Source organism: Podarcis cretensis (assembly GCF_951804945.1).
Source record: "Podarcis cretensis genome assembly, chromosome: 2".
Classification (NCBI taxonomy): domain Eukaryota; kingdom Metazoa; phylum Chordata; class Lepidosauria; order Squamata; family Lacertidae; genus Podarcis; species Podarcis cretensis.
In genome coordinates this window covers 88650413-88793466 of record NC_137171.1, presented here as the reverse complement: position 1 = coordinate 88793466, position 143054 = coordinate 88650413, and the positions used below count along the sequence as shown (strand labels likewise).

General features: G+C 44.4%; 4 protein-coding genes and 3 long non-coding RNA genes across 7 annotated transcripts; 3 read left to right on the top strand and 4 right to left on the bottom strand.

Moving 5' to 3' along the window:
- Positions 1–68502: 68502 nt before the first annotated feature.
- Positions 68503–77330, bottom strand: LOC307209495. The gene is made up of 3 exons (XR_013835613.1): positions 76707–77330; positions 75150–75249; positions 68503–71381 (listed from the first exon to the last, which is right to left on the bottom strand). It is a non-coding gene; the product is annotated as an uncharacterized lncRNA (long non-coding RNA).
- Positions 70687–81166, top strand: LOC307209491. Its single transcript, XR_013835609.1, has 3 exons — positions 70687–70729; positions 71232–71433; positions 81039–81166. It is a non-coding gene; the product is annotated as an uncharacterized lncRNA (long non-coding RNA).
- Positions 81167–81309: 143 nt separating this feature from the next.
- LOC307209499 lies at positions 81310–110373 on the bottom strand. The gene is made up of 2 exons (XR_013835618.1): positions 109997–110373; positions 81310–82277 (listed from the first exon to the last, which is right to left on the bottom strand). It is a non-coding gene; the product is annotated as an uncharacterized lncRNA (long non-coding RNA).
- On the bottom strand, positions 83692–87203 carry LSM3 (LSM3 homolog, U6 small nuclear RNA and mRNA degradation associated). The gene is made up of 4 exons (XM_079964605.1): positions 87158–87203; positions 86075–86185; positions 84381–84476; positions 83692–84061 (listed from the first exon to the last, which is right to left on the bottom strand). Exons 1-4 carry the CDS (start codon positions 87176–87178, stop codon positions 83981–83983), a joined length of 309 nt encoding a protein of 102 aa, XP_079820731.1. The 5' UTR covers positions 87179–87203; the 3' UTR covers positions 83692–83980.
- Positions 90362–114842, top strand: XPC (XPC complex subunit, DNA damage recognition and repair factor). The gene is made up of 16 exons (XM_079964505.1): positions 90362–90769; positions 92477–92681; positions 93876–94018; positions 94333–94447; positions 95910–95994; positions 100117–100274; positions 101421–101538; positions 102411–102500; positions 103961–104914; positions 106449–106609; positions 107204–107285; positions 108208–108342; positions 108962–109131; positions 110381–110474; positions 111301–111390; positions 112765–114842. Exons 1-16 carry the CDS (start codon positions 90649–90651, stop codon positions 112987–112989), a joined length of 2946 nt encoding a protein of 981 aa, XP_079820631.1. The 5' UTR covers positions 90362–90648; the 3' UTR covers positions 112990–114842.
- Positions 114843–115077: 235 nt separating this feature from the next.
- TMEM43 (transmembrane protein 43) lies at positions 115078–129852 on the bottom strand. The gene is made up of 12 exons (XM_079964582.1): positions 129701–129852; positions 126799–126948; positions 125327–125461; positions 123953–124047; positions 123068–123117; positions 122165–122234; positions 121341–121411; positions 121002–121123; positions 120335–120409; positions 120112–120213; positions 118006–118123; positions 115078–116716 (listed from the first exon to the last, which is right to left on the bottom strand). Exons 1-12 carry the CDS (start codon positions 129710–129712, stop codon positions 116514–116516), a joined length of 1203 nt encoding a protein of 400 aa, XP_079820708.1. The 5' UTR covers positions 129713–129852; the 3' UTR covers positions 115078–116513.
- A 135-nt stretch (positions 129853–129987) lies between these two features.
- Positions 129988–141137, top strand: CHCHD4 (coiled-coil-helix-coiled-coil-helix domain containing 4). Its single transcript, XM_079964604.1, has 3 exons — positions 129988–130505; positions 135339–135437; positions 139977–141137. Exons 1-3 carry the CDS (start codon positions 130484–130486, stop codon positions 140273–140275), a joined length of 420 nt encoding a protein of 139 aa, XP_079820730.1. The 5' UTR covers positions 129988–130483; the 3' UTR covers positions 140276–141137.
- The last annotated feature ends 1917 nt before the right edge of the window (positions 141138–143054 follow it).

Below are 143054 nucleotides of genomic sequence, written 5' to 3'. Positions count from 1 at the left end.
AAGCATCTATTGACATCCCAACAGAAAACATGTATGTTCACTGAAGAGTCTACACAAACTGTTAACTCGTTCAGTTACATTGCACACTTTAACCCATTCCTGCTTTCTCTGACAGGAATTAACTCTCACTCTTCTGTCAGTTCATATGCAATAGATTACAAGTAGAAGGACAGAAAGACTAGCCCCCCAAAATAAAATGCATTTGCTGTACTATGGACTCATGAGATCATTTCACAGAACTATACATAATGGTTAGAAAGTAAATGCTCAAAAGATGCTTTTGCCAACACATCTGTTTGTTACCCACTTAACCCACAATCCAGTTAAGCTGAGGAACTCAGATTTAAGCCAGTTCAGCTCCACTGTAATCAAAGAGATTAAATTGACTTAAAACCATGTACTGTGGTTGAAATGAGTATTGGACTGAGCTGTCCCTATCCGATTCTCCCAATTATCCATTATAAATAAAGTGGGGATTTTCTGTTCTATTATCAAAGTACAAAGCAAGTTCTTGTACTTGGCTCTTCTGATGGACATGCTTTGTTCGTGATTGCCCGTATAGTAGCCAAGATTTTGAAATATTCAACCATGCCATGGGACGTAGGACCATTTTTTCAGCAGAATGTTCTGGCCTCTCAAAACATGTCAGAGTTCCAAGTAACCCAACACAGTTCTACTGTTAGGGCATGGAAGATTCTCCCCAACTCAAAGATTCATATGCAGGGCCTCACACCGTACTAAAAGACGAATGCTCAGTCATAAGTGATGAACTGTGGTCCACAGTGGCTCCACATGTACACTGCAGGGCAGCATCAAGCTAATGTGTCCTGTCACATGATATCTGCATGCGCATGATATCTGCATGCACTACAAAATTTTCCTCTTCCTCCCATGTGCGCTCAGTGCTCTCTCCTGAAAGCCTGATCCATAGAACTAGGGGAACCCCTAGAACATATTTAGGGGGTGTACAGAGGAAGAAGAGGGGGGTAAAGTTTTGTTGCACAACAGCAGAAATCCTTGCACTAATGGAACAAGTCACTCAGTGCTATTTTGGAAACTACCCATTGTGAGCAGCCATGAAAAGGGTGTGTGTGGAAAATCACCCAACTAGGGTACGGAGCTGAAACACGTTAATGGCACCCACCTAGCAGTGGGAGCTACCATCTGAAGGGATGGAAGGCAACCTTCATGCTCTACATGTGACTCAGCACCGGCCAAGACTTCTCTTCCCCAAACATTTCTATAACATTTAAAATTGTGTTTGAACAGCCTCTCCTCTTGAGCATGTTCAAACAAGAAGCAGCCAGTGGTGCCAATACTGAAACATGCCTCAGAGATGACTAAATGAACTATAGGAGAAGCTTAGTTTAACCACTCACACTATGAAGTCATTTCACCAGTCCGCTCCACACCAAAGCCCCTTAGCACTGTTGAGGCCTTGCTTTTCCAGTTAGCTGTTTTCGAGTGGGATTGAATCACATACCAGCAAATTCAGTTGGTGGAGAGGTCTTGCACAACAAGCCCACTTCCTCATGACCAGACTTTTTGCAATAAGGAAAGTGACAGGAAAATGCACTAGAAAGTGAGGGACACGGGTGCCGACTCCTAGGGGCCGAGGTAGTTTCGGCCCTCCAATGTATTCTTTTGAGGGGGCTGGGCCCGCTCAATTTTCAGGGGGTGTTCAGCTCTGTCCCCTGGCTCCTTGGGATGTTTCACAATATTGTTTTGGGCCCCTTCAATCAGCTGAAGAGGTTGGCACCTCTGGAGTGGGAAGACACTTGATTGACACAATATCATCCAAAAGGCTGAATAACAGGTCATGTGGAAGAACCCTAAGTGGAATTCAAATATGAATTCCTCGCAGTGTTGTGTACTATCAACTTCATAATCACCACCACCCATTGCTTTCTTACCCTCTCTTCAGTATGAGATCCCAGAATGAGTTGCTGCCATTTCAAAATGCTAGATTAAAATCAGTTTACAACACATATGATCCAGCAAATATCCTTCTCTGTTACCAAGATAATATTTGCTCACAGGTAAGTTTTGCTAAACAAATGTATTTCCAGTGTTAAATAATAGTTTCCATGGTGCAGATCCTGCATGATTAATTCCTGCTGATCGCACTGGGTGATTAGTAATGAATGGCTTCTTAATGACCCTCAAATAGCATATCCTACAGTGCAATCCTATATATGTAAACTCAATTTTGTTCAAAGCCAGTTTTGTTCAAAGATTGCTAGTTTGCTACTGAAAAGCGAGAATAAAAATTAAAAAGAGAGGTAACCAGCATTTAAAGCCCCTTCCCCTGCAAGAACGGAAACTGGTGCTGGAACAACAAAGAGATGCTGTTCAAGGACAAGGAAGAGGCTATCCATCACTCGTCTCTCACTTGTGATCAGCAGGCAGCAATTACATGGCAATAACATGGGAAGGACCTGCTGGCAGGAAACTCTTAACTAACAGCACAGGAGCCCTGAGAAGTCGCCTAAGCACTTTGCCAGGCCTGTGGTGTGATGGCATGTTATTGTCAAACAAGAAGGACAGGGAGATAGAGAGGGAGAAAAGCTGAATCTTAGCTCGGAAAAACCAGACAGTTGCAGCAGCGAAACTTGGATAGCTCCTTCGGTAGAGCATGAGACTCTTAATCTCAGGGCTGTGAGTTCGAGTCCAACTCCAACATGGCGTAAAAAGATTCCTGCATGGCAGGGGATTGGACTGGATAACTCCCCCTTCCAACCCTACAATGCTATGCTTCTGTGAAACCTGCCTTATCTGTAGTGCAGCATATAGGCCAGGAAGTAGCTGCTTATTTGTAGCAGGGCAGCCAGAGGGGGACTTTCTGGTACTTCCTGTCAGGTGAAGCTGGAAAGCTTGCACATTCACTCCTTTTGCCTGAGGACGGATCCTGTGAAACGTGAAGCCTTGCCAGGTCCCCTCCCACCCCAACAAAGCGCATCACCCTGTAATTACTTGGAACCAGAGTCCCTGCATATCAAGGGGTTAGCCAGCTGACAGCTTTGTTCTGCTTCGTTTCTCTCTCCGGCTTCGCGAAGGCTACACTCCACTTTATAAGCACTTTGTTCTAAAGCGCTGGAAGGAGGCGGAATGTCAACATGGTATCTCCCCCTTTCATCTCCCGCCGCACAGATGAGGATGTTTACTCGGTGCTCATCACATTGATGGGCAAGCCATGAATTAGAAGAATAAATAAAGGCCCACGGTTCGAAACAGCTTGCCTGCTCAGGCCATTCTCCTCGAATAATCAGGCCCATGAATCACGCTGCTGGCCTCTGCACAATCAGTGCTTATCTCAGAGTCACTCTTGAGTAGTGCTGGACCAAAACCCATCGACCTTTGTTGGAACCCAAAGCACACAGGGCTTATTTTGGAACAACGGCACATTGTTAAGTGTTTGTGATGAGGCAGGGGGAAGTGAAAAAAGGAAAAGGGAAGAAATTGGATGGGACTAACGAGAGAATCTCAAAATCTTCCATGGCTATGATCACATAACATGGTGTAGAATTTACTGCAAAACCCCACAACCTTTCCAGTCTTAGGGAAGTTTCAGCTATTTAAAACTGGCCATTTATTTTCTCCATAACTAATGCAGGTTGTCTACAGTATAACCTGTATTTGGTTGACCAATAAAACCTGGTGATGAGGTTGCCTATACATCCGCCTCAATACATTTTTCTGCCTGAGGCAAGATGGATCTCACACACGTATACACACACTTTTTGCATACAGAAACTGAATGATTGACAGCGGAATCATATTTCAGCATTGGCGACATGACTTTGCAGCATCTGAGGGCAGCAGAGTAAATTGGGAGGGGGGGCACTGTGCATGCCATGTGACCAAGAATGGATAGGTCTGTCAAGTTTGATTTCTCTCGGTTTCTCGTATTGCCAATCGTAAGTTCAGCTCTCCACATTTCCACGTCATTTCAGTTTACACACATACTCTCTTTCAAACATCTGAATATGCCCTACTGAAATATGTTTTAAAGGGAAATTGCCCTTTTGCGAATCTAATGCTTTAATGGAAACAGGGAAACAGCTCTATCTAGCCACGATTCCTAAGCAGTAAGCTAAACAACCAGTTTTACTAATACGTCAGCATCTGTAACAGAGACTCCTCATCTTAGAATTGTAGAGTTAGAAGGGACCCTGAGGGTCATCCAGTCCAGCCCCCTGCAAGGCAGGAATTAGAACTAAAGCATCCATGAAAGACGGCCACCCAACCTTTACTCAAAGAAACCCTGATGAAGGAGAGTCCACAGAGTTGGCCACTGTGAGAATAGGATGCTGGACTAGATGGGCCATTGGCCTGATCCAGCAAGCCATTTGTACAATCAGTTACATCTCAGGATCCAGGGAACATTTGAACTCTAATATGATCATATGGGATAATGTGTTTGTAACTGGGAGATCAAACTTCTACTTTAAATGGGGTTTAACATTGTGGTACTCGACAATTATCTGTGGATGCCAATTTGATGTACCAATTATCATCTAAATGACATTGACAGAGAGGAGGGGAGGGAGGCAGGGAGAGGCTTCAATATATATTTTTGAAAATGAAGATGTCTCTTCATATTTCTATCAGTTGGGGGGGGCTAGATCCCCTTAAATGTGTTTTGTTTTCGTAAAAGTTAGAATTACTCAAGTTTTGATTAAACTTTGCCAAACACAGAAGCCCCCTTGATTTAGTTATGCTAGCGAGCAAAGGCAACTCAGCAGAGCTAGTTAGATGGGCCGTTAGCAGAGGACAAAGGCCAGTGAACTGCCAACTTGAATAAAGTATTGGGGGGGCAGGTAACCCCCCCAACATAATCAGTTGCAAGACTCAGCACACAAACACACCATTTGAATGTCAATGCCCATCAACTTTGAGGGGACAACAGTTGGAGAGGGCTATTGCCCTCATATCTTATTTGTGGTCTTGTCGTAGGTATCTAGCTGGCCAGTATGGGAAACAAGGTGCTGGGATCATGGTGGCTCCATAAGGCACTGCCTCACCACGTTCCTTGCCATCTATTGGCCAAAAATTATGACTCTTTTTTTCAAAAGCAAGAGTGAGGCTGCTCCTTGGAGTGAAGCTCTTTCTATGAGATGGATGCCAGACCCTGGCCTCCATAAAGTTAGACCTCAAACCAAATCTAATGTGGTATTTCATTAATTTATTGTCCAGAGTAGACCCACAGAAACTAACAAACACAACTAAATTATGTCCATTTCTGTCAATAATATCATTTGGCTGAATACCACCTCCAGTTGGCTGCCTTGGGCCTCTGGGATAGCCTCATAATTTAGGTCAGGAATAACCAACATGGCACCTTTCAGATGCCACTGAACTACAACTCCCATGATCCCTAACCATTGCCCATATTCGCTAGGCCTGGAAGGAGTCAGAGTCATTTGGAGGACACTACATTGGCTACCCTTGATTTAAATGATCTAATGAGCATATATATATATAGGAAACCATGCAAGCAGCTGCTTCCCTCTTCCCTTTTTCTTCTTTACCATGATGATTTCTCTCTCTCCTAAATTTACTTAATTGCCTCATTTGGGAGTCCAGAGCCACATTGCACTCCATCTGCTTTGGCATCATGTACCAAAAAACAGAAAGGAAGAAAAGAAGCCAGTGGAACAGACCTCCCTTTCTTCTTCTCTTCTCTCGCCTTTCCCCCTCCCCCCAAATCTAATCTCTCATTTCCCTTTGATGTTGTCTGTTCCCTCACAGCCTGCTTCACTCCAGTCCATTTTCTGTTTCATGGTCAAGTGTGTTTTGCAATTCCTAAATAAGCCAGGAGATAGCTTCAAGGAGATGATTTATGTACTGTATTTACTTCCAGGGAGCCCAATAAACAAACAAGTTCATGGCCTTCGTGGAAAGCACTCTCTTCTAGGAATGGAATGGACAGTTCGGAAAGCATGCAACCTTCAAGATCCTCTTGGCTGACTGAAACTTGCTTTGGGCACATGGACCAGAGCGGATCTATATGGGCTTCCGAAATAACGTTACCAATCAGAGCTTGAGGCAGCTCCGTGGGGTGTGTCTGTGTCCGGGGCTGCGATACGCCTGGCATAAAGTGGGCCAGCACTTCTTGGGGTCTCAGGTTTCCTCTTCCTCAGCAGCTCTGATAGTCCCTTAATGAGCTGTGCATCTGGAACCAAGAACTGTGTCAATCATCTCTGTGTTAGCAGAGGGCTGTTTGTCGCTCTCATTTTACCAGTAGATTCCCAAGAAACAGGATCTCTTCTAAACATATCATATACAGCCAAGTCAGATTTGTGATCTGAGGCAACGAGAGCCACGGGAAAGCTGAGAAGTGGATCCTGAGCTCGTGGTTTGACCCCTCTTTAATGAAAAGCAGAGGAAGGTCCTTAGCATGTGTGGAAAGGGCTCTGACCTCCCCCCTCAAGCCGCCTCAGAAGTCAAACAGAACCCCTCTTATCTTCTCTTTCCATCTCTGACTGATGTGCATTAGTGCTTCTGGCACCTCTGCCATTGAACGGCACTGGTTGTTGTTGTTGTTGTTGTTTCAATTGCCATTCATTTATATTGATTCAATTTCTTTGAGTGCGTAACTTGCCCCAACCTGAAGGAACAGTATCAGCAATAATAGCAGATTTAAAAGTACACACAGAAGATATGCAATGCAACGAGAAGCTGTTTCCCCCCAGTTTAATAAGACCCAGCCTTTATCAGCCCCAGACACAGCCAGCAAGCCCAAACAGAACAGACAGACAAAGAGCAAAAAAATTCGGGGGGAGGAGGGGGACAACCTTAAAGCACAAGGGAAGGAGTCGGGAGTAGAGTTACCTCATGTGATCTTACTGGTGACCCCCCCACCCCCCACACTGAACTGCATATGGTTCTCATGTTTTATCATTACTGCTGGTGTTAGGCTGTTTTATACGTGTGCATATTTGTATTCCGCTCCGGGGTGTTTTCTGAAGAATGTGCAAAATCTTGCTGTAAATGAATGAATAAATAAAGGCGGAATGTGCAAACTCGTGCTGAGACTAAGGGATGGATGAATTGGTCTGGGTTCAGCCCATGCCGATTTTACATGTGACCCATGGTTAAATTTGGTCTACTTTCAAAGTGCTTGTTTGCTGGCCTGAAGTTGCCTTTTTCTTTCTTCCTTAAAGTTTGCAAGGTGGTCTGAGGGCAATTCTCTGGGAAGGGTCTGCACATAATGACATATGTTTGCTTCCAGAAACATTTTCAAATGCATTTTTAACCTGAGAGCCACCAAGGTGTGTGTGTGTGTGTGTGTGTTACCTGAAACTGCAAGTAGCTGGACCGTGTGCAGAAAGATTTGTAAATATGCTGATGTAACAATACAGACGGCATATCTGCATTCCGACACAAGCACCAGTCCAAGAGGGGCAAATCAGGTAAGTTTGCTCCAAAATGAAGAACAAATGAAATCCTCAAGCGTCGCTTCCTGAGGAATCCAGACAAAATTCACCTGAACTCCTCTTCTCCCCCAATGTGAGCAGTGCCTAGGCATAATGTATTAGTGAGGAGGAGAAAAATCTCATTTAAAGGTCAAATTATCTAATTTGCACTTTCCAAAATAAAGCTATCTTTTGTGCTTATCCAAATCTTGCAATTGGCAACATCCAAGTAGCATGTACAAATAGAGTAGGTGCATTTAAATGCATATATTGATGGAAATAACAATAAGAATACATTATATTGGGGCTATTCTTATGTTCTTAAATGCCTATGCTTGTGTAGGTGAATCTTAAATAAAGTCCCTGAAACAAAAGGAAGACCCAATGAGTTGGATTCCAGAGTAAGTGAACGAGGTTCCATCATAGCTGTCGACGGTTCCCATTTTTTATGGGAAATACCCTCATTCCGAATAGGATTCCTTGCAAGTAAAGGGAAAAGTTGACAGCTATGGGTTCTATTAAGGTTAAGTCCCAGATATATTTTATGCATTTCACCAATCGATGTAAAGATCACCTGTGTTTCCTTTGAGAAAACCCTCTGTAAGGTTTGGGAGAAGAATGCAGCATGATGGTAGAACATTTGCTTTGTATGCAAAGGTCCCAGGACATCTCTAGTCGAAGGTTTGGGCAGCTGTGGTAGAAAAGGCCTCTTCTTAAGACTGTGGAGAATCCCCACCAGTCAGAAGAGGCAAGATGGACCAAGGAACTGAGTCAGGAAAAAGCAGCTTTGCATCTTCATACAGCACGCTACTCAATTCTATTGTAATTCTGCCTTTAAAAATGGAAGGCAGCCCCCCTCCCGCACCCCAATAGTTGGCCTGATATCCCCTCTGCATTAGGGAGTTATTTTTGTTCTTACTATAGTTGCCTGTTGCCCGGGAAGGCAAAGTCCAAGCATAATGACAGCCATGTTGACAGTTGCCTCAAATGTCCTCTGGTGAACCATTAGGGCAGCTGTCAAATTTTGCATGGAGCAAGCTTCCGCCTGAATCTCCTGCGCATTACCGCAGGGAAAACAGGAATGAGAGCAATGCTTGGGTTTTTTGAGATTATTAACTAGATGGCTGCTGTGCTTGAGCACATGGCGTTCTCTGCTTTCCTTTTGACCACATCCAAAGAGGGTCTTGTTTTCTGGGCAGCCCAGGCTTATGTTTGGCACCAGCTTGGCTGCAGGGAGTTGCCAGAAGGAGGTGTATAATGCACCATCCAACTATTCAAGGGACTCCACTTTGGATTTGTGTTGGGTTTACTCCTTAGCTTTTTCTTCTCCCAAAGATATCCTGCAAGGCTGTGGAGGGTTAGGATAAGAGGTTTTCTCCCCCTAGATGGGCTACCTTCCCAGGTTGACGAGCCCCATCTGCTCAAGCCCCATTCCCTATACAGTACAGTGGTACCTCAGGTTACATACGCTTCAGGTTACAGACTCCGCTAACCCAAAAATAGTACCTCGGGTTAAGAACTTTGCTTCAAGATGAGAACAGAAATTGTGCTCCAGTGGGGCGGCGGCAGCAGGAGGCCCCATTAGCTAAAGTGGTGCTTCAGGTTAAGAACAGTTTCAGGTTAAGAACGGACCTCCAGAACGAATTAAGTACCGTACTTAACCCGAGGTACCACTGTATGTGCAGAAACTGCCTTCTTCACCATTGGATCCACTATTGATCTCATCCTCTCAATCTGCTGGAGTCCATCTTTGCATGCAATGGGTTCCCTAACTAACAGAGGGTTTGCGACCCATTGGCTTCCCTCACCTGGTTTAGGAGGCCAGTCGAAGCTGTTCCCTGGGTGATCCACAAGTGCAAGTGAACTACTGAAAAAGCCAGCGGATCCCCCCCCCCAAAAAAAAAATATGATTGCGTGAATTAGCCACACTTCATAAGAATATTCATTCCCAGGAAAGAGCTAACAGAGAAAGACATCCTTTAAACCCTGGAAAGTGACACAATAGGTGGTGCCCTCTTCAAGGACCAACCTACAATTATAGTTGACCTGGGGCCAAAGTGGATGTCGGGAAAAACAATGCATGAACTTGCTGTCACTTGGCTAATTCACCTTTGTTGCAAACTCCCAAAAGTTTGGCAGAAGGCAAAGGAAATCACATTGAGACTGTTCCAGAGAGGATGAACAAAAGAAAAACCGCCACATGGACAGGTGCTTCCTTGAGTCTCCATGACCTTTTGGGTGGAGGTACAAATGAACCTCTCCATTTCTTCTATCATGTTCAAATGCCTGCAATGCTACTTAGATCTCATTGAGAAGGGGAACGGAAGGTTTGTGATTATAAAGAGGTTTGGATTGTCATTCTTGAGATTAAATAATCTCATGTGCCAGCAGAGACAAAGCAGCCTTGAAAGTAGAGGTGTTCATCAGCTGCCCAACGCCTGAACTTACTTTATTGATTGATTGATTGATTGAGTGAGTGAGTGAGTGAGTGAGTGAGTAGTGTCTTTCAGGGCAGACTGAAGCAGCTGCCTTGGGCAGCAGAATCCCAATGGGACGGCACCCTCACTTCCAGCAAGACCTCGTGGGAGACCCGTGAAATCTGACCATTGCTGCCACTTCTCTGGTACCACCACAGGCCCCTTTTGGCCACTCTACCCCCTGCCAAAGAAACGGCTGCAGCTTTGCACGATCTCGCTGGAACACAGAACCTGCCGCCACTTCCCCTGTGGCGAAGGGGCCACCGCAAGTAAGCAAGGCTTTGGTGGAAGGAGGGCAGCATGGGGAACAGCACTTTGCCACTTCACCTCAGGAGGCAAAATGGAATGGGCAGCCCCTGCTATCTTGTCAATCAAAGGTGTCAACCAAAAATGAATAAACTGAAATACATATAAACTGCCTTCATGCACAACATGTTCTGTTTTCTGATGTTGTGGCTGGTCCTAATGTAAGTTATTGCTCTACTGTCCTCCTTTCCCTCTTTTTTCTCATTTTAATGGCCCAACATAGCCATCCGTGCTTCTGTTCTCGGTGTAAAATAAGAATGTGAAAAGTAATGTGAGGTACCGAAGAGACAGTGCGGGAACTCAGGTGAGCAAATGGGATTCAGAAAGTCTCCCACTCTCACAGCGGGCTTTTCTCCCCACATGCAGTGCATATTAGCACATGGACTGCTGCTATGCATTGCAATTGTTCCCTTGAAAGCAACTGCTTGTTTAGCCCCTCATAATTATGGGCACGACATTCAAGGGCGGATCACAATGTCCTCCAAAAATGCATAAGAGGGGACATTCTAGCCAAGATGAAAATGTACTTTGGGAGGAGGCCTGCACTCCCCCCTTTCACTGTATCAGAAATACTGTAATCCAGAGAACAGTTTAAATATAGCAGTCTGGAATAGCTCTTTCCAAGAATTGACGATCTGTTTGTTCATAACATGATGGTCCCAATTTTACAAGGTTAATTTACAGAAGCTGCTACTTCCTGAGGCAAAGACTACTGCAAAAAGCAGCTATTCCTAAGGGGTACATGAAGGCCCACCCCAGGGTTATGGGAACTTTACGGGTGGGCCATTGTGTTGTGGACAATGGACCCTGGGGAATACACAGGTCAGTGAGCTTCCCTCACAGGCCAGGGCTCAGAGATCAAGTTAAACGCACTGAGTGAACCAGCATGAGTGAACCAGCATGAGTGAACCAGCCTTAAAAGGGCCTTGGAGAGAGTGGGGGAAATGAAGCGGTCAGTTCTTGGTGGATGATGAGGCAGGAAAGGTAGGCCCCGTGGATCTCCTGGAACTTACTTCTGAGTAGACATTCATCGGACTGCCTGTGCTTTCAAGCAATTAAAAATTAATGTGAGTTGTTTCATTTTGATTTTGGTCTAAACAAAATATATATTGTTGCATGCCAGCCCAGTCTCTGAGCGGTGAGAGATTCCGGGGGTTCCAGGCCCATACCCAGGGTTCATGTTTTTCTGGAATGTGGCACAGCGGAGACTGTGATGTCTCTAGGATATATGGTTTATTTCCACATATATGTGACCTTTGCCTTGATGGAGGGATTGCAGGCCTCATTCAGTGACCCACTCACAGTCCGTGCCACCATCTCTCTCTCAGTTCTACTTTGGCTCATAATGCCCCTTCCGACCTTCAGGAGGAGGGGGGGTTGTGGGATCACGACCCCGCCCACACTCTGCGAGGCTGGCGTCAGCCTCGCAGGAGACAGGGATTCACCCAATTAGCATACCCTGTGGCGCCAGCCAATTGGCTGGCGGCAGGGGCGGGCCTTCCTAGGGCCACTTAAGGTCAGGGCAGCCCCTGGCTCACCCCCTTTCTTCCCTGGAGACGACGCAGTTTGCAGTTTGCAGTTTGGGTTTCCCTCAGCTGCTGGACCACAGGGAAGTTTACCTTTTGTTATTCCTTTCTCCTCTAGGAGTGAGGGCTGCTTAATTCGCCTTTATTGCGCTGCTCTCTTCATAATTGGGCACTTTGGCTGAATTTTAATTGATTGGGGTGCCTGGGGGGGTGACTACATTGCCATTCGTCGTTAATTCTGCTGGTGCGTTGCTGTTTGTGTGTGTGTTTATTGTTCCCGTGGTCAGCAGAGGTGCTTCAGAATTTCCTCATCCTTCCTCCTTTTGCTTCTCCCCCTCTCTCCCCATGGTTTGAATGCTCTTTAATCAGCTGATTTTACACGGTCTCCGTTCTGCCCCCCTTGTTTCTCCCCTCTCCCCAGCTAATTTAAACAGTCTCCATTCTGCCCCTTCGTTTCTCCCCTCTCCCCGGCCAGCCCTCACGTTTCCCGCATATCAGCTGTTCCTGCTTGTGGGAGATCTTATCTGCCTTGCCTGGAGCGTTCCTGCCTTGCTTCTTTGTTGCCTTTGTTCTTGAGCTGCAGGGCACCTCGTGGAATATGCTGTAGCTTCACAGAAAAAGCTCCCTTTCTTTTACAGGGAATTTTCAGCATTCGCTGCTGGTGTTGCTTTATTTCTAAACTGCTTGATTTTCAGGAGTTGTTATCTCTATTTTGTGGGGCTTTTCTCCTTCTGGGGGTTTCCCCCTTTGCGCTCCATTCCAGCTGCTGCAGTTTAACCCGGGAGCTGTAATTGAGCTAAAATCACTGTGTGTGTGTGTTTGTGTGCTTTCCTTCCAGCATCTCTTTCACGTCTACAGTTTTACAGGAAGCTCTGTGTGTTTTGGGTGCAAGTTCCCTGCCCTCAGGAGCTTGCCTTGCCTGCTGCTGCATGCCCCCTTCAGAAGAATTTATTCAGCTTTGTGGAGCTTTTTCTGGTGATCCGTTGCCTGCCCTCGACTGCTGACTGCCTGTCCTGCAAGGAGCGCAAGGAAGAAAGGCCGGAGGACACAGCGCACCCATCCAATCAGGTTTTTGCTGTTGGGGCTTCATGCTTTAGCTAGGGGTTTGTGCAGGGGAGCGTGGTGCAATTAGGTGGATGGCAGCTGCGGGAGGAGAGCGGGCTGCATTTGGTGCCGGTTGTGTTTCATTTTCCTGCTGGGGTGAGGGGGCAGAATTTCTTCTCAAATAATCATTTCAGCAGCATTCTTGAGGGGGTGAGTTCTACAGGCTGTTTTATTTTCGCGCGGAAGTTTAGACTTGGAAAGCATCGGAAGCAGCTGTGCCGTTGCCGGGCAACCACCGTGCCCCTGCCGCCATTTCATCCACCCACATTGCCTTCCGGGCGGTTGCCATTTTACTATAGGCACTCCACGTGGGAAGTAATTTTAAAAACCCTACCTTTTAAGCCTAACCGGCGGAAAAACCAGGGAAATAATTAATGTTCATAAGGGGTACGTGGGGAATGCCTGCAGGTTTTGCTCTTGCGGTTGTGGAATTTTTTTCAGTGTTAAAGGGCTAGCGTTAAGTGTTTCCGCACATGTTCCTTGCCGCTAGGCAGTGGGAACGCATTACGGCCGCCATTTTGATTGCCCACGTGGCCTTGCGGCGGCGGCCATTTTAGGAGAGGCAAAACCACGTGGGATCTACTTTTTGAGTGCCCCTCACTTTCTATTTGGTTTTAAATTCAAAAGCAATATAAACAATATAAACAAAGGAAATAAACACAAGCTATATAAACAAAGGATGATAGCGCAACTATTAATAGAGCCTAGCTTAAATATGAGCATGCAAGGGGCTGCAGGGAGCCCCTCCTCTTGGTGCATAAGCTTGCATAGAGCTGGCTACAGCGTCTCTGGCTAGGCTAATCTTAGAATTAATATCCTCTAATTAATTTGACTGCTTTTGTTTATACTTACAATCTCGAGAATTTCATTCTGGGAATTTAGGAAACACATTTAAATCAAATTGAAGCATTAGTGCATAGTATATTGGAATTCAAATTATTTCATTCAGCTTGCGGTGCTCTGTGGAGCTGTGTCATTTACTCTCTGCCTAGGCTTTAATTTTATAATTTGGTATAGTCAATTCATAGTTATAAGGAAAAGAGATCCAGGTCTTACATCATTTGATTTATTAAAGGGTTTCTTCGCCTGCAATCTCTTGCGAGCTTTGCATACAGGTTATAGGGAATCTAAAGCAAATAGCTCATGCCTCTTTTACGTTCATCTCTTTCTGGTATTTCATCAGTTAGTTTATAAGTATATATTTAATCTGGCAATTTTAAATCATTTGGTTGATTTTGATAATAGTGCTTAAGGGCTTTTGGGAGCTTTGCTTTGCTTATAGGTTTGTTGCATAAGTCAACTTATCATCTTTCACTGCTGTATTGCTGGGTTACAATGTATAATTCTACCTCTAGCTTGCTGCATAGCTGCTGACATTATCAAAGGTGCTCTTCTGTTTATTATAGACTCAGTATTCCTCTAAATACATTGCTTGAGGTGTGGGCTGGTATTTTGGTTTGCTATCCAGTGCAGATAATAATGAGCTACGGTGATATTGTTTGCAGCTAAATACAATTTGTTGGAGATTAGTTAGGCATCTTTGATTCCTTTAAACTCACCAGTGCAGACAATACTGAACTACTGTGATATTGCTCGCACCTCACCCATATAATCCAAGCTAGTTGGCGTTGATTTTACTGAACCAGGCTAATTAAGGGTACCAAACTATGTCTGCTCAAAATGCCGCTATATCTGGGGTGGCACAAGGGAACCAGGAGGGGTCCCAGGCTTTGTAATGCCTACTGTATCGGGGGGGGGGGGCATAAGGGAACCAAGAGGGACCTCAGGCCTTCGTAGTGCCTAGTAACCCACATACTGTGGCACAGTTTTTCAATGCTCTTAGACATTTTATAGGCAATATAGGCCCGCAGGCCAGGTGGCAGCGGCACCTCTTGCGCTCACCCAAGAATGCATCCCGGATACGCCACCTACGTTGTGGACCGCCCTGGTACCTCCGCGGCCACCGCAGCAGTGCTGAGAGCAGCCAATGATTCAACAGTGAGTCCTGTGTCCAAGATGGGTTAGGGTAGCCTCCTGTGCCCTGCAACCCACAGGCCTAGTCAGTGTTTCCTCTGCTTTGGAAACCTTTTACCAACAATTCAGGCCCATGGTCACTACGGCCTCTTCCGAAATAGTGAGGAGCTCCTTTGCACTTTGGCCTCCTTATTTAGGGTTCCACATTCGGGTAGCAATCCATTTATGCATCCTCACACATAATTACAGTCTACGTGTCCCTGGGTTTCCAATGACAGATCCTCGGGAGGTAGGGCTCATGCTTACAATTATAACCTTTCTGCCTCTCAGTATACCCCAGACTTTCCCAGTATTCCACAGGGAATGCTGTGGAAGGGGAAAAGAAGTCTAAGTAAGAAGAAGCATTCGGCCAAGAAGAGCAAGAGAAGTAAGCCTTCTGATGCCGAGGACGATTCAGAAAAGCTTCCTGCTGCCCACCACCTGCTGTGTTCCGAGCGACCAGAATTACTGGATGGAGCATATGGGTCCCTATGTGGGAAAAGGAAAGTCAGAAAATTTGAAGCCAAGCGAGTCCCTCACCATGAGGTTTGCTGGGAGTACAACACGGGTGTGTGCCAAGGGCCAAATTGTAAGTATGTGCATGAATGTGAGAAGTGCCTAGGTAACCACCCAGCGTCTTCGTGTTTTAAAGGTAAGCAGCCTTTTCCGGGCAGCAGGGGGCATTTCCATCAGGGGTCTTGAAAAGCTCACAGACCCGCCAAAAAGAACAGCCAGAAACTGGTATTAATTTGGCCCTTGACTGGCATGTTCTCTTCTGTTGAGCCCTCACCTCTTAGAACCCTTCTCGATAGATACCCTAAAAATAGAGGCAGCAAAGAGTTTCTCTTATGGCCTCAGGATCCTCATTTCATTACCCCCTAACTCGGGGAACCCCCCCCCCCAAACCAAAGAATCAGTTCGGGAAGTGTCCCGTCTAAACATTTATCGCACTCCTAGAGTGGCAAACCTGTCCCGGACCTTTGACCTTTAGTGCTTAGAAATAAACATCTACTTCTCTAACAAATTTACCCCTGGGGTTAACAAGGGCATCACGGATGCACAGGTGCAGCGTATTGCCACAGCCATTCCGGGAGCACCTTTGGTGCCTTGGGAACATGATGTCCTGAAGGGAGTATTAGCTTCAGGAGCCAAGCCCACGCTTAGATCTTTTAAAAGGGCTTGGGTGGACTTTATGGAGTTTCAAGGCAAACTTATAAAATAATAATAATAAAATATGATAATGATAATAATAATAATGACAATAATAATAATAGTAAAAAACAAAAACAAAAAAAAACCAAAAAAAAAAACCCAAAAACCTACGCTTGACACACCTCAAGGTAAATTAAAAAATCCTAAGCTTCACACGCCTCCTACCAAGGCTGAAGCTCTGCAATACTTGGTACATTGGAGAGTGCTGGGTCGTGCAGCAAAGACTCTTAAACATCCAGTAGGCGGCAATCTCTTTTTTCTGTAAGGTTGTTTAATCCAGAGACCCTGGTGTGGCCTTCTTAGTGTGAAGGGCACTGTGGGGCTGGCGCAGGCCGCAGCCTTCTAAAAGTGATGGTAGAAGGCCCTTAACTTATGACATTCTTTGCTAATTCATAAATAAATAAATAAATGTAAAATAATAATAATAATAATAATAATAATAATAATAATAATAATAATAATAAAAAACCATAAAAAAAAAACAAGAAGGAAGAAAATTAAGAAGTATCTGTTGGTCCGAGGACAAGGCACAGTTATTTACAGCTGCATACTCCATTGCCTTTGGCGCTATGCGCAGTGGCGAAGTGGTTTGTAAGGGCCAACCAGATTCCATTGCCCGAGGTAGTTTGAGAGACCTGACCTTGTTCATATCCAATTTAGTCCTGCATGTCCAATGTTCCAAAACCGATCAGCAGTAAAGGACACTAAACAATTCATGTACATGGGACCAACCGTCTCAGGTCCATTCCTCGAACATTGGGATGGCTCCGGCCTTGCACGGCATCAGTCCATGCACGTTATGCGAAGGGCGATTGCTGCCTGAGGTTTACCCTCAGCTAAATTCACGGTTAACTCCTTTCGGATTGGGGCCGCCACCACAGCAGTGCATTTGGGACTCTCATCTGAAAGGATGAAGGACTTGGGGGCAGTGGAAGTCTGATGCATTAAGGGAAGTCTGATGCATATAAAGGATATATTCATAAGACCTTGTGATTGTTCACAGTATACCTGACCTGGCTTTGTTACCTTCTTTTGCTTTCAGGTGACGTTGTGATGCATATTTGGAGTATAGGCCCTGCACCGTCCACTGGGATATAAACCATGCCGCTAATGGGGACCTAGGGTGCAGGAGCTACGAGGGCGCGCATCTGGATAATCGGGCACAGCATGGTGCATTGGGCCAGGGTCCGCGCCATCAATTCCGGTCTCGGGCCGCACCTTAGCTACATAAATATATCTTGGATCTCTCGAAGGAGAATGTGCTGGGCCAAAAAATGTTGCCCGCTATTAGGGCCAGAGAGGCGGCGGAGGGGCCCCCAGATGCTTTAGATATCCAAATAGGCGAAAAGTGTTAGCTTACAGAAAGGCAGTCGACTTGATGTGGCATATCTTTAGTGACTTGGAGGAAATTAAGGCCTCTTACCCAAACGTCACTACTAGTTTATTTGGGGCCTCGTGGATGGAGAGGCGGGTTTGGAGAGATTGCAGGTGCCCGATAGCCATAAACAGGGCTAGGAAAGCCTGGCATTGGGCGGTGGTGCGTAGAGTGGCAGCCCTGGGTGGGAGTGGCATTGAGGGCCCACCCAGTGCCATGGTCATCCAGCTGAGCGAGAACGACTTGGCGTATAGGAAAGGGGTGGACTTGATATGGAACATTATCAATGACTTGGAATGGTTGAGGGCATCCCATGAAAACATTACAATAATCTGGTCATCTTTGCTGGAAAGGCGATGTTGGAAAGGGATGCAGAAAAACCCGTGGCTGTGAACAAAGCTAGGAGGATTGTGGAGCGCACGGTGGCTCGTAGAGTGGCCGCATGGGGCGGTCGGGTCATTCAGCACCCATGCATACGGTTTGACAAGGAAATGCTTTATCACTGGGATGGCGTGCATACGTTTTGACAAGGAAATGCTTTATCACTGGGATGGCGTGCATCTATCTGATGCTGGCAATGCTATTTGGTTGGCAGATAATTTTCAAGGCGTTAGGGATTGGTTACAGGTCTGAGGGTATTGGCGGCGAGCCGGCTTGCGGCTCGGTGGCGGTAGGCATTGGCCGGGGTATTATCATGCAGATGAGGTTGGGGGGGAGGAACGCCATCACCTCCCCCAATGCTTGAAGGGTAGTTCGTTAAAGGACTCCGAGGGGCGACGCCTCGTCCGAAACCTACGGAGGCTAGGGCCTAAAGCGCGCCCCCGAGCGGTAACCCCTTGGGGAGCGCCCAGGGATATGCATCTCGGGTGGCTCCCCCTGTTGGTGTTTAACCCTTCCCGGTCAGACCGGATAGTCGGTTAGGGCCAATGCCTAAAGCCAATACCCTTCTTTCCTGTAATCAATAAAGTTGTGGCCATTTTTCGCCCATTAACCTAAAACTCTGTGTCCGTTGTCTTCATTTATTTCACCTGTGGGGGGGAGGGAATAGCCACACAATGCCCCTTCCGACCTTCAGGAGGAGGGGGGGTTGTGGGATCACGACCCCGCCCACACTCTGCGAGGCTGGCGTCAGCCTCGCAGGAGACAGGGATTCACCCAATTAGCATACCCTGTGGCGCCAGCCAATTGGCTGGCGGCAGGGGCGGGCCTTCCTAGGGCCACTTAAGGTCAGGGCAGCCCCTGGCTCACCCCCTTTCTTCCCTGGAGACGACGCAGTTTCCCACCCACCCGCCCTTTAGGTTTTGCCACTGACCTTGCTATGGGCTTCGGCTGGTCGCCGCAAGGGGCCTGGTAGGAGTTTTTCCATTTGGCTAATTGGCTGGTTTTGTGAGCCACTTGGTTTTTTCGCCTACCTCGTAGCAAATCGTCACAACTCCCTCGGTTTTGGCGGTAGGCATTGGCCGGGGTATTATCATGCAGATGAGGTTGGGGGGGAGGAACGCCATCACCTCCCCCAATGCTTGAAGGGTAGTTCGTTAAAGGACTCCGAGGGGCGACGCCTCGTCCGAAACCTACGGAGGCTAGGGCCTAAAGCGCGCCCCCGAGCGGTAACCCCTTGGGGAGCGCCCAGGGATATGCATCTCGGGTGGCTCCCCCTGTTGGTGTTTAACCCTTCCCGGTCAGACCGGATAGTCGGTTAGGGCCAATGCCTAAAGCCAATACCCTTCTTTCCTGTAATCAATAAAGTTGTGGCCATTTTTCGCCCATTAACCTAAAACTCTGTGTCCGTTGTCTTCATTTATTTCACCTGTGGGGGGGAGGGAATAGCCACACAAGGTAAGGTTACCAGACATCCCCATTTCCCGGGGACAGTCCCTGGATTTACAAATCAGTCCCCATACAAAATCAATTGAAGTTGAAATGTGTCCCTGGATTCATTGAAAAAAATCTGGTAACCTTATCATAAGGGTATGGAAGAAATTTGTTTTGCTTTGTAATTCCAGTCATTTCTGTCATTAAAGACCTTGTAAGCAATAAGCAAGCAAGCAAACAATAATAAAGGATGCAGAGGGAGGTAATTTGAACTACTTTAGTGAAGCTAGCACTGATCCTCTTAGCCAATCGAAATACATCGTGCATGTGATGGCGTGGACTGGAGCCTGCAGACGGAAGGAAGGGGAGCAAACCAGTCTCTCCCTTTCTTGTTCACTTCATTGCTAGGTCTCTCTCATTTCTGGCTGCCAAACTAAACAACACTTAAACCTTTGGCTTTTGTTTGGCTCAACCCACTCCCTATACTGGGTAGAATGGTAAAGCCATTAGATATGGGGTGAGTAAGAAATCCCCAGACAGGTCTAAAACCAAACTATCAGCACTTCCAGACTGTCGCTGTTTTTGAGCGGGATTCAATCACATCCTGGCAAATTTTGGTTGTGCAGTTATAGTGAGCTGGGAGGTCTCCTGCAACAAACCCGCTTCCCCAAAAGATCAGACTTCTTGCAGAAAGGGAAGCAGCAGGGATGTGCACTGGAAAGTGTGGGGCAAACATTTGCTTTGATTCAGCCAGTGGCATCTAAAGTAAAGGTAAAGGTACCCCTGCCCGTACGGGCAAGTCGTGACCGACTCTGGGGTTGCGCACCCATCTCGCTTAAGAGGCCGGCGGTCAGCACTGTCCGGAGACACTTCCGGGTCACGTGGCCAGCGTGATTAAGCTGCTCTGGCGATCCAGCACCAGCGCAGCACATGGAAATGCCGTTTACCTTCCCGCTAGAAAGCGGTACCTATTTATCTACTTGCACTTAGGAGTGCTTTCAAACTGCTAGGTGGGCAGGAGCTGGGACCGAACGACGGGAGCTCACCCCGCCGCAGGGATTCAAACTGCTGACGATACGATCGGCAAGTCCTAGGCGCTGAGGTTTTACCCACAGCACCACCCGCGTCCCTAAACTCCTCATAAACAAATCGGAACAAATGCTCAATAAACAGGGCATTTGAAAGTGTTCCCTGTCTTAACTAATAAGTTTTGAAACTTCTAAAAAAATGTATTTTAAAAACAGATTGAACCGTTACCTATAAAAGCAAATAAAAATAACACTGGAAAATGCATCCAGACTAGACTATGTCCCCAACCAAGCCAATACTTCTCAATTTGCATCCCTTGGAGCAGCTTCTGGGTCTAGTTGTGTCCTTGTCCTGGATCCTTTCTGCTACAGTGCTCCAACTGGGCCCTCTTAACTTTCTCCTCTGTTAAAACTCCTTCATTTCTTCATTTTGTTTAGCTGACCTAACCGAGTGCTTCTGTTTCACTTCCCCAAGCCTATTAAGCTTCTCCTTTCTCCTTAAATCTTTAGGTTTCATTTCCCCCCAACTACCAGGCTCCTGGGCTGAACTTTTAATCTTCCTGTAAACTTTTCAATCACCCAGTCAGAACAGCCTCTGAAAGAAAGCAACCGTTTTATAACACAGGAATTTAGCAACTGATCTTAGAAAAAAAACACAACAGCATTCCTGAGCTTTAATACTGCGGAAGTGGGGGGTAGCCGCAACCAAGTAAGTGGAGTAGACATTTCTGAGTATTGCTGTGCCAAAACATTCTTTTGCTGTTCTCCATCAACTAATGAGAAAAGAAATTGCATTCCAAATTATCAATGGGGAAAGAAGAAATTGGTGAAATTTTCATGGTTGGGGTGTGGGATTTTTGTGCTTACCTTACTTTCAAGAGGACTAAGAGATGTTTGTAACTGTCTTTTCATTCTACAAATAATATCTTTGGTGGTCTGCATTTGGCAGCCTTCTCAAGTACCTGAACTTCCTGAAAAGCATATGTCATCGCTATGTCTTCTTCTTCTTCTTCTTCTTCTTCTTCTTCTTCTTCTTCTTCTTCTTCTTCTTCTAGTGAGTCTGTTAAAAGTATCCTTTGTGTTGTAAGTTAGAGAGAGCCTCATTTCATCTTCGTTTTTATTTTTGTTTTTTTCAAGATAATCTTTATTGGGTTTTTGTCCTCCTCCTCCTCCTTCTAAAATGTGAAGTCTTTTTACTTTTAAAGGAATCAGTATTTTTTTTATGGGTTGTTTTTCCCCCCAAAACAACAACAGGTAAAAGAAAATACTCCCCTTGAAAACAAAGTCAATGAGTGCACCAATTTCAGGTTTATGGTAACCAGTCTCCCTGTCTTTATTGTTGTTGTTTATAAATTTGTTGGCTTTTTTTTTTAACCAAGGTCATTCAAAGCAACTTACACTGTGTAAACAAGCACAAGTTGTCTACAGGTAACTGAATGTCCAAGGCCTGGTGAGAAAGAAATGTATTTTTTTGGTGCCTGAAGATGTGAAATAATCTTAAAACCCAGGGGAAGACAACATGGGACTGATTCAGATTAGGAGACACAGGCAACCAGGAAGGCTGCAGAAGTGTGGAGTGGAAAGGGAGGGAAAATATTCTACCCTCAGCTACCAAGAAGGTAAACTAAGCGCTGGGCCTACCATCATTGTGACGGAATTCTAATGCACCCTGCCAATGCGGTGGAGAAACTGGAGGATGGATTTTAGCACAGCATCGTTTCTGAGACATGGTTAAATTTAATACGTGGATGCTAATACCTTTAAATGAATTGAGCTCTCAAACTACTGAACATAATGAGTGTAATGAGTGACCTTACAGCGGGGAGAAGAAAACCTTATTCATCAGCAAAAATGATATATCTATTTTTGTGTTGGCATAAAAATCTAGAGTGGGACCAAAACATTCACACGCAAAAAAAAAGAATAGCTTTCCCGCCCCCGTAAATGTTTTTGTTTCCATTTATTTTGGTCTGAGCCAATCATGGATTTTGACACAGTTTTCAGAGCCAGCCTGGAGCCGGTAAGTAATAAAACTGGGTCATTAAATCCTCTTCTTAAATTGGATAGAGTATTAGCCGAGTCCTCTTGAATCCTTTTTTTAACATCAGGAAGGAAGCAGGCCAGTCACAAAAGTATTAAGAGCTGGTATCTGTCTTAGATTCTCTAAGAGCTGTAGAGAAAGCAGTTCATTGAAGGAGACTAGCTGGGATTCAAAGGGTATGTTGTGGTTGGGTCAGAATAAAAATAGGATGCAGGGTGCATCTATGCAGAGCTCAGTTTGACTAGTGCAAAAAGAAGCATGCAAGGATTTGAATGGGAAGCCCGTCCATACTGTACATGCAAAACAAGTTCTACTCTCTGATCTCCAAAGAAGCAGGTGCCATCTACTGGCAAAGTCTAATTAATTAAAAATAAAAAGGAGGTGGGTGTTGTCCATGCTCAAACCTAATCTGGGAATTATTCCATGATTTGGGGTAGATGAATGTGGTTAGGCAGCAGTGTGGGAAATGCTTTCTGCGCATGCTCAGAGTACCACTATGTTCCTTATTATTAGTTCACATATTCAAGAGCTGAACCATGATCAATGTATTCACACATTACATTTGTTGGTGCAGATGATCAGCTTGTTAGGATGTGACTTTGGTCCACTTAAATTAATATCTGGGTTAGTACAGAATGCACTTAGAGATGGGCAATATATTGGGTTGTATTCAAATAACTTTTACTCAGAGTGGATCCATTGAAATTAACGAGCCCAAGTTGTGACCATCTACTTTCAATAGGTCTACTCTGAGTAAAGGCAGGTTGAATAAAACTCATTGGATGAAGCAACCATATGAACCTGGTAAATATCATAAAGTCAGTGGTGTGAGATCCATACATCATAACTCTAAGAGACTATTATTAAATATATTGAAAACCATTATAATTATTTGAAGTATGTGAACACTGAGAAAGAGAAATAACTGTTATGGGATGAAGAAGTGGATGTTGGTGGGCATTGTAACTAAGAAGTCACCTTTCACTGAAGCAAGGGTCTTTTAATTCTTCTTTTCACTTCAGGACCAATCTATACTTCTACCCCAACCCAATGTTCTCCAGATGTTGCTAACTTCCAACTTCCAACTCCCATCAACCCCAGTGAGCATGGCCAATGGTCAGGGATGATGGGATTTGTAGTCCAACAAATCCCAGGTTGGACCAGGCATATGCATCTTATAAAATCAGAGAAGCATCTCACAATAAGAGGGTGGGGTTTGCTTGTCACTCTTCTAGACCCTTTTAAGCAGGTATGGTGGACCAGTGAACTTCCAGAGATTGCTAGACTACAACTCCCATCATTCCTGACCATTGACCATGCTGACTGGGGCTGATGGTAGCTGGAGTCCAACAATATTTGGAGAGCGCCCCATTGGCTGCCCCCAATTTAAATGTAGTAATATTTGGAGCTTGGAGCGAAACAAGATAAAAACCTTAACCCAGCGGCAAACAGCATATCCCCTTCCTTGTAACTGTATGTCTTTTATGCACCTTGCCTGAGGACAAACACAGAGGGACAGTTGTGACTAATCACAGTGGAGGAATGCCCAGTTAAATTGTGCTTAGCTCTCTGAAGGAGCCAAAACCAAGTGCTAGCATCCTGAAAGTGAAGCGAAATCTGCAAGGAAAGGTGTTAGGAAGGCAGGGCCCCTTCTTCACTGCTTCCAGCAGTTTCTGTGACAACCAGTCTCCTACTCTTCAGTTATGCAAAGATAAACTTAACTCAACCTCCAAGATAGGACCATTTACTTCATAAGGAAAATGGAGTCTGGTTTGAAACATTTGGCAGCCCCCCTTTTCTGCATGCATTGCATTATGCAGGCATTACTTGGTTTATTTATTACATTAAATTTATATATTGCCCTTTCTCCAAAGGATACTACTTTGTAGAATATGCAACCACACAGTTGCAATGGTTTGTATTTTAACAGACTGTGTATGTTTGTGAATAAACCCGTGTCAAATCGTGGTCAAGGAATGAGATGGGAAATAGGCTACTCTGTGTGGATCGTCCCTAACACTGAGATTTTTATGGTGTCCCATCCCTAATAAAAACCAGGCCCCCATCAACAAGCAGCTGTCAAATGTTTCCTTTTCCACTTGAAAATGGTCGGAGTCTTGACAGAGCAAGTAATTAGTTTTCCATGCTGGGATCTCCATCATCTCCATCTTGTGAAAATCACATACCTTAGGCCGGGCTGCTGAGAAGGCCCATTTAACTGGCAGTTGTTTAAGGGGGAAACCGTAGATTGCACCAGCACTGCAACAGGAACTTCTGGGATATAGGGCCAGGGACTTGATATATCTGGCCTCCCTCAAAATGGACTCCATCTCCATTTGCCAGACCAAGTGCAGAAGCTCTTGACTGTTCTGCCATCTTTCCACAGACCATCTGAATGGAACTTGCAGACTAGCGGTGATCTGTGAGGAGAGCTTGAGAACTTCTGTGGCATGTACTATTCCCTGCCCTTGGCTTAGTTATATCATCCTACGTGGAAGATTAAACAGAGGCAAGCATGATTCTCCTGAGCTGTCACTCTTAATAATTTAATCCCACTTTCTTAGGGCGTCGTAAACACGACGCAGCTCCAGTAAGTCTTCTTGTACTTTTTGTTGGACTCTGTGTACGGATCAACTTTGCACACATGCCAAGGCCAATGTCACTGCGTTGGGGGTGGGGACGGCAGGTCAAGCATTTAGCACCTAGGCACGCACAGACTGGAGCTATGTGGGAAAACAGCTCCTTCCCAAAATGTGGCGATCAAAGGAGGCATCTGAGTGAAACAGCAATATCTCCCAATGACTTTGAAACAGGTGCGGTTTATTTTTAGCTTTCTAAAGTGCTCCAATCAGATTTAGCCTCGCAGACAAATCCCATCTCTCTGCCTTCTCGGGAACAGAAGGGTGAAAACAGTGGAACCACATCGCTAGCCTTTGGCCAGAGAATTTGTTTTCCAGCTTGCGCTGCACAGGTGGGGCAATTTTCTCATTACTTTTGACGTCATAGATCGCACTGTCAGGCTCTAAATTCTGAAGTCAAGATGCGTCCTGTTTTTCCTCTGCTGTCAAAGGGCTGCTTGTGAGGGTTGATTCAGAAGTGCTTATAATAATCATGCAGAAGGAGCTGGATTTCTTGCTTGTGTAGAGCACCCTGCCAAATAAGAGAGCCTGGCCAAGGGGTTGATTTCAGGCCATTCCAAATAAATCTTTTATAGGGGATTAGGCACATTCATGGAGGACAAGGCTATCGGTGACTATTAGTCATGACGGCTTTGCATGCAACATACATCCAGGATCAGTCACCCTGTCTCTGAATCCCAATCACTGGGATATTCAGCAGTCAGCAAGGCTATTGCATTCCTGACCTCAGAGGCACAGTTCTGACCATTTTAGATTCTCGTTTTTTAAGTGGGGGTTGCCCTTATTAGATGGCAATGCGTTAATGCTTTACTTATTTCAAAATGTGATGATCCAGCATTGCTTTTGAGGGAACCTCCTGGTCATTTTGTAGACTGGGAGCCTGGATGTCTACGCCCCTCCCCAAAAAAAACCCTTCTCTGATGGCACCAGAGCATGGCTTGCTTCTAGACTTTCCATAGGCTGCTTTCTGAAACAGGATGGAATGGCTCAGTTGGCACAGCATATGACTCGTAATCTAAGGGTCATGGGTTCAAGCCCCACCTTGGGCAAAAGATGCCCATGCAGTCCCTTCCAACTCTATGATCTTATGATGCAGGGTTAGGTGAGAGCTGGACCATAAAGAAGGCTGATTGCCGAAGAATCAATGCTTTTGAATTATGGTGCTGGAGGAGACTCTTGAGAGTCCCGTGGACTGCAAGAAGATCAAACCTATCCATTCTTAAGGAAATCAGCCCTGAGTGCTCACTGGAAGGACAGGTCCTGAGAAGAGAAGACTCCCTGGAAAAGACCCTGATGTTGGGAAAGATGGAGGGCACAAGGAGAAGGGAACGACAGAGGATGAGATGGTTGAACAGTGTTCTCGAAGCTAGCAGCATGAGTTTGACCAAACTGCGGGAAGCAGTGGAAGACAGGAGTGCCTGGCGTGCTCTGGTCCATGGGGTCACGAAGAGTCGGACACGACTAAACGACTAAACAACAACAAGAAGGGTGGGAAAACTTTGCCTGGGGGCCACATGAGCCCTGGTGTGGGTCCCACTGTTGCCTGTGAGGCTGTTTCCCACCAAACCACACCCACCTGTCCCATACTTTGATACGGTAGATGAGGGAATATAATTAACTATATTTTATCTCCCTACAGACTCACGTGTGTGGGTTAACAGACAAAAGGATCAGCTTGCTGCTTGTGTTTAAAAGCGTGAGGCTGAGCCAAGTTTAAATCCCATTTTAGGCAGTTTAATTGAAAGCATAGGAATTAGCTGTTGAGTTGATCTCTCCCTTTGTTACCCCATTTATCAAAGAAACAGGCTACAGACTGAAAAGTAAGTCTAAAATATATGGCTTATTCATAGTCAAACATTCGTCCTTAGCAGCAACAGCATTGAAAATACATACAGGTAAAATACATGTGTTTACAGAAAAAGGAAAAAAAAGCTTCAGGCACGTGCCTTGTGCTGGAGCAATCGGAGGCATGTCCTGGCTGAAGAGAGAGAAAGGAAGAAGGAACAGGAAATACTTCTTTTGCTTCTTCCCTCCCAGGAAGGGGAAATGACATCACACAGAGCCTTTTCTACACATTACATTTCTATGGACTGAGTCTGCCTATCCGCAATACAGCTCTATGGTTCTAATCTCTACACATGCTAACAAGCAAGAATATGCATTATTAGATTTGACTGCATATCTCCCACAAACCTGACATCAAGCGTGGAGCAGGGAGAATTGGCTGATTGGCTGAACTGGATGTGAAGCAATTTCCCCATGGGGAAAATTGATTGTGCAACCAGTCCCTCCAGAAAGCAGGCTTGAAGTCACTACAAATCCACTGACAGGTGGATAGGTGCAAGCCTGCTGAACGGTGGTACTTCAGAGCAGGGATTGTGCTCCTGGTGGTCATCAATTGGTGTCAATGTGACGTCAAGTGATTGACAGGGGGCACCCCTACCCACCTCTACCCATATTGAGCCAATGAGGGCCAGGAGAGATAATGACTTGGCGCTGTGGCCAGATCAGGCTCCCCACCTGCTGAGTTAATCCTTGGTCTGTTGCAGCAGGGCTTTTCTTAGAGGCATGGGACTGCTCTTCACGGCACAATATCAGAGAGTGCGTTCAGAAGTGGTCTCTAGTAGTACATGTGTCTCTGATGCCATCTACACATGTCTCATAATTAACTCTGTTCACCCAGTACTCACACGCTGCCAGATGTAACTCGCTCCTATTGCAATAGCGGGGAAACCTCTCGCCTTCCAGGTGTTACTGGACTACAACTCCCATCATCCCCCTCCATCGGACATGCTGGCTGGGCTGATGGGAGCTGTAGTCCAATGAGAAGAAGAAGAAGAGTTTGGATTTGATATCCCGCTTTTCACTCCCTTTAAGGAGTCTCAAAGCGGCTAACATTCTCCTTTCCCTTCCTCCCCCACAACAAACACTCGGTGAGGTGAGTGGGGCTGAGAGACTTCAAAGAAGTGTGACTAGCCCAAGGTCACCCAGCAGCTGCATGTGGAGGAGCGGGGAAGCGAACCCGGTTCACCAGATTATGAGTCCACCGCTCTTAACCACCACACCACACACAGGCTCTCCATCACTACACAAAGAGCAGTGCCTGGTGAGGCCATACGGCAGAATTGTGAGGGCTGTTGGGTGGCAACTGAGAAGGAAGGGAAGTTTCGGAGCTTGCCTTTTGACATGGCTAGGCAGTGGTGGAGATGGGGGAGGTTCTGCTAATGGTGGCTGCTGAGTGGATCATTGCTCCAGCACAGAGCAAGCTGCTGACCTCGGTCCGCTTCCAGTGCAGATCCTCCACAACCTCATCCATGTGCGACTGTTATTAACTATTACACTGAAGCTGTAATAGGGGCTGGATTATGTCACCGGGAAGCGACCCAAGCAAACATTCCGACATCCTGACAAACCCTTCTGTATTTGTCATGACAAACGGGAAAATGTGCCGTCATATTTATAGCATAGCATCTCTCTGATCCCACCACAGAGGCAGATTTTCCTTTTGACATAGATTTCTATGCCCAGCTGGCGGTGGCAGATAGTAAATTAAACGGGGGGGGGGGAGGAGGAATGACATTTTATACAGTTCCTGCCATCCACGAGGCCTAAACTGATTTACAACGCGCCTCTCTCTAGGCACTGGCCTATAAATAGCCAGATTGCGTTCCGTTGCTTGTTTGCTCACTGGTATTTTATTTTCCCTTTAAGCCCCAATCTTTCAAGATCCTTATCTAATTTCATCCCGATGAGGACCTAGTGTTATGAAACATACATGATTTCAGCTGCAATCCTGTGTGTGCTTTCCTGAGAGGAAGTCCCAGGGAACCAGCCAAGCCAGACAGCCAGTGTAGTGTAGTGGTTAGAGTTTTAGGTTAGGACCTGGGAGACTGGGGTTTGAATCCCCACATGGCCATGAAACTCACTGGATGACCTTGAGCCAGTCACTACCTCTCAGCCTAGCCTACCTCACAGGGTTGTTGCTGAGGTGATTAAATGAGGGGAAGAACCATGTATGCCACCTTGAGCTCCGCTGAGAAAAAGGTTGGCTAGAAATGAAATAAAGAAATAAGCTGAATGCGTAGATGTGTACAGTGGTACCTCGGGTTAAGAGCTTAATTCGTTCTGGAGGTCTGTTCTTAACCTGAAACTGTTCTTAACCTGAAGCACCACTTTAGCTAATGGGGCCTCCCGCTGCCGCCGCGCCACTGCTGCGCGATTTCTGTTCTCATCCTGAAGCAAAGTTCTTAACCCGAGGTAATATTTCTGGGTTAGCGGAGTCTGTAACCTGAAGTGTATGTAACCTGAAGTGTATGTAACCCGAGGTACCACTGTATAGGACTGCACTGTTTGTAAACCTGCTGTGCTTTTGGCATTGGCTGTAGCTGCTCTCTGGCTCTTTATGTTTTTTCAGTCCTCTGCAGATTTATTCATCGTGACTAATTTCCATCATTCCTCTTTAGGGCAGCCCTTTGGAATGGAGCAGGCTGGTGTGGGAGACATTTGAGAAGGCCATTCTCTGTGTGGATTTCATTCAGTCCAAAGCATGAGGATGCAGCCCCTTGTTTTGTCCTCATGACTGGGCAGATGCTGGGGCCTGGAGTGCCAGCTCTGTGGTGTACTGGGAAGGGTGATAAGCTGTCTTGGGTGGTCGAGTGCAAATGCACTAATGGAGACAATCCAGTGTGTATTTTCACCACACCAGCCTCACCACAGTGACGGCAGTGGTGGGATGCAGAGCCGCCTCACCAACTACTACTTCTCCTCCCATTTGTGAAGCTAAAGATGTATCCCAGGCAAGTTCTGGGAAACAGAGATGTAGTTCACCTAGCTTCTGTAGCTGGGATAACTGGGCAAGCTAAGGGTCTTGAATAAAGCATAAACATGCCACATTGAGGTTCTTGAACTTCGCCAGTCCTGCTAAAGAGCTTCTGGAAATCCAAGGTCTGACACAACACCAGGGTAAAGTCTTGCCCTCAATCCACGCTGCTTGCTGCATCCGTAAAGACAGTGGTCGTTCTGTGAACCAATGAGAAGTCTGGCAATGACATTCATCTGTTGGTGCGCAGGGGATTCAATGAACTTCCAGGAATCCTGCAGCAAAGGCTGGTTTCTGAGCAACTGAAAGCTTTTGGCTGCCCTTGTACAGGCACTGTTTGAATTCTTTCGGCAAAAGTTTGTGTTTCTAGGTTCCAGAGTTGTCCTGTGTTTTGGATTCCTTTGGATTAATGCAAACATCTTGTATCGGCCTTGGAGTGAGATCATAGGGTTGCTGATTGCCCATCATCCTACTTCAGTAAACACCAGCTTTGGTTAAGAAGAGCAGAAGTCGCAAGAGACCAATTTCACATGGAGGTGTTTTTTCTTCTCCCACTGTCTCTGGCGCCGAAATGAATGCCAAGGCCTTGATATGGGCTGTGAAATAAATCAAAATAAATAAAGCTGAGTCTCGCCAAGATTAGCCAGAATGGGTTATCTCAGTACCGTGTCCTCCACATGTGAACATTGCTCCTTCTTCTTTAGAAATTAAACTGTAGCTGAGTGGTGGAGCATCTGCCTTGCATGCAGAAAGACCCAGGTTCAATCCCAGGTGTGTCCAGACAGGGCTTGGGCATATTCTTGCCTAAAACCCTGGTAAACCACTGCCAATCAGACTAGACAATACTGAGCTAGACGGGCCAATGGTCTGACTCGATAGAAGGCAGCTTCCTATGTTCTAGCTTTACAATCCCCAGGATTATGTTGGCACATGGCAGCAATAAAAAAAAAGGAATAGGTATCAGAAGGCAGCAGACAGGGAGAGTGAAGGGCACCTTGGAGCAAGTCTCTATCATTAATTTATTCAGCAAAATGACTGAGGTAACATTATGGTTGGGGCCTTAAATACAAGGGCTATCCTTCACCTATGGCCATAGCTAAACAGGGGCAGCAGAGAGAGTTTAGGAAGCACTGAGCCCAACAACAGCAGAGATTCAGGAGGGTGATGGACATATGAGGCCAGAAAAATAAGACCTTTGTGGAAGACTGTGCCTGACAGTTTCTATGCTGCTATGGACGTTTGGCACCATTTTGGCTCAGCACACCAACACTTGATATTTGGCAAGTCTAGAAGTACCAGATGAGAGAAGAAAAGCTCCAAGAGATAAATCAGGCCTTCCCATGCCCATAGTTCAGTGGCGTGTTTTGCATGCACAGGGTCAGAGGTTCAAACCCCACCAACATTATGGGTTAAAAGGACCTCTGAGACCCCATAGATACAGGTCAGGCAAGGAAAACCAGAGGTGGGAAACTGGTGGCTTTCCAGGTGTTGTGGGATTACAACTCATCCAACCATCGTGTTGGCTGGGGTTGATGGAGTTGGAGTTCAAAACATCTGACATGTATCACTTTGAGGAAGGCTGTCTTGGCTTTCTGGCCATTTTAGTACATCATTTGTTTTTTGAAGTGGCTGTCACTGGAATTTAAAACCCTCTATGCCAGGCTTCCTCAACCTCAGCCCTCCAGATGTTTTTGGCCTACAACTCCAATGATCCCTAGCTAACAGGACCAGTGGTCAGGGATGGTGGGAATTGTAGTCTCAAATCATCTGGAGGGCTGAGGTTGAGGAAGTCTGCTCTATGCCATCCAACTCAAGTCCAGCCTTAGGAACAATTCCAGGAAAAAACAGTTTTATCTTTGTCTTGTTGACATTTATTTAACACCAGCACAACTACAAGACACCTTCAAGAAATGTTCAACATAATTTGATTTTCAGAGGGAGCTCTTGATTCTTGCTGAGTCCAAAAGACAGAGAATACTTTATTTCCATGCAGTGGTGTTGTTTTCCAGCAGATTTTGTCAATGGAAAAAAATTAACCAAAAGAACTCACTGTGAGAAATATTGAGTCCTGCAAAGGGGATTTGAAGAGATTTGGGAGCTTTAGAGTCCTTTCCCCACCTTCTCTTGATTTAGAGGAGAGAAGGGTTTGCTTTGTTTTGTTTACTTTGCAAATAAATATATCCCCATGTTAAGCTCACGAAGAACATGGAATTCTGCTAAAGGTAGAGGTAAAAGCTGAAATTACGTGCTGAAGCTTGAAATGAAGATGTTGCAATATAGACACCAACTTAGATGGCTTTAAGGGGGATTAGGCAAATACAGTGAGGTGTAGGCTATAGTACCTCCAGGACCAGAAGCAGCATGCTTCTCAATTCCAATCACTGAAGAACAACAGCAAGGGTAGCCATGTGCCTGACTTTGGAGCAGGGCTTCCCAGATGGGTCTCCAGCTACTGTTGGACTACAACTCTCATCATCCCTAGCTAGCAGGACCAGTGGTCATGGATGATAGGAACTGTAGTCCAAAAACAGCTGGAGACCCAAGTTTGGGAAACCCTGCTTTAGAGGATAGCCCTCTATTTGAAGGAGTCTTCTGCTTGAAGGATTCTCCAGTCCAAAGGTAAAGAAAAGGGAGACCAGAGAGCCAGTGTGGTGTAGTGGTTAAGAGCGGTAGTCTCGTAATCTGGGGAACCGGGTTCGCGTCTCTGCTCCTCCACATGCAGCTGCTGGGTGACCTCGGGCTAGTCACACTTCTTTGAAGTCTCTCAGCCCCACTCACCTCACAGAGTGTTTGTTGTGGGGGAGGAAGGGGAAGGAGGATGTTAGCCGCTTTGAGACTCCTTAAAGGGAGTGAAAGGTGGGATATCAAATCCAAACTACTACTACTACTACTACTACTACTACTACTACTATTCTTCTTCTTCTTCTTCTTCTTCTTCTTCTTCTTCTTCTTCTTTGAAACTGCCCATCAACAGCACATGGAGAGTAGGCTGAGCAGGCACACACAGGTCAGCTGTCACAGTCTTTCTCACTCTGGTGGGTACCATCTTGCCATCTTGTTTCTGGTGGCCCAGTTGCTGGGAGTGTGCTCATTTCCAGTAATTAATTGCATGCTGAAGTCATTATGAATTGAAATTCACTCCATTTAGGAGAACCTATTCTCTCAATCATCATATGGGGGATTCCCTTGGAGAGTGTAATCACAGTCATACATTGGGCTTGGGGGTTTCTTAAAAACAAATTAATATGTACGAAGAGCCCTGATGGATCAGGCCCATCCAGTCCAGTATCCTTCTATCACAGTGGCCAGGCAGATACCTACAGGGAGCACAGAAGCAGGACCTGAGCACAAGAGCACTTTCCCGTCTTGCAGTTTCCAGCAATTGAATATTCATCAGGGTTTGGAGCCACACAGTTGCATAAGACCTCTTTATCACACTTTGGTCTTTGTTAGGGAAATATCATTCTTGTACAAGACCTCCGTGTTAAAAATGGAAAACAAATATGAAATATAATCGGAGTTGAGAGTGGATTTCATGCTCTTTATTCAGCTCATAGTGGTGAGGAGGAATGGAAGTTCCCCCAGAATGTCTGCTTTATATACATTATTTACACAATGGGCCCCACGTGATTGGCTAATTCCGGGATTCACCTGTAGGCCAATCAGGTTGCGGATTCACTTCCACCTGGAGCTGGATTGGGTGAATCCTGTTGACCAATCAGACTGCTGCATTCTGGATCCTATTGTTCTAGGACCAATTAGACTACTGCATTCTGAATCCTATTCTTCTAGGGCCAATCAGACTGCTGCATTCTGAATCCTAATGTTCTAAGGACCAATCAGACTGCTGCATTTTGGATCCTATTCAACTCAGCACATAACAAAATAGAAATGGGTATTGCCCCCCCACACACACACACCTTTTGCACATCCTGAAACACAATAACTGGAAGGCTGGTAACATTTGCTCTGTGTTGTTGGTTTTTTTAGGTGTGTGCATACAGGAACAGAAATACCCATGTGCATGCCCAGAATAAAACAAAACAAAAATGTCAGTGGAGGGTAGGGGAGGAGTGATTGAGGGATACAACAGCAAAAGACCCACCACCTTCCAGATACATTCTGACAAGCTTCACCCATTGGTGTGGACAGCAAGTGTCAGAATAGCAAGGAATGACTTAAACTGCTAGGAAGGTGTGGAAGTGAATGTGCCAAAAATACACACAGAGAAAAAATATGGGTGTGATTTAAGGTCACTTTCAGAAAACACCCATTTAAATTATTCTGAAGGTAACCCCAAATCTAAGGACACCTGCCTGAGGAAATCCTACTGGCATTAGTCTAATGGCTCATTCAGCCTTGTTGGGGAAGCAATTTAAAATGTGCGACAGCTCTCTATGCTAACATAGCTCAGGGGCATGCTATCTAATCTGTGTAGGCATTGTAATCTGCAGAGAGAGTTCCACTGCATGCACAAATGTGTTCAGTGTTTCAAAGCAACTGGGTACAGTTTCATTTCTTAATAGGGGTGAGCAGATAGTCTTCGGACTACGTTAACTCCTCTAAGGAGTTGTCACTGATGAGGCAAATTTCATTTAAGAGAGGATTCCTTGATCCTGCAGGGTAGCTAAGCGAAAGTGTGCATGCTAGTGAGAAGAAGTGAGATTTGGCACCACCTGCTGTTCTTTACAAAGCCTTAAGAGGCTGTTTGGAATTTTGTTCTGCAGAAAAAGTTTGCACTGCAAGGAACTGCAGATCATACAAACTGTGGTTCACATGATCTACAACGCATTTGGATCTGACCATCTGCTTGTTTATCAGCTGCGGAAGCAGGAAGAGGTCTGGCCTGTGAGCGCTCCAATTGGAGAACTGCCTTTACCAAATGTGTCATGGGCTTTGAAGGCACTCAAACTCAGGATGAAAGGGAGAAACGTGCTAAGAGGAAGGCACGCTTGGCAAATACACACCGTGATCAACTCCCACCTGGAAACCTATGTCCCCACTGTGGAAGGATGTGTGGATCCAGAATTGGCCTCCACAGTCACTTACAGACTCACTGTTAAAACCATATTTATGGAAAACAATCTTCCTCAGCTATGAGTGATCACCAAAGATGAAGGAGAATCTCAGGGGCTTGCCTCTACTGCTGCACATTTCAATTAAGGTGACAACCACTTGCACATCTCCTCCCCCCCCAAAGGTCACACCATTTACACAGGCTTGTTGTTGTTGTTTAGTCGTTTAGTCGTGTCCGACTCTTCATGACCCCATGGACCAGAGCACGCCAGGCACTCCTGTCTTCCACTGCCTCCCGCAGTTTGGTCAGACTCATGTTTGTGGCTTCGAGAACACTGTCCAACCATCTCATCCTCTGTCATCCCCTTCTCCTTGTGCCCTCCATCTTTCCCAACATCAGGGTCTTCTCCAGGGAGTCTTCTCTTCTCATGAGGTGGCCAAAGTACTGGAGCCTCAGCTTCACAATCTGTCCTTCCAGTGAGCACTCAGGGCTGATTTCCTTCAGAATGGAGAGGTTTGATCTTCTTGCAGTCCATGGGACTCTCAAGAGTCTCCTCCAGCACCATAATTCAAAAGCATCAATTCTTCGGCGATCAGCCTTCTTTATGGTCCAGCTCTCGCTTCCATACATCACTACTGGGAAAACCATGGCTTTAACTATACGGACCTTTGTTGGCAAGGTGATGTCTCTGCTTTTTAGGATGCTGTCTAGGTTTGCCATCGCCTTTCTCCCAAGGAGCAGGCGTCTTTTAATTTCGTGACTGCTGTCACCATCTGCAGCGATCATGGAGCCCAAGAAAGTAAAATCTCTCATTGCCTCCATTTCTTCCCCTTCTATTTGCCAGGAGGTGATGGGCCCAGTGGCCATGATCTTCGTTTTTTTGATGTTGAGCTTCAGACCATATTTTGCGCTCTCCTCTTTCACCCTCATTAAAAGGTTCTCTAATCCCTCTTCACTTTCTGCCATCAAGGTTGTGTCATCTGCATATCTGAGGTTGTTGATATTTCTTCTGGTGATCTTAATTCCGGCTTGGGATTCATCCAGCCCAGCCTTTCGCATGATGAATTCTGCATATAAGTTAAATAAGCAGGGAGACAATATACAGCCTTGCCGTACTCATTTCCCAATTTTGAACCAATCAGTTGTTCCATATCCAGTTCTAACTGTAGCTTTTTGTCCCACATAGAGATTTCTCAGGAGACAGATGAGGTGATCAGGCACTCCCATTTCTTTAAGAACTTGCCATAGTTTGCTGTGGTCGACACAGTCAAAGGCTTTTGCATAATCAATGAAGCAGAAGTAGATGTCTTTCTGGAACTCTCTAGCTTTCTCCATAATCCAGCGCATGTTTGCAATTTGGTCTCTGGTTCCTCTGCCCCTTCGAAATCCAGCTTGCACTTCTGGGAGTTCTCGGTCCACATACTGCTTAAGCCTGCCTTGTAGAATTTTAAGCATAACCTTGCTAGCGTGTGAAATGAGTGCAATTGTGCGGTAGTTGGAGCATTCTTTGGTACTGCCCTTCTTGGGGATTGGGATGTAGACTGATCTTCTCCAATCCTCTGGCCACTGCTGAGTTTTCCAAATTTGCTGGCATATTGAGTGTAGCACCTTAACAGCATTATCTTTTAAAATTTTAAATAGTTCAGCTGGAATATCATTGCTTCCACTGGCCTTGTTATTAGCAGTGCTTTCTAAGGCCCATTTGACTTCACTCTCCAGGATGTCTGGCTCAAGGTCAGCAACCACACTACCTGGGGTGTACGAGACATCCATTTCTTTCTGGTATAGTTCCTCTGTGTATTCTTGCCACCTCTTCTTGATGTCTTCTGCTTCTGTTAGGTCCTTTCCACTTTTGTCTTTTATTATGGTAATCTTTGTACGAAATGTTCCTTTCATATCTCCAATTTTCTTGAACAGATCTCTGGTTTTTCCCATTCTATTGTTTTCCTCTATTTCTTTGCATTCCTCGTTTAAGAAGGCCTTCTTGTCTCTCCTTGCTATTTTTTGGAAATCTGCATTCAATTTCCTGAATCTTTCACTATCTCCCTCACATTTTGCTTGCCTTCTCTCCCCTGCTATTTGTAAGGCCTCGTTGGACAGCCACTTTGCTTTCTTGCATTTCCTTTTCATTGGGATGGTTTTAGTTGCTGCCTCCTGTAAAATGTTACGAGCCTCCTTCCATAGTTCTTCAGGCACTCTGTCCACCAAATCTAAATCCTTAAACCTGTTCCTCACTTCCACTGTGTATTCATAAGGGATTTGACTTAGATTGTATCTTACCGGCCCAGTGGTTTTTCCTACTTTCTTCAGTTTAAGCTTGAATTTTGCTATAAGAAGCTGATGATCTGAGCCACAGTCAGCTCCAGGTCTTGTTTTTGCTGACTGTATAGAGCTTCTCCATCTTTGGCTGCAGAGAATATAATCAATCTGATTTCGATGCTGCCCATCTGGTGATGTCCATGTGTAGAGTCGTCTCTTGTGTTGTTGGAAAAGAGTGTTTGTGATGACCAGCTTGTTCTCTTGGCAGAACTCTATTAACCTTTGCCCTGCTTCATTTTGTACTCCAAGGCCAAACTTGCCAGTTGTTCCTTTTATCTCTTGACTCCCTACTTTAGCATTCCAATCCCCTATAATGAGAAGAACATCCTTCTTTGGTGTCATTTCTATAAGGTGTTGTAAGTCTTCATAGAAATGGTCAATTTCAGTTTCTTCAGCACCAGTGGTTGGTGCATAAACTTGGATTACTGTGACGTTAAAAGGTCTGCCTTGGATTCATATTGAGATCATTCTATCACAGGCTATTAGATGCAAATTTAGAAATAATTACTATTATTTAAATAGAAATATACCAAGTAAGCTGGGCCTCCCCAGTCCTAGTTGTTGTCTGCTTTGGGCGACAATGGAGGAGTGCACCATTTGGGGGGGTGAAGTCAAACTTTTGGAAGGTTGCAGCTCCTACTGTGGCTACAGATACCAATACAGGAGGGAACATGTTCTGTTGCAGCTGGGGCAGATGAAGTCGTGGGCAAACTTGCAGTTGTGCGGCTGCAGATGCATCATTTCTTCTCTCCGCACTCCTCCCAGCACTCATTTCTCCTCTGGTGACTACTATGGATGTTCAACCTGACAGATTGCCTCCAGGCATTGTGGTCGTCTGCAAGGGATTCCCTCACGGCAGGGTTAATGTTGCCAGCCTTCATGTCACATTTGCCAGACATCTTTGGTCTGCCATTCCCATAAGCCATTCATGGGTATGGTCATTCATACAAGTACTGATGTTCATCACTATCTGAGTTACAAGAGATCAGGGATTCTAACAGCCTAATCAAGGACACGGGTGGTGCTGTGGTGTAAACCACTGAACCTAGGGCTTGCTGATTGGAAGGTCGGCGGTTTGAATCCCCAAAACGGGGTGAGCTCCTGTTGTTTGGTTCCAGCTCCTGCCAACCTAGCAGTTCAAAAGCACACCAGTGCAAGTAGATAAATAGGTACCGCACCGGCGGGAAGGTAAACGGTGTTTCCATGCACTGCTCTGGTTTCGCCAGAAGTGGCTTAGTCATGCTGGCCACATGACCTGGAAAAACTGTCTGCGGACAAACGTTGGCTCCCTTGGCCAGTAAAGCGAGATGAGCACTGCAACCCCAGAGTCGTTCACAACTGGACTTAACTGACAGGGGTCCTTTACCTTTTTTAAAAAATCAAGGATGTAGGATGTGGCGAGCCCAATCGTGGTTGCTTTTGTAATTGGGAGCCAGAAATCCTTGCCAATATATTTCCAGCCACCAGTGATCACTCAGCAGATCCCAACCTGTCTTATTTCAAACTCTGCACTCCATCCTAGAACACACCCCAGAATCTTCTCAGTATGCAGGAGTTTTAAGAAGACCCACTGCAATTCTTCTAGATGGAAAAGGTCCCCTGTTGATAGGTTTGAAAAGCACTGCTCTAAGGGCCAAACTAGGGAGAGTTGCCATTCACACAATGAGCAATTGCACAAATGGCTTTCCTAAAAGTAAATTGCAGCTATAGCTCCCCCCTGCCACCACCCCAATCTAGATAGGACCCACTGTAGGGCATAAAGTGTTAAACCACCTATCTCCCTATGCAGGGTTCCTGGTCCAAATTGTGCCCCAACCTGCGGTTGACATTTAAAAAACCATCCCTGCAATTGCTCATTGTGTGCATGGTATGTTGTCTAATTTGCCCCTAAGTCAGCATCAAAACTACATGTTTTATTGTTTTTAAAACGGTCAGAAAAAATAAGAGAGCATAAAAATCAGCATAAGCCACTAAATCCTTTCCTAGTCATTAACAGTACAATCATATACATGTCTACTCTGAAGTAAACCCCATTGCATTCAGTGGAACTTACTCCCAGGTAAGTGTGTATAGTCTTGTAGCTTAAGTCATCTACCCTCCACCTAAATCACTAACCAGCTGGCCCAATCTAGGCTGTGAAGAACTACATGTGCAATTTCTAGCTGCCTTTCTGAGGACGCCCATCAGTTCTGCCTTGTGCTATTTCTATTGCCTTTGGCATCACATTTGCTTCCTCGCATTCCAGTTGCACCATGTTTCCTTGATAGCTTCCATGTCAGAGATAAATGAGACATGGAGGGGGGGCGGTGTTGGGACGATGGGGGGGGGGGGAGAGAAAGGAACACCAGGCCACCGGAGAAGAATTTATACAGTTGGGTTTGTATAAATTAAGCAGGCCCGTGAAAGTCAAAAGTTCACCGAGGCTTGTTGTGAGATGAGTTCCTCCTTCCATCAGCTCACTCAACCTGCCTAGGACAGAGAAGCAAAAGCAATTAACAGATGTAAATTCACAAATTGCAAGAGCATCCAGTCTGGAAATGTAAGGAAAGAAGCTCTGCATTTACCCAAGAAGAAGAAGATTGGATTTGATTGCAATGACTTGCATACCTTTATATAGATATAGCTATATTGCTTAATTATTTCTAAGCAACGTTCATAAAAACAATCCTCAGGAAACGAGACAATAAAGTAATAAAAAACTTTCTGAAAAGCTGAACACGGCTGCAACTTTACTGAGGGAACAGGTTGGTTCCACCACATTTCCTATGCCTTTTGACTTTTGGAAGTAAGCATAGCATGCCTAATTTATGATCTCCCCCTGTGACAAAGACAAAAAGGTGGCATTTGGTCATTTTGGCACCATCGATTGCTGAAGACACATGCTGTGATGTTGTTCAATTGACCTTTTGCTTTGAGGGGAATCCCTGTTCATGGGAAGCCACAGTCGAGTTTCATAGGGTGTCTGCAGATGCAGTTGTTACCCTCGGGCCAAAAACCAACAGCTTATCTCAGAGATCACCATTTCTTTGTAGTAGATGCCCATTTGATGTAGTTTCTTTTCGCTGCATCTATTTCTGCTTGTGTATTCCCAGAAAGTAAGTGGCCTCCTTCTTTCCCCCAGGTCCAGAAAGATCAGATATTAAGTAACCAAGCTATGCGTTTTAAAAGTTGGAAAATATGTGCAAAGGAAAATATATTCCATAAAGCACCAGAGGGGAAAGCTAATATGGACAATGATTTTCTGACATGGGTATTGTGAGAACATGGCATTTAATGGTAGGGCAGTGATATATGGCAGTTTTTTTGTTTACTTGCTTGCCTGAGGTATAGGACAGAGACAGGGAACATTTTTCATTTCCTTATGGGCTATACCTTATGGAGGAGGGGGTCACATGTCAGTGGTGGGCGGGACCAGAGGCAAAAGTGGGTGGGGCAATGTAGTCGTGGGTAACTTACAGGGGTGACACCTCAATGCATTCCATATGCTCTGCATCAAGAAGATTTGGGGCATCACAAACAAAGATGTGCTCTCCCAAGTCCACATTCCTGGCATGTTTGCACTCCTGTCTCAGCGATGTCTATGCTGGCTAGGTCATGTCCACAGAACGGAAGATGGCAGGATCCCCAAGAGATCCTATGGGGAGCTGACTTCAGACACCAGGCCTGTTGGTGCCTGGAAGAAACTAACCGTGGAAGAAATTCATCCTTTGGACAATTTGTCACCTGCTTCCCAAAAGGCCTGTCCACCTCCCCATTCCCCTTGCCCACAGCCACCACAGCCTTTTGACAAACAAATCCTGTTATGCAACCAAAGCAAATTTATGCACATACGCCTGATTTGGCATGGTGGTAGGCAGACAGGGAGACAGGCATGTAAATGGGTGCTGAGTGAAAGCAGCCTTCCTTGCCTTGTGGATTTCCACAGAAACCAGTGATTCAAAGGGCGAGTCCACTGGTTTCCTAGAAAAATGGAACCTTGGGCAGATTGCCACAACAAAGTTACCATGACATCCCACCGCTGAATCTTTGTGGGCAACCTGCCACCAGGGTACATGCAAGAGAGAAATGGGAAGCATTGTTGTTTGCTTATATTGTTATTGCATTTTCTCCATTAGCAGCCCACTCTAGTCTAGACTTTGGCAGGGAGAGAAAGAGCTACCTTTTGCCCTCCCCGCCCCCAGGCTGCTCAGCCTTCACCTTTGTGATAGGAATTTTATGGTCTTAGATATATGGTAATGTTCATAAGTGTACTAACCAAGCACACACACAGATCAGCACAGGAAGGCCAACCTGGAACCATTTTGATTCCTAAACTGAGCAAATGTTTCCTCTGCAAGGTCAAAGTGGGAAACCCCTCCATTGTCTCTTTCCTCACAAATCCTTTCTTAAGGGCACATTTAAGATATGAATAGGGTGTGAGCCTGTGCAGTGGCGTAGCGTGGGTTGTCAGCACCCGGGGCAAGGCAAGTAATTTGCGTCCCCTAACCCGTGGATTTGCGCCCCCTAACCCTACCCCTACCCCTAACCCCCAGATGTTGCGCCCGGTGCGGCCGGCCCCCCCTGCACCCCCCACGCTACGCCACTGAGCCTGTGACCTGGCCCAAGAACTAAGTATTTATCATTACAAAAGATTGGTCAGGCTCCCCAGGAAATCCAATCAAGTAACCTGCCAGACAGGAGATAAACAACGACAGGAGATAAACAACATTCAAAGTTCTGTTTTAGACCGCCTTTTTTGTGATGTAGGTATGATGTATCTGAGGGGTGGTCTTAGGTTACACCCCTTCTGTGATGTATGTATGATGTTTCTGGGGGTAGTCTTGATCTACAAGGTGGCAATTTCAAGTCTTTATAAGGCCTTGTGCGCCATTTTTCTGGGTTCCTCCTCTATCCTGCAGGTGGGGGGAGCACCCTGTTGCAACAGATCAATAAAGATCAAGCTTACTAGCTGCTTTGCTTCTCAATATTCTCTGGTTGGCCTCTGTTATTCTCTCCTACAAACAGGGAACCTATGTAAGGACTCTATATGGGCTCTTGGATACCCCATAAGGGAAAAGGGCAATTTTTGTTTACAACACCTTGTTTTGCCTGCTATGAAAATGTGCATTGTCCATGTTAACTGCAGCCACACTCAGGGCCAGCTCAAAGTCCTGCGTTCCTTAGCTGGCAACAGTAGGTCCATGTGATGCCTGGATGCATTTGGGAAGGAGCCGCCTCGATATGTGGAGCTTTTGCGTCACTGCGGCAGTTCACACATTCTCCAGGTGATGAGGAATCAAGCCACAGCCAACACATATCTCTGCACGGCTGCCACCAGCCACTCCCGCGGAATATCTCCAAATCTTCAAATTACACTCCAGCTTTATAAGCAGCCGTCAGCCTGGAGTCAAGGTCCTCCCCTCCCCTGCTGGCCCAATAATATTACAGCAAATGGCAGCATATTCACCATGCAGCTGGCAATCTGTAGCATTAGCCACATGGCTAAAGCAAGGCGGATCGCATTGCTAAGGTGCTTGAAATGTCTGGCACACTGGAAGAACAGCAGCCAGGAGGAGAGATCACGGGAGCTGAGAGTGTCTACGGGGAGTGAAGTCAATGGATCAAATTGATCTACTGACTGCGGATGGTTGGTAACACAAGTGCCCTTCCTTGTTTTCGTCAGTGGGCTCTGAGCCCAGGAGGAGTTTTAGGAACATGAGATGAGACCCTTTTTCAAGAGGCCAGCCTCGTACCATAAATTACCTAAAATCTCCTCCCCTACCTATGTGTGCTCTTGGGTTTCAGCAACATCAGTTGACCTTTGGAGGTGTCAAATCTGAAGCAGAGGAGCCTGAAAGGGGGGCACAGAGTGGCAGAACTTTAAGCACTTCTTGAATGTGTTAGGACCGTTGTAATGGAAAAGTATTTCTTTAAAATGACAAGAAGTCAGCTGGGTGGATGGGTGGGTGGGAGAGAGAGAGAATGAGGACTGCATGTATGTGAGAGAGAGCAAGGGCAAGTGTAAGGAAGGAGTGGGCAGAAATTCAATTAAGTTTTCATTGAGCTTACCTAAATGACACTTCCCCAAAACAGTACATGAACTGGAATTCAATGATCTTTTGAAATCTGCATTCCTTAGAATTTTGCGATGCAGTTTTCTGGCCAAGTGCATTAAATCATGTATATTCAAGAAATTAGATCAGATGCATTATATTACAGGAAACTGCTTTGCAAAAAGGTGTTAGGCAAAGCTTCATATAAATATGTGTAGAGTAGGAAGAATTCATACTAAAATGCTGGCAAATTTTCACTTGGATTTTGTTTATTTGTCGCAAACTAATATAATAATAATAATAATAATAATAATAATAATAATAATAATAGTAATAATTTATTGTTTATACCCCACCCATCTGGCTGGGCTTCCAACAAAATATTAAAATACTGTAATACATCAAACACTAAAAGCTTCCCTAAACAGGGCTGCCTTCAGATGTCTTCTAAAAGTCTGGTAGTTGTTGTTCTCTTTGACATCTGGTGGGAGGGCGTTCCACAGGGAAGGCGCCACTACCGAGAAGGCCCTCTGTCTGGTTCCCTGTAACTTGGCTTCTCGCAGTGAGGGAACCACCAGAATGCCCTTGGCACTGGACCTCAGTGTCCGGGTAAAATGATGGGGGTGGAGACACTCTTTCAGCTATACTGGACCGATATGGAAATGTGGAAAACTAAAAATTGGAAAATCGAGAAACTGAAATGGGCAGATTCACTCATCCCTAAGAGAGAGCAGGAGGGGATCAGAATGGGGTGATGGGATGTCTATATGTGTGAATGGGGTGCACATGTACGTATGTGTGAAAACCCTTTCTTTGGAATTTGACCCTGTTCACCACCAGTACACAGCTCCAGATCATAGGGTTCTGCACTTATGCTTTATCCCCTGCCTGGCATTGCAACAATCTACCTTCCGTGTTTATTTCTACATAGCTGGTTGCTGCAATGTGTATCTCTCAGTTAGATATATCAGTGAGGGGGGAACTGTTCTAGTCCAAAACCTCAGGAGAGCATCAGGTTTGCGAAGACTGATCTAAGCTGTCTATCTGTTTGATAAGGGTGAACCATGTTGCCACATCTTCTAGATCAGGCAAAAATGCTCATCTTTTATTCAACAAGAGGGGAAAGGATGCTAGTTTATGCAGTCAGGGATCTGTCTTGTCTCTCAGCTTGGCAGGTGTTATGTACTGAGTCAAATAGGATCCATACTGCAGCAGTCTGGTCCTAGAACAATAGGATTCAGAATGCAGCAGTCTGATTGGTCCTAGAACAATGCAGCAGTATGATTGGTTGGCAGGAACCACCCAATCATGCTCCAGATAGAAGTGAATCCACAACCTGATTGGCTTACAGTAGAATTCTGGAATTAGCCAATCATGTGCAGCCCATTGTGTAAATAATGTATATAAAGCAGATACTTTGAGGGGACATTCATTCATTCCTCCTCACCACTATGAGCTGAATAAAGAGCATGAAATCACTTTGCGACTCTGAGTATATTTCAGCAGGCTTGAGGGCACGTGAGCAGCCACTTGCCACCTGGAGGCAGGTCCGTGCTGGCTACTAAATGTCCACTGGGAGAAGCTGGGTTTTTTGTTTTGTTTTTTTTTTGCTGGATTGAGCAATCAATCTGTAAAGCAGGGGGGGAAATTGGCCTCCAATCAGCGGCCATACGACTCTTTCTCTTTGCAGCTTCAGGCACAGATGGATTCTGCACAGCGGTGAAGTGAGGTCATTTTAAGCTGTGTTCACATCCCCATTCACTGCCCACTCACTGCACTTCCAGTGCTGGGTTTTTAATCTGTCTTCACACCGACTGCTATCCAAAATGCATATGCATCCTGTACTTCGGTATAAGATGCTATGGTTTCTCAAAGCAGCTTCACACCGACTGGAACGCCTTTGCATAGAACGAAGTCATCTCCACCCCATCAGCACCCCCTGCAAACAGCAATGCAGCGCCCTCTGCAAAAAGCAAACAGAAATGAATTGAAATTGTGCTGATGTCTAGCCCGCCCTTCCTCCCAAAGGATGGGAGATGGGGAAAACTAAACCTGAACATAGCTGAAATATCTGCAGCTGGCACTCAGCAGGTGTTGTGACGAATGTGCATGTATTTCCATTTCTGAACTCCTTCAGCCTCTCTTGGTCACACAGATTTATGTCCTCTAATAGCTGCTAGATGCACTGCTACACCTGGAAACGTACCATAGAATCACAGAATTGTAGAGTTGGAAGGGACCCCAACGGCCATCTCGTCCAAGCCCCTGCAACACAGAGATCTCAACTAGATCACACATAGCAGGTGGCCACCCAACCTCTGCCTTAACACCTTCAAGGAAGGAGAGTCCACCATTTTCCAAGGGAGTCTGTTCCACTGTCAAACAGCTCTCACTGGCAGAGAAGTTCTTCCTCATGTTTAGTCAGAATCTCCTTGTTCGCTGTGAAGGCCAGAAGCACTTTTCATCCCTCACATCAAGGGAGATGGAAGCAACCCTCATTATCTTTATAACCCTGAAGCTACATTGCCACGATACGCTTCATGCAAGTTTGCCCATGATGGCCATTTAGGAAGCTCAGATGGAGCACAACGTGATTGTCCACATTCCTGATAGGGAATCAGATTTCAGGAGTGCTTTAGAATGCCCTCCTGCATCTGCACTGCATCTCTCCCCCACAGGCATGGAAAAGCCAAACACTGGGCTGCGTGGTACAATCATTGGTCAAGCAGATGCCAATAGGAAGTTTTAAAGCAGGACTTTGAGCACCACAATACTCCCTCTCCCTGCTTATGAGGCCCAGAAACAGGCATTCGTAGGAATACTGCCTCCATCAGTGAAAGCAGAACAGAGTCACAGCCTAACAAGTTTAGCTCAGGGAAGAAATTCTTTCTTCCATCTGTCCTGAATCTTTCAACATTTCAGCTTCATTGTGTGTTCTTGAATTCTAGCATTACAGGAGGAAAGTGTTTCTCCAGCTACTCTCCCCACACCAGGCATAATTTTACGTGTTTCTATCATGTTACATCTTCCTAACCTTTTCTCTAACCTAAAAAAGACCTAAATGTTCTAAGCTTTCCTCATTTAGCATATAGATGTAGTGTTGGCAAGCTTTAGGGAAGCTTTTAATATTTGATGAATTATTGTATTTTAGTATTTTGTTGGAAGCCACCCAGAGCAGCTGGGGAAACCCAGCCAGATGGGCGGGGTACAAATAATAAATTATTATAATATTATTATTATTGGCAGGGCTTTTCCCCCCAGCCTGACCTCACCGGAACTCAGTTCCATTTTCCTTTCAGGTGGGTGCCATTGCCATTCTAAGAGAACAAGAGAGGTGTTCATGGTGAGTACTGGCACCTCTTTTTCTAGAAAAATAACACTGAGCATCGGTAATTGTAATGTATTTTAACTGGGCCAGTCCAAGTCTGCAGAAGGGTTTCCAAGAATAACTAGGAAGCCAGGTCTACCCATTCACCAGAGTCCAGGCCATGGTGTGGTAGCTTCATGAGCCCCTCTCCCGACACAGACTCTGAGTCTGTTTTTGCTCTCGCTGTCATTTCTGGTAGCTCCCTGGCATGTGCTGACAGCAATACACGCATGGTTCTTCTGCAGATTTCTGTTGCCAGGGCAACCACCCTCCCATAATGTTTGGCTCTATTGGAGCTGATGCATGTGAGCGTTTATCTCACAAACAGCAACAGATTGGTGTCGTACACAGTCTCCCTCCCATTCCTGGCTCACAGAAGCAGTGGAAGAGCTCCAAAAAGCCTACGCGGTTACATAAAGTTTCACCCCAGTTCCCTTAAAGGCACAGCCTACGTGCCTCTCAAGCAGTCGCTCTGCGCTCCCAGGGGGGCCATCTGTTGTGTGGGCAGCCGCACATTCAGCAGCTGGCACAAAAGAGATTGATGGGTTCTGTGTGGTTTTTTCCCTCTCTCTGATTTATAATCCCAACTTTAACCTGCAAATCCTTCTGCAGCTCTCTTGAGCAGAGTTTGGATGCCAAGCCATCGCTTTCTTCAACTCGGGAGAGCCTCCCACTGTTCCAGGGAACTGCGGGGGGTGGGGTGGGGGGGAAATCATCGTCTGTGCTGGCTCTCAGCTCCTCCAGCCCATTCCAAGTCAGCCGTCCTCGTGTGACAAAAGGTGCGTCTGGCACAAAGCAGTGTGCTCTCAAAAGCACCTACGCATTTTGGATGGGCTTGGCAGCTCAGCATTGTTTCTAGGAACAAATCATGCACAGCTTTCATGCTTCCCCTTCCACAGAAGGAATAAAGGGGGGAACAGAATCATGCCCACCAGCCATACCGATGATGTCAGTGCATATGACAGTCTCTCACATGCCTCCAAACACACACACAATGGCCACACTATAGGATGCTAGTGAGAAAGGTCTGCACCCTCACAACAGGAATCCGACAAGTCATAGAATTGTAGAGTTGAAAGAAATCCCAAGGATCATCTAGTTCAGCGGTTCTCAACCTGTGGGTCCCCAGATGTTGTTGAACTACAACTCCCATCACCCCTAGCTAGCAAGGCCAGAGCTCAGGGATGATGGGGTTGTAGTCCAACAGCATCTGGGGACCCACAGGTTGAGAACCACTAATCTAGTTCAATGCTCTGCAATATAGCAATGTCAACTAAATCATCTATGACAGATGGCCATCTAACCAGTGCTTAGTCAGAATCTCTTTTCTAATAACTTGAAGCCATTGGTTTGGGTCAAAGTCTCCAAAGCAGGAGAAAAGAAGCTTGCTCCATCTTCCAGCTTGTCAACATCCAGCTTGTCAACATTCTTCCTAAATTGTGGAGCTCAGAACTGGACACAGTACTCCTGACCAAGGCAGGATACAGTAGTACTATTACTTCCCTTGATCAGGATACTATACTTCTGTTGTTGATGCAACCTTCCCCCCCCTTTTTTTTTTTTGCTGCTGCCGCCTCACATTGTGGAGCTTGTGGTCCCCTAAGACCCTTGATCCTTTTCACAAGTACTACTGGTAAGCCAGGTGTTCCCCGTCTTATATTTGCGCTGCTGGTTCTTCCTGCCTAAGTGCAGAACGTGACATTTGTCCCTATTGGAATTCATTTTGTTAGTTTGGGCCCAGTTCTCCAATCTGTTGAGGTCATCTTGAATCCCAGTTCTGTCTTCTGTGGCACTGGCTACCTCTCCCAGCTTGGTGTCATCTGCAAATTTGATGAGTCCATTGTTCCTGCTCACCTGTGTGCCCACAGGTGTGCATTTAGGGAAGTTTTTAATGTTTGATTTTTTTTAAAAAAAAAAATCTTTTTATTGAGTTTCTCTTACAACATACACAAAAGAGAAATAAATTAAAAGAAAAATACAACTACACATCGTACAAAAAAGAAGATAAGAAAAAGAAAAAAGAAAAAAGAAAGAACAACTAATGTACATGACAAATTTACACAAACTGACCTCCTTCCCTGCTGATTTCGGGTTTCTTAATTTAAAAATTTCATCTTCTACAGCTGGTATTGATTACTGATTTATACATCGTAAGTTTTATAACAGACCTGCTATAGTTGGTATGTTTCTATAATTTCCTTCAATATAGACCATAAATTTTTTCCAATCATCAATTAACTTTGTATTTTTTTGATTTCTAATTTTTTGCGTCATTTTTGCCAATTTGACAAATTCAAATAATTTTGTTTGCCAATCCCTCACCATTGGTATATTTGTGCTTTTCCAGTTTTTTGCAATTAATATTCTGGCCGCTGCTGTTAAATATTGAAACAGGGTTTTATCTTCTTTCCTTATTTCTTCTCCAATAATACCTAATAAAAAGGCCTCTGGCTTTTTAGGGAATGTATACTTGAATATTTTTTTTAATTCGTTGTAAATCAAATTCCAGAATTTCTTGACCTCCTCGCATGTCCAGCACATATGTATGAAATTACCTTCTTTTATTTTGCATTTCCAGCAGGCCTTATTTCCGGTCTTGTACATCTTGTTTAATTTTACTGGTGTTATATACCACCTATATATCATCTTCTCTAGGTTTTCTCTAATTGCAACACTTGCCGTGAATTTTATTCCATCATTCCATAATTTTGACCATTGTTCATATTCTATGTTATGTCCCAGGTCCGTTGCCCATTTTATCATGACCTCCTTAATTTCTTCGTCCTTTGTATCCCATTCTAGTAATATGTTGTACATTTTAGATAATAATTTGGTTTTGTTTTCAATTATTTCGATCTGGAATTTGGATTTCTTTTCATTCATTCCTACTTTTTTATCTTCTGTCCATAATGCATTTATTTGATGGTACTGTAACCAGCCTGCTAATTTTCCTTTTAGATCTTCGTATGGTCTTAATTTCCAGCTGCCTTCAGATCTTATCAATAGGTCTTCATATGTCAGTCTTTGCTCCTCCATGTTTACTTTTTTGATTATTAGGATATCTCTTGGGGACAGCCACCAAGGTGTTTTCCATTCCAAAAGTTTTTTATTTTTCTCCCAAGCTTCATACAGTGGTCCTCTAATAATATGACTTGAGAACCCTTTGTGAGCCTTCTCTTTATTTGACCACAGATAGGCGTGCCAGCCGAACCTATTGTTAGACCCTTCTAAATCTAATAAATCGGTGTTTTCTAGGGTTATCCAGTCTTTAACCCAACATAGGCAGGCAGCCTCGTAATATAATTTTAGGTTCGGAACTGAAAAGCCCCCTCTCTCCTTTCGGTCTGTGAGTAATTTAAATCTAATCCTTGGCCTTCTCCCCTGCCATATGAATTTCGAAAGGGTTTTCTGCCAGTCTTTAAATATTTTAGGGCCTCTGATCACTGGAATATTCTGGAACAGGAACAACATTCTTGGGAGTACATTCATTTTTATTGCCTCCATCCTACCCATCCACGAGAGTTTAACTCTGTTCCAAGCATCTAAATCTTTTTTAATTTCCTTCGATGTTGTCGAATAATTATCTTGGATTAAATTTATATTTTTTGGTGTGAGCCATATGCCCAAATATTTAATTTTTCTAGCCACCTTGATTTCGTATTGTCTCTCTAATTTTTCTCTTTCATCTTTTCCCAGATTCTTGATCATTTTTGTCTTTGATTTGTTCAATTTAAAACCGGATAGCTTGCCATATTCCTCCAATGCCTTCAGCGCTTTGCTAATACTTTCTTGCGGCTCTTCCAAGGATAACATTAAGTCGTCTGCGTAAGCTTTTAGTTTATATTCCTTTATTCCTACTTTAATTCCTTGGATCTCTGGAATTGTTCTTATTTTGTTTGCTAACACTTCTAGTACCATAATAAATAAAAGCGGGGAGAGAGGGCATCCCTGTCTTGTTCCTTTTTCGATTTTAAATGAGTTTGTAAGGTTATTGTTTATAATCAATTTGGCCGATTGGCTTCAATATATTGCCTCTATTCCTTTCATAAATTCGCCCTCAATCCCCGCTTTCTCCATAGATTTTATTAGGAACAACCAAGAAACGTTATCAAACGCTTTTTCCGCATCTATGAAAATCAACGCCGCCGGTATTTCATTATTGGTTTCCAAATGTTCAATTATATTTATGATATGTCTCACATTATCTTTCATAAACCTATTTGGGAGGAATCCTGCTTGGTCTTTGTGAATTAAATTTACTAAACAGTTTTTCAATCTATTCGCCATGATATCTGCAAAGATTTTATAATCATTATTTAATAAGGATATCGGCCTATAATTCTTAATACTCAATTTATCCGTATCCGGTTTAGGAATTAACGTGATATGAGCTTCTCTCCAGGACTCTGGTATTCTTCCTCCTCCTAAGATGTTATTCATAGTATCACAAAGCGCTGGTATCAGTTGATTTTCTAAAACTTTATAGTATTTGGCAGAAAGGCCATCCGGTCCTGGGGCCTTTCCCAATTTCATTTTTTTTATCGCAATCTGGATTTCTTCTATTTTTATGGGTTTATTTAACTGAGTTCTTTCTTCTTCTGTTATGGTCTTCCCTCTGCAGTCCTCTAGATATTTTTCTATTTGAGTTGGATCTTCCTCTTCTTTCTTATATGGCTTCTCATAAAATGTAAGAAATGTTTTTTGTATTCTTTTTGGGTCTTCTGTCACTTCTTCCTCTATCTTTATTTTGTTTATCACATTTTGTTTTTGCCTTCTTCTCAGTTGCCAAGCTAATAATTTTCCCGTTTTGTTCGCTGATTCAAAATATTTTTGCTTCATTAACTTAATTTTCCATTCGATTTCTTGGTTTGTTAGTAATGAGTATTGTGTTCGTAATATTTTTGTTGTTTGTATGTTTTGTTCATCTTTCGGGTTTTCTGTTAATTTTTTCTCACACTCTCTTAGTTGTCCAAGAATTTCTTCTTTCTTTTGCTGTCTTATTTTTCTCTTATAATTGTTTTGTTGAATGAAGAAACCTCTTAGAACAGCCTTACTGGCGTCCCAAACTACTTCTATGTTTGTTTCTGCATTGAGGTTCAGATCAAAATATTCCTTTAGGGTTGTTTTAGCTTTTTCAATAATTTCTTTGCTATCTAATAAGTATTCGTTCAACCTCCATCTAAAACCCCCCTGTGATATACCTTTTATTTCCAATGTTATCGGATTGTGGTCAGAGAGGGTTCTCGGTAGGATTTCATATTTTATAGATCTTAAAGTAAGTTCCCTCAAAGTCCAGATTTGATCTATTCTGCCCCAGCTTTTGTGTACTTCTGAGAAAAAGGTGAACTGCTTTTCTGTTGGATGCTTATGTCTCCAGATGTCTACTAAGTCCATGTTTTCTTCCAAATCTTCAAATGATTTCGGTAGCTTCCCTTGGTTTCGTTTTTTCTTTTCCGTTTGTCTATCGATTTCTGGTATTGGCACTGCATTGAAGTCTCCCAATAGTATCGTCCTGTTGTTTTCTAATTCTATTAAAATTTGTTCTAATTTCTTGAAAAATTCTAATTTGTTTGAGTTTGGGGCATATATGTTTACCACATTTAGTTTTTCCCCTTGGAAATTAATTTGCACCCCCAATATCCTCCCTTCCTCATCTTTGTAGATCAATTTAGGTTCCCATTTTTCATTGACATATGTTACTACTCCTCTTTTTTTCTCTGCCGTGGAATTTATAAATTCTACTCCTAATTTCTTATTTATCAGAATGTGTTTATGCTTTTTAGTTACGTGAGTCTCTTGTATACAGATTACATCCAACTTTTTCTTTTTCAAGACACTTACAATTTTATTCCTTTTGGTTTTTTCATTCATACCATTTACATTCCATGTTAAGATTTTTAGGTTCATTGCTTCGTTTGTCTACTAATAAACCAGTGGGTTACCAATTTAGATTCGGGTGGTTTTGCTTTCTGCTTCTTCTTCTTCCTCTTCCGCTTCCTCCTCCCCTGCTTGCCCTTCTCCTTCCTCCTCCTCCTCCTCTCCCTCCGCTCCCTCCTCCCTCTGCCCCCTCACCTTCTCTTTTAGGCCTCCTCTCTCATCAGTATCTCCACTTTTCCCTCCATATCTCTCCTCCATCCTCCCAAGATCTTTTTCATATATACGCAGAAATTTACCCACTTCCTGGCTTTCAGTAATCTTGAATCTTTTTTCCTTATAGAAAAAGGAACTCCTTTCAGGGAACTCCCATCTATGTTGTATGCCGTTCTTTTTCAAAGTATTTACTAACTGTTTGTACCCGTCTCTTTTACGCAGAAGCCTGATTGGTATTTCTTTAAAGATAATAATTGGTCTGCCTTCAATTATTAGTTTTTTTTGGTAACTTTCTCTTAGTATTGCATTTCTCATCTCTATCGATTTGAAAATCACTAAACAGTCTCCCGGAACCTTTTTCAATTTAGTTTGTTTAGACCTTATTTTTATTCTAAAGGCATTTTCTATTGTTTGTGCAACTTCCTCTTCACTAAGTGCTAACCAGTTTGCTAATTCCTTGATCATTTTTCCTTTAATGTCCTCATTAACTTCTTCTCCTACTCCTCTGAATTTTAGGTTTAGCTGTTTTTGTTTCATTTCCATCATTGCTAAGTTGTCCAAAACCTGGTCCTGGCTTCTACTCAATTCTCCAAACTTCTCTTTTAATTTTTCTGCCTCCTTTCTCTGATCTTTCATCTCTCTTTGTATTTTTTTATTTGAGTCTTCCAAGGTCTTTGAACGAGTCATTAGTTCTTTTATCTTGTTTGACAATTCCCCTACCACGCCCTCTATCTTTTTGTCAATCAATTCCTGCATCTCTCCTAATTTTCTCTCCATATGGATTTCATTCTGTTTAAATTCCTCCTTTATTTTCAGCCATAGTATATCTAGATCTTTAATTTCCTCTTGTCGAGATGCTTTCCTCTCTAATGGTGTTCCTACTGACTTTTTCCCATTCTTTCCCGACATTCTCCCCACCTTCACCCTCCCTCAACCTTTATCCTCAATTTATACACGTGTTTAGTTTTCTTATGTCTCTCCCCTAGGGGGCGCACAATCTTAACCCACTTAATCTTCTGCGGAGGGGTACACTAGCCTTCTCTTGATCAAGTTAAGGCGATACTGTCAAGTTCAACCATCAAGTGTCCAATATCAAATATCAAGTGTCCCCCGCCTTTCAAATATTATCTAAATATATTAAGCTGTTTTCCTTCTTTATCTTTAAATCAGCCTTTCTCGAGTTGAAACGATATTATCCAATTCTACAATCATGCGTCCCCCCACCTTACATATTTTATCCTAATAAATCAAACTGTTTTTCCAATTTATCCTTGTAGATTTCCAGAATCTAAGATTTTGCCTTCAAACTACCACCCATATATTTCAAATGCTTAATCAGACCAAATCAAAACCTATTAACAATATAGAACAATATAGAAATATGGTATTAAAATAAAATCAAATTGAAAAGTTGTTAATCTTATGTGGTAGAGAAGGTATGAGAGAAGGAGACAAAATGGTATAAACGAGGGTTGGGAGTTGTGGGTATATCTAATGTCCAGTTTTTGTTTTCAGTTGAAACAGTTTATTTCTCCTTCCTTCGTTCACTCTTCGGCCACTTGTTTGGCTTAATCCATTTCAGCGGGGTGCAGACAATATTTAATAATCTATGATTAATGTTCTTTCAAAAGATAAGTGACTGGAAAAAGTTGGGGAAAGAAGGGGAGAGAAATGGGGGAAAGTTGGGTTAAGTTGGGGAAAGGGGGGGAAATGGGAGGGGAAAGGAGGAGCAGGGAGTTCCAAATTTTTCAAGATTCCGTGAAGGGGGAGGACTTCCAGCTAAGTTTTCAGCCTCCCCACTGGAACATTCCAGTAAAGAGCTAAGCTGGAAAGAAAAATCAGAAGTCCAAAAGTTTTTATCCTTTGTGGAAGGGCAGGAAAATATAGTCCAGCTGGTTACTTTGTTAAAGAAGAAATAAATATTAACAAGCCATGTAAGATCAAATCCGGCACCGTCTCCCTCCAAATATCAGGGTAGGGGATGACAAAGTCCGAAATAAAAAAGAGGAAGGTAATAATCCAAGTTCTCTAGCTTTTTCTGAGTAATATAAATTAGAGTCTATAATCGGGGCTAGGAAGGAGAGGGGATAGATACTTATTCACACTGCAACAGGACTTAGAGTGTAGAAAATGAGGGAAGAAAACTCCCCATTAGCGCCATTACAGTCTGTGTATATTCCGTCTTTTCTTCTCTCCCCTCTCTCTCACTGGCCCTTCCACTTTAATTGAAGCCTCCGCTGAGTGTTTTCTTTGTGCCTAGCCGCTTTTAATCTTCCTCTTATTCTTTCGTGTTCCCCCACTGTGATACAAAGTCTCTAAAGTTTCCTTTTCTTTGGTTACTTTTCTTTTGTTTGTTTCCTTTGCCTCGCTAAACTACCAGCAAGGACTTTCACTTCGCCGTCTCTACAGCAGGTAATTGGTGGTTCTTTGTTTCACTCTTACGATTTTAGTTCCAGCGCCATCTTAAATCCGAAATACAGGTCGGGCTCCTTATTTTAATCCGTTTACATCCAACGCTCCCTTAGTTGTATCTTTTAATTTTTAATTCCAAATAAGTCTCTCAACACCAAGGGAGCCTGTTCTCAAAGTTACGGAGATTTGTCGCCTTTTCAGTGAGAGCTAGAGGCATCGCCACACGGGATCCGCAGAGCTTACCGTTCGCGTTTCTCAGTCCCGTCACTCCCGAGTCTCTCAAAAGTGAAAAAAACCCGAAGAAGTTTCGGAACCATTCCAACGCTGCTGGTTAGCGTTTCCCTCAAGGGGGCCCCCCTTGAGATTTTGGGGTCGCAGTGCCTTTGCGTTGCCCCAAAAAACCCCGTGCAGTTCGGAGAAGCCCTTCAGCGGTTTCTCCGCGCTCCCATTCTGCTTGCGATCCAAACCGGAAGTTTGGATCTTTTATCGTGTTTTTAATGTTCTGTTGGGAGCCACCCAGAGTGGCTGGGAAACCCAGCCAGATGGGCGGGGTTTAAACAATATTACTACTACTACTACTATTATTATTATTATTATTATTATTAGGGTCCTTTCTCACTAACTTCAAATGTGTGGCTGCCCGGGGGGGGGTGAGGTGCAAGCACATCAGTGTCATGGTTGTGCGATGAGCAGACACAGGTCCACCTCATGAAGATCCCCAAAGTGTATCCCTTTTGTGCTCACTGTCCAGTGGGGGGGTTTTATGCTAGAGGAGCAGTTGCTGTGTGTGTTCATGTGTGTAAGGTGTGTGCGTCTGTGCCTTCCACTCCAACCCACAACACTGCCAGCTTGGCATGAGTTTCAAAGAGGCGCTGCTTGCCTCTCTGGAATTGCTGATGGCTATTCAAGGATGCATTCATTCTATGTAGAAGTATACTATATATATATATATATATATATATTCATTTATCTACATTGCAACAATTATTTAACCATCATTTTAACATTTTCAATTTCAACTCCCTTCTCTTTCTGTGGTTCCTTACATTTATTTTCATCCTTTCCTGCATACTCCAAATTGCCTTAACTTATTATTTTAATCATCTGTTCTCATATATATCTCATATATATATATTTAAAACTGCAGGTTTTTACCATAATTCTGCCAATGTCTTGATCTGTTTACAATTTATTTGTAAATACTCAATAAAACACTTCCATTCCTTTCTGAAAAATTTGTTGTCTTGATTTCTTATTCTTCCGATAAGTTTCGCCATTTCTGCATACTTTATTAGTTTCTGTATCCAATCTTCTTTCGCCGGGACCTCTTCATCCTTCCACCTTTGGGCAAATAATGTTCCTGCAGCTGTAGTCACATACATGAATAAATTTCTCTGCTCTTTGTGTAGTCCTCATCCTATAATTCCCAAGAGAAAAGCTTCTGGGGTTTTTTTTAATGAATGTTATCTTAAAAATCTTTTTCAATTCATTATACATCATTTCCCAGTAAGCTTTAACCTTATTACAAGATCATCACATGTGAAAAAGGTGCTTTCTTTCTCTTTAAATTTCCAACACTTATTCAGCTTTGACTTGTACATTTTTGCCAATCTGCTAGATCTTAGGTACCATCTATATAGCATTTTTGTATAATTTTCTCCTAAACCATAACATGCTGTAAATTTTACTTCCGTATTTCATAACCATTCCCATGCTTCCCATGCTTTCTATATTATAACCAAATCTATTGCCCAGTGTATCATTGAAGATTCCAAAAACATCTTGTACATTTTACACATCACTTTAACATTACAATTAAACAGGTCTCTCTCTAATTGTGATCGTTGTTCCCCAAACCCCATTTCATATCCTTTTTAAATATTTCATTAAAATGATGATATTGTAACCATGTAGTTAACATTCCTGGTAAATCCTTAAGCTCTTTCAGTTTAAATTCTCCACCCTCCTCTCTTAGCAAATTTCTATAAGCCTTGCTCGGCTGGTCATCAGCTGGCAACCTAGTGACTGAATTCATGGATGCCTGACAGGGCCAGCTTGGCACTGTTGAAGCAATTAAAACTCAGCCCAGTGTAGGGTTTCCCCACAACTAGGGAAGGGGAGAAATATGGTTTGGTTCACACTGTAATGCAAACTTAACCTAATTTGCACTTCCTAAAACAATAGTGGTCCTCTGAATTTCACACTTCTGTGAATTTTGTAATGCAGTTCTTCATGTGTATGCTAAGGGAAAGCGTGCATGCATAAAAACACATATACAAGTGAAAACAACATACATTAGGGGACATTACTTGCAAAAGATGTGTTTATTAGAGGAATGTATTATGTATACATGCATTACATGTAATGAACAGCTGATGGCTTTTTGCACACATACAAAATTGCACACAAATGGGATGAAATGAACCTAAAACTGGGGGGAAATGAGAAAGTGGGGGAACACAAAATCAATAGATCTGTTCAACTGCCCTAGATTGAAAGAGTAATCAAAACAGGCCCAGAGAATTGGCTGCTTACTACAGGATAGGTCAGCAAAGTCCACGAATCTTCTCCCCTCCCTACCCCATTTTGTTATAAGTCTGTATTTGTGCACTGAAAATTGAATAACGACTATTAAAAAAAAAAACACACCTGAGGGGGCATTGTCTCATTGCCTTTTGTGGAAGCACCCATTGCTACTGCTCTTAGAAGGATTGTGGAGGGGGCACTGATTTGGCTAAAATGGGGAGTTGAGAATGGGACTTTCATTAAAGGCTCCTGCCTTTCCCCACCATAATTTGAACAAACCCCAAACCCTGGGTCAATCTGAATGTACAGTTCTATCCCTGTAACACGGTCTGGTGCTGTAGACCAGAAGGGAGAGAAGTGCTAGAAACTAGCCTACTGCTATACAAAGAGAAAAATCACACTTTTGCCCCTGGCCCTGCTTGTGAGTGGCCTGTGGCCCCTGGAAAGTTATCCAGAAGGGGATGCGGCCCTTGGTCTGAAAGAAAGGTTCCCTGCCCTTCTTTAGCCACACAGAACAACAGTCCCCAGTTGGATCCCTTCCCTGCTATGAGCGCCAGATATTCAGAATGTTTGTCTTGGGCCCAGCCAAATGTTGCCAGGACAGCCATCCCACTGCATGCCTCCCGACACTTCTCCTCATTCATTACACCATCTCAGCTCTGGGAAGGAATGGCCAGAATGTTTGACCAGGAAGGGTTTGAAGAGGAATGAGGAGACAGAATGTGCAGGTGTCCGGTTCCTTCTGAACTCATTGTACCAAGCCAGTCACCTTCAGTTCCCTGGCTTTGTCCAAAAGGAAGGAGGCCTTGTCTTTCCGTCACTCTGCTCTGCCCACCCAGCTGCTCCCAGAGGGAGCCTGCTAAAGAGAAAAGAGAAAAAAAAACAAGTCCTCACAAGGTTCCCTTGGGCAGATCAAACCGTGTGCTTTGCGCAGATCAAACCGTCTGCTTTGCGGGAGAGCAACAATAACAAGAAAGGAGGGAGGAAATGACTGTGCGGAGACAGAGATCGAGACATTCTGCTAAGCCGTGTGCATGACGTTGGCACTGAGAACTGGGGCAGGTGGGTAGGGGCACAGAGAAAAACCCTTCTCTGGGACTGCTGACTATTGCCCTCTCATCGCTGCAGATTTTGTGCCATCCCAGGGGTTGGTTACCTTTTTGCCACATTCCCTTCTCGGCAACCTCTCTCTTTTTTTTTTCTTTTTTCTTTTGAGACAATTTATTAATTTTATGATAACAAAAAACAAAAACAAAGAACATCGCAATCAAAATCATACATCTTAATTGACTTCCCTCCAACTCCCACTCCTGGTTCCTTTTTTTTTTTACTTATTTATACACGTCCACAGAATCTTATACAGTGGTACCTCGGGTTAAGTACTTAATTTGTCCGTTCTTAACATGAAACTGTTCTTAACCTGAAGCACCACATTAGCTAATGGGGCCTCCTTATGCCACCGCGCCACCGGAGCACAATTTCTGTTCTCATCCTGAAGCAAAGTTCTTAACCCGAGGTACTATTTCTGGGTTAGCGGAGTCTGTAACCTGAAGCGTATGTAACCCGAGGTACCACTGTACTCTTAACTATCCAATTTTAAAACCTTATACATTTCATTACAAGTGACCTTTAAAGGTTCAACTAAGCGCTGTGGGTTAAACCACAGAGCCTAGGACTTGCCGATCAGAAGGTTGGCGGTTCAAATCCCCACGATGGGGTGAGCTCCCATTGCTCAGTCCCTGCTCCTGCCAACCTAGCAGTTCGAAAGCACGTCAAAGTGTAAATAGATAAATAGGTACCACTCTGGCGGGAAGGTAAACAGCGTTTCCATGCGCTGCTCTGGTTTGCCAGAAGCAGCTTAGTCCTGCTGGCCACATGACCCGGAAGCTGTACTCCGGCTCCCTCGGCCAATAAAGCGAGATGAGCACTGCAACCCCAGTCAGCCATGACTGGACTTAATGGTCAGGGGTCCCTTTACCTTTAATGTAGAAATCAATACATAATGCTTACTGGATGTGCCTGAACATTTCTCCCATTTTTAAAAGAAGGGGGGGAGGAAATTGTCTGGTGTGTCCAGTATAGTTCCTTAGTTTGTTTTGCCAGTCTCCTTCATCTTCTTTGGCGGTGGCTCCTTCCTTCTATAGGGATGGGCTGGTCTTGGCATGGCCTTCTGGGCATCCTTTCAAAGGCCATGAGCTTACCATGGGCAGGGCCAGAGGGGAAAGTGGACAGAGCAACCAATGTAAATATGCCTTTGTACAGTGGTCTAGTACACACACACACACACACACACACACACACCTCTTATCTTCCACCCAGACAAGCAAGAGGCATGCAAAGCAGGGCCAGTAGGGGAGTAGCCTGGGGAGAATGCCAAGGGTCTGACAGAGAGGTCTCGAGGGCCACATTCAGCATCTGGGCCTGAGGTTACTTGCCTCTCAATTACTATGTGAATTAAAAATGGAGCACAGCTGCATCATGGGACTTCAGTGCACAGACTTCTTGCATGGGCCTGCACTTTACTTGTTGGCGACTATGCCAGGGAAATCCATGGAGGAAGGCCATAGCTCAGTGGTCGAGCGTCTGCTTTGCATACAGAATCCTCAGTATCTCCAGGTGGGCTGAGAAAAGAGTCCATCTCTGAAACCCTAGAAAGCCGTCACAGAACTGGATGGGCCCATAGTCTGACTTAGTGTGAAGCAGCGAGCTTCCTATGTTCCTGTCTTCATGTTACCAAAAAGTAATTTTTAATGTGTTTTTTAAAAAATAAAATAAAAATGAAGATGATCATTACAGCAAAAGGGTTCCTGTTTGACTGTTTTGTAGCAGGCATTCTGTCCACATATGTTATTCCTGTAAACAGGGTGACTGTAATAAAGGGTGACTATTATATCAAGCAAAGTGTTGCTGGTGCAAACAAATATGTCTATGCTTCCCTCTACTGGGGGCTTTTGCTCTCGTAGGAGAACAGACTCAGCAAAGATATTAGAAAGACTCTTAACACGCAGAAAATCTATATAGGAATGGTTTGGCTGCCGAAACACTGCATTATAGATTTCTGCTTAAATACAGGACACTGTATGGAATGACAACACACTTCCGAATATTTTCTACAGTCTGTATAGCTCACCATCTTTATCTCATAGTCAGTTTATTTAGAGATGGTGTTAAAGAAATAGGGGGAAGATCCCCCTAAACCCTAGCAATTAATAAATGCTAGGATTTGGGGTTTTTGTGATATGAAGGGAGAATATAAGCTGCAAGGGGATTCGTGGACTGCCTTATGCAAACCAGTCTGGCAGGCTGAGGGAAGAGAAGAGCTGTTAGCATTACAATAGAGAAACATCGAGGGTCGTAAGAAAACCTCCTTGTCCCAGGTGTGATCGGAGGCTGGAGATTTGGAAGTCTGCCAGGGTAAACTGCTCTGGGAGAGGGCAAGGGGCTTCTGGGAAGAAGAAATGTGAGAGCCATCTTGGCGAGGGTGAAAGGACTGACTGCATTGCTGTGGACCATGCTGTAAGATCTGGACCCCCTCCATGCAGATGGCAGGTGTAAATAGGCGAATAAACCCTGTTTCTTAAAGCACAACATCGTCCACCATGTCTGCTATTCTCAAAAGGGACAGAGACCCTTTGTGGGTCTCTTGCCATGGCTTGGCAGAAAGAGGGACAGGTGCTGGGCTTTTGTAACAATACTCTAAACAGAATAATAGTACAATAACTATTGTACTGAATATTGGGAATTTCAGGACAGATAAAATGAGGTCTTTCTGGATGCAACAGCACACAGCTAAACTATAGAATTTGCTCCCACAGATAGCTACTAATGGCTACAAACCAGGATGGTATGTACAGCCTCCACTGTCAGAGGCAGTATTCCTCTCAATACCAGTTGCTAGGAAACAGAGGTGGGCAGAGTGCTGTTGTTCTCAGATCCTGCAGGTGGACTTCCCATGGGTGAGAACAGGATGCTAGACTAGATGGGCCTCTGGTCTGAGCCAGCAGGGCTCTTATGTTCTTAACCTTAATATAATTGAACTTCAAACCAATTTTATAAGTTGGACATTCTTAATCCCACTTTGCAGATGCAAAGTGCCAACAAAAAAATGAGGCCAAGGATAAGATAGTGCACCTAATTCTTCCTTCGCCACCCTCTTCATTGCTCTCATTCATTCACAAGATTTCATATGAATGGGTCCTAAACCTACACTTCCAGGCTTGACATCTTGCTTTTCCCCCAGTCCAGGACCTCCAGTGGAGCTAAATGTTACAAGAAACACAGGCCGCTGATGAAAATGGTAGGCTGGTGCCAAGTCCCCCTCTCCCCCTCTGTAACACCCACTACAATGTCTAGTAGAATTTGATTCATGATACGTTTGAAGGTGAGCCCACAAAACCAGTGCTTTTCAAGACAATATGCAAACCAAAGTGCAGGCACCCTTCAAAATATGTGCATCTCTGAATTTCGCAATGCAGTTCTCCAGCCCGGTAATGTATACATAAATGTATTTACTAAGATAATGTGGTCATAAACATGTAAGCATTAGTGAATATACAAAAATGCATAATATTATTTAAAAAAACGTAGTGCAAGAATGTGTATATTAGGCAAAATGGTGTACAAAAATGTGTATACCAGAAAACATTTGCATTAAAATGCTACATGCAAATGGATTTTCAGGGGGATGTTTAAATAAAAATTAGCAGAGAGATGCAGAACTATGAAAAACTAAATTTAACATTAGAAAAATGAGAGAGAGAAACTGAAATTGACAGACTTTCCAGATGCCTCTGCAGTGGGAGGTCTATTGCGTTAATTTCCTGCTTGTGGCCACCATGGGAATCTGGAGATAGGCCTTTGGTCTGTTTCACAGAGAATATTTGTATGTTTCATCTTCCTCCATTCCCTGGCCTCATTCTGTCACATGTTTGTCCAATGACAGCAGCCAGTGATGTGGAGTGGGTAAATACACTGTGTAAATGACTTCAGGATGAGGTACGTTGTACGAAACTTTATGGGGAGCGAGGATGGACGCTTGACGTGTGACTTTCATGGCCAATGACAGACGATTTCCTCTCCTCTCTGCCTCACCGATATCTCCTCCTAGATCCCCATTGTCATCAAAAGCTGAAGCCTGCAAACGCTGATCACTCAAATCCTGACATTTTTCCTGACAGGTGAGAGAGAGCTGCAAATTAGCTCACATGCAGAACACCCATGCAACACCTAAGCAAATTAAAAACTGGCAACTTGGCTTTTTTTTAAATGAATGGCATTTCAAACAGTCCACCTGTTTGTCAGATCCTGGCTTTGAGTCGACACGGAAACATTTGCGCCGCACGCGGTTAATTTCATTCTTAAAGGAAGGGCTTGACATGACAGCCGGTTCGGATGCTCGCCCCGCCGCTCGGATGTGCTGGGAGAAGTGCGACGCTATAGCACGAACAAAGGCGGCCGACGAGGCTGGCATGAACAAGATTGTGTGGTGGACGCCGATTGAATAGAGAAAAGGGCTGAGCCAAGCATAAGTGCTGAGCCAAGCAAGACCCTGCTGTGCTGAGGATGGGCTTTCAATGAATGGGAGGCAATAGGTAAATCAATAACACTTTAATTCCATGCCACTGATAATTGCCGTTTCCTCCTTACAGTCAAAATCCGTATAAAGTATTCCTGTGGATTCAATAACTCCTTCAAGGTCGCACTGAGGGAAATTGCCTAGCTTGCGAGCCTGAGGCCTGTGGAGTAGAGCAGGGCTGCTTGATCTCACTGGCCCATGAAAAATACGGAGGAAGCTGTAGGCCAGCATGAAGAGATTGTGGTGATATCATGGTGTCAGGAGCTGTGGGGCCTGTTTTACGCAGCTTTAGGAAACGCGGCAAGACAGATGCTAAAATGTAATATAATGAAGCCCTGGCAGGTTTTTGGTTTATTTTAAAGCACCCTTGGAAGGCTGCAGTTTTAAATGAAAGAGCGGAGGAGGGGTGATTATCTCTCTCCCAGCCACTTCCACACTAGGCCCCACTCTGGCAGGTGCTCCCACGTCCCTATGCAGGGGGCTGGGTGCAAATTTATGTACGCAGTTTTGCATCACGGATGAAAATGCATGATTAAAAATACAGCCTTTTGAAAGCAAACATTTGTGAAAAAATAATACTAATGATGTAAATATAAATATAAAAATCATCAGTAACTGAACTTTTAAGTTACCCTGCTTCCTTGTTTCTGAACATGTCATTGTTCTGGATTTGATCCATCAAGCCAGGCTTTGGGTAGCTCTTAAGAACTGCCAAATCACCATCAATATCTTTTAGATCAGGGATGGGAAACCTGTTACTCTCCCATCAATGTGGCTAGACTACAACTCCCATCATCCATGACCATTGGGCCAGGGTAACTGAGGCTGCCAGGAGTTGTAGTCCAACAACTTCTGAGAGTCACAAGTTCCTTGTTCCTGATCTAGATGTGTGTGTGACTACTTGATCATCTTTATTCGCATCAGAGATATGATAATGGTGACCACTAAGGAATTGGCACTGATCACATACTTAGAAAGAGGAAACTTTCAAGATGAAATTATGCAGATGCACATATTAGCTAATGAAATCTTCATCTGTTCCACAAACATCCTCTGGGAATGAAAGTTAATGGGAGAAGCAGCAGAGCATTAGAAAGGGAGTCTCTCAAGTCACTTCGTGCTGAGCATTCAGAAACTGGAGACTTGAGCTGCATGTTTATTTTATTTGGGCCATGTATGCCCCATCCTTTACCCAATATATGTGGGGCATAGTCAATGTTCACCTTATAAAACTCTGTGTTCAGAAGCAGCCTGCACAGCTAGGAAGCCAAGCGTTCACTCTGGAATAGCCATTCTTGTTCACTTCTGTTAAGTTGTGGGTGAACATATCAGACGACACAGCAATTCTTCAAACAGCTCTTGTTTATTCACAGGCCAGAACAGAACTGAACTGAAGGGTTCAGGCAGCCTGCTTATATACAGCTCCACTAGAATGCAACAGTAACCATTTTCTGTAACTATCCAATCACTGAAGGTCACTTTCAATCCCTTATTTGCATATGTGGACCTGAGTGAAAACTATCTACAGTATCCCCCTGCTGGCCCAGGGTGAGAACTTCAGTACATAATAACTTCCTTTTTACCAGGCCAACCACATGACATTATTCTCTTGAATTTTGCCCATTGTACTTTTGCCTCTTTTCAGACCCCATAAAATCTGACTGGGGGATGGAGCGGGGGAATGCACAATGTTCCCAGATATAAATTGCCAGCGTGAGTTTTCCATCTTTTTAAGGAGGTGTGGTTTGGAAGTGTGTAGAGATGTACGGGTGGGTGAACTTATTGCAATGCATCAACACTGGGGCGCGTTCCCTATTACCTTTCCCATCAGTGCCATTTTATCAGTGTGTTTGCTTTGTACAAAAACAGACAAAATGATCTTTTATTTTGCACTAGAATACCTTTTCACCCTTTTTTTAAAAAAAAAACATTGAATATTTGCTTAAATGAAAGAGTTTAAAAATGGATTAAAAAATCACCTGCTGCCTTTCTGATTGGTGCCAATCTATTTATTCATCCAAATCATTTTTATAGTCGTCTGAGAGCCTCCCAGAGTGGCTCACACAAATCAGTTAAAAAAAAACAAAAAACCAGCCCTTTCCCTCAGGCTTACGATCTAGAAGATATGGCACAAAAGGAACCGAAGGAAGAAAGCCAACTTGGGACATTAGTTCTTACCATTCAAAGTTCTGATTTTCTTTTTCTTATTATTCCTGCTGGAATGGCAACAGTTCGAGGACAGGAAGAGCTAAAATTGCCTCTTGGAGAACTTTTGCTTCCCAATGCCTCTTTCTTTGCTCTAGCCAGATAGATAAAAGGGTAAAAGACCCCTGGTCCAGTCAAAGGCAAGTATGGAGTTGTGGTGCTCATCTTGCTTTCAGGCCAAGGGAGGCGGCATTTGTCCACAGACAGCTTTCCAGGTCATGTGGCCAGCATGACTAAACCACTTCTGGCACAATAGGATACTGTGATGAGTGCCAGAGCACACGGAAAGGCCACTTACCTTCCTGCCGCAGTGGTACCTATTTATCTACTTGCACTGGTGTGCTTTCAAACTGCTAGGTTGGCAGGAGCTGGGACAGAGCAATGGGAGCTCACCCCAACATGCAGATTCGAACTGCTGACATTCTGATCAGCTCAGTGGTTTAGACCACAGCGCCACAATGCCTACTGGAAGAAAAACCTGATTGGCAGAGCCAATGGAATAGTCCTGTTTCTCACCTTTCCCTCTGCTGCTACATGATACAATGGCGTTTTAACACTCTCTCTCTGTGTGTGTGTGTGGCTGATCTTTTAAATACTTTTTCTCTACCTTAAAAAACAAAGTTAAAAGAAAGAACTGCTTTATAAATAAATAAGTTATTTATTAAGAAAAGATCATTAACAAAATGGCATGCCTGGAATTGTCCCTTCACCACATACACATGCTATGTGTGGACACACACAAAAAGCAGCCGGATGCTTGATATAATGTTTGCATGGGGCCACATAAATGTTATAATGAAAGAAGGGTTAGAATTGTTCTAAACAAATAAACACATTCTGACTCTAAGGCTCCCAGCCAACAACTAGAAATGATTAAGTGAAGGAAAAGGTTTGAAGGAGTAACCGTAGGATACCTCTAGCGTAACATGTGGACAGATGGCAATTTCCCTTGGGTAAAGCTTAAATTTAATCCTGGAGTAAATACCACACAACTGAACAGCTGCATAAACTCTCAACTTAGAAGCAGTATTTTGCATTTTGGCTATCTTTCTGCCTTAAATACATGTTGTTGTTTTTAAAAAAATATAGAATGTTTCCAAATCAGAACAGACCTAAAATTTTTCATTCTTAATTTCCTTTTTTAAAAGAATCATACAATGTTTTAAAACCCCTCTTTTCATGTCTTGTTCAGATGCTTGAGCACCTGTCCCTAAACCGTGTTGGTAACATTCCCCTACAATTTCTCATCAACTCATTGACTCTGGCTACACCACTTGAGATCCAGAACCTAGCTGGCTTTGGAGGGTGGCATCGCTGGGCGACAGCCGAGGCCCACACGCCAACAGTGGCCCAGTGCCAGCTCTCCTAAACCTCTTGGCTCCTCCTCCTTGTCTCTGTCTGCTCACCTGCCCTCTTCCGGCACGCAAGCAGGGACAGATCGAAGATGGAGCAGCGTTCTCCACTAGCCATGTCCTCTCCCCTCCTGGGCAGTGATGTGGATTGGGCTTAAAGGCAGTGGTGGACCTACATTTTGAGAGCCCTGAAACTTGAACTGTTATGGCTGAGAAGAAAGTACAGTCCCTACCAGGGAAGAATGGCAGACTAAACTGATTGACTCTGAAGAAATGGCAAAACTGACCGGAAGAATTAGAAACCAGGAAGACCAAAATATTAATAAGGAATGGGGAAAATATGTAATTTATTCAAAAATTATTGTAAACAAGTAAAATTATTAGGAGGATTGACACTTGTAGCTAAAAGTTGGACTCTGTTTTAATTAAAGATTTTAATTAAAGAGTGGCTGGGAAAACCAAGCCAGATGAACGGGGGATAAGAAATTATTATTATTATTATTATTATTATTATTATTATTATTATTTGATGGAACTGGAGTAACAGGGGAGATGCAGGAGAAAAGGATGACATAAGGACCCATGAAAGGGGAGGAGAGAAGTCAAAGGAGATTTATTGATTATATCTTGCTTGTTTCCTTTGTGATTGGAAACTAAAAAACCCAAAAAATAAACTATATAAAAAAGAAGAAGCTTGAACTGTTTTGGGCCCCGTTTTGCAACCAGCAACAAGGTCTGGGTAACCACTGTTATCTTCTTCAGTGGAGTTGTTTACAACAACCTTTACAACATCTGTGCTGCTGACCCTCAAGCTTTGGGATTGTTGAAATATACACAACAAAAAAATGATTTAAAAAAAAGCAGTATGGACTAAAGTTCCTTCTGGGGTCCCCCTGGGATTTGTTTCATAGCAGATCTGCCCCTGCTTACAGAAACAGGGTGAGAAAATGGGCAGCTATGACAGTTGTGAGAAGAGCCCAGTCTGGTGGTAAGAGGAAGGGGAGGTGAGTCCACTGAGGGCGTTTCAGGTGAAGTCCCCCCTAAACCTGAAGGTGTCACAGATCCAGCAGAACCTGACAGCAGAACAATGTTGGTGGAGTCACTCCAGTGTCTAAAAGCGGCAATGTGGGATGGGATTGAGAAATGTCGGTGTGATGGTGAGCAGCGATGACTCATGCTTCTGAAAGAAGTTGGTTGTAACCATGGTTTTACAGGACTCATACAGAGGCTGAATTCTTTTAGGATTGGAAAAGGTGTGGGAGAGAGATGCTAAAAAAAATCCCACAGGTTTTAATCATATGTAAACTGACAAAGAGAGAGAGAGCAGGAACAAGCCTGAAGTGTCTAAATTGGGAGCTTCTGATCTTGTGGCAGGAGAGAAATGTACTGCTGAAAAGAAACATCTGGGATACATGTGGTGTGGGAATTGAGCCTCTTAGCCAGAAAATCTGAGCAATTTGATCTAACAGCTACTAATTCCAGTCTGTGGGACTGTTAAGAGGTTGAAGATGCTTTCTTCTCCTTGCCCGTTTTAGGATTTAAGGATGGGAAGAATGCTGCTGTTAATGCAACATTAAGTAGCTATTTCCAATAATGGTTTGGCTATTTGTTTTATCCCTGAAGGATGAGCTGATACCATCCTAGGCCAGAAACTATACAGATGCAGACTCAGTGAATATGTCACTGCTTTGAATTACTGCATAATGATTTGGTCAGTATAATGCTGCATACAATGGGATGCTAGAAGGAAAAAAACTCAGAGATAGAGCACATGCTTGACATGCAGAAGTTCCAGGTTCAATCCCCAGTATCTCCAGTTAAATGAACTTAAGCTCAGTTCCAACCATTTTCCCTTATGCATGCATAGAAAAGTCACATTATCAGTTTTTTAGCGCTTGTCTCTATAATAGACAGGCAGTGCCTGGAGGACTGAAGTGGGGCCAAGTAGGAGCCGGGGCCAAGTTTCATTGCTTCTGGCACCTTCCCATAATCTGGAGAACAAATTGTGACATATATGCTAATAGTACATAGATAATGCATCTAACCCTTGGGCTTGATTCCTATGGAGCGTAGCTCAGTGAGGGAGCACTTGTGTTGCACTGTAGAAGCTCCTGGGCCAAATCCTGGCATCGCCAGTTAAACAGAGAATCGGGCAGTGGGTGATGGGGAAGGCCTATGTGAGAGCAGCAGTGATGCACCATGAGTCAGAGGAGGCAACACTGCGACAGACGGACAAATAAGAGACAGCTTCCTATCTTCTTATCCAAGGACATCATGCAGTTTTTCTGTGCTTGATGAGCGTACACTTGATGATTAACAGGTGAATGGCATGAATTGACTTCCTTGAAAAGCAGCATGTTTATTTCTTTAGCGCATGCCATGTTTTCAAGCAGCGAGGTTCTCAAATCGGTTCACGAGAATAACAAAATTGAAATAATTAAAGCAGTATTTTTAAAATAGCAACTTGAAAATTACAACCACCAACAGAAAAAAAGACAGACAGAAAAACAGAAACAAAACAGTGGATAAAATCATGGCACTGCACCAGCACAGCAAAATGGTCAGGTAAAAACCAAACAGAAAAAAGCACACTATGGGCTGTATCCAAGTGCAAGATTCTTCCACTTGATTCTGGGCAATCTCCACCCTTAGCAGCTTGATAAGATGCAGCCGATAACGTTCAGAAAGCAGGGCTGGCCCAAGCCTTTTTTGCACCTGAAGTGAACCACAAAATGGCGCCATCCCCCAAGTCAGGGAAGATGATCAACATCATAAATGGGGGCGGGGGCAAATCATCCTTCCCTGCAGGCTGAAGTGGGGATCAAAGGTCGTGGGGGGCACTCTGAATCACGCTGGGTGGGCGCAGAGCTCAGGAGACCCAGAAGGCAGCCCCCACCAGAAGTCCCTTCTATTTGACAAGAGATCTCTGTGGAAATGACATGGTGGGGGGCTGCCTAGGAGGAGGCAGGTCTGGCCTCTGAGGAGCACTGCTACTGTGACAGTGGCGGCAGCAATGGGTGATATATTTCTCAGAGGCCAGAGCTGCTGCTCCTGTGGAACCTGCCACCTGAGGCAGTTGCCTCACCTTGCCTCCTGGGTGGGCCAGCCCCATCTGATAGTCTCCCACCCTGAGGAGAGGCTTTGGGGGAAGGAATTATATGGGGCTGCAAGGGGGAAGTAGGGAAGGGAAAGACTAGTTGCGTGAGCTGTCCTTTCCTTGTGCAACTCGACAAAATAACAGTGCCACACTGCATAACATTGCCGTGCCATGTGGCAATTTCAGAACTGATTTTGGTAAAGGCATCTATATATGATGCAGCTGTGTGTCGAACGCAGGCTCCTTTAAGTTCTTGTTGTTAGGTGCATTTTGAATGACCAACGTCACCATAATATTTGGATATCCATCAATATTTTTTATCGCTGACATACCAGATTCCAAAGAAGGCAAATCTCTGTATTTTGGAGCAATGTCAAAGAGAAGTCTAATCTACAGTGAGATAAAATGAGTGGTGTTGGACTTTGTTTATTGACGAACTGAACTTCAGCCAACAGGGTTAAATGACTACAACACTCTTTTGGCATTCACAAGACTTGGGTCTGTAGTTCACTCAGCTATTAACTAATCCTGCTTGGCATGGGTCATTCATTTACTCTGAACTGAAGTTACCAGCTTATTATGAAAAAAAAAACACCCACGTTATTCTCCCTAGTGTAAATATTGGACAAACTCTGGAAGGATAGCTGTGCTGGCCTGTGTGGCAGCAAAAAGATACAAAGGGGCAGCGCAGATATAAACCTCCCTCTCAACTGCTGCCCAAATACCTAGAACTTGCTTCTGGAATGTGACCTCTTTCACCTCTCACATAAGGCACTGACCTTAAGAGCAGTTAATGCAGTCCAGCATTCCTGTCTAATTTGGATGTGAACTCAGTGTTAAAATGCTGTTTCAAATCCTGGTTGAATGAGGAACCCTGGTTAGTATTAAGTGTGCTTCAGACTTGTGCTGGCCTTTTTCCTTCACCACAGTTAAGAGAGGAGTGGAGAATTTATGCAAGAACAAGAAGGTAAGCAGGTATATAGAAGTTTATATTGCACCCCATACCAGCCTTGTTGAAAAAGCAGCTAGAAAGATGAACAAGCACATGCCCTCAAGCTGGGCAACAGTCTTTGAGCTGTGACTCAAATGGAGCCAATATCACATTTGCCTCAGCCCAAGTTTCTCAGATTTACAGTGCAATTCTAACCATGCCCACTGAGCACTAAGTCCTATGGAATTAAATCGGGCTTGCTCGCAGGTAAGTAAGGCTAGGGTTGCAGTCTAACTCACAGGATGCTATAAGTGGACTGTGGCAGGTAAGCTGTGAGTGCACATGAAATGAGATGGAAGGTGCAGGGGGAGAAGAAGAGATAAGACAGGTTGGAAAGGCGATAATTAAAGATAACAGGAATGAAGTATGGGGAGTGACGTATATGCTTTGAAAGGGAGGAGAGAAGAGAGCTAAGCTGTAACTGAAGGAAAACAGAGTTCTTTCTTGGAAATGTAAAACTTTTATTACCTTCATTTAGGCCTTGGTGCCTTCCAGGCTTTGCCAGCAGTTACAACCGGGCATGAGAAAAGGTTGTGATGGATCAGCACGGTGCTTTTGAGATAACAGTGTAATCGTCACTCAGGACTCAGAACTTTGCAGATCAACAAGGCCACAGAAAACCCCAACCCTAGAGACCAAAGATGTCAATAACTTTAATCTCAGCAAGTTGAAACCGGCAGGTAAATGCTCTAAAACTGTAACCTATTAAATAGTAACAAGCTACAGTATTCATCTTCTTCCAAGTTACACAGAAAAAGAATCAGAGGGGGAAATGCAGTCGTTATCTGTTTCATGCTACAGTGGTACCTTGGGTTAAGAACTTAATTCGTTCTGGAGGTCCGTTCTTAACATGAAACTGTTCTTAACCTGAGGTACCACTTTAGCTAATGGGACCTCCCGCTGCTGCTGTGCCGCCACCATGCAATTTCTGTTCTCATCCTGAAGCAAAGTTCTTAACCCAAGGAACTATTTCTGGGTTAGCGAAGTCTGTAACCTGAAGTGTCTGTAACCCGAGGTACCACTGTACATGGTTTGTAATGTAGCTCCTCAAAGGAAGGTGGAATTAATATTCAAGCCCACCCCCCATGATGTTCACTTGTTTTTGAAACCTATATAGGCTGTGATTTGACAAACTGTTTTTATTTTTACTGTATTCACCATGCTACCTCCTGGGTTCCGCCCAAAGTGACTCACAACTCCATAACAATACATGAAATAAATTGGCTTAAACAATGATCAAGGAACTAGTCCACAGCAACATTTTCTCTATGATATGATTATAACCAGAGTGGAGTTACAACTCTCATATTCTAGAAAGCTATATATGGGCAATGGAAGCAGAAACGCCAATGGTGCTGCCTGGTCATATTTATGGGGCTTGAGTCTCTTCCATGATTATCTTTCCAACAGCAGTGTTCAAACGCTTCCTTCATCGCCATCTCTCTCCACAAAAGATTCCAAATTCTTTGGGAAGTCAATGAAAAGCTGCAACTCAAAGGGCAGGATCCATGAGAGCAAAGCACAGGCCCTTTCTCTAATAGGTTCCACTTGCAGACTCTGGAATCCCTGCTCATAGAATTCAAGCCTTATTTTGGAAGTTAAACTTGCAGGAAACAAGGCACTAGCAATAGCCCCACAAGTGCCTCTTTTCATGCTGAGACAAAGGCACTGGCTAACTCTCCTTCTCTCTCTGAAATGAAGCCTTTTAATTTCCCACTCTGGTTTCTGCCCCCCCCCCCCGACTCCATCTGTACAGTTTCCAGCAGCAACACAGGCGAGTGGCGCCTTCACAGGTGCACTCAAAGTTCAGGCTAGCTCCAAAGAGCAACTTTTAGAGGGGAATTAAGCAGTGCATTCTTTTCTGAGTAGCTAGAGATTGGCAATCAAGGCTGAACTTCGGAACAAAGATATTGTGCCTTCAGGATTTGGCAGAAGGAAGGAGTTGTGCTTTTTTTGAGACAAAGATCATTTTACCATAACATTCAACAATTGTGCTTATCTAGCCATGTAGATCAAGAGTGGCAATAATTAGAGATGGGGCCGGAATTTCTCAACTGGAGCAGTACTCTTTCTCCTGCCTCCCAGAGTTCAAGGGGTCAGGGATTTTGCTCCATTGACTGCAGAGGGGATGCAACAACTATGAAATCACATATATGGAGGGGGGGGAGCAAAGCTCTGTACAGCAGGCTGGCTAAGAAACGTGTTTCCCTTTGGGATGATCAACAGTCTATGACATAACAATCTTTCCAGTTTCCAAGCATTTCTGAGGACCGCTCTCTCCTCTGCATTCCCCCCCCCCACTAATACACAAGCTTTTAGTACTCAGGCTTGCTTTCAAAACTTTACTCGGTAATAAATAAATTTACCCATACAGAAGTGTAACATCACATGAGGAGTGTTGTGGTAGGTTGTGTCATGTTAGGTTGTATTAGGGGGGAAAGCACATGTACAGTGGGGCCTTTGGGCTTGCCGATCAGAAGGTCGGCGGTTCGAATCCCCGCGACGAGGTGAGCTCCCGTTGCTCGGTCCCTGCTCCTGCCAACCTAGCAGTTCGAAAGCACGTCAAAGTGCAAGTAGATCAATAGGTACCGCTCTGGCGGGAAGGTAAACGGCGTTTCTGTGGGCTGCTCTGGTTCGCCAGAAGCAGCTTAGTCATGCTGGCCACATGACCCAGAAGCTGTACGCCTTCTCCCTCGGCCAGTAAAGAGAGATGAGCACCAGAGTCGTCCACAACTGGACCTAACGGTCAGGGGTCCCTTTATCTTTACAGTGGGGCCATCCTAGGACAGCAGCACTGCAGAATTCCTGTGGGAAACCAGAAAGCAGGACCCTGTGGTTTCCAGCAACCGCTATTCAAAAACATTACTGCTACCAGTCTTCTCTGTGATGGAAGACACCCCTCTGGAGAAATGTGGGGAGAAATCACAGAACTGTAGAGTTGGAAAGGACCATGAGGGTCATGTGGCCCAAGCCGCTGCAATGCAGGAATCTGGGGGGGGGGGGAGGTCTTGAAGGCACAAATCTGAGAGTCTAATCCTCTACTGTCCCTCATGTCCCTAATGTGCTGCACGGAGGGTTTCCGTCCGACACATCTGGAAGGAGATGTGGTGAGGAGACTGCATCAGGTGGCCACCGCAGCGCTTGAAAAGACCACAGCGATTCTTTCCATTTGCGCTTTGGTTTTTAGCAGAGTGCTGCTCAAAAAACATATCCTGATACGCTGATGCATATGACGAGCGGAAAAGGCAAACCCCAAAGGAAGTAACAGCGTGGTTATTTTAAAAAGCAAGAAAGGAACTGCGTCTTTTTTCAGTTTAAGAAGCTGTACTCCTTGCTCTGCTTAGATGCAACTTAAAACTGGCATGCGTTTAAATCGATTAACAAATGTACAGGACGTTGAGTCACGACGCAAGGTTGTGCGACCATGACTCTCCCCTGGGGTTTGTGCACAATGCAAGGTTCTAAAGTGAGAAAGTAAAGAGGGCTAAAACGGATAGAAATCTTGGGAAGAAGAAAGGCATCAATACGCACACACACACACACACACAATTGCCCATAAAAGTCTACCCACGTATATGGGTCCTGGCAGCATGAATGCACCAAGAACTTCTTGTCCTTAATTCAGTCTTCCAAATCCCATTAATTAGCAAAGCCTCTTATTTGTAAAGAAAACTACATTCTTAAAAAAAAGAAAGAAAACAACACAGAATCCATTGAGGAGATGATGTCATTGCCAGAGTGATTTGTCAGTTGTTCTAGAGAAGAACCACCCAAAGCCAAGAAAGGCACAAAGGGGGGAAACTGTGGGAGAAAGACAGCTTGAGCCAGATGAAACCTGACCCAGGGAAGCCTTGGAAAATAACTGCCCTGAAAAAGCAGGAGGCTTTGGATGTTTCTGCAAGCTCAGATCGAGGGGGAGAGAGCAAACGAGGGCATAGATCCTGGGTGGAAGGCTAGGGTGGCGGCAATGTGGACACTGCTGCAGTGAGTGCTTTTTTTCTGAGGGTACTCAAGGGTACACAGTACCAGCACCTCCCTCCTCCCCAAAAAATGTTAAAAGTGTAGCACTCGACTGGTGCACTCAGTTGGTTAGAGCATGGTGCTGATATCGCCAAGGTTGCAGGTTCAATCCCTGTAAGGGACAGGTGTATATTCCTGCATTGCAGGGGGTGGAACTAAATGAGCCCTAGGGTCCCTTCCAACTGTACGATTCTGTGAAATCTATGCTTTGTGACTCTTCCCTCTCTCTGGATTGCCCCCCCCACCCGCCCCGTTTGTGAGTCTGTGTAATGCATGGAGCCCAGGCGAATGGGAGAGGAAGAAAGAGAAATGAGTTACTGTGGCAGGGAAAGAAGTTCCACTCAATAATAACAACATTCAAAATACACTACCTTACCTTGCTATATGACATGGCTATCTCTGTCCAATCCACCTGTAAGAAGGCCCCTCCTTCCATCCAGACTCTATTTGCAACTTTACAGGTGTCTCTGGCCCGCCTGCAGGAGAGTGGGAGGTTGGTGGTATGGTAGACTGGTTGCCCTTGTGGCTAATTTTGTAGATTTGGCACTGTGTTTCCTGGACTTCTAGGTGCACAGCTCTGGCTTTCTGTGGTCCTCAGTTATGGATAAACAGACAGGCTCTCCCACAGCCAACCAGATGCAATATTATTCTTGTGTTTAAGAAAGGTCCCTGAGCCTGGTTGTATTTAATGTTAAAGAAAAAGTGCTTGAGAAGCTTGGAAACCCACCCACTGGCACAGGTTTGCTGCTGAGAATTGCCCCTGCCTGGCTGCTATTTGCCCTTGAAAATGCCGCTCACAGTAAACAGCATTTTGGGCAGGGAGCAGCAAGGAAGGACCTATTCTCTATAGAAAGCAGAATCAGGAGCATGCGCCTGATATCTATCTATCTATCTCTCTCTCTCTCTCTCTCTCTCTCTCACTCACACACACACACACACACACACACACACTGGAAAAGCTTTTCCTCCAAACTAAAACCAACCTGGTTAAAAAGCATGCTTGTTTAAACACAAAATTAATCCCAGGTGTAGTAGGGCCCCTTCATTTCTTGATAATGTTCCTCCTAATAATTTCTATTGCTGGTCTTTGGCCTTCCTCCACTTTCTGAAGTATATCTGCATCTCAGTTTTCATTCTTTCTGCCTTCTCCACTTAATGCCTACTCTGCCTTATCTTCCTTCCCCAGCCATTTCCCAGCTTCCACACTCAAACTTATCCTCTCCGCGGTCTGTTGTAGGAATAGGCATTACACTGCCCCTTTTGTTTTCTAGGCATTCAAAAGGAGCCCGTTCCCCCTTGCCCATATGATTCCAATTCCATGTCCATAATGTCATGGGGCAAACGTAGGGGATCCACACCATGTATTCTGCAAAGAATCCTGGAAACTGTAGTTTATCCCTCACTGAACCACAAGCCTTGCACCTTTCACAAACTACAGTTCCCAGGATTCTTTGGGGATTCTAATGTGGATTAAATATCTCTAATACACATTCAATGTACGGTATGCGCTGTAACCACTATTGATCAAGGTTCCGGCACACTGACAGCCATGCTAAGGAGCAGCCTGCCTGTCTCAGGGCTGCGCACTCTTTTGCCATTGCTCAGCACTTGTCACAACTCCTCCCCACCCCACTCTTCAGACAGTTGAATTAAGCTTAATTGGGGCTCTCTGCTATTGAAGCTAAGCGTGGGTTCACATATATGTTTACATCTTCCTCTCCTACCAGCCGTTTTCCCTTCAGACCAGGTTGGATGGGCTGATCACAGATTTCTGTCCTCAAGGCTCCTAGCAGCAGCTTTCTGCAGTGTTTATGCGTGGGCATTACCCTGTGCCGCTCCACTAAAGTGCACCGCAAGTTGCCACAGAGGATTTCACAATGCGGTTGAGAACATGAGCCCCCTTTGCGTTCCGCGCATCAGAGCTTTCACTCACATCCCACATGATCCAAAGCCAATTCCAAAGCTATGCTTGAAGATTAGACAGCAGTTGCAGCCCACAAGACCTCGCCTGAGCCTCGTCATGCTTTTCAACTCCTCCGGCTCCGCTGAAGTGTAGAACAGGCAGACTGCGCTTCACGCTAGGAGAGCGGCCTGCTGCTTGCAAGCTTTGTGCAACATTGCCATCTGGTGAACACAGTGCTGCACCGCAGTGATGCATTACCACCAGGAAGCACTGCAGGCCACAGGTGTGCGCCAACCACAAAATTCAGTTCAAAGCAATTAGGAAAACAGCCCACCTCAGTCTGAAGCGCTTTATGGGCTGCCCAGCCCTGTTCAGCTGAGGGGCTGCCCAAGTCTTCTCCACAAGCCATGGGAAATTTACAACCTCCTGGGAAAGTTAAAAACAGCTATCACCTTGTTTCCTTTTCAGGTGGATGAAATTTGCAGGCATATTATCCCTTCTGGAGTGGTTAAGGCCTCCCCAATTGCAGACAAATAGGTTCAGAAACTTTTGTGCTATGCATGGTAAACCTTTTTTTTTTTTTTTAAGAAGACAGCTAAATCTTTAATTTTGATAGAATTGACTGAAATTTGCAGGCAATGGCACCCTTCCTTTGGGTCTGAATCCTGCCAGGTTTCAGGAGGAAAGCTGCAGTGGGGAGGTATTCCTGTGAGGTGACACTCTGGTTGAAAATAGCACCCAATACAAAACTATTAGCTGTACAGTGGCGTAGCGTAGGGGGTGCAGGGGGGGCCGGCCGCACCGGGCGCAACATCTGGGGGGGGGGCGCTCACACTAGCAGCTCTCTGCCCCTACTAAAATCCACGGGCTAGGGGGCGCAAATTACTTGCCTTGCCCCGGATGCTGACAACCCACACTACGCCACTGTAGCTGTACAAACCATCAGTGATTTGCTGATAATTTGGGGGCCTCTGCTTAATAACAAAAACAGGCATAACCAGGATCCTCCTATTTTTAGGTCTCTAACCTTTATATTATCAGAAACAAAAGATGAACCACAGAGAACTGAATAATCTAAAGCAGTGTTTTTTTTCTGTCTGCGTTTTCTTTGATGATTTTTAGGGTCCACGATACCTCCCCCCTTCCCCATCCTCACTACTACTTGAAATTAGGCCAATGGCCACATGTACCCCTTAGGTCAGAGACAGATTTAAGGGAGCATGAGTGGTTTGGTTGCACTGGGTGCCAAGCTGAGATGGCGCTGAAGGGGCCTCTACAACTATGATGTAGGATGGAAGGCAAGAGGCAGGGGACACTGAATTTGAGCACTGCTAAAATTTGAGACCTCAAGGTCCGCCACTGCGTAGGCTGTCGGTTTCGCATCCCCGCCTTCAAGTACATGTCGGCTCTTAGTGTTGGTGCCACAGAATATTGGCTAAGAATGTCATCTGGGAAGGACCCAGTGCAAGTCCCACTCTGCCCTAGACAAACTAGGCATCTCTGCCAATGCTTCAGCCCATCTATTGTAAGTACAGGGTTAAAAAAATACCTTACAAACTTGTTGGAAGGATTACTGAGATACTCTATGCGGAGGATTTATATAATTATATAATCCATTCCAAAATGTTCTAAATGATCATTATGCTGGTTGTCCACACAGTAGCCAAAACCGGGCACTGCTGGAAACAAGCTACCCGCAGAAATCAAAGCATCCCTTATAGAAGAGTGCAGGTCAAGGCTGAGACAAACAGAAAATCAGAACAAGGTTAGATTTGCCCATGAGCAAACTGCTGCAGTATTCTTTTGGCTTTCACCTGCATATCTAATTCATCTAATGCCAGAGTACATAGGCATAACTATGGGATTAATAGCATCTGCTTCGTTATCTAAATGAGGTTTCTGAGGGTTAATTGATTTTTGAAAACATGCCCTCCCGAGGGTCTAACCAACACTTTGGAATATCCAAAGACAGACTCCATCTAATCTATGCTCAGAGTAGCACTTGCTACATCAGGGCTTTGGAGGAAATTAGGATGCGCCTGCAGATATTAGTGTGTTAATACAATAATGATTTATTATGCAAATTGAAGCATGGGTGTACAGCTGCATTTGTGGTTTTTTAAAAAAAAATCAAGCTCTTGAATTTTACTCTCAAAAAAGCTTGCAGAAATTACCGTATTTTTCGCTCTATAACACGCACCAGACCATAACACGCACGTAGTTTTTAGAGGAGGAAAACAAGAGGAAAAAAATTCTAAACGAAACAGTGGATGTATGATTTTTGTGGTTCATGCTGTGGCCACAGACATGTGATCTGACAGTGAGTTTGGAGTAGCCCAATGCAAAAATCCTGAGGATCCATGCTTTGTAATGTTTTTGCACCACTGTGGCCCCAGGCAACAGTGGGTGCATGATTTTTTTGGTGCAAGATGTAGCCATGGACATGCTATGTGATCTGATGGTGAATTTGGGGTGACCCAGTGCAAAAATCCTGAGGATCCATGTGGATCCGTGCTTTGTAACCACGTTTTAAGTGGGGAGGGAAGGAAAAGCACTCAAGGGACAAGGAGCACGTGTGGGGTATGCGGAGAAGGATGCTGCATGCAGAACAGGGGTTTAAGGGGAGAAGAAGCACGCGTGGGGTGGGTGGAGAAGGATGCTGCTAATAATGAAGAAGAGGAGTATAAAGGGAGAAGGCTCCTCTCCTCTCCCACTTTTCTCCTTTAAAGCAAGCAGGCTCTGCTTTTCTCCCTCCTCCCTGCTCATCCCCGGCTTAGTGAGCTGAAAAACTTTGCTGCTATTTAGCGAGTGGGGAGGAGAGAGAGACAGAGAGCCTGCTTGCTTTAAAGGAGCAAAGCGGGAGAGGAGAGGAGCCGCTTACATGGCTCTTCTCACGCTTTGCTGTTTCAAAGTGAGCCACAGAGGAGGGAAGGAAGGGGAACCATGGATCCTCTGCTCACGACTGCAGCAGATCCCCCCCCCCCACCCATAGGCATTCGCTCCATAACACGCACAGACATTTCCCCTTACTTTCTAGGAGGAAAAAAGTGAGTGTTATGGTGCAAAAAATACGGTAGTTTGCTGTTTATTAGTTTCCAGGTTTTGGTTCTCTTGGGAAAACTAAGATACCTTCATGAGAAACCTAAATAGTAAAGAAACAAAGTGGATAGTATTCACCTTCTTTTTGAGAAGCCATTGCTCCAAAGGGCTCAAGAACAGCCTTTCCCAGCATGCTCTTGGGTGCTTATAGAGATGTCAGAGACCATCTACAATTGAACAATGGCCCCTGCCCCCAACATTCATGGCCTGGATCACCAGCCATTTCTGTGTTAATGCCAACTTATTACTCATGATTATTTGACGGCATCACAGTCTCTCAATGGGGCGGGTTAGTCACTCTGTTGGTCTAATCCAAGATGACTGAATGAGCCAAACGGGAATCAAAACTCAAGTTCTCTCTCTCTCTCCCCCCTCCCTCGAATACAAATCCAACATACTAACCATTCCACCACAGACTCTAGTGCGAATACTCTGAATCAAAGCGGCAACTAACTGGGTTTTTCCACACATGAAATTTGGCCATATAATCTTCACTAAGAATCAAAGCGGCAACTAACTGGGTTTTTCCACACATGAAATTTGGCCATATAATCTTCACTAAGAATAGCTGACATAGTAGATGAAGTGTACATCTTTTATTATATGAAGCAGCTGTTTGGAAGTTTTCCAGAGTTTTGAGCTAAGCTGGCTCTTCGGTAGCACAGCTGTTGAGAAAATTTGCTGTTGCAGTATATTCACTTAATAGAGGGCCCAAACCACCGTTAAGAGCTTCCACACCTTGTTGATTCCTGTGTGCAAGTGAAGCAGCTCTAGTGAGGTAATTTAGACTCAAGAACCTCCTCTTTTCCATATGCATGAAAATTGTGTCCAGCTGCATCTTACATGTTCAACACACATCCTTCAGGAGCTGTTTAATACAAATCTGTCATATTACTCAATCAGATTAGTTACTTCAAGCATCTCTGCAGATTGGATGCAATTGCACCTTTGTGGTTACACAATATATACAGCCAAATCTTATGTTTGAGCCCTTGGCGGACCACAGGTGTTTCATCACTGCCCTAGAAGTATGCAGCCCTGGACAAAAATCAGGTTAGTAACCCCTGATGAAAAGGTAGAGCTATATTATGAAACTGAGTTCAATTTGAGAATGTCAGAGTGAAGTCATGATCTTTTGGATAGACATTTCAAGTAATTTGTGTTCAGCAGGTCTTTTTTTTTTGGGGGGGGTAGGGGGATTACTCTAAGTAGCCCTTATTTCCAAGGCTGATAACTAAGACAATGTTACCCTTTTCATTTCAGCAGCCACAGAACAAAGGATGTACCCTGAAGATCCATTTCAACCCCACTCAAAGTACTGGACTGCTGGTGCTGCCTTACTGTACAAGCACTGTGATGAATCAGAAGGCCAATCCTTGTAGTTAGGCAGCATTAACAAAAACCTCCAAATATTTGAGAGCTATGAAATTCATTGGGAAACGGATCCCCCACATGCCTTTTAGTTTCTTCTTCCTCCTACCCCCACTTCCCCCAAGGAATCAGTATGCAACTGGGGACATGAAGAGTAATACTATCCCAGGCAACGTAACATTTAATAAAGCTGATAAAGTATAATGGTACTTAACCAGGATTCTTTTCTTAACAAAGCCACTGGTATTGAGAAACATTTGGTTCTTTAAGCATTACTATTCAGCATGTTGCAACTACCCACTTAGGACTGCACATTATGAACCTTTCATTAGAAACAAAATGACTTAATTTGATGAAAATACTTGGGTCTCATAGTACATTGTGTTAAATTACCGATAACTATCAAGCAAGTCACATTACTGATTAAGTGAGATCTTAATGCAGGCAGCACCATCTAGTGTTCAGTGAAGATTTGCTGAGCTGCAAAGGCAGAAGCCATATAATGTCATAGGCAAAGAATGAAAGTGACTTTTCATGGTGCTAGAATCTGTGGGAAATGAAAGCACATATTGCCAGATGCCAAAAAGGATACACTTAACAAGCCAATATTAAAAAGTTAAGTGATCATAGCGCCAATTAGCAACTGCTGTATCAAGTCAAGCCATTTCATTATATGAAAGCTTCTAACATACTTGCTTTGTTTCAACTGCTTGCAACCCATATTTTTACCAAGCTAGGGCTCTTCCGCACTGGAGTGGGTGGAATGCAGGTGGTGCTGTGGTCCAAACTATGAAGCCTCTTGGGCTTGCCAATCAGAAAGTCGGCAGTTTGAATCCACAGGGTGAGCTCCCGTTGCTCGGTCCCAGCTCCTGCCAACCTAGCAGTTCAAAAGCACGCCAAAAAGTGCAAGTAGATAAAAAGGTACCACTCCGGCAGGAAGGTAAACAGTGTTTCCGTGTACTGCTCTGGTTTCGGTGTTCCGCTGCGCCAGAAGTGGCTTAGTCATGCTGGCCACATGACCCGGAAAAACTGTCTGCAGACAAATGCCGGCTCCCTCAGCTTGTAAAGCAAGATGAGCGCCACAACCCCAGAGTCGTCTGCAACTGGACTTAACTGTCAGGGGTCCTTTACCTTTACCTTTTTTAGCCACATAACACCCTCTTGGCAGCCTGCATGCACACACACACACTAAATTTGTTTTAATAATTCAAAATAAAATTACATGTTTTCTGACTGTGGATGCACTGAGTGTGGGTTTTACATGTTTGGTGACATTTCTCTAGTGTCATCTTTTCCCACACCACCTACTCCCTGTTTCCTTCACCCCAAGGGAAAGGATGGCGCCTGCCCTTTTCCACCAGCTGTTGCTGAAGGCACATTCACAACATTGGGATTTTATTAATAGCTCTTTTGCACAGAACTGCTCTTGCATGAGACCAGCTGTACGAAAAATTAAAACTACCCTTGCAACTACAGAAGATAGGAAATGAAAAGGGGAAGAAAGGAAGTGGAAGCATTTCATGCTAGCAACTCCAAATATTTTCTGGAGTGAGGCCATCATCTTTTTGTGCAAATATGGTATTAGAAAACTTTTTAAAAGGTGCATTCAGAGAAATCAACTCATACCTACACACATACCCACACCGGACTTTAGGCCCCCTGGTTTTGAGCAACACACTCCACCCACCCCCCTTTTTGTGAAAGTCTGGTATATTAGGAAACTTCTATTTAAAAAAGAAATAAAACAAAGTTACACACACAGCTAAACAAATACCTGGGTGCAAGCTCATAACAGACTTCAGGATTCCAGCACTTATGGTGAAGGAGGAAGTCTTAGCACAAATATCCCATCAAGCACACCCCAGTAGTGTGGATGGGATACATTGAGAAAGATTCTGGAAGTATAAAATTGAAAGTGTTAATGTGTGGATGAAGGTGCCCAAAGCACATGTGGAAACAGGGACTTGTATACAGATGAATGACCAAATGTGGACACAGTGCAAATGTAACTGTGGGTGATGAGACAATGACAGTTTCTTGGACTCGGGGGTCCACTTCCCCACTAAGTTTTGCATAGGTTCACAACAATCAGGTTTGGATGGTCTTTCAGAATTAAGGGCAGAATCTTAATGTTTAAGGGTATCAAGAAGACAGTGTCCAGAGGTCCAACATTTTCTAAACGATGACCATTTTTTCCCATGGTTTCAGCCAACCCTCAGTGGAGGAGCTACAAGTACAACTCCATCTCCTCGGACAAACAGCATCGGAATATTCCTTTTGGTAGACTGTGAATGAAAAAAAGCAGTACAGGCTACATCCAGTGAGAATGCAACTTAGAACTCTTCCTCAAAAGGTTACCATTATTGAAGCATACACACTTCATGCATGTAGGCCACTCAAGTCATTGGAATAGCATGGTGTAAACAGAAAATACTCAGTGCAATCCTGTCTCATTTGTACCAGATACTGTCAGTGGTAACCAAGCAAATAATGCAGCAATAACGAGACACATGTTAAATGGGAAAAGTGCTTATAAACACATACATACAAAAAAACCCAAACAGATTTATTTCTTTAAAAAAAGATCAGCGGCCACAAGCGCAACTAAAATTGTTATATCCACTGATTTGAAACATAACGACACCTGCACTTAAGTTATTTCAGAAAAAAACCCTTATATCAACTTATATGCCAAATGATCTTACGCCTTCACAACAATCAGGTTTGGATGGTCTTTCAGAATTAAGGGCAGAATCTTAATGTTTAAGGGTATCAAGAAGACAGTGTCCAGAGGTCCAACATTTTCTAAACGATGACCATTTTTTCCCATGGTTTCAGCCAACCCTCAGTGGAGGAGCTACAAGTACAACTCCATCTCCTCGGACAAACAGCATCGGAATATTCCTTTTGGTAGACTGTGAATGAAAAAAAGCAGTACAGGCTACATCCAGTGAGAATGTAAAAATAGTTGCAAAGATTAGCATAATTATATAAATTCATATGGTACAAGAATCACATTTTGGGGGAATGAATCTATATTTAAGTGTCCTACTTTTACAATGAAGTAATCACTATGGTTAAAACAATGCTTTACTCTGGTTAAAATTTACTTAATGTTATAAGTCAAGTAGGTATACTGATCTCATAAGCAAAAAATATTTAATTTATATTCATCTAGACATCATTGCATATCTGAAAGAGCATTTGGAGCTTTAAGTATTAACAAGTTCTTACTTTATAAATCTCTTCATAGGTTTCTTCATCAATTTCTATTGTTGTCACAGTCTCCTCAACATCACCCAAAATCATATTTAAGTGCTGGTCATAAGCCTGTGGAAGCGAGAGTAGTTTAGATATGTTTAATTTTTGTGCTTGTGGCAGTATATTTCTTAAACATTGTAGCTCAAATACACAGATCTGAAAACTTCTGCTACTAGTATTTTGGATTATATCTAATGTTAGACCTACTCACAAATTCAGGGACCACTAGGGGCACATCAGAAGATGGCTGACAATAACATCTCTCCGACCCACACGAGGTAAATTGGAGGCTGTGATGGGAGTAAATAGCCTCCCTACCCCCCCCCCCCCAGGATTGTGGTAGGGGACTGCCCTTGCCTGCTGTGCCCTATACCACCCCCGAATTAGTGGGGATGGGGGCACTAGACACAATGCCCTCCTGTGGGATTTCGGCCTCCTGGACGCCGTCTCTGATCCGCGCCACTAGCTGCAAGAACTTCAAAAGAAACAATTTGGATGAAGCGAATGCACATATCTCAAGGAAGAAGGGGGAGTAAAGACTGCTAACAGAAGAGATCTCTGATAAAACAAGACGCGTCGGAGGAACAAGTATAAATCATGAGAAGATACGCCAAGACTCGGTATGGCAAAGGGACTGATGGGGGAGGGGGAAAAAACTTTCCTTTCTTTCTCTTATGTGATTAAACAAGAATCCCCCTCCCTCACAAGTCAGAAATGTCGTTTTAAGGACTTAAGCTGTGGATTTAAGGCTGTGTGGAGATAAACTTTCGAACCAAAGCATGTTTTAAGAAGAGCGTGGAATGTATAAGGGCTTTGGAATAACGCAGTTAAAAATTCCGTCGCCATATTGGGAAGTTCTGTTGGAGGACTTAAGTCTGAGAGGAGAAATAGAGAAATAGAGCTGTTTTTATATTGTGGGTGAAACTCCTCAGTGGGACTTAAGAACGACAGTTCTGTAATTAATGATGGAAAGAGCGCTGTTATCTATGAAGGTGATGATATATGGAAACCATCTCGATTTGAGGATTGGAAGAACGGAAAAATTCACACAGGATTATTATTGGTGTTTATCGGCTTAAGGAGACTATCAGAAGAGATCATAAAGAAAAAAGAGAAAATATATGAACAAGATGTGATGTGGAAACAGCAAGATAAGACTGGATAGAATTATGAACTTTGTTTGGACTGATTTGGACATTAACGCAGTGGCAAGAAGATGATCAGAATCCCCCTTCGGATCTTGAAATATGGGTTCCCTCAACAAAATTTAAAATTCGGCTTTGTAATTTGGAATTTATGTGATGTGATTTGATTTGATTTGATTGGCCGGTTAATAAAAATTATTTTTTTAAAAAATTAACCTACTCAGAAATTAATAAACATTACTAATTTTAATCCATTAATTTCAGTGCATCTACTCTGAGTGTAACTTTGCTGGATATAAGCATTTGTTTCTATATTTCTTCAATTTGAACAAATATGGAATTGCTTGATCCAACATCTATAAAACTATAACAATTTATTCATACAACTGTAACAGCACTGCTCCATTCTTATATTTACTTATACATTGTTTCATAAATATACCATTATAACTTAACATCTCCCAAAACACATTTTCATGGTTCTGTTAACAAGCACCCCCATTTCTATATAGCTTTACTTACATGTAATCTGCCTCGAAGTTCTCGGTCATTTCTCATTTTTACATAAATTCGTTCATCAAGACTGAGTCTGATGAGATCCAAGGGCTCTTCTACAGTATTTGTGGTTTGTTGCTATAAGAGAAAAGTGTTTGTGTTTTTTTTAATACAGTTGATAAAACGTTGGATACAATTTATTCCAAGGAAAAACTCCACTGAGATTAGTATTAGATGATATTTGCTCCGTATTGTTTATTGTTCAATTATTCAACCTTACTGAAATGTCTAAACTCAAGTACAAGAGCAGAGAGAATTAAAAGCTACCTGTTTGCACTCTTCAAAATGACTGACAAATAGTGAATTGCAAATCCCTCCTAGGCTATTCAGGCTATATAGTAGTTGCTACAGAGTTAGGAGAATTTAAGGCTATCTGTGAGATATCAGGAAACAGTCAACTAGTTATGATACCCTTTCTAATATCCCGGGCTCACCAGTTTAAACTGTTCCAATAACAAAGAATCAATAACAGATTGTTCATAGTCACTTTTCTCGGACTAGGTAGCAAGAATAATGCGCATAATGTCCTCACTTGGTGACATCTGATGATAAACTTTTATTTTGTGGGTGTGTTTTTTTATTAAAAATAATAATCCAAAGATAGCAGCAAAGTTTAACTATGCACGGCAGTGCCAATGAAAACAGCATGAAGAAGTGGAAACGAAGGAAGAATAAAGCAGAGGCCCTTCAGACCACAACTTTGTAGCTACCAGGAGAGAACTACGAAAACATGTAATATTTTAGGGACTTATTGTTGTTTATTTATACCCCGCCCCCTCCTGGGTTTCCCAGGAGGGACAGGCGGGCAAAGGTCAACTTTACCGTTATTACGCTCTGAGAAATAAGCGAAATAACAAAAAAAGAGAAGATGAACCGCGCAGTCCGGACGTCGCCCTCGCTACTGGGAGCAGAAACCTGCGTCCAACTAGCGACCCACCTCGGCAGGCTAAGCCAGGCCAGACACCCACCACCTCAGAGCACAACGGCGACACCTCACGGGTCCCGCCGACCCCTCAAGGGCGACCCTCCCACGGCTGCAGCATCACCCACCTGGTCCACCTCGTCCGCCATTTTTTCAAAGCCAACTCCAGCCTCTTCTCGCGAGACTTTATGCAGCAATTGACGCAGGCGAGCGCTCACGCACAAGCGATAAGTATAGACTTACTGTAGACATACATGCAGCACTTCAGATTCCGGGTCAACTCAGCACCATTTTATTTTTGCTCTCTCCCCCCCTCCCATGCCTGCCTCAGAAACAAGCGCGAACAATGAAAAGTGTAAGGATTTCAGCTTAGCTGTGGTCGGACGGCGAGCGAGCCCCCACCCTCTATTCAAAAGATGGCAGGCAAATACAGGTGTGTGTGTGTGTGTATACATATAAAAGATGGCAGGCAAATACAGGTGTGTGTGTGTGTATATATATATATATATATATATATATATATATACACACACACACACACGTGTATTTGCCTGCCATCTTTTATATATATAAAAGCTACATATATACACACACACACACGTGTATTTGCCTGCCATCTTTTATATATATAAAAGCTACTACCAAGACGTTAATAATCTCATGCATTCTATTATTTTCCTATCTCTACCAGAGCCTTATGTTCCCCACCCCCTCAGACGACGATAGCTGCGCGTGCACACTTCTGCCGCAAAGCTCGGAGAAGCCCTGCGATTGGCCGCATCTGGAGCGCGTGCTTGCTGATTGCGACGCGGTGGTTATTTACTTCGCCTTCACATGGAGCTGATTTAGTCGGGTGCGCTCAGGTGCGAGCGAGCCATCGCTGATCAGCAGCAGCAAACAGAATGGGTGTATCATCTCTCTCAAACACTCAAGGCGAAAGGAAAAGCTGCAGTTCAGTGCACAGCTTTGCATGCAAAAGGTCCCAGGGAGAGCATGTTAGACAAATTCACGAAAGAGAATAGGTCTACGCTGGCCTCCGCAGTTGGAGGCAGCATTGCTTCCAAATACCATTTTCTGGGAACCATAGGAGGGGAGAGTGCGCTTCATGTTGTTGTTATTAATATTATTAATATTATTATTATTTATTAAATTTGTATACTACCCGTTATCCAAAGATCTCAGGGTGGTTCACAGCACAAAAATACAAAATAACACAAAATGCCTAACGAGAACAAGAACAAACCAAACCAAAAACCTCCCCTACCCACAAACATAAAAGGTAATAACAGAATGTTGTGCTCAGGTCCAGCTTGGGAGCTTTCCACCGTGGTTGGCCACTGGCTTGATCCAGGATGGCTGCTGTTAGGTTCTTATCTCCAGATATCGCTGAGAAACTCTGGAGAGCTCTGCCTGCCAGTCAGAGCTAGCTGGACTGGCAATCTGACTCAGTAATACAGGCAGCGTCCTGTCTTGGTGCTTTGCTTCTTTGGTTTTCCTTGACTAAGCTGAATGTGTGATCTGGCTTCAGTGAACAGCTCTGAGTTTGAAGCGAGGTGATGTGGTGTTATCAGTGCTTTCCCCCCTAGAAAAATAGGTGCTGGTATTCACTGTGAAGTTGTTACATACATTTTAACAACAAAAAAGAGGTGCCAGTACAGCATACCCTTGAGCACCACCTGAAAAGAAGCACTGGGTGTTATAAATATGACAGCCCATTCACATAAACAAGTCATCCTTGCAGTCTAGTGATGAATATGTAAGTGTGTTGTAGGCCCTGGACAGATTTATGACAGATGCCATCTTCCAGGAAGAACACAAGCATGTCACAGGAATGTAGGAAACTGCCTTATATTGCACCAAGTGAGACCATTATCTAGCTTGGCATTTTCAACATTCACCAGCAATGGCTGTCCAGCAGTTTTTTTCAGTCCTACCTGGGATCTTCTACATCCAAAGCAGTTGCTCTGCCGCTCGTCACACGTCTGCATGTTGCCTACCACCCTGTGTGGCTTGAAAACTTGTAAGCACTGGAGGAAACAAAACTAGCGATGTTGGCATCACAGAATTAGCTTCATCTTTGTAAGCTCGCCTTACAATTCAATCTCCAGCTTCTTTACTCGGAAATAAGTCCAATGGAACTCAGTGCGGCTTCCTCCCTAGAAAGTGAATTTAGGATTGGGTGGTTACAATCCTACACACACATACTTTCTGAGCAGACATGTATAAGATTGTGTTTTATTTCACAAACTAAAATAAAGGGAGTACGCTGATGCCAAATTTCTTCTCCCAAGCCTGAAATCCATAACACTGCAATCCTAAGACCACTCACTTGGCAGCAAACCCTGTCAAACTCAGTGGGACTTACAGTAAAGGTAAAGGGTAAAGGGACCCCTGACCATTAGGTCCAGTCGTGGCTGACTCTGGGGTTGTGGCGCTCATCTCGCTTTATTGGCCGAGGGAGCCAGCGTACAGCTTCTAGGTCATGTGACCAGCATGACTAAGCCGCTTCTGGCGAACCAGAGCAGCGCACGGAAACACCGTTTACCATCCCGCCGGAATGGTACCTATTTATCTACTTGCACTTTGACGTGCTTTCAAACTGCTAGGTTGGCAGGAGCAGGGACCGAATGGGAGCTCACCCCGTAGCAGGGATTCGAACTGCCGACCTTCTGATCGGCAAGTCCTAGGCTCTGTGGTTTAACCCACAGCTCCACCTGCGTCCCGGGACTTACGGTACTTCTGTATAAAATGTATAGACTTGCCAGAGGAGTAGCTGTGTTGTGCCAGGCATAATACATATGCAGTCCTAATCCCTCTTAAGGAGAGTAAGTCCTATTGAATTCAGTAGGGCTTACTTCTGAGTAGACATGGTTAGGATTGTGCTGCTGGACTCCTTGGTGACACAAGACTCCCTGATGTATATACCGTATAGCATTGCGCTGCAAGTTGGGGGAAGTTCCCATAAAATACAAAATAGGACACACATAAAAGAAGGTTGATTTTGGCCATCTACCTTACTATGGATTTGGAGCGGGAGCACTTTGGGCCTGATTTGGGAAAGGGCCGCTAAAATTGTATCAGGTTTTATACTGGGTGCGTGTGTGCAGGGGACGAACTTCTCCATAAAGCGCTACAAGTTTCAAACCATGTTCCTTATTTCTGTGAGGTGGCGGGCTGCCCTGTGATCTCAAAGCGCCCGAGAGTCCCATTGCCAAAATCCGTATATTGCAATGCTTATCAGTTGCCCTGTCGCTTGTGAGGAGGGCCAAGCTGTTGAATCCTGAACGGCATCTTCATTTTCCCCCCCAAAGGCTGCAAGCTGCACGCCGCTCAGACCCGGCACGGAAGGGACGTCAGGAAGGAGGAGCAACGCAAGCTGCCAGCCCAGCATCGCGCGGGGCCACTTGCGAGAGAAAGGGAGAACAGCAGATGTTACAACCCTGCTCCCCGTGTTGTTTTTAAGCCGCCTTCTTCCGCAGATCGTCTTTCCCTCCCTCCCTCCCTCCTGCCCTCCCGGCTGTTTTGGCTTTTCTCCTTTGTGTCTCCATCCGCGCCTGCCGGTGGCTTCTCGCGCGCGCCTCTCCCGCTGCTCCTCCAGGCCGATTTGCCGTGGATCAGGATGGCCAAGAAGCGCAAGGGGGTCGGGCAGCTGCCGGGGCTGGGCAAGAAGCTCAAGGGAGAAGTTGCAGCCTCCGCCTCCTCCTCCGGTCCTAAAACGCAGCAGCAGCAGCAGCAAGAGGGTGAGTGGGGGGCGGAGGGATGCAGAATAACCTTAACCGACAGCCTGCTCCTTGACAGCCTTTGCAGCTCAAGCCTAACCGTGGCTACTCAGAAGTAAGTCCCATTGAAGTCGACGGGGCTTACTCCCAGGAGTTTGGATTGCAGCTTTAGAATCATAGTTAGAAGGGACCACGTGAGTCTAGTTCTAGTGCAACCCCCTGCCAGGCAGGAATCCTTTGCCCAAGGTGGGTTTCGAACCCACGACCATGAGATTAAGAGCACCGACTGAGCTTTCGTGAAGCTACCAACGGTTCACTGGGCTTGCTCTCCCTTTGCGCCTCGCCCACTCCTGGGTTATGTAAAAATTAACAGTTTTGCACATGCTCTGGCTGGAATTCCATTGTGAGTGGCCAAAGTTCGGCAGCTTGCTTATGAATCAAACTTCTCATGTTCCTGATACTACCTTATACAACTATGCCACGTGGTTACCATCTTAGTTGTCTCGTTTAAACACACACACACACACACACACACACACACACACACAGAGGTTACCCTTGTTACCTAAACATGAACATTCTCCTTAGGAACAGCAAAAGTTCCTGATGTATGATCAAGGTGGGGGGGATGTATTTTGCATGTTGCATTGCATTATTTGGCATAATGTTGCGATTTTTTATTTGCTAAGCCTGCTTGCCGATCAGAAGGTCGGCGGTTCGAATCCCTGCGACGGGGTGAGCTCCCGTTTCTCGGTCCCTGCTCCTGCCTACCTAGCAGTTCGAAAGCACGTCAAAGTGCAAGTAGATAAATAGGTACCGCTCCGGCAGGAAGGTAAACAGTGTTTCCATGTGCTGCTCTGGTTTCGGTGTTCTGTTGCGTCAGAAGTGGCTTAGTTATGCTGGCCACATGACCCGGAAGCTGTACACCAGCTCCCTCAGCCAATAAAGCGAGATGAGTGCTGCAACTCCAGAGTTGTCCGTGACTGGACCTGACGGTTAGGGGTCCCTTTACCTTTACCTAACCAAGTAGTGCATGAGCATTAGAAAGGTGGGATAGAAACTTTTATATAAAGTAAAATTATTCAGAGAAATGTTTAGCCACAGTCTTAAGATTCTGCTTCTGTAAATAAGCTTGGTGATATCCAGCACTGCCTAGCCATTTGCAGAACGGCTTTTAACCCAAGGAGGTATCTGTTAACATAAGGGAAGGGGAGGCAATTCCTCATTTATACTGTAGCCCCCTGTGACACCCCCATCTGTTCCAGAAGGTTGGAGGAACCCCACCCCCCACAGTGTGGGAAGCGACACAGAGACCTACAGCTGAAAATCACCACTCCCCTTGGTTTAGTGGACTCCTCTGCTAGATTAAAAGTCATTCTGCAAATAGATAGGCAGCTCTGGATATCTCCCCTCCTGTCTTTTCCATAGAATTGTAGAGTTAGAAGGGACCCCAAGGATCATTTAGTCCAACCCCCTGCAATGCGCAGCTGTCCCATGTTGTTGTATAACAAAGTAGAAATAGCAGCAGCAAAATAATAACAGGTTTAAACTTTGGGTTCATGGTGCATCACAGGAGTGTTGATTCAAGATCTAATGGGAAGAAGAAATTATAAAGGTTTATGGGAAAGACTATTGGAACCAGATTGGGTGTTTAATTCGGATTAAACTTGCATTCCCATCCCCCACCCTAACAGTTTTTGACCATTGTCACATTTTCTTGCCATACAGATGATTTTGAAGAGGAAAAACCCAGTCAGAAGAAAAGGTTGCCCAAAACAGGTTCTGGAAAAAAGAAGGAAAAGGAACAGGAGAGGGATATCGTTCAGTCACCTTGCAGAAATTCGAATCAGAAAGGACCAAAGCCCAAAGTGAAGGAGGAAAAGAATAAAGTGGTAGAAAGTAAAGGGTCCTGTAAAAAAAGGGTAAAATGCAGGTAACTCAATGCTTAGCGTTTTCATTGAGAGCTGATTTATTTATTTATTTCCTGAATCCGAACATCCGCTCATGTCATCCTTAGGGTAATTATACGATTGGTTTCTTTTTGGGGGCTTCCTCTTAGCCTTGTCCTCTGAACCCATAGAAAACCTGATGCTGATGCGTGGGTAAAATGTTTGGTCTTTGTTTGGGTGTGCACGTATTTATTTATATGTAAAATTAAACAACTGTAAATCACTACTGTGAATTAATCCTCTCTCAGACTTGGTATTTCACCAACAGACTTGTGGATGAGATGCTAAAGAGTAGATGCGTCTGTTCTCTTTCCTACCTTGGAAGTCGAACCGAATCCGTTCCGGAAATCCTTTCAAATTCCAAAATGTTCAGAAACCCAAGCATGGCTTCTGATTGGCTGCAGGAAACTCCTGCAGCCAATTGGAAGCTGCAGAAGCCCCGTCAGACATTTGGGTTCCAAAGAACGTTCGCAAACCGGAACAGTCACTTCTGGGTTTGTGGCGTTCGGGAGTTAAAACGTCAGATTACCAAGGCTTTCAACAACCAAGGTACAACTGTATTGTTCATATTGACGAAGACACACAGAGCTTTGGAATGCTACATTACTGTGGATGGTTTTGTATCGTTGAATCCGCTGTGTAAATTTCAGTGGGAAGGTGAACAGGTTCAGGGATCTTCCTACAAGGCGAGGTTGGCTCACCTGTGCAGCCTCCTTTGGACTCCAGCTCCCAACAAAGTAAGGCTGGTGCCAAGAGATGATGGGAGTTGTGTGGTCCTCCTGATACTGCTCACCAAGAGTTACGTAACCACTTCTGCTGTGAAAGAGGCCTTGTAAAGAGTCAAGGCTTAATCTTCTGTCTTGTACTGGGGTGGGGGTGAGGAATCTTGCCTTGTCTCCCCATTAAATTTGAGCAAATCTACACGAACCTGGAGCATGTGTGTGAGAGAGGAAGAGAAATACAGTTTTCTGGGGCCATCAGATACTCATTCTCTAGAAAGTCAGTTTCAGGTGCTCGTTTAACTATGCGGGTTGTTTTCCTTAAACTAGCTAATGTTCGGAAGAAATTCCTGGAGGTACAAGCTGTCTGACAGTGGATTTTCTTCATTGGAAGGGCTTGGACTAATAACCTTTGAGGTCCCCTTCAGCTCTGTGGTTGTTTCTTTCCTCACATCCTAGTGGTCTGCAGAGCACTCCTCTAAAGAAGGAAACAAACGCAAAAAAAGAATCTCCCGTCACAAAGAGAAAGAGAAATGAAGAAGAAGATGGTGACGATGATGATGAAGATGATGAAAGTGAGGATGAGTGGGAAGATGTAGAAGGTAATACATTTTTAAAAAATTTCTGTGTAAATCTTGGTTCCCTTGGTTATTTTGGTTTATCATTATTTGGACACGTTATTGTCATGCCAAAGTCACCTAAGTTTTTATCATAGCTGAATTTCACCCCCCCCCCCCGTCAAAATATCCTCCCAGGGGTGGGGAGACCTCAGGTTCTCCCACCCTGCATGTTGCATTAGGCTTAAGCTCCAGTGCTGAGAAGTTTCAGAAGCAGCCCTGAGTTAGAATTTAACTGCTCGTCATGTTACTGGATATTATTGGAGACACACTAATTAGACTGGGATGTTCACTTCCAGAACTTCATCAGCCTGAGATAGAGATACTCAAAGAACTTCCTGCACCGGCATTACCCAACAAAACAGTTGAGATAGAAATTGAGACACCCGAACAGGCAAAGAAAAGAGAGAGAAGGTAAGTTGAGGCCTGTGAGTTTGGTATTAGCAGGGCTTTGTGGCTGATTTGCCCTTTGGAGTTCCTGCACCACTGGAATGAAAAAAGGCTGCCTGGTTGAAGACCTTCTTCTACTGAGGGCCTTGCTTAAGACATTTCCATCTCCAGAACTTGGGTGGGTGGCAGGGCCTTTTCCACTGTGGCACCGGGACTTTAGGAGTGAATTCAGCATTGTGCGAGCCAAATGACTTCAGCACATGCAACACATCTTCCACTCCCTCTTCTCCTCTTGCTGCCCCTGACTTCATCCTCAGATCTACAGTGGTGCCTCGCAAGACGAAATTAATTCGTTCCGCAGGTTTTTTCGTCTTGCGATTTTTTCGTCTTGCGAAGCACGGACTTTGGAAAAGCTTCAAAAATCACCAAAGTCTTCAAAAACCTCAAAAAAGGCTACCACACCGCGTGCTATGAGTTGCTCCTCGAAGTGAATGCACGGTTTTAAGAAAAAGGAAACAAACTTGCAAGACAAAGGAAACAAACTTGCAAGACGTTTTCGTCTTGCGAAGCAAGCCCATAGGGAAATCCGTCTTGCGAAGCAACTCAAAAAACGAAAAACTCTTTCGTTTTGCGAGTTTTTCGTCTTACGAGGCATTTGTCTTGCGAGGTACCACTGTATTCTGATGGGTTGGGGGAAGGTCCAGAGCAGATTTTGGGGGGCAGGGGGAATTCAGGGGTTGCAGGAGATGTTATGTTGCACAAGCAGAAATTGCTCTGACCCTTAAGCTATCTTCATCAGGTGCCTTTTAGATGTGAAGTAAAAATGTTTCTGCTTGATAAGTTTTTGGTAGCTCTTGGTTGGCATTTTGTTTGTGGTTTGCGTGTGTGTGTTGGGCAGCTGGATCCACTTCTTTTTACAGTGCTTACAAGAAAACAAGAATTAAAATGTAATAGGCTGTTCTGTTATATTGGTTTGGCAGCCTAAATTGGTTAGAAAGGCAGAATATAAATACAGGAAATAAATTCACACAACCAGCAGCACACACAAACCCAGTTATGCCTGAGCAGGAAATAGCATAGCATGCGGGAGACATGAAGCTTCACCTGACAGCCCCTGCCCACTCCGTTCCCTGGCCTTCCCTTTATCAGGGTCCCACATTGCATGGAGAGTTCTACTCGCACTCAGGCAAATGCAAGTAAAATCCCCCTTTGAACCTTCCCCACTCAATAGAAGGTCAGGAACAGAGAAGGTAGGAGTGACAGGGCTAGCAGGTAGGTCCCCGTTTCTCATCCACGAGGGGAAATTTCCTGTTCAGGTAGAATCCCTCAACAGAGCTATAGTGTATGTAGCCTCATGCACACAGTAGCATATGAATGTGCTGTTTTGTTTTCAGGCTTCAGGTTCCTGCTCAGAAGCTGGAAAGTTAGGCCTTGAGAACATCACTGCATGGCACTCACTCTTTAGTTTCTTTTGGTCATCTTGCAGAGAGAAAAGGCAGGTCGAGTTTGAGACATATCTGCGGAGAATGATGAAGCGCTTCAACAAGGGAGTTCATGAAGACACACACAAGGTAATACGCCTGAATAGTGATGTGTTGGAAGAAGGCAGACACTGCAGGGCTCAAGAATTCTGCTTCCATTCTGTTACCTTGTTCTGGCACTTGGCAGAAGAGTTTATTGGAAATCCTGGAACGTTAGTGTTTCCAAATAGTAATTCAGCGTGTTGTTACAAGGACAAGAGCAATATTGACACCCCAAGTCATTCTAGGGAAGCAGGGGTGTAGTTGGTTTAAAAGGTAAAAGGACCCCTGACCATTGGGTCCAGTTGTGGCCGACTCTGGGGTTGCAGCGCTCAACTCGCTTTATTGGCCGAGGGAGCTGGCGTACAGCTTCCGGGTCATGTGGCCAGCATGACTAAGCTGCTTCTGGCAAACCAGAGCAGCGCATGGAAACGCCGTTTACCTTCCTGCCGGAGTGGTACCTATTTATCTACTTGCACTTTGACGTGCTTTCAAACTGCTAGGTTGGCAGGAGCAGGGACCGAGCAACAGGAGCTCACCCCGTCGCGGGAATTCGAACCGCTGATCTTCTGATCGGCAAGTCCTAGGCTCTGTGGTTTAGTTGGTTTAGAACACAGCAAACAGGCTTGTGCATCACAATAAACCATATTTCATGGTTTAACATGAACATACAGATGGCTTCTGCTTTGCCGCTTCCCTGCTTCCCAAGCAGGAGCAACAAATGGCAGCCCCTGGTTTAATGTTACATCTGAACCAGGAATCATGGATAGTTTTACTCCAAACAACCCACAATGTCAAGTCAAACCATGACCCCAGTTCGGATATAACACTAAACCGGGATCAGGGTTTGTTACTGTAGAGAAGCAAAGTCAGAGTGATCTCCGCAATCACCGTAAACTATTAACTATGGTTTACTACGACATATGAATACAGCTAATGTTTTTTATATATATATATATATAAATTTTCATTAAGAGTTTTTTTAAAAAATACAATAGAAAGAAAAAAAACAGCATATGCAAATAACAAACAGAAAAGAAGAACAAACATAATATTTGGCATCGTGTAATAACCAACTTTTCTTCATTTTTGGACTTCCTCACATCTCCCGCTCCTGCATTCCATATTAATAAAACTTTAGCCAGCAATTTGTCACCTTGTTTCCATTCTTATTATACACATTTTCAATAGTTTGTCCCTAACTTTGAATATTTTATCTAAATCTTAAATACCTAATTTTAACATAGTATTTATTCAAAATTTATTATTCTCATAGAATTCACTCATTCTCATAATCTTTTCAACTAACTTTATGGTGCCCTGTTGTTTTCGAATCTCTCATCCTTCTTAACATTCATATAGTTTACAGTGTCTTTGTAAATAGTCCTTAAATTTCTTCCAATCCTCCTCCACTGCTTCTTCTCCCAGGTCTTGGATTCTGCCAGTCATTTCTGCCAGCTCCATGTAGTCCATCAGTTGCATCTGCCATTCTTCCAGCGTGGGCAAATCTTGGGTTTTCCAATATTTAGCTACAAGTATCCTTGCTGCTGTTGTTGCATACATAAAAAATGTTCGATCATTCTTTAACACCCTCTGGCCAACAATGCCCAAAAGGAAGGCCTCTGGTTTCTTAGGAAAGGTATACTTAAATACCTTTTTCAACTCATTATATATCATTTCCCAGAAGACCTTAACCCTAGGGCAAGTCCACCAGAGGTGAAAGAACGTTCCTTCAGTTTCCTTACATTTCCAACACTTATTGTCTGACAGGTGATATATTTTTGCTAGCTTGACTGGGGTCATGTACCACCTGTATATCATTTTCATAATGTTTTCTTTCAAGGCATTACATGCCGTAAACTTCATACCGGTGGTCCATAACTTTTCCCAGTCAGCAAACATGATGTTATAGCCAATGTCCTGTGCCCACTTTATCATAGCTGATTTAACCGTTTCATCCTGTGTATTCCACCTCAGCAACAAGTTATACATTCTTGAAAGTACCTTAGTCTTAGGTTCTAACAGTTCAGTTTCCAGTTTCGATTTTTCCACCTGGAATCCTAACTTTTTATCCAATTTAAAAGCCTCTTTAATCTGAGCATAATGTAACCAATCTCGCACTTTATCTTTTAGTTTCTCCATACTCTGCAATCTCCAATTGTCTCCATCTCTTTCTAATATTTCCCAGTACTTCGGCCATTTGACCTCCATATTGGGTCTTTTCACAGCTTTAGCTTCCATAGGTGAAAGCCACCTTGGGGTCTTGTTTTCTAATGTCTTTATATTTTGTCCAGACATTAAACACTGCTTTCCTTACAATATGGTTCTTAAAATTCTTGTGAATCTTAACCTTGTCATACCACAAATATGCATGCCATCCAAAAGCATTATTAAATCCTTCCAAATCTAAAACATCAGTGTTTTCAAGAAGCAGCCACTCTTTCAGCCAGCAAAAAGCTGCTGATTCATAGTACAACCTTAAGTCTGGCAGGGCAAACCCCCTCTTTCTTTAGCATCAGTTAATATTTTAAACTTAATTCTGGGCTTTTTGCCCTGCCAGACAAATTTAGAGATATCTCTTTGCCACCTCCCGAAACACTCCATTTTATCCACAATCTGTAAAATCTGAAATAGAAACAGCATCCTTGGCAATACATTCATTTTTATAGCAGCAATTCGGCCCAACAAGGAAAGTTTCAGTCTTGACCAACTTTCTAAATCTCTCTTAATTTCTGACCAGCACTTTTCATAATTGTCCTTAAATAGATTCATTTTTTTTGCTGTTATGTTCACCCCTAGATATTTTACTTTTTTAACCACGTTTAACTCTGTCTCTTTCTGGAACCTTTCTGACTCTGAAGCTGTCAAGTTTTTTTCCAATACCTTAGTTTTTTGTTTGTTTAGTTTAAAACCCGCCACCCGACCAAAGTCTTGAATCAATTGTAATGCCCTTTTCGTGCTAGATTCTGGCTCCTGTAGAGTCAAAACTAGGTCATCTGCAAAATGAATACAGCTAATGTTGCTCAAAGAACCAATTTCCCCTCTACATACAATGGTTGAAATCTTGGTACAGCTGTCATCTGACTGGGCTTGAACTTGCCTATTTGTTTGTTTAAAAATGGTTCTGTGCAGATTTTTCTTCACCCAAAGTAGCATGCAAACAACAGATACATATTTAAAAACCACAACCGAAATGCAAATGAGCGCATTTGAACCATAAGCTGAACAGTTAAAAAAAAAACCTATACCAGGTGCAGTCACATAAAAAAGAAAAGAAACCACAGGCTGCTGATAAATTTAGCAAGCAGACACCAGATGAGGCAGATGGGGTTTGTAAATCTTATAAAAGGCAGAGACGGAAGAACTTTTTCTGGCCTCAGCCATGAGGTTGTTCCATGTCTGGGGCATTAGTCCAACTGGTGCCTCAGGACTCACTACCAGGTTGCAAGTGGATTGAAACAGCAGTACTACCACCAGACAAACAGGCGGAAAAGATGAAGAAATGGGTCCCTGGATGCATGTTTGGATTAAAGGTGTGTTCCGGATCTGAAAAGGACAACTGGTCACAGAAAAGTCCCACAGCCCGTTTTCTTCCCTCGAAAAGTGAAGGTAACCCTAGTAATGCTCAAATGTGGGAGCTTAACAAACAAAAACAACTTATTTAAAATATGTAAGCCCCACTAGTAACTGAAGTTCTCTAGGCCAGCTGACATTATATTCCAAATACAGTAAAAGAAATGACTAGGATGTTGCCCTCACTGGGCAAGACTTCCTCACCCAGGCAGCTGATGCTTCTGGAAGTTTCTGTCTCCTGGCAGAAGGTGCCAGAGACATTTGGGTTGGGATGGAGGGTCTGCATTCTTTATAAGTCTCTCTCTCCACTTTCACTCTTCAAATGTTCCAAACTGGCAGGCCGCTCCTGAATTTCTTGGCCATAGCAGATCTCTGAGAAAACAGCCTCTCCTCCCATGTTCAGAGTTGCTCACAGAGAGACGCTTCCTCACGCAGGCTGCTGCTGATAACCTTTCCTGGCTCCCTAGTGGCAGACTTGTGTGTATTGGGTCAGAGCTAGGCCTGTCTTTTGAGGCATGGAAACAAAACCAGGGAGCCTTATCTAGCATGACTATCCATTGCCACTTCTCTCTCCTGGGAGCTGCTTCCTTCTCCCAACAGGTCCACCTACTGTGCCTGCTAGCCAATGGCTTCCATAGAAACAGGATCTGCTCTCAGCCGGACCTCCAGGCGATCGGCCTCTCTATCATCCCCTCTCATTTTACTAAAGTGCCTGCGGGCCGCGTAGACCGCCTGTTCCTGTCAAATCTTGTGAAGTGGTAAGGGGCTTCTCTCTCTTAATCCAGGTTTGTTTTGTTTTGTTTTGTTTTGATGGTGTTGTGCTTTTACATATGATATAGAGTGGGAAGGGTCCCTGAAGGACATCCAGCCCAACCCCTTGTGCTCATGTCGGCTGCAGTCCTGACACATGGTTGTCCGCCTCTGCGTAAATCACCCAAGTCACCCAAGCCTCTTACCATTAGTAGTAGTAGTAGTAGTAATAATGATGATGATGATGATGATTTATTTATACCCCACCCATCTGGCTGGGTTTCCCCAGGCACTCTGGGCAGCTCCCAACAGAATATTAAAACACAATAAAACATCAAACATTAAAAATTTCCCTAAACAGGGCTGCCTTCAGATGTCTCTAAAAGTCAGAAAGTAGTTTATTTCCTTGTCATCTGATGGGAGGGCGTTCCACAGGACAGGCACCACTACCGAGAAGGCCCTCTGCCTGGTTCCCTGTAACCCCACTTCTTGCAGCGAGGGAAGCGCCAGAAGGCCATCGGCGCTGGATCTCAGTGTCCAGGCTGAACGATGGGGGTAGAGACGCTCCTTCAGGTATACAGGACCGAGGCCGTTTAGGGCTTTAAAGGTCAGCACCAACACTTTGAATCATACTCAGAAACATACTGGGAGCCAATGTAGGTCTTTGAGGACCAGTGTTATATGGTCTTGGCAGCCACTCCCAGTCACCAGTCTAGCTGCTGCATTATAGATTAATTGTAGTTTCCAGGTCACCTTCAAAGGTAACCCCACGTAGAGCCCATTGCAGTAGTCCAAGGGGGAGATAACCAGAGCATGCACCACTCTGGCGAGACAGTCCGCAGGCAGATAGGGTCTCAGCCAGTGTACCAGATAGAGCTGGTAGACAGCTGCCCTGGACACAGACCTGCTCCTCCATGGACAGCTGTGAGTCCAAAATGACCCCCAGGCTGTGCACCTGGTCCTTCAGGGGAACAGTTACCCCGTTCAGGACCAGGGAGTCCCTGCAATGTCCATCTATTGGTCCTGATCCTGCCTTCTGCTTCACTTTCCGGGTGTGACAGCCCTTCAGAGACTTGAAGGTTGTTTGTGGGGGTGAGCTATTAAGGCGTTATTAGCCAGGCAAGTAGAAAAAATATATTGTTTCCTTCTTCAAGGTTTGTTGCGACATTCACTGTCAATGGGGAGCTCTCTGATAACGAAGAAAGTTGGCAGTCCACCCTAGAGAGGCGTTTTGCTGTGTATGCTGCACGAGATGAGGAGGAATTGGTTCATGTAAGTGACAAGGCGTTTTGGGGCACGTCAGACTGCTCTCTTAGTAACTGTGCTGGGGGAAGCGTGAAGCCAATCAGTGGCCCCTTGGAAAAGGGATGCAGCTTTGTAGTAGCTTTCTTGCATGCAGATGCTCCAAAGTTCAGTCTCCAGGTAGGGTTGGGAGAGGAATTTGTGAATGCATATATCCCCGGCCCCATGAAGTAGATGGGAGTCCCTCCCCTTAGTGGAATGGGTACCTCCATGTTTGATGAGCTTCCATCACCCTCAAGATACACTCTTATCTATTCACCCAGGCTTGTGATGGATCTGGTTAGCTGTGCAGATCTGTGGATTTTTACGTTTTAACGCTAACTAATTATGTAAATTTCACGATGCTTTGATATTACAGGATGATTTACTGCATTTTTTTCCAGTGTTGTAATTTATATGGGCATTGCTAAATTTTGCTGTTGGGGTTTTGGAAACTGCTTTGTGATCGATACACAAATACTCGAGTAAAAACAAGAAATGTGCAACCTGTTACTTCCTCCGTCATTCATTGGCATGCATGGAGAGCCCTCTGCTTTCCTAGTTAGCTTACCACTCAGGGTACATTGGTAGAGAAGCTACGTCGACCCCCAACGGGCATAGGGGGCTTTGGCAACCCTCACAGTACATGGAGAGGAGGTCAAAGTCTCCAGTATGCCAATCTGCTGTGGGGAAAGGCTGTTCTGGATCACTTTCAGACTAGAAGTTTGTTACAAAGTCCTGTGGGTTAAAATCCTTTGGTTAAAAACAAAGTGGGGTGGAGGGTTGGTGGGAGGGGAAACCTCCATTCACATAAATCCAAATCCAAACTAACAAACAATAATATTTTTCATTTTTTCAAATAGATATTTTTACTCATTCTGCGAGCGTTGCAGCTACTTTGCCGCCTTGTGTTGTCTCTGCAGCCCATTCCTCTGAAAGTGTCGGCGGAAAAGGTTGGTGTGTCTCCTGGAGGGCTCTCAGTGAGACAAACATGCATAGGATGACTCTGTAAAGCAGCAGTTCTCAAATAAATGGGTTAACCCAGGCTTCCTCAACCTCGGCCCTCCAGATGTTTTGAGACTACAATTCCCATCATCCATGACCACTGGTCCTGCTAGCTAGGGATCATGGGAGTTGTAGGCCAAAAACATCTGGAGGGCCAAGGTTGAGAAAGCCTGGGTTAACCCAAGCATTCCAGGGAGCTGAAATACTTGCACAATATGACTTTTTCCTATGTTAATCAGCGTAACCGTTTAATGGACAAGTGGTGCAAACATCAGAGTGTTCACTATTAAGATCACTTGTTTATCTCCCTCACAGCACATTGGAAGTACAGTGGTACCTTGGTTCTCAAACGCCTTGGCACTCAAACAACTTGGAGCCCAAACACTGCAAACCCAGAAGTAAGTGTTCCGGTTTGCGAACTCTTTTCGGAAGCCAAACATGCTCCATTTTGAGTGCCACATTTCCGTTTTGAGTGTTACGCTGAGGTCTGTCTGTTTTTGCTATTTATTTTGCGTTTTTGTTTTTGCGACTCTTTTTGTTTTGTTTTTGTGACTATGTGGAACCCAGTTCAGCTACTGTTTGGTTGATTCTGTGACTGCAGTACATTGTTTATTGATTTCATTTTATGAATCAATGGTCTCGTTAGATAGTAAAATTCATGTTAAATTGCTGTTTTAGGGGTTGTTTTTAAAAGTCTGGAATGGATTAATCCATTTTGCATTACTTTCAATGTTCAAGCGCGCCTTGGTTTTGGAACGCTTTGGTTCTGGAAAGGACTTCCGGAACGGATTAAGTCTGAGAAGCAAGGTACCACTGTAGTACAAAAACACATTCTGGAAATGCAGGTCTCATTTATGTGTTTGCTCTGTGTATGTATCTCAAACAGAATAGAGATCATGATGTTACGAGCTTGCCCACAAGAGAGCCAGTGTGGTGTAGTGGTTAGAGTGTCTGACTAGGACTTAGGGAGACTTGGGTTCGAATCCCCACTCAGCCATGAAGCTCAACCAGTCCTCAGTTTAACCTACCTCAGACGGTTGTTCTGTGGATAAAAGGTGGGAGAAGGCCCAGGCATGCTACCTTGAGTTCATTGCAGGAAAGGTAGGAAATGAGCATAGTGAATAAGTAAGAGGCCTGTTGAACAGAGGAGGTGCCTTTGTATACACATATATTTGCTCAGAACTGTCTCCAGTAGGGTACATGGCAAAATCTACAGCTTAGTATCTCCATAGTAGATTATGTAGGGCTGTGGGCTCAGGTTCTACAGGTCTGCTAATTCAGAGCAAAGCAGCTCTCTTTTACCAACTAATATACTGAGACCAAAACTATTGGATCACTGCAGAGTGTTTGTCTCATCTGCCTTGTCTTTTGATGTCCCATAGTCTTCTTCTTTCATTTTCCCCCCTAGGGAAAGACCAGCTCCTCCAAGAAGCGCTCTCTCAGTGCAGTTTCCGAGGAATCAGGTGGCTCTGCCAAAAAGCCTAAACGTGCCTCGAAAAAATGTGCAGGGCCTAGTAAGGTCAAGCCAGAGGCAGGCCAAGAGAAGGTCCTGTCAAGGAGCCAGGAAGCTGACAGGAAATCATCCCCAACAGGAGCCAAAAGGACAGTAAATAAACCTACTCCACCTAGGAGTGCTCAGGAAGAAAAGGAACCTGGTGTGAGCAACCTGAGGGAAAAGGGAGGGATGGGGAGGACCAAAAACGACCGCCTACGAAAAGTGGCCTCAAAAGTATCATATAAAGAGGAGAGTGGAAGCGATGACAGCAGGGATTCTGAATTCCATGCTTCAGAGGAAGACGAGGATGAAAGTAGCATCTCTGATGAGGACTTCGAAACTCCCAAGAGGAAACAGAGGTCGTTACTAGGGACCCCGAAAGCAAAAGCAGCTCTTAACAACAGGCGGAAGTCTGGGCCTGCGGTGCTGAATGTACCCAAGAACTCTCGGACGGTTGAGAGTTCGCTGGGGGAAGCGGCTACCCCAGGCTCTTCAAACCCCTCAAAGAAAAGGAACAAAATAATTTCTAGCGATGAGGATGAAGGAGGCGATGTGAGACCAGGTAAACAGAGAGGCACTGACCAGTGGCTGGAGGTTTTTCTCGAACGGGAGGACAAGTGGGTCAGTGTGGACTGTGTCCATGGCACCGTTGGGCAGCCTCTGCTGTGCTTCAGACACGCCACCAAGCCCGTGTGCTACATCATCGGCATTGATAACGACGGGTGTGTCAAGGACGTGACACAAAGATACGACCCGGCGTGGATGACGTCAACAAGGAAGTGCCGCGTGGATGCCGAGTGGTGGGAGGACACCTTGGAACCGTACAGAAGCCCTTTTGTGGAGCGAGAGAAAAAGGAAGAAAGGGAGGTAAGAGAAGGGAACTGGTGGGTTTCCTCCTCCATGAACAAAGCTATGTCCTGGTTGACTAAGAGGTCCTCCCCGCTCTCTTGCTACTTTTGATACCTGGTCTGTGTAAACATGGTGGGTGTAGAAATACAGGGGAAGATGAGTCTATGAGTCAAGTGCCTTTGGGTTTCATTAAATGGCACAAGCTTGGCTTTGGGGAGGAGGGAGAAGGAAACGGAGGATACAGGTGTGGCAGGGTTATCAAGCTAGTACCAACTTAATTCAGCAATGTGAGGGTGCGGACAGGATTTTAGGCCTAGGATGGTCATAGCAATCCAGAGCCATGGCAGGGTATGTGATGATTTCAGCTGTCTTAATGAGCAGACAGTCGTATAGGGTGAGATTCCTCTAACAATGCCCCTTCTGCTTGTGCTTGCAGCAGGGCTTCTGGAATTCTCTGCTTGCTTGAAGAGCACCTGAGAGCTGGCTCTCGCAAACAAAGGATATCAGAAGAGCACTGCTGGGTCAGACCAAAGCCTCTTCGAGTCCAGCGTTATTTATAATTCCATCAATTTCTTTCCATTTATGAACTGTTTCCTATAAGACATCACAAAGCGATTTAACAATGAAAGCACTTTAAATCGTTTTATGTATACAGTCATACCTCATGTTGCGTCTGCTTTAGGTTACGTGTTTTCGTGTTACTTCTGGGTTTCGCCACTCGCGCATGCACAGAAGTGCTAAATCGCGCCGCATGTGTGCACAGACACAGCATTTCGGCTTGCGTCAGTTCTGTGTTATGGACTGGCCTCCGGAATGGATCCCGTCCATAACACGAGGTTCCACTGTAACAGGGTTTCCCAAACTTAGGTCTCGAGCAGTTGGTTTTGTGTTTTTTTGGACTACAATTCCCATTATCCCTGATCACTGGTCCTGCTAGCTAGGGATGATGGGAGTTATAGTCTTTAAAAAGCACCTGGAGACCCAAGTTTGGGTAACCCTGGTGTATAAGGACAGTTTCAAGTCCAATATGGATAACAACATTCTGTTCACCCAGTGATGAACCAGATGATGCCTTTGGAAAGCCTATAGGTGCCACAGCCCTTTCCGGCTCATGTTCCCCAGCAACTGATACTGTCTCTGATACTGGAGGTGTACACAGCTGTCATGCCTAGTAGCCACTGAGTCAGCTTGTCCTCCATGAATTTGTTTTTTAAACCTGTACAAGTTGGTGGCCACTGTGACAACTATCTCATGGATCTTCTGCTTATCCCTAGTGGGTCTGTTGCATATTCATTCATCAGCCGATGACTCCCAGCTGAGTGTGTGAACGGACTCTATTAAAAAAAGTATTCCATCTGGAGGACGTGGTTCGGTTGATACAGAAGTTCCGTCGATGTTGTTAGAGCAGGGATGAGTCCCTTATGACTCCTGGGTGAAGTAATCTTGTGAAAGTTGACCCTGATACTGTCTTTATGTTTGTCCTCCAAATAATTGAAGAATCTGCTTGTGCAGTGTAAACTCTAAAGTCAACCACTTACGTCATGTCTCCCAGTTTCTAGTTAAACTCCAAGACCAGCCCCTGCCGACAGCCATTGGCGAATACAAGAACCACCCGCTTTATGCCTTGAAGAGGCATCTCCTTAAATATGAAGCCATCTACCCGGAGACAGCTGCTATACTAGGGTATTGCCGTGGGGAGGCTGTCTATTCCAGGTGAGAGTCATCTGCCAGGTGTGTATGGTGTGAAATGTGTCTTCATGTGGCTACATTGCTCTGTGGTCAGATATCAGATTTCTCATTGCCAGTACTTTTGTTCACCTTTCTTTTTTAAAAACAAAACAAACCAGGGTCCACAGACAGACAAAGGGGTTAAGGTTAGGGTTAGACCTAGCAGAAGTTGACTGGCTTGGCAGCTGCTGGCCAAGATTTGTTTCTGAGTGCTGAATTCAGGTTCCTGAGTGTCCCGTTTATTTTCTTTCTTTTTAAAGGAAAAGGCACATTATTTCACCCTTGTGACTTGATAGAGTTGCACATATATAGGCAATTCCTGGTGAACTCCAGGGGTGGGGAAATCTGTTGGTTGGAAGTTGGGGCTTTTCATAACCCACATAGCTTGTTTTCCCTCCCATGACTCACAGAAATCAAATTATGCAAAACTGTTTGATCTGTGCAAATGTACTCAGTTTTAGTGGTTGCAGAATTTGGGTTGTATTGGCAGAGAAGCACCCAATATACTTAAAAAGAAAAATGTATGTGTGTGCTCACATTGAGAATATTTGAGGGTACAGTTCATTTGGACTTTTTCAGAGACTGTATCCATACGCTGCACTCCAAAGACACCTGGCTGAAGCAAGCTCGAGTGGTCAGGATTGGCGAGGTGCCTTATAAGGTAAGATGACAGCAGGTCCACTCTGAGGCTGCAGTTGGGCACCTATAGTTCAGTAGCAGAATGAGAGATGCATGCACAAGCCCTTATGAGCTGAAGAACAGAACAGGCCTGCTGGATCAAACCAAAGGATGGAGAACCTGCCACCCTCCAAAGATGGTTGGACTACAATTCCCATTAGCCCCAATTAGCATGGCCTGTGGCCAGGGATGATGGAAGTTGTAGTCTAAACCTAAGATTCCCCATCCCTGGCCTATTAACCAGTCACAGTTGTCAGCCCATGGGAAGCCCACATGCAAGACCTGGGAACCAATGGCTCTCTCTTACTTTGGTTCCCCAGGAACTTGTTTTCAGAGCTGTGCTGTCTCCAATCCTGGAGTTACCGTATAACCATCGTAATTATTAGCCCCATCTCATTTGTATCCAATTAAAGCTAAGGATAGGGGATTTTTTATTTTTTTTTAACTCGGAGTTGACACATTGAAATGAATGGACCTGCATTGGTTATGGTCATTAATTTTAATGGGTCTAACTCTGAGTAAAAGCTAATGGCAAACAACCCAAAGTAACCAGGTTGGGAAAGACTTGTATTTGGGAGACCCTGGAGAGATGAATTCCGGATTGCCATTGCTATGAATCAATAGAGTGCAGCCGTTCTGCAGCATTGCAGTTTGGTGGTGGCCTGGGATGTTGCTGCAAGGAAACAGCAAGAGAGCATTCACGAGCGGCTTGTGTATCTTCTTTTCATGCTTCTGTGTGACATCAGAAGTGACAGCGGGTGCTTCTCCCTTCTAGTGAGATGAGTGAGCTTCAGGGGCTCTCACAAATCTCACTTTGAGGGGGGACGGTTGGGTCGACACTGTGAACTTTACAGGCAAGAAGTGGGAACGGATGAGAATACTGGACTCGTGTTGTGTTTGCACAGATGGTTATAGGCTACTCCAACCAAGCAAGGAAAGCACGAATGGCGGAACCGGCAAACAGAGACAAAAAGGACTTGCCACTGTTTGGCCTCTGGCAGACAGAGGAATACCAGCCCCCTGTTGCCGTGGATGGAAGGGTAAGCTGGAGGAGAGATCACGGAATCACCCTGGGAGTGGCTCGGGTGGTGATTGCACAAGATGAGGCCTTTTCAGAGGTGGCCCGAGACCCTGGAGCTTCCTCCCTGGGAAAATTTGATTCCCCCCTCATTGCTGATCTTATTTAGTCATCCAGATCTTTGGGAATTAAGTTCCTGGTGACCTAACCGTTGTAGATATTAGATTGAAGTTTTTCTGTTTTTAGATTTTTAATGGTGCTGTGAAATAGTTTGTGATGATGGTTTTCTCTGTATTGCGCACTGTTCTGGGCTTCTGGTTTGGGGCGGGGGGAAAGTTGCACAAAATGAAATGAATTTCCCATTAATGAAAATGAAGAATAAAGGTAAATTGAGTGGGTACTTTGGTAAAGCTAAATCTTTCTCTCCTGGGTTGTATAATTTAACTGAAAGTTTTGCGTTACGGCTCGCGTTCTTGTAAAACATACTCAACCTTGTGATGTATTTACTGTTTCTCATTTTAATTGGTACCAGTCCTGTGCTTGGAACTTTAGCAAGAACCAATTTCTGCATAAAAGTATTAGCATAATTGTGATTTTTCTTCCTCCCTCCCCCCTTTTCTTTGTCCCTGTTTTGTTTTCAGGTTCCCCGGAACGAATTTGGGAACGTGTATCTCTTCCAACCCAGCATGTTGCCCATAGGCTGTGTGCAGCTAAAGCTTCCCAACCTCCATAGAGTGGCGCGTAAATTGGATATTGACTGTGTCCCAGCTGTTACTGGATTTGATTTTCATGGTGGCTACTCACACGCAGTGTATGTCCCACTACTATTCACTTTAATTGGGCTTGGGGTGGCCTTCATCACTTGTTCTTGACATCTGGTTTGCCAGCGGAGAATATGCCCTGGATCTGTTCATCCTACACGGCTTACCTGCAGTAATTGTAGTGTTGGCTCAAATGTAGCCGTCACCTTGCTATGCCCTTAGCAGAAGGGGAGCTGAGCACCTGTTTCTCTTTGTGCTGCCTTCCTTTGTGTTTGCATCTTTTGTCTTTGAACCCATGCCATGCAGACAATGGGAACTGGCTTAAGTTTAATCAGTGGTTCCTAAACTTTTTTGGGCCACTGTCCCCTTGGCTCCATAAACTCATCCCCTGGCTCCCCTGCCCTATGAAAAGCTTTATTCAGAATAGCAGTTTCCACAACCCGCTAAGGAAGGCAATAGCACATTTATTCAAAATCCAGTTTAATCTGTTTTGTTCAACAAAACTGACGAACTTGATCCAGTGATGACCAGCTTTTCAAAGTCTGGCAGGACACCTCCCATGCTTCCCTGCTTGGGAACCGCTGAGCAAAATGATTAAATACTTTTCCATAGAGGAAACTAGTGAAGTTTATTTATTTGAAGTTCCATAGTTCGGTGGTGGTCCTGCCAACCTAGCAGTTCGAAAGCATGTCAAAGTGCAAGTAGATAAATAGGTACCACTCCGGCGGGAAGGTAAACGGCGTTTCCATGCGCTGCTCTGGTTCGCCAGAAGCGGCTTATTCATGCTGGCCACATGACCTGGAGAAACTGTCTGTGGACAAATGCCGGCTCCCTCGGCCAGTAAAGCGAGATGAGCGCTACAACCCCAGAGTCCTTCACAACTGGACTTAACTGTCAGGGGTCCTTTACTTTTACCTTTAGCTTGGTGGTGGAGTTTTTGATTTGCATGCAGGAGGTCCCAGGATCAGTTTCTGGCATGTCCCAGTAGAGCTGGGAGAAAAACCCTTGTATGAGACCCTGGAGAGCTGCTGCCAGTTTCTGAGCTAATGGTCTGACTCAGCACACGGCACCTTCCTCTGTTCCTATTTCTTATCATTCTTGCGTCTCACCTTTCAGCCCCTCACAGGATCCCAGGTATTTTCTAACCATTTTCCCCTGTCACTTTGAAAGTGCTGATATAATGGAGCTCATCAACATTCAAGACAGCATCCAATTGGCTATTTGTCTTCCTAGGATCATTTAAAGCTTCCCCAACTCAGTGCACAAATGACAAGTTCTTGTCATCTTTTTCTTCGCCAGCACCGAAGGTTATGTGATCTGCGAAGAGTACAAAGAAGTGCTTGTTGCAGCGTGGGAGAATGAAGAAGCCGAGAGAGAGAAGAAGGAAAAGGAGGTGAGAATCATTCAGAGTTGGAGCAGCAGGAACTGACACTGCCAGAAATTGGCAGCGTTACAGATCTAATTAAATAGAGAGCTGTTGATAGTTTCCACAGTGTCTTATAGCTCCTCCTATCCCAATAGGTGATAGCCATAAACTACAAATGTTTAAGGATCTATTGCACAAATGGAGTTCTTATTGAACTTCTCCATTAATGTCATTGTTAGGGAGTGCTCGGCATATGCAGTCATTCCTTCAATTTCTGATAATCAGGTGTGGCTGCCAGGGCTTATTTATGTTGCCAAAACGAATTCTTCCATGGACAAGAGGTGGGTCATCAGTGGGCTTGCAGAAATCCCAAAATTTGCTGCATTTCTTTAAAAAAAACCCTAAAGGGTAGGAACCCCCAAAACAACTAAAGGAGGACTGAGCATGGCCAGTGACTATGAAATGCTCACTTGCATTTTAGCGCCTGCTTAATCTGATACTTAGTCTTAGTTTACATTTGATGTTCTCATTTTCATATGATTGCATTGGTGTCGATGCTTATTTCTCTCTCTCTTGCTGATCAGCTGAATTATTTTGAGTTGATTGTATGCTGCTTGTATTTTAATAGTTGTTTTTTTACATTGCATTGTATGTTGCCTTAAGGCGACTGATAAATATAACCAGTGAATATCACAGATTTTATAAATGCCTTTGATATTCTATTTCTTCCCTGTGAGCAGATGGAGTTCTGTCAATTACATGCCATTCTTTTGTAGAATGTAAGGCCAGCTATAATTGGATTGGTGTGTGTGTCCACCCTTTGATTTCTGATTGAGTGAATTTTAAAAAACAGAAGCGGGAGAAGAGAGTCCTGGGGAACTGGAAATTGCTGACAAAAGGGCTTCTGATCAAAGAGAGACTGAAGAGACGCTACTCTACCAAGGTAATAAAAGGCCTTTAGTCTCTATTTTTACTGCTATAAGGGTGTTCCTGCTGACATTATTCAGACTAACAGTAACTTTGGGGAGTTTAAATTCAAGGTATACATACATAGACTGAGGTGTGTGTGCAGTCCTGTAGGTAAAAAAAGGTAAAGGACCCCTGGACGGTTAAGACCAGTCAAAGGCGGCTATGGGGTGCGGCACTCATCTTGCTTTTCAGGCTGAGGGAACTGGCATTTGTCCACAGATAGCTTTCTGGGTCTTATGACCAGCATGACTAAACCACTTCTGGTGCAATGGGACACCGCAACAGAAGCCAGAGCACACGGAAACACAATATTGCCACAGCGATATCTATTTATCTGCTTGCACTGGTGTGCTTTCGAACTGCTATGTTGGTAGGAGCAGGGACAGAGCAATGGGAGCTCACTCCATTGTGGGGATTCGAACTGCTGACTTCAGATCGGCAGACCCAAGAGGTTCAGTGGTTTAGACCACAGCGCCACCAGCAGTCCTGTACACATTTATTTAGGAGCAAGTCCTACATAAGTGTGGCTGGCTTATTTCTGAGAAGTGAGTAGGATTGCAGTTTGTTTCAGGCCATTTGGATGACGGGGCTCAGCAGTGGCTTAGATCAAGATGCTGAAGGCCGCTTGACCAAAATAGCCACGGACTGTGTGAAGTTTTAAGAAGGAAGCAGGTGACAGTAAGTTAGTTCTGCAACAGAAATGGGGAGATATGAACTGAGCTCCCCCCGCCCCTTTCTTCACACATGCTCCCACCTTCTGGGATGTTACAGGTAAGAATAAATTGCCATAAAGAGTGGTGGGAATTGTGAAACCAATGCAATTAAGGCTTTGGGGTTTTTAAATCAGCCATGCTTAGCTGGCAACCAATACACATTTTACTGTTTTAATAGTGGGTTAGGGGTGTGTTTAATTGCTCTAACGATGCTGAAATGCACAGTGGCTCCTTTGACTTAGTTGTTGTGGAAAAGGGCATAGCCTTCCACAGAAGGAAGCAGGTTCATATGGGACAAGTGGTAACGAGAGCACATTCTTTTCACCTCCAGGGTTTTTTGCCTGAAGTCATCATGCCAGTGGCAAAATCCTGAAAAGTATTGCCTTGTACTTCAGTGATTCCACTTTCTTTGTCAATGCAATTGTCCAAGATCATCATCTAAACATTGGAATTTGGTCTAGATGTTTTTGCACAGCCAGCTGAAACTCCTTTGCAAATGAGGTTCTCTTCACAGCAGAAGTTAACATCCCACCATTTGTTGGCTTTTACTTGTTTGTAAACCATATTGGTGTTCCTTCTCAAAATGAATGGCAGTACGTATATTCTTTTACTAGTAACAATTGCTTCTCTTCCAGAATGAGGCAGCAGGAGCAATGGTGACTCCAGGAGGCGGGTTCTCCTCTGATGAGGATGAAGGAGGCGGAGAAGCAAGCTCAGAGACACCAGCTGGGGATGTGGACGTTTCTTGGCCCCAAAATCGGCAACTGGAACAAGAGAGGGAGGGAGGGGAAAGGACCAGAAAGAGCAAGAGGGAAAAGAAAGGAGAAGCAAAATACTTGTTCCCATTTGAGAAGCTGTAACTGGAAGCAGCCACGGTGGCAAAGAAAAGAAGAGTCTTTTTTTTTATGAGACCAACTTGTAAATAGCTTCAGGTTTAGGAAATAATATATTTTTTTATTTGCTGCAAGATGGAGATTTGGGTTTTGACCCAATATGTTCAGAGAGCAATTGTTTGATTGTGTGTGAAAATACTTCTGGTGAAAATAAATCAGGGAGTTCATAGGAACCTTTATAAGTCTTGGCCATAGAATACACATTTTACTCAATTTGCAGTTGCAAATGTGGATTGTGCCAAGTTGGCTAAAAGAGCTTAGCATTAGATATGTTTTTATTACCCTCTCTTCAGAGGAGTGAGCCTTGCTCCTTTGTATTTGTGGAGTTACAAGGAACAGGCTGGTTTAGACCAGTTGTGGGGGATTCTGTCACCCTCCAGAAGTAGCTGGGACTACAAATCCCATCATCCTTGGCCCCTGGCCTTGCTGGCTGGAGTTGCAGTCTAACAGGTTCCCCACCTCTATCTTAGGGGCTATCAGACGCTTTGCGAATGCTGTTTCCCCTTGAACATTTTTGTAATTCCTTGGTTTCCCCATCGTTAGCAGTGTCCCTTTCACTGTCCTCATCCCTTCTGTTTGTCTGAAAGACGATTTACATGGTAGCTATAAAGGTCCCAAGTATGTCATCAATGGCTTGAAGGTGGTGGTGATGTCCTTTGCTTGTGAAGAGTTTAAAGCTTTTTGGCTTCAGGAAAAGGTGCAGGTCATCCACATTTTGGGCACAGTCCCCCGTGAAATTTGCCAGGACAAGCAACACAGAAGCAAGTGGAGAGTGTGTCAGAAAAAACATTGCTTGTGCTCTTGCACCTTTCCCCCCTTATTTCTAGAGAGCTTGTGCAAGAGACACGAATGTGAACCTTTTTGCTAGTTAAAAAAGTACTGTAGGAGCTTTGGGTAGAGGGACTTCTCAAGAATCATTTAGTTTTTTATTTGTCTCTTTTCCTTCTGCATCCTCATAAATAAGCCTCATTATAAGCCATGTCTGTTTTGAGCACTGAACTAAAGTTACGATGGCTCCAGTCTGAAATGGTCTGAGTGAGCACATTCTAAACAGAACTGACATATAAGAATGTATGCTTGCATTCTGCTGTTACTTAATGGATCACTGTACAATGACTTGTTTGCCTCTTCTATAGAGTGCTTTCACTTATACACACTTTTTGCTACAAAAGAAATGTTAATGATACCACTTGACACAGCTTTAAAAATTACACATTTTTACTGACCTGAAAATTTTTGCAGGTTTTTTTAAAAACTCCCTTGGACTAGTATTTAGCACTTTAAAAATATTCAGGAAAAAATATTTTTGTACTGAATCCTTAGTTTAAAATAAAAGCTTTAATATTATTTTATGCAAGAGTCTTCTTTCTTTCCAGAGATGGCCATTGGTGGGTGCCGCATGCTACAAACACCTGCTTCATATTTCTCTGCAGCGCACTGTAGGCTGGATTTCTGTACCCCAGAAGCTGCTAAGTGATGATTCTCTAGATGTTATTGGGAATAAAACACCAACATCCTTGAGAGTTGACTGTGCTGGCAGGGCCTGATGGAACCTTAAGTCCAGCAATAGCTGGAGGAAACCATTTTGACTACTTGAACCATACTGGCAACATGATCTAAATATTGAATTCAAGGCAGAAGGGAAGGATAAATATTGACAAGATTGGGTACATTATGTAAGTTCCAGTTGTTGCCAAGGGAAGAGTAGGAACCATTTGAAAAGATGCTTCGTTTGTGTGAACTTCCAGTGGAAAAATGCACTACATACATTAGCAGGTTCATTAAAGGATAAATAAATTTCATTTGCCTAGATTATGAAAGAGTTGCACTGTGACTATTAATTCACGGGAGACTCAATTTTTCAGAAAAGTGACACATCAACTGAGCCAGTTTTGTGGCTGTCCATGGTAGCCAGACATGCTGAACAAATCAGTTTCCTGCTTGTCCCACAAGGTGCTTGAAGATGTTTTAATTGCAGGCATGCAATACTCCTCTCTCGTTGAATGGGCGTCCTTAAAACCAAATTCTGGTTTAAAAAGAAAACCACACACCAACACTCATTGATCTTTTATTCATGGAATATAAAAGTCTGGCACTGACACCCAAATTAAAAAAAAAAAACCACATAAAAAGCCAGCATTGCCACAAATCTTTTTTAAAAAAAACAACCACCCAAGCATTTCAAGTGTTGCTGTCTGGAATTTACTCCTTGGCTTACAAAAAAACCCGGCTTAATATTTTCCTCTGTGCAATTATCTAGCACACAGTTGACATAGTAACAACACATTAAGCAATACCACCTCAAGCCTCTTAAATAGCAGATATAGTCAGTTCCATTTTGCCGGGACTGGGTTGAGATCATCTGCCTATTCAAGCAATGACCAGAGACTCCTTGCACAGCAGTACCCAAGCTCCAAGAATAGGAAAAGACCAGGCAATATTAAAATAATTATCACCTGTTTCCCCAGAATGTGGGTCTCCCCTCCAGGAGTCACTATGAGGAATCTAACAACAATGGGATTAACTCTTCAGACATTTTGGGTAAAATGTATGGAGTTTACCCCTTTTTTCCAACTACAAAGGATAGCTGCAGGAGTATAAGAGGCATGGGACACAAAACAGTAACTACTTGCAGAGGTTTACATGTAGACATATTATGTTGCAATGATTACTACCTTTCGGTGAAAATAATACATTTCTCTGCTTAAATGCAAGAAAGGTGGTATCCTGAGGCTGTTGATACAGCTTTGGTTTGAAGTCATGATTTCCTAATTAAACCATTAAAATCTCTCTCTTTTTTTTGCAAGTAAAGCGAGTTCTTTATATGGAAAATCACCACAGGTACAAATCCCTACTCACCCTACTCAGTTCACTTAGCATCTACCAAACTACAGAAAAAGTGAATGGGAGCAAGATAAAGCTCTAGGCACACTTAAAATTGGGATGCAACGGGGAGGGGGGGAGAGAACAGTCCAAAAGCACTTTAACATGGCCATTTCACCCCTTACACCATATGCAAGCTCATATATAACTTTAACAGAGATAAGCAAGGAAAAGGCACAAAAAACCCCCTAATGATTTACACAGTTTCAAAAACCTGATGTGGTCTTCATCAATACAACAAACCACTTATCCTTTCCTTATGAGGTCGCCAGACTGTTTTAATCAAGCTGCAAAGTCAGCTTCGCTTGATTGTGCTTAATATCCCGCACACAAAAATTCTATTCCATTTCTACCATTTTGTTTCCATCAACTTAAAAAAGACAAGTTGCACTTTTTCACTTGGTTACGTAATAAAAACTGTACACATGTTCAGCATCTAGGTCCATCATGGAACTCTTTGGTGTCGTACTGTCTGGATTGCAAAGTCAAGGAGTTTTCGTTTTGGAAAACAGAAAACAAAACCCACACATACACAGTGGCAATCGCTTGAGAAGTTCCGGGCATCTCCAAAGAGATTTGGGTGTGCACCTTGAGGCCCCTTCACGGCATCACTGCTGCTTCTTGGGTGGAACCCGGGACCTCGCAATCACAATGGGAACCGCCGCCAACAGGGCAATCAGTCCAGCCCAGAGAGGCCGGTAGAAGAGCCAGCCCACCGAAATGGTCAGCAGGGACAGAGAAGTAGCCAAGCAAAAGGCAAATGCTTTCAGGCCAAGGTTGACCAGGTCCCGGACTACTGGAAACCAGTCCACTGTAGTGGGAAAGAAGAAGTAAACAAGACATGAAGCAGTGACACACTGGTGAAAGATCAGCATGACGACACGTTGCTGCTAAACCGTGCTTTAAACCTCATCCAGCATTCTCATAAATCTTCTTCCTCCCCAAATTACCCACCACTAAGTCAGTAAAAAACAAACTTTGCCCTAATCCTCTGAGCACTGAAAAGCCACCGAGGACAGAAAGTTAACAGTGCAGAAGGATGGGGGAGATCAAAGCTCAGGTCTCCACTTGGCCACGGAATAAGCTTGGGCTTGTCACTTGTAAACTGAAAGCATACCATATATGCCACCCCGAGCTCCTTAGAGGAAACAGAGGTGGGATACAAATGTAATAAACAAAATAGTTTCCAGTAAGTTTGGAAATCTGATTTGACAGGTGGCAGCATCCTCTGTATAGTCCCTGGGTATCATCTTAAGGCACATGAGGCCACCTCCTTGCCAGAGCTGAAAAGGTCTGGACCTGGTGAGCTCCCTGGTGGGGGACCACAAATAAGCGGCTCCATGATGGAAGGCAGGTAGGATATTAATGTAAGAAAAATAATAATAAGGCTGCCATCCCTAACTGTCCACTCAGAAGTCAGCCCTGTTGAATTGAACGGGTCTTACTCCCAGGCAAGTGGGGTTACGATTGCAGCCTAAGTCATCCGCCCACTTCACAAAGGGGGAAAGCAAAGCCTTGGAGAACCCAGAGTCTCAAAAGAGATTATGCAAAAGAGGTAGGACTTGACATATTTTCTGTTGTGTGGAACATGGTTCTCATTCACTTCTGTTGAGTTTCACACCCTTACTGCAGCTCCCCTCGAAAACAAGCAAGTGCCTTCCTTCCCCCTCTTAGCAAACCGTATTCTAAACTAGAGTGTCCTGTGAAAGCGCCTCCCTAATCCTGGGTCCTGGATCATCAGCATGAGAGAGAACACAAAGCACAGGAAGGGAAGAACTGAGTTACAATTCATCTGTTAATGTTCAAGCCCAGGAGCAGGATCACTATACTTAGGGCTTTTTTTTCCAGCCAGAACTCACCAGAATTCAGTTCTGGCACCTCTCAGGTGAGCGCCATTGCCATTATAAGAAACAAGGGAGATATTCATGGTGAGTTCCAGCACCTCTTTTTCTAGAAAAATAGCACTGGCTACACTATTATAATGACAGAGTTCCCTAGTACAGAAGTTGCTTGGATCCAATATATTGATAGCTAAATAAATAATAACTTGATAAATGCTTTATTTATCAATCAAGTCAGGTTGCTACCAGCAAAACTTACCCAGGGTGTAAAAAATCCTGGTCATAAGGCTGATGCCTACAAACATAGACATCCATCCAGCTGCACGGAGGCCCCAAGTCTTCATGTTGTTACTTTCATGCTCTTTCTGGAACACCTCCTAAAATGTGTTCAGTGTTCAGTGAGTACACCAAGCTTTCCTATAAGACCCAACCTGCTACTTCTACACATCACCGTTCTGAAATTTTTATGCGTAAGACAATGGCTATGTTTGGATGCAACACGAAACCATGCTTTAGTGTTACATGCATGAACATGATGTCCAAATGCAGCCGATATAAATCTATACACACACTATTTACAATATTCAACAAAGATGGAAGCAAACAACTGACTTTTTTTCCTTAAAAAAGAAGCAGTAGCAGCAATACTGACCTTCCTGCCCTTTGTAACACATAATGAAATAACATTCCATTAAGTTGATCTACATTGCTAGATTATATCATTACTCTTTTGGGTCAGAGTGTGAGATAATCCTTGATTGGAATCATGCTGATCAAGTATGTAGCGGACACACCCACCCAGCTCCATCTAGCCTGGCCTTCCCCACCGCAGTGCCCTCCAGATGTTTTGGACTTCAAATACCACCAGTCCAGGTGAAAGAGATCAAAGTCCCAAACGTCTGGAAGGTTGGCACACTGTGGAAGGCAGATCCAGCCAGCCAGACAGACAGACAGACAGACACACACACACACACACACACACACACACACTGCTTCTGTGTTTTTAACAGATGGGGGTGGGCTGTGATTGGAGGAAAATGTGTGAAACAACCTGGGGGTGTGGGAAAGAGGAGTGGAGTGAGGAGGCTAAAACATATTGCTGGAACAGAAAATAAAGATATAACACCATGTAGCACCATTTAGTACAAAAAAACCTAGACTTTTTTAATGGTGTATGCATTTTTTTTTAATCCTTTCTGGATAGTGTACCACCTCATCATCGTAAACAACTTCTCTTTCTGAGATAAAACTCTGCAAATTTAACAAGTCTGGAAAATTTCCCCTGCGTTTGAATCAACTATTCTACTGGTCTTCCAACACCTCCAATGATTTCATTTACTGAAATGCAATGTTCCTCCCATATATCCTCCCTATGCTAGAAAGAATTCCTGGCTGGCCAAGAGACCAAGGAGCAGCCATAGACCAATGATATGCAGAAACACTCCTGCTACATTCCTACTCCTATGACACCCTCCCCTCCCCGCCAACCATATTTCTCTGATTTCTTACTCCATCTACTACAAAGATTGACTCATCTTCACCTGGAAACAATGCCTAGACCTTGAACGGGTCCAAAACTGCGAGTGAGGACACAGTCACTGGCCCTTCTGTCCTGCTGCTCCAATGGTTCCCTTTGCTTGACATTTAAGTGGGGCAAGTACAGACGCCGCTCCCAGCCCGTGCCTTTGCCTGCATAGTTTGAAATCAAACAAAAAGGCAAAGGAAAGCACACACACAGCTGAAGTCATCGTGATGTCAGCTTATTGGCAGGTGGGCGGGGTGCAAATGAACCGCAGTGGTTGTGGGAGGTCAGGATCTGGCTGGCCCCCAGTTCTCTGTAGCAGATGTAGCTCAGCATTTGTCTGCCTGGTAGTGGCTCTTCAGGGTTTTAGACAAGAGTCTTTTTCAGGGGTCAGCAAACTTTTTCAGCAGGGTTCACTGTCCCTCAGACCTTGTGGGGGGGCCAAACTATATTTTTTTTTGGGGGGGGGAATGAACAAATTTGTATACCCCACAAATAATCCAGAGATGCATTTTAAATAAAAGGACACATTCTACTCATGTAAAAACACACTGATTCCCAGACCGTCCACGGGCCGGATTGAGAAGGCCGCATCCAGCCCCTGGGCCTTAGTTTGCCTACCCGTGGTCTTTCTCATCCCTACGTGATATTGGTAAGGATTGGACTATGGACCCTTCACATGCAAACCACATGCTCTATCACTGAGCTACAGCCCTTCCTCAAAGACACAAAGTCCCAAGAGAAAAGAAGCAGAAAGTAAATTGGATTCTGCTTCATATCTCACTTATACATACAAGGAGAAGACCATTCTTTCTCGTGTTCTCCTGTATCTATAACTCTTACCTCAGCAGAGAGCTCATCGGGATAGAGGATCTGCAAGATATCCCCAGCCTTGGTTCGGTATGAAGCCAACTGGTCCCCTTGTTGACGAGCAATTACTGTCACCTGAAAAATTCCAGAGTTGAAAACGAGAGTCTTAAAAAGAGCCTTGCATGTTAACAGTTTCATTACACAGAAGTGTTATCTCCTCACACAGGGAGGAGTAGGAGAGATCTGGAACACTTACAGTATCTGCTGGACCCAGGTGGGATGAGTCTCCACTCAAACCTGCATAGAAGAAAGAAACACGAAGATCTCCTACCTGAAAGTGGGAGAAACAAACAAGGTAAAGGTGTTGGTAATAGAAGCTTTCCAGTGGAGATTTTGGAAATCTACCGAGTTCATGCTAAGTAAGTTTCCCAAGAGACATTCTTGATTTTGCAATAGTGCAGAACTTCCCTGCAAGAAGCTCTCTCATGTACCTGAACCCAGCACTAAGCAGGATCCCTACTTCCGCCTCTGTAAAGGCTGGGTGATCATACTAGATCTGAGTATTGTTCTCTCTTCACTTCAGCTGCTGTTTCACTGCAAATGGGTTTGTAGTTACCTGCTAGTGCTTTGAAGCCCCAATTTTGGAACGTCAAAGCACTAAATTCCTGATGTCATTTGTGACATCAGGTGATTGACAGGTGGGCAGTCAAATTTGGCCCATTAGGCAGATTCTGATAAACATCTGGCCCATGCAGCCAAAAAGGCTCCCCACCCCTGCTGTATAGGATTGTAACCTTATAGGAACGAGAGTATATGACAAGACAAACAGTATATACAATATAACTGCAGTTATTAGTGGTGGTGGGAAGGCAACAGAGTTTTGAGTCAGTTTTTGAACTGTTAATTGTAAATTGGTTTCTTACTTCTGGACGTCGAGGATTCTCACTGTGAAAAAAGTAATCCCCTGAGCGGATCACATCAGCGTGGGGATCTTCCAGTTTTGCCAAGCTCATCTGTTTGAAGTTATCAATCTTCTCAACAAGGCCTAGGAAACAAAGGACATGCTCTGTTCTGTGATATTTAACTACAATAACCCAAACAGACATTCTGGATATGTCTTGAGTGAGGTTCAACAAAACCCAGTTGGAACTGGAAACAGACTGCTAAAGTCAAAATGTCCTTTTATCAGTTTTTCCATAATTTACTCAATGTGGAATGATCTTAAAGCATAGTCTAACTACACCAAAACTAAAAGTTCTTACCTTTGGAAAGAAAGAATCTGCCCACTTGGACATCAGGAGCAACTGCAGTGAAAGTTTCAACAGCCATGGCACTGCATGGAAAAAAGTAATTGCAAAGTTTATTCCAACTCAATGGGACGCAGGTGGCGCTGTGGGTTAAAGCCTCAGCGCCTAGGACCTGCCGATCGAAAGGTCGGCGGTTCGAATCCCTGCGGCGGGGTGCGCTCCCGCTGCTCGGTCCCAGCGCCTGCCAACCTAGCAGTTCGAAAGCACCTCCGGGTGCAAGTAGATAAATAGGGACCGCTTACCAGCGGGAAGGTAAACGTCGTTTCCGTGTGCGGCTCTGGCTCTGGCTCTGGCCAGAGCAGCGATGTCACGCTGGCCACGTGACCCGGAAGTGTCTCCGGACAGCGCTGGCCCCTGGCCTCTTAAGTGAGATGGGCGCACAACCCCAGAGTCTGTCAAGACTGGCCCGTACGGGCAGGGGTACCTTTACCTTTACCTTTACTATTCCAACTCAATAGACACAATGGCACAGAAAGGGTTAGCAAATATTTCTATATAGCAAAACAAGCACGCCGTGTCAGGAAACCTACTCAAATGTATTTGCTAAGTGATTTACAATGCCATCCTTTTCTGATTGCAGAATACCTAACAGTATCTAGTTCAGGATTTAAGCTACAATCTTAACCCCATTTACCTGGGAGGAAGCACCACTGAATTCATTAGGACTTCTTTCTGAGTAGACGTGGTTAGGATTGCACGGTAAGTGAATGAGCCATCATTCATTTCAACCCGTTTCATAATGGGCAAGGTTATTTGAGATGGTGAAATATGGGGCTTACCTAGGATTTTTATGACCAATTTCCCGATCAAAATTTCTGCTGTTCACAACTTCCGATTTCCATTCAGTATCTAAAAGGGAAACAAGAAAGTATATAGAAAAAGACACCAAGGAGATGTTAGTTTAGAATGCCCCCCCAACTTCGATTTGCATACGGAGTACAACCAGAAAGGGGTACTTGCATACTAAAAAAGTGTGTAACAAATGGAATTGGACTATAAGCCAGGAAGTGAACAACAAAATTGAGAGGTGTACAGGGTGGGTGAGGGATCTGAACAGAACAAGGTTGTGTCTGCTGAAGAAGCTAAAGCAAGCCAACAGAATATGCAATGTGGAAGAATATGGAGGAGGGGCCCCAAATCTCATCCATTTTTGAGAAGGCAATGGAATTACTGGTAATCTTCAAGCCACAACTTTTAAGATTTCCTGAAAAGCAGACTCATTCATTGCATTTTTGAGCACTGAAGCCCAGGTAGTCTTAGCATAACATGCAAATCACTCATGCAGGTATTCCCCCTCCCACAAAAAAAGGCATATTAGGCTTCAGCCACCTTTTGCCTGCCACATCTTTGTAGGCAACCCAACTGGATAATTATTCCATTCTGAGCTCCTTGAAGGACACATGAAATATAGCTGCAGCACATAAATAATGCCACAAAAGTGAAGGGTAAGGTTGCTGCCATTCTCCTGCCATTGTTTGACAGCTGCTGCACGGCAGAAATAAATTCAAGAGGGGCAGGTCTCGCCATCACTTTGTGCAACAACACAGCACACCTTCCCCCACCTTAGAGCTGAGGAAAGTGATGGTGAGAGCTGTCCCTGTTGAACGTATGCCTGTCAAGTAGCTGTCTGAAGGCACAGTTACCAGTCCTAATGGGAGAAATTTGTGTGCTAGTCAACTTACTATATGAATATCTGGTTTCTTTTTTCACTTCACCATTCTCTTCATATTCTCTACAGAGGGGGTGGGGGTGGGGAGACAAAGAAGTTAATCACACACCAAAGTGCAGTCTGCAATAAGTCTATATTTCACACAGCTTTATTCTATATGAATCACAGAAAAAATATTAGCAAATACCAGTGTAACATTTTAACTAATCAGGTCCAAGAGACCATTGGTCCAACAGTGCTGCTTCTGTGGGATAATGGAAAGCTCTGTTTAGATCAGGGATAGCCAAGATGTTAACTCTCATCAACTGCTCACCGCTGAGCTAAGCTGGCACAGACATGTGCCCTGCTAGCAGCAGAAACGAGAGGGAAGCAATAGCAAGGCTACTGCAAGGAAGGGAAGAGTAGAATATTCAGTAAAATGGGTCCAGGTCTGGTGTAACAAAGGAATCTGGAGCAGTAGGCAAGATGCCAGCATCCACACCAACTGACTACTGCCTATTTTGGAACAAAACCCAGCCAAGGCAAGGTAGGGAGAAGGGTTGCAGGCATGAGAACCAGTGGTAATATTTTCCCTATAGCTCAGTGTCTCATGCTTTCCACAGCAGAAGCCAGCTATAAACAAGTGACTCATGGTTCTGTGTTCATTTGCTCTTTATAAATTTGAATAATCAGTCACCGTGGGGGGAAAGTATATACTGCATTCTAAAAGAAAAGACTTGACCAAATAATTGTTGTAGACCTCAAGGGTAGAGTACAGAAAATAATTAAAAGAGAAAGCTACGGGGAAAAGCTACAGCTGTGTTCTGGATTACAGAGTACAAGTCCCTATGCCCAAACACATACCCCACTCCCTCACATATGTGCCATGGCAGAGAAAACATTAATAAGTTCATCTTACTTGGAATCTTCATATTCTACCCATTGATACATCTCCACATTACGCTTCAGCTTGACAGCCCGGATAGAAAGTCCATAGCTGGGATCATATAAAGGCTATCAAACGCAAAACAAAGTTCCAATCAGGAGATCTGTAGTTTACAAAGGTTTCCCAAGACTTTGGGCGGGTGAAGAGACAGAGAAGCAAAAGGCACTACTTAAATCTGGGGAGCAATGGCATGTCTACAAACTTGTTAGGTGTTGGGCGTTTGCAAATTAGAGCTAAGGTCCCTCAGAGTCAGAAATCGTCCTTAGTAGCCTGCTGAAAAGGTCTGACAAACGATGACTCTGCCCAAAGTTTTCTGCTGGCTACCGGTATTCCCAAGCCCCAGCAGGCTTTTCTGATTGGCCAGGGGTCCTACGTAACCCCTATCAGGGCAAGTCAGACTCAGTTCTAGATAGGGTTGTCAGCTAAAGTGAATGCCTTTCCAGAAAAGAACTGCTAACAAGCATGGGAACTACAGGAGGTACGCCAGGAAAAAAGCAACTTTTGCCTGGATTTCGAAGGACAACATGATCATTATTAGACAAGCCAACACAAAAGTGCAAGCCAACTCATAAGCCTATTTACTAACCTGTGAAATGCAGAATCCTAGCTAAGTGGCCTGACTGCCTGGCATATTCTATTGCGTAAAATGTCACAACTCATGATGCTACCACAGAGTTTTATTTTAACATACATTAGACAGCGAGGTTTGGGGTACCAAAGGGGCCCACACTTAAGCCTTACTTAAATGATACTATGGCATCATTACATTGTAATACACAGTCTTACAAAGTCCTTAGCAGAGGGCTTTTCTTACTATGGCTTAATAAAAGGAACTTGCTTTTAAGGCTGCTGGTAACTGATCCCTGAAACACATCAGTGTAGGAGTGCTTTCAAACATATTCAGAGGACCTTTCCTTCACTATAGGCAGTTACCCAGTAAGAAAAGTTCTGAGCCAAAGGGCAAGATTTCCAGGCATCTAGACTTGTGTGCCGTAGCACTGAGAAATTAACCTCTGTTCTTTGCCCCCTACATAAAGCCTTAGGGAGCAGTGTTTCCAGAAAACACAAAATGGCACGAGCCATAACTTTTGCAGCATTGTGCATTCCAGATGCTCACTCTAACACCTTTGATCGCATTTGAAGTTGCAGAATCTCATGCGTACATAAAAAACAACAACCCCACACAATGGGGAGAAATAAACAAGTACAAGCTTTTTCAGGCAAGGCATCCAAATGTATGGGATAACTGAAGCAGCACTTTTTAAAACAAAAAAAAAAAACAACAACCCTGCAATGTGGAGGTGGGGGACAATCTACAAATTCTTCTGGTAACACCACTTTATTTACCTTTGAAGTTCTAAGGGGACCCGACAGGTGCACGAGTTTCCTTTCATTCTCTTGTAATACGTTCTGGATGTCGTCGAGAGGGACCACCAGAGAAAGCCCTTCTTCTAAAGAGGAGGCCGTCTTTAAAGCTCGCCCCTACAGACGGCAAAATGCGAGAGGGGTGGGAGTGGGAAGAGCACACTTTGAGGCGACAACACAGTGGAACGCTGTGCTAAAATTGACCTACAGAAAATCCTTGCAAGCAGAGGTGGGGGAGCTTCCAGGGGTTGCATCCCAGCAGTGGGCAGAGCAATGGGTGAGTCTTACACCTTTGTGCCCTGGGCTATATGACAGCCAGGCAAAAGCCACATCCCAGTGTTCCCCAATCTCTCCACGCACCACTGAGGCAAGCACTCTGATTTAAGGACACATTTCAGGCAAGCAAGAGCACTTGAATGGAAACAGTGAGGAAGTGTGTCAGGGTGAGCAGGGCTGTGTTCTGGGGAGAATCTGGATGAATTATGGGATGACTTCAGGCTTGAGATACAGAGGAGGTACCACAGTTGCAGAGCAATGCAGAACCACCTAGGTAAAGGTAAAGGGACCCCTGACCATTAGGTCCAGTCGTGGACGACACTGGGGTTGCGGCGCTCATCTCGCTTTATTGGCCGAGGGAGCCAGCGTACAGCTTCCGGGTCATGTGGCCAGCAAGACCAAGCCACTTCTGGCGAACCAGAGCAGTGCACAGAAACACTGTTTACCTTCCCGCCGGAGCCGTACCTATTTATCTACTTGCACTTTGACGTGCTTTCGAACTGCTAGGTTGGCAGGAGCTGGGACCAAACAACGGGAGCTCACCCCATCGCAGGGATTCGAACTGCCAACCTTCTGATCGGCAAGTCCTAGGCTCTGTGGTTTAACCCACAGCGCCACCCACGTCCTTGCAGAACCACCTACTCCCTTGTAATTCTGCCAGTAAAAGCAGTTAAGACATTTTGAAAAGGTCTGTGGGTGACATTCCAGATAATGACATGTAAAGATTTTTGTTGTCGTTATTTCTGAGATGCAAAATTAATGCCAAAATTACGTTGTGAGGTTCTGGAGGCAAAAACATTAGCACTTATCACAGCTGCACAAATGCAAAATAATTAAGTTAGGGCTGTAAATTCTTCAGAGGAAGCTTGAGCTCGTTCTTTAAAAGCTATTTCCAAAGGTAACTTTACTGAGCGAAAGAAAACACTCAATAAAGTGGGCTTAGAAAGGAGCCCAGGAAGAGAGCCATAGCTTGGTGGCACAGCATCTGTTTTTCCACCTAAAGGTCCCAGGTTCAATCCTCAGCATCTCAAGGCAGGGCTGGGAGAGATCCTGCCTGAAGCCCTAGAGAACCATTGCCAGCCAGTCTATGAGTCCTACTGGGGATCCCCAAAGGGCCTTAATATTTTATACCCTTGAGCTACTTGAAAAAATAATTCCATCCTCCTGCCTCGACTTACCTCATTGGTAAAAAGAACGTAGAAAGAGAGGGCAAATGCAGCAAGTCCTATGAGCATCCCTCCAGAAGTTTCACTGAGGCGCTCCAAGAATCCAGGCTTGCGCTCACTTGTAATTTTAACATGTTCTTTCTTGCTACCGGTGTCAGAAAACTGTTATAAAAGAAAAAACAAAATCAAAAGGAATTACTTCTGGGCAGAGTTCCTACCATGGCACACTCAACACCCAAAAGAGAAATCAACAGGTTGGCGTCAGCCTCTTGACAATGTGTTCTCTACACAGACAGTTTACAAGCGATAGAGATCATATTTTCATATAGTCCATTAGTGCCATGAAAATAGGTACGAAAAATAGAAAGGATGGGATTTTCCCGGGGGGGGGGAATAGTCTGCTACAGCAATGGTGGTAGATACCAGTTTTTATTTGGCAAAAAAAGTGATAAGCATAAGCTAAGAACCTACCTTGCAAGACAGCAACTCAGTTTCCACCCCACCCTACTGACTACATTATTAATGCTCACTTACAACTACCTGTGCACATTTCGAAAAGGAAATAGTAAAGGCTGCAGTTCTAAGACTACTGACATTGCAGTGCTATTCCATAAAAAGAGTGGTCACTTTCAGCTCTTTTTCAACTGGAAAAAGGATCAGAATTCTGCAACAGTGCTTATGTAACCACCACCACTGAATGCAGGTAGCATTCAACACTTTGGCCTGTATGCATGAAGGAACACTTTAAGCAATCCTTCCCTTCATGGTTCTGGTGGTGGGGAAATACTTTGGTTTGGATTTTTTAAAGGTTAAGGGGGAATAAAGAAGCATGGAATGCTCAGTCTAAACATTCAACATCGTTCACAGAATCTACTTCTCAACATGTGCTAGGGCACAGGACTAAATAACGCAGTTTAAAAATAACACTATGAAGAGACATAGAAGGATTATCAATTGCCCACACTGAAACACATTTTAGGGTGTGTCTACTCAAAATATTTTCTACAGGTGCCCATAGCAACTGGCTTTCTGAGCCAAGCAGACACACACTTGCTTCCCAGGATGACATGCAAAGAAGTTGTGTGTGCACATGCTACTCCAGCTAACTTCTGCTTGTTTTAACCACAGGGCAGAAGTTAAAACAAGACCATGCTCAATCATTGGTTCTGAAGAACTGATATCAAAGCACAGTTGGTAGAAACAAAACACAAATTCTTTAGAGAAGTAAGTTCAAATGCAGTGGCGTAGCGTGGGGGGTGCAGGGGGGCCGGCCGCACCAGGCGCAACATCTGGGGGGCGCACACTCGCACTCGCAGCTCTCTGCCCCTACCTGGCAGGGGCGCAAATTACTTGCCTTGCCCCAGGTGCTGACAACCCACGCTACGCCACTGTTCAAATGTGTTCAATGGGGCTTACTCCCAAGTAAGCATGTAGAAGGCCGCAGCCTTCGTCCACCAGCTCATTTGTTCAGCTTTAGAGTTTTGCCCAGGGGATGAAACTTACTTACCTACTCAAAGTGTACTGACCTCCCTCTACCTCCTTTTGTCACTGTGCTGCCCCATCTGGTGCTTCTGGCAACCAGGCTAGTATAGTTCCCTCCAGCCAATATTTTCAGAAGAGACCCTACTAAGGTGGCAAACCTATTCACAACTACCTGGGAGCAAGTCTCACTGAACACAGTAGGACTTACTTTTGCATAAACATTCATAGAACTGCACTGTGCATTTCTCATGAGGTTTAGCCTACAGGTTTAATCTGTGGGTGCCAGCTAGCTTCGCTATGTATCCTTTTAGTAAGATTCAACAGTTTTGCCAGTCTTCCTTGATTAATTCCTGATCGAGATCTTGGTGGTTCTTGAGGTTGTTGTTTAATTAAATACTTGTTGACTGCAGCCTAGCGCCCTTTAATCCAGGCATAGGGAAACTCGGCCCTCCATATGTTTTGAGATTACAATTCCCATCATCCCTGATCAGTGACCACTGGTCCTGTTCGCTAGGGATGATGAGAGTTGTAGTCCCAAAACATCTGGAGGGCCTAGTTTGCCTATGCCTGCTTTAATCATATTAAACCCAATGGTGTCGTTTTAACTGCACAGGCATATGCAAGCAGAAGTAAGCCCTGTCAAATTTGCCCTGGTAAATGATAGAATGCTGTTAGTGTGGCTTCTCTTCTGCCTTTTGTGCCTATTTACTTAAAAACGTTGTTACTGTGGGGTGGAAGGTAGAAGCGAGTCCCCTTTAATCTGAGCATGTGCTGCAGCCAAGATAAGCTGTATGTGTGTACTTGTAACGCACTGGAACCCAAAAAAGGTCCGTTTTCAAACTTGGTGAGTGACAACACCCTGAAACAATTCATAAGCAGACGCCCTTTTCCAAGGGAATAGCTGCGCTAGTTGTTGGCAGCAAAGATGCAAAATAAGTTACACAGCAGCTTAAGGCACATGCTAGTTAACAACACCTAATGTCTCAGACTCAGAGGAATCGGTATTTCCGTAGCAGTAGTAATAGAAACCACGGAGGAGAAAACGGTTCCTCTCCATTTTAAGTCCTGCAAGCAGTATCTATTTAACTTCTCCGCATCAGGAAAAAAAAAAGCACAGCTGTTCGTTCCCGCGCTGACAAGCCAGCTAGATCTCACGCCACCCGATCCTGTGCACATTTACTCGGAAGTAAGTCTCGCTGCGTTCAATGAAGCTTGCTGCCTTCAAAACCAGAGTGCGTAGGATCGCAGCCCCGGGATGCCCGCAAATTTTTGGTGTGTCTCAGCGCGTCTCTAAACCCGCGAGCGTAGAGATCTAGTTGAGATTCCTGCCTTGCAAAGAGAGGTTGGGCTACAGGAGCCTCGGGGTCCCTTCCAACAGAACAATTCCATGATTCCTAGGGCCACCTTTAAGGAAAAGGAGACACACACTTACATTTCGAGACATCTTGAGCTTGCGAGTCTCTAAGCTCCGCCGTAAGATCCTTAACACTGGAAGGAAAGAACGGAATGCAAATCCTCAGGAATCCCCACCCAGGCAGGGGTTAAGCCGTCACTCCCACGGGCTGCCCCGCCCCTCCGCTGCCGAGCAGGACGCTCGAGGCTGTCGCGCGTGCGCACTCCCTCCAACGAGCCTTCGCGGGCATGTCAGGGAGCAGAGAGCAGCCGTGGAGCATGCTGGGAAATGTAGTCGTTCAGCGGGACAGGGGCGGCCACGCGTATTTATTTATTCTCTCCCCCTCCCCCGCTGGGACTATCATTGAACTTCCAGGCGTTAAGTAATAATAAAAAGGGGGCGGTGGTGATTTATCACACAGGCCGACGAAGCATGTTTTGTGGAGAAAAGGATTTACGCGCACAGCACGCCGGGAAATGTAGTACTTCAGGGATAAGCCGACCACGCCGAGCTCTTCTCCTCCCGTTAGTTATGCCTTTGAGGCCCGGCTAGAGAACGCGGGAGGGAAGGCCCCGCCCCTGCCCGGCTCCCCTTGCGCGCCTCAGAAAGAACCCAGCGCTCAGGCGGGCTCCTGGTCTCCTCCTCCTCCTCGGGGTCCTTCCGGCGCGGGTGAGAGGTCGCCGCGAGGGGGAAAGCGCGCGGTCCGCTGTGCCGCCGGCTCACGGTGGCGGTGCTGGCGGGGCCGACGGACGGACGGGTCGCTCGTTGGGCCATCCGGCGCCGCGGAAGGAGCAACGCGCTGCTCGTGAGCTCTCCCCAGCCATGTCCTACTGCCGGCAAGAAGGTACTGGGGGAGAGAGAGAGAGAGCGCAAGCATTGCTCCCCGTCCCGCGTTTCCTTATGGGGGTCTCATCCCCGGCTCCTTCTCCCGAGGCGCTTGGGAAGGAGCAAGCTTTGGCCGCCCTCTTCTTCCCCTTCTCGGTTTTCTTTACCCTCGAAACAGCCCTGCGAGCTGGACTGAGAGTGACCGTCCCCAAGGTCACGGGGTGGGAAGCCATGTGGCTGAGGAGGCATTTGAACCTTGCTCTTCCCGGGACACATTTTAGTCACGGAGGGTGCGAGTGAGCAGGTCTTTTAAGAGGACTCATCTGGTGGTGGTGGTGGTGGTAATAATAATAATAATAATAATAACAATAATAATCAATAATAAATTATTTTAATGAATAATAATTATTATATTTCATTTATACGCCGCCCAACTGGCTGGGTTTCCCCAGCCACTCTGCATGGCTTGCAGCACATATAAAAACATAGTAAAACTTCAGACGTTTAAAAACTTCCCTAAACAGGGCTGCCTCCAGGTGTCTTCTAAAAGTCAGATAGTTCTTTATTTCCTTGACATCTGATGGGAGGGCATTCCACAGGGCGGGCGCCACTACCAAGAAGGCCCCCTGCCTGGTTCTCTGCAACTTGGCTTCTCACAGTGAGGGAACTGCCAGAAGGCCCTCGGCGCTGGACCGGGCCCGGGCTGAACAATGGGGGTGGAGACACTCCTTCAGATATACCTATTAAATGTCGGTGCAACTGAGTCAGGTGTTGGAAACGTGGTTTATCAGGACACCTTCTTTTCTAAGGGCTTTGGGTAGGTTGCAAGGTTTGCTGTTCACGAAACATCCCAGGGACTGAACGCTGTTGTTTTGAACGTAACGTTGCTGCCTTTATTGTTAGTTCACCAAAGCCCAGCACTGTCTGCTCTGACTAGGCAGCATCTCTGTCCTTCAGGGATGGGGAACCTGTGACCTTTATTATTATCATTATTATTAAGTAGATTATTAGTAGACAAACACAACATATGAACACAAGCTTATATTTATTTGTGAGCAAGGAACTTTGGTGTTAGGCCACAGCTATTTTATACAGTAGTATATAGTTTTGATGTTCATAGTAGGATGCTGTTCCTTTTACTGACCGTTAACAAAATGACGCTTGCTCAGTTCCCCCCCCCACTCTTTCTCAGTTTTCCCTTCCTTCCCCCACAGAATAGAGTGAATGAAGTTATGACACTGTCTAGCAGTTGCTGTCCAGTTATGCAATGATAAATATGTTGTCATATTTATCATTACATAACTTTCAGAACTGCAGCACCTGCAATTTAATTTAATAGTTGAGTCTAATAAGGAGTTAGGTAAATAGTTAGGTAACTATGGTAGTAATAAAGTGGTACTAATTTATAAGCGAAAGCAATGAGTTGCAATTTACGATTAAGCTAAAGTCACTTAAAGTCTTAAATCAATACTTCTAATTATGTTTGTGGGGGGGTCTGCTTTGTCTAATGCTGTGAGACTACTGCTGTGAGTTGGTGGCTGAAGGAAAGTTAGAAACTGAGATATGAAAGTTAGGAGCTAAATGGCACCTTAAACCTAGGTTATGGGTACAACAAGGGAATGTCTAGGTGCTCTTTTTTATAACAAGAATGCAAAGCTGAAAATGAACTGCAGCTAAAATACTATTGTCAGAGCTGCCTCCAGGTCCCAGCTCACAGAGGACCAACGCTAGGCTGTAGTTATGTACAAAAGTCTTTATTGAGATTCAGTTTCCATTTTAAAGCCGCAGCGTGCAGCTCTACGTCTCGACCTTAGACCGGCGAAGTCCCGTCTGAGTCTCCTCCCCTTCCACACCAGTTTAAGACCCTCGCCTTGCTCCACCTCTTCCTAAGTTCCTTTCTCCTCTGAGCCCTCCTGCCCGCTAGGGTCTCATCCTTCCTGGACTCCTCTGATGCTGACCCTGACGATTCTTGCCCCTCCTTCCGGCGGGCTTTAGGACCTGGTTCCCTATCCGGGCTACCTTCTGTGCCGCTCGCCTGTACCTTTGAACTTGGCGCGCGCGCCCAGCCTGCAACTTTCCTCTTGACCGTTAACTCGCTTTCCGATGGAGGCGTGGTCAACCCTGACTCATCTTCTCTCGCTGGTGGTGCATATGTGGGCTCTGACACCTGGGACTCCTCCCCCCCACTACGCTCTGGTGGGGAAGCTGGTCCTGATTTCCAACTGCTGCTCTGGGAGTCCCCGCTGGCCCCTTGCTTCTGGGGTGTCCCCCTTGGGTCGCCCCTTGCCCTGCCCATCGGCGCCCCCTTCTGTGAATCTTCCGATTCGCTGGAGAGGCTCATGGAATCTATCGGGCTGCTGTCATATTCTCCTACGCTGCCCTCAGATTGCTCCCCCTCGCTCTCCATCCCCTCTCCTCCCTGCGCTCCCGCCGAGTCCCTGACAACTATGTTCAGTTTTCACACGGTCTAGTCCTTCCCCTGCCCACCCCCTAATATTCTTATGAGGGTCTCCCCTCCAGTCTTCAGAGAGTAGCTGGAAGTGGGGAGGCAGAAAAAGGTCCTCCTTTCCTTCCACTCTGCAGTTTTAATCAAATCTTAGGCGCAGTCCTGTGCCCAGAGCTCAAAAAGTGCTTTCACTAATGAAATTCCCTGTCGCAAAATGCACCTAGAACAATGGGAGTTTCGAACACTGGCTGTGTACTTGAGACACATAGTAGTACAGTCATACCTCGGGATAAATACGCTTCAGCTTGAGCACGTTCGGGTTGCGCTCCGCAGCGACCCAGAAGTAACAGAGCATGTTACTTCTGGGTTTTGCCACTCGCGCATATGCAGATGGTCAAAATGACGTCATGCACGGAAGTGGCAAAATGTGACACACGCAGACGCGCTATCACGTCTTAGGTTATGTTCAGGATGCGAATGGGGCTCCAGAACGGATCCCGTTTGCATCCCGAGGTACCACTGTACATAGAATTATAGAATTGTAGGTTTGGAAAGGACCCCAGGAGTCATCTATTACACTAACCCTCTGCAAGGCAGGAATCTCAGCTAAAGCATCCATGACAGATGGCCATCCAACCTCTGCTTAAAAACCTCCAATGAAAGAAAGTCCACAGCTTCCCAAGGGAGTCCGTTCCACATCATTGTCAGATGCTATCGCGGCACTTGAACTGTAACGTTATTGGTAGTTCAGGCAACTCCCCATTTGCATGGGGGGTGTTCTGGGTCATTGTGTGCTTGTGTGAAATCGCATATAATTGGAGCACTCATTGAAAAAGCATGCAAACACCCAGGCCTGCCCTCACCCTGTTCCTTTTTGTTACGTTTTGGGGTCATTTCCAGATTCGGCCTGATGCATGTGTGTGTGTTCATGCACATATTGGACACACCTAAAACAGCCACGCCTGTATTTCATTTCCATTATGTATAGATAGTGTGTTTTGGTTGTATGAAAACTCACATTTGGAGAATGAGTTCACACTACAGTCGTACCTTGGTTTTAGAACAGCCTAGTTCTCGAATGTTTTGGCTCCCGAACAATCGAAACATGGAAGTGAGTATTCCAGTTTTCAAACGTCCAGCCGAATGTCCAACAGGGCTTCTGCAACTTCTAGTTGGCTGCAGCCAATCAGAAGCTGTGTTTGGGTTTTCGAACGTTTTGTAAGTCGAACAGACTTCCGGAATACAGTGGTACCTCTGGTTACGTACTTAATTTGTTCCAGAGGTTCATTCTTAACCTGAAACTGTTCTTAACCTGAAGCACCACTTTAGCTAATGGGGCTTCCCGCTGCTGCTGCACTGCCGCCGCGTGATTTCTGTTCTCATCCCGAAGCAACCCGAGGTACTATTTCTGGGTTAGGAGAGTCTGTAACCTGAAGCCTATTGTAACCCAAGGTACCACTGTAGATTCCGTTCAACTTCCAAGGTACGACTGTTATTAGTATTTTGGATTAAGAACAAAAGCAAAATATCAGGTAGATAAATTTTTGAAATCCACATTAAGTCTGTAATTGACAAGGAGAGAAACTTTGCAGTAATCTCTCTGAAGAATTGCCCTTCTTTTAAAAAAATAGATCTGAATGAAGCTAATCAGTTCCATGAAATGACTGGGGTGAATGTTGTCACAAGATGATGTAATGCTTCACTTGCCTCTGGCCTGTGTGTTACTTTGGGTTAGGCAGCACTTCAGGGAAGCCTTTCATTGGAAGTGCTGATGCATGATTTCAGTGTTCTGGGGGCTGACAGTGGGGATGTGTCCGGGGAAAATCTCCATTGCAGGGTTATCCCAGGATAGCTGTTTCATGTGACCATATTTGGCTTGCTCCAACGCTACACTATAAAATCAAAGCAAATTGATTCACAATGGAAGTTAAATTACCCTGCTGCCATCATAAGCTCATTACTATTTGCCCCGTCTTTGTTGACTAATGAGATTAATTGATCTCTGACCCCTTCGTACCATTTTTAAAAAAGTGTTTGTGGACAGTAATCGGTCTTTTAGAATTAACAAAGCCTTCTCTCAAATTTTATGTGCGAGTCTTCATCAAAAGTTGGGGAAATACAATGGGATGAAGCAGAAGAGCCAAAGGCCTCTCTGGATCCAGCCCAATGTTTATCCTTAATTTCTGAACATCCTCCAGTTCGCTTTAACCAAATGTAATGGCCAGACTCATGCACACAACTTTGATTGAAGCCTCTCCAGTGCCAGTTGGAAGAGAATCATGAGCTTCTACTAGGAATGCATCTTTATATGGAATTGTTCAAAGGCTTCTGTTGGACAACTGCTCTGGACAGACTGTTCTATCTGGGCCTAATGCTCTTTGTGTCTCTCTCTTTTTTAATTTTCAGGAAAGGACAAAATTATATTTGTGACCAAAGAGGACCACGAGACACCAAGCAATGCTGAATTGGTAGCAGATGACCCCAATGATCCTTATGAAGACCATGGTCAGTAGTAGAGAGGGGAAACCATAATGTTCAATAGGGCTGTATACTGGTATTGAAATAACATCATGACAAGTGTTTCAACACAAATTGCTGGTTCCTGTTAGCAGAGAGATTTGCTCAGTAGCTTGTAATAATCCAGGGTATTTAATGTAATAATCCAGGGTATTTAATGTGTGATCCATGTTTCCATGTGTTTGAAATTGGGTTTTCTCTGTTATAAAATATGTAGTCAGGAATCTCTAGGGGGCAGCAGTCACACACAGAGACAGCTATGCTTGCAATGTACTGTGTTGGCTGTCACCTGTATACGATCCTATCTGAACCCTATCTCTCAATATAAACTTTTGTGGTGTGGATTTGTTTTAAAATGTGCGTTCACTGTGTGGCTGGCAGTGAAAAGCCTGATATTTTTCTCACTTCTCCATAGTAAAAACAGCTGTGCTAAACTAAAAAATGTGTATAATGTATTTTCTAAGCTTATGCCCCATTTTAGCTACCTTGGGGCTTCAGCAAAACAATGTAAAACAAGTAATAAAAATACTTTTAACCCGCCCCCTCCCCAACAGCTAAAACCACTGTATAAAGTAAAGGTGTCAAAGTTATATTACTGAATAACTTCAGCAAAACCACACATATCTGGGATTATTTTTCATGGGGCTGGTCAGCATTTTCAGGCATTTCCTATACTAATTTTATATATAATAAGCTGCTAATTTAGAGAGAGTTTGGGGTGAAAGCAAGAAAATCTGGTGCGGAGTAGCCACTGATAGAATAGCCTTATCGCTTTACTAATAGCAGTACTTCCACCATAGAAAAGTTTCTGTTCCTTGTATTTAGGACACCTTTGGGAGCCCCAAGGGGTCTAAGCCCATGGGGTCTCATATGGACCCTCGACTTTATTTAGCACATTTGGCCTACATCAATAAAAGCAATGCTAAATCAATGTGGAAAGTTCTCTTAACTAATTTCACTTGGCATTTGTGCCACAGTAATGGCAGAGCCTGACTCCTCTTCGTGGTACTGTACTCTTGGTCTAAGACAAAGGTTTTGGTCAGCCTGGAGTGGGTCTTTTTTACCTTTTCCCCACAGTAGTCTGGACATAAGCTTATTCATTCCATAGAAGGGAGTACTAAAAACTGTTGGCAAAAGTGATACATTCTTCAGTGTTGCCTGCTAAATAAGCAGTCAACTGAACATAAACAAGCAGTGTACACCAGGAATATATAAAACAAGAATAAGTATGTACATGAAAACAGGACCTGTGGGAATTGTGAATGAAATGCAATAAAAGGTTAATGAAACATAACTTCAGTTATTGAATTAGAAGCAGCTGTTCATAGACCTTACTCTAATGCATTTCATAAGAGAATACTAAAAAAATAAGTAATTTGAAAGCTTGCTGTGATTAAGGTTAACCTTGTAATCTTCAGATAAAAAGAAATAGACGTCCCTTTCTGTGCTCCTAAACTCCTAGGCTTCAGCCACCATCTGCATCTTATTGCAGAAAGCCGTGCAGCAGCAGAATTTGAGTGTCTCTCACCCTCTCCTTCAGCCTTCATCATTTCAGGCAGGATGTATTGCTGGCCAAGAACCAGCATAGTGTCTACAGACTGGGGGGAAATGGCTTTGCAGGCTGTTGGCACCTCCCACTCTGAGACTCCTGCGGCAGCTTCTAAAGGTTTAGAGTTGAATTTCCTACTGGCCAGGAATACAAAAAGATGAATGATGAAGATTTTCCTCTCCGCCCTTCTTTTTTGTCTTGGTGAAAAGCAGTTTTGTTGAGGGGGAAATCAATGCGATCTTGTTTAAAAGCAAACCCACTTCCAAATGTGAAGCCAAGTGGATTTATAGCAGCGCAAAACAAATGAGTTAAATTGACCCTTCAGTTTGTTAAGAGCCAGCTAACTGCCCCCGCCCCCCTGTAAGGCACTAGTGCAGTCTCCCATTTGTTTCAGTGGGATTTGCACAGAATGAACTCCTAGTAGATTGTACTTGTTTCTACCAGGTTGTTGTTGTTGTTATATAGGTGAAAAATTACCCTAATGTACCACAAGGCCTTAGTGCAACAGTGTTTATATTTTTAATTTGACATTTGAATGACATTTAAAACTGTTTTTTAAACTTTAGTATTTTGGTTTCATTTTAATTTAGTGAGAAATATTGTGGTGTTGTGTGTTCCAGTGTAAAAGATCCCACCCACACCCAAAGTAGCATAGGGAATTATTTTCTGAGAATAATCTCTGGCTCTTTGTAATGTCATGCTGGGATTTGACAGTACAGTATAGCTTTCCAGCTTTCCATTGCAATAGCTTCTAAAATATAATTGGGGTGGTTATAGCAGAATTTGTCTGGTTTTACTGACTAATCTGATTATGGCTGCAATCCCAACAGCACTTACCTGGGAGTAAAGCAATTGAATTCAATAGGACTTCTGAGTTCAGTATATAGTTAGGGTTGCAGCTTATGCTCATCTCAATAATTTTACAAGCAGCTCCCAACTGCTTCTGTTTCTTCAAGAAACAATTGTTAATGCTTATAGTTCTCTTTTGAGAATGTTTCAGCATGAGTGCCAAGCAAAGGAAACTATGCTTCATGTACACGTTAGGTGTTTTGTATTTGACTGTCCTCCCTGTGCTGGAAGAAGGGAAGTTGTCTTTAATCATAGACAGCAGGAAGTCTTATCAAGAACCTTCAGCCAGTGGTCATATAATGCATCAGTTTTGAGTTCTAGTTCAAGAGGCATAAAAGAGGTATTGACACGGCCATCATAGAAGAGAAGTGGCCCTAGGTCATTGAACACTTTCCTTGGCATTTGTGAAGGGTTGTTTTCTTGGCAGATTTTTTCCTAGTTCCATGAACATAGAAAGTGTTCCACAGAATCTTCTTCCTAGCCAAGAGGCTGCAGTACAACAGTTGCAAGCTCCAGTCCCTCTGTGCTACCTGGTGCCAAAATGAGGTCTTCCGGTCATCTTCTCTCATCTGCATTCAGCGTGGCTTGTATAATTTGCAGAACTTGGGTTCCTGCGTGCTGTTTAGAAAACCCCCACCTAATAAACCCTTCCTGCACAAACTTCATTCCGTAGCAAAAGTTACTAGCCTACAATTCATTATTAGCCCGCCGACATCTGCCTGTTTTCATTTGGGGTATATCTACAGCTTGAAAGAAGGAAAAGAATCGACCTGTAGCACTTAAGATTTTGTGAGACTCTGAACTCCCATCTAGTCAGCGTAGCCAGGAGCTAAGGATTATGAGAGCTAAGGAATATGGGAGCTAGGGAGTATGGAAGCATCTCGAGGGCCACATGTGCCACAAAGCAATCAGTGACTATCTGCAAGGCAATTTGTATTCTGATAATAGAGAGAGATACTGGGTGCATTCAGCTGTGGTCAAAGAGTATTCCTAAATTCAGGGTCTTCCCTCCTCCAGTGGATCTACAAGGAAATCAGAAGCTTTTACTTCTTTTTCAATTGACTGTGGTTATTCATTATGTCTGAACCCAGAATAAATTGTATTTTGGCCTGTTTCCCTAAACCATAGTTAAGGTTAACCACAGTTCTGGGTTTGGAAAGAATAATAAATCATGTTTAATTGAAAATGGAAGCAAAGGTTTTTTATTTCCTCCTTGCAGCCACACTGCAAGTGGGGATTTGGCATTATGTCTGAACTCTGTATCCATGACTGCTCAGGAAGCAGATTTGCACAACCAAGTGAACTACTTAATGTGGGAATGGTTTGCAATAGCTTGAATGTGATTTAGGTTGCACTCTTGTCCTTTGGACTCGGTTATCCTGCCCAACGTGTAGAGTGGAATTGGAAGACTTTAAATTTTATGAGTGGTTTTTAACATTAATGTTTTAACACAGTTTCAAAGTTACGTGGATTATCTGCTTTTATAGTTCTTATCCATCTCTACTTAGATGTAAGACCTAGGTAAGTGGAAGTAGGACTGCAGGGGCTGAAAAATCACTCTTGTTCCAAGGGTTCAGACTAATAAGTCCTATAATTTTGCATCAGTGTTCAGCCTCATTAGTGCTCCTATTGGATGCATAGCAGCAGGGCTTGGTGAGTTGCATCTAGAGGATTTCGTGACCACCGTGTGATCACTTGCTTATGGAGGCTGCTCACATTTGCAGATTTGGAATCTTGTGTTTTCTCATTCATAAAGCAAAAACACAATTCTACTGTTCCGCACAAAAGTCGCCCCTCACCTGCTTCATGTTTTCAGTCCCAGACTTGGCTACTCATTTAGGAGCAAAAACATGAAAGCAGTGAAGGTTTTTTTTTTGTGTGATTATCATCGGCATCTTTTATGTTTGCTTCTAGTGTCACTAGCAGTAGTAGAAGCGGCATCTTGTCAACGATAGGGTTGATTGTAAGCAGAAAATTGATTGTATTGGTTTTAGGGGAATTGAAACTGACTGTGTGGGCTCAGTGTGAAATAGTTACCCTTGTTAATCATATTGAATCTACAGCACACAAGTTCAGTCACATCTCCATTATCTGCCATTAGCTTACTGATTTCTTTTTTTCCTTCCTAGGTTTGATATTGCCTAATGGAGATATCAACTGGAATTGCCCTTGCCTTGGCGGAATGGCGAGTGGTCCTTGCGGGGAACAATTCAAGTCCGCCTTTTCCTGTTTCCATTATAGCAAGGAAGAAATAAAGGGATCCGATTGTGTGGACCAGTTTCGTGCAATGCAGGAGTGCATGCAGAAGTACCCAGAGCTGTACCCCCAAGAAGATGACGACGATGAAGAAGATGAAGAAAAGCAGGGCAAAGTTCTAGAAGCTGCTGCTGCTTCTGTAACCAAAGAGGAAGAGAAGGGATCCAGCTAATGAAGCTCCACGGAGGCTTTGGTCTCCTTTCCAACTCAAAGACACACTATAACTTATGCAAAGCATCGTCTTTCCCTCCCCTCCCCTCCCTCTCTGCCCCTTCTCCCGATCCTTCAAGGAACACCCTTCACCTCTCTTCAGTGCACTGTGTCCTGTGAAATTACTTGCTGCAAGGAAGTAAGACACCTTGGCCTCATGGTCTCAGTAATGCTGCAAAGAGGTCAGTGCATAGCAGGGGGACAACCCATTCTCAGGCACTGCCGCTGCTTTAATAGTTATTTCCTTCTCCAGTCATGTTAAGTTTGCAGGTTGACTTGAACAAGACTAGTAGAGAGGTGGAGCCAACACACAATCCGGAGGAAATCTGTCAGCAAGGATGTCCGGTCAGGGTTGATTTTCAGTGATTGTCTCAGATATTCCCAATGCTTTTTGGGGGTGGGGTGGGAGGCATAAAACTCTTAAAATTGATTCAGAAACTGTTGAGAATGATCGAAGTTTTCATTTGCACAGTTTATATGCTTTAATAGCATGTGAAATTTGCATACGCTACTGATTTCTGGTAATGGAAAATTATTGTAAAGGGAGGGGGGTTGATTTTTGCATTATTATTTTTTTCGAAAGTGTTGATCAGGTCTTGATTTCACTGAGTTGATAGGGGAGAATGCTAACTACTGTTTCTCAATGTTCCTGATCAACCCTGCTTTTGTGGGATTCCTCTCTGTTCAAGCCTGTCACTTCTCCAGACAGGTTGCTAAAATAGATGCCCTTGACAAGGAAATTGCAATGTTACCTGGTGTAACAGCCTCTGACTAGATAATTGTGACTAGAGTGTACATTAAAGGCAAAACCTTTCTACCTTGCATTGAAGCCTTCATGTCTTTTATTAATGCTGGCGATTGATTTCTCAGTTCTTTTCCTGTTGCTGTTGTAGCCACGCTACTGTATCCTGGAAGATGCACGCTAGCAGAACTACACTGTGTTACTTAGATTTATGGATTTTTGTGTCTAGTAGGCGAGGTTACGCTCCAAGCATATCTTTAGCAAGCAAGTACAGTGTATGCTGAAATCAAGCCGAATTAAAATCTCCAAAAGGTTTTAACACAATTGCTGTACCTTGGTGCTTGCTGGTACAGTAAGAACGTAATATGCAAACACTTGATGAACCTTCGTCACCTGACGTCACAGAGGCCAACCTGATGCCTATGGGAGACCTGAAAGGTGGACAGGAGCGCAGCAGCAGTCTGCATTGATGATTTCCAGCAACTGGCATTCAGAGACATAATGCCTCTTGCCAGTGGAGGTGGAACATGGCTAAGCTGCCTAGTAGCCGACGATAACCTTGTCTTCCATGGATTTGTCTAAACCTCTTTCAAAGCCGTCCAAGTTGGTGTATGTTTACAGTGGTGTTAATGAGCTTCCAAGTGTTACCAATTGTCACTTTAGCAGCATATTATCCTCTGCGCAGACACCAGACTGTTAAATGTGTTGCAAGTGGCTCTCGTTGCTGCCTCTTTTCTTAAGTGCCGCCTGATTTCTGTCATTCACTTTTCATTTAACGAAGTGGAGTGGAAGTACCAGCTCTCTGTCGGCAGTTCACTCCTGGGATGGATAGCAGGCATTTCGAAAGCGCATTCTACTCTTTTTTAAAGAGAAAAAGAGCATGAAAAGGCCTCTCAGTCTGCATACAGAGTAGGCAACAAAACAGGTGCCAAAAGTGCAGAAGTGATAAAAGCTTGGCGCCTAAGCCGTTGGCCCAAAGAGATGGAGCCTCGAGTGATCAGATAAAATATGGGGCACTTGTTAAGAGTGGGGTTTACCTGGATCTGTCATTTCTGAAAAGGAAACTCAGTTGGCTGGGTATTAAGGCAAACAAATTGCCAGCCTTTGTATTTTCTCATCTCCTTTCTCATGCCTTTTTTCTTTCTTTCACATTTTGAAAATGATTTATAACAGTGTTTACAGAATCTGAGTGTTAATGTGCCTTTCACAAGAGACTGGGAGATGCTTCTTTGTGTGGCCATCCCACAACAGTCCTGCCAGCCTTTGAACACTGTAGGACAGGCATAGGCAAACTTGGCCCTCCAGATGTTTTGGGACTACAGCTCCCATGATCCCTAGCTAACAGGTCCAGTGGTCAAGGATGATGGGAGTTGTAGTCCCAAAACATCTGGAGGTCCGAGTTTGCCTATGCCTGCCATAGGACCTAAGGGCCACCGTAGGAAATGGCTCTCTTGTTGCTCCTGTAAGGCCTCAAGGCAGCCACAGATTTACATATGAAGATATTGGCCCCCATTTTAGAACCTGTCTATCATAAGCAGGGAGGAGTGAGAAGGAAGAGGATTCTTCAGTAATGGCTTATTTTTAAGGTACAGTATTTACCTTTCAGAACTTCATTTTCAGCATTTAGTAAATACCAGTATTTATTTGGGTGGGGCATGTGTAACCAACAGAGCAGTTGCAAACATGTCCGGTCTATGTACTTTCTGTTTCCCGTTCTGTGCTGCGGAAACAGAAATCGGCATAATTCTAGTTCACAAGCACGTGAAACAATATGCATATTGCAAGTTTGCTTTTATAAAGCGAATAGAAGTCCAAAAATGTGGTGCATGGGCCTGTTGTGAAATTGCCCAGTTTAGGGCATTCCATTAAGACCCTCATTCCTCTCTGGTTCTTGCCTCTTAAAACAGGGATCACCAAGGTGGCGCCCTCCAGCTGTTGTTGGACTCCAGCTCCCATCAGCCCCAAGCGGCATAGCCAGTGGTCAAGGATGGGAGTTGTA

What these genes read in the sequence shown, in the direction of transcription:
- TMEM43 (XM_079964582.1), bottom strand. An exon ending in ACGTTCTTTTTACCAATGAG is followed by an intron (nt 125,462 to 126,798) that starts GTAAGTCGAGGC and finishes TGCCGTCTGTAG; the next exon opens with GGGCGAGCTTTAAAGACGGC. An exon ending in AGAATCCTCGACGTCCAGAA is followed by an intron (nt 120,410 to 121,001) that starts GTAAGAAACCAA and finishes TCCCACTTTCAG; the next exon opens with GTAGGAGATCTTCGTGTTTC.
- XPC (XM_079964505.1), top strand. Translation starts at nt 90,649, where the DNA reads ATGGCCAAGAAGCGCAAGGGGGTCGGGCAGCTGCCGGGGCTGGGCAAG. An exon ending in GCAAAGAAAAGAGAGAGAAG is followed by an intron (nt 94,448 to 95,909) that starts GTAAGTTGAGGC and finishes GTCATCTTGCAG; the next exon opens with AGAGAAAAGGCAGGTCGAGT. An exon ending in TTCATGAAGACACACACAAG is followed by an intron (nt 95,995 to 100,116) that starts GTAATACGCCTG and finishes TTCTCCCAACAG; the next exon opens with GTCCACCTACTGTGCCTGCT.
- CHCHD4 (XM_079964604.1), top strand. Translation starts at nt 130,484, where the DNA reads ATGTCCTACTGCCGGCAAGAAG. An exon ending in GTCCTACTGCCGGCAAGAAG is followed by an intron (nt 130,506 to 135,338) that starts GTACTGGGGGAG and finishes TTTAATTTTCAG; the next exon opens with GAAAGGACAAAATTATATTT. An exon ending in TGATCCTTATGAAGACCATG is followed by an intron (nt 135,438 to 139,976) that starts GTCAGTAGTAGA and finishes TTTCCTTCCTAG; the next exon opens with GTTTGATATTGCCTAATGGA.
- LSM3 (XM_079964605.1), bottom strand. Translation starts at nt 87,178, where the DNA reads ATGGCGGACGAGGTGGACCAG. An exon ending in TGGCGGACGAGGTGGACCAG is followed by an intron (nt 86,186 to 87,157) that starts GTGGGTGATGCT and finishes TTTCTCTTATAG; the next exon opens with CAACAAACCACAAATACTGT. An exon ending in AACTTCGAGGCAGATTACAT is followed by an intron (nt 84,477 to 86,074) that starts GTAAGTAAAGCT and finishes TCGCTTCCACAG; the next exon opens with GCTTATGACCAGCACTTAAA.